Source organism: Pseudochaenichthys georgianus, chromosome 5 (genome assembly GCF_902827115.2).
Source record: "Pseudochaenichthys georgianus chromosome 5, fPseGeo1.2, whole genome shotgun sequence".
Taxonomy (NCBI): Eukaryota; Metazoa; Chordata; class Actinopteri; order Perciformes; family Channichthyidae; genus Pseudochaenichthys; species Pseudochaenichthys georgianus.
Window position 1 is genome coordinate 42,595,377 of NC_047507.1, and position 124,434 is coordinate 42,719,810.

A 124,434-nucleotide genomic window follows, 5' to 3' on the forward strand; every position below is an offset into this window, starting at 1 on the left:
GAAGAGCACCTGATTGGTGACTTGAACATCACTAAGACAGAGTTTAAATACTGACCAGTGCAGTGGATTGGAAATCTTAATACCACACTTTATTGCACATCAGACAGGACACACAGTCACACAATTATTGAACACTGTTGGAACATTTTAAAGTTGTTCAAACCATAGGCATCATTTATTCTAGGGGCACTGGGGGCATGTCCCCTCCACTTTAGGAATGGCCAATGTTGTCCCCACCACTGTGCGTTAGGATCATTTGTTAGAAATGTTCTGAAAATAGTTCTCAAAAAGAATTGTACTCTTTGAGAAAGCTTTATTTGCACAAGAGAACATGTACAATCTGGAGGACTGTCGTCTCTTCCTGGGTGTGTGCTCCTGGGAACCCAAGAGGTGCAGTTTGGACCTGCGACACGTTTAATATCAGTAATAACTGAATAGAGAATAGTAAAGCAATCGCTGCTCCGCTTTGCAGCAGCCTAGTTACTGCACTAGTTGTAAAAGAAAGTATTGTAATCATCAGGGTGTATGTGTACATGTATGTATGTCTGCGGGGGGTTTAATGCAGTAGTGTTTTTGTTTTCCATCTTAAAAAAGTGTCGCCACCACTTTTTCTAACAAAGTGACGCTCATGGCTAAAACAATTTTACACTGTTGGAACATCTTAAAGTTTACAGAAGTCTGGTCCTCTCTCTGTATCGAGTCTTTGTTTACTTTGAGTGAGGGGCCCGGCTCCAGCCGGCCCTCTCCCTAGTGTGCAGCCTGAAGTGTGTGTTGAGGTGCGCCGACTGGTTGAAGCACTTCCCGCAGACATGGCAGCGGAAGGGCTTCTCCCCGGTGTGGATGCGGTGGTGCCTCTTCAGCATGCTGACCGTGGTGAAGCTCTTGCGGCACACTGCGCAGCTGTACGGCTTCTCCTTGGTGTGCCAGCGCATGTGGACCTCCAGCTGGCAGGCGAAGCTGAAGCCCTTCCCACACTCTTTACAGCTGTGCCACCTCTGGAGGCTCTGGCTGGAGAGAGAGGAGCGGGGCGGGGGCGGCTTCAGGGATCTGACATTCTTGATCTGCATTATGTGCATGCTCTGTTTTCCATTGGAGCGGAGCAACCCTCTCACCTGCTGCTCTGCCCTCTCAGCCCGGTGACTCTTTGCTGCAGAAAGGCTCTGAGCCACCCTGCAGTGGACAGTCCTGGGGGGGGGTAAGCTGTTGGCTGGCTGCTGTGTCCTGCTGTCCTCTTTCTCCCTCTCTGCCTTCATTTCCTGGGATGTTAGTGGAGGTGGGGAGACACTTTGTCTGCTACACACACTTTGGGTTGCTGGAGGATGTGTCCTCTGGAGAGGCTCCTCCTGACTACAGTTCCCTGCCTCAGAGTCGCTTGCCTCTTGTGAACAACAATCCGTCTGAAAGTTTCCCAGGTTTGGTTCTTCTTTGATTTGTGGCAGAGGCTCCACACTGCTAATCCACTCAGACTCACAGGGCTGCTCATCGCCTGGGGGCTGCGCCGAGTGAGGTTCTGAAAGATTACAAAAATCACGGTCATGCTAGGGGTATTTGCATAAACATACTGCGGTGCTGTGACTTTTGAAGGGTTGCCCTGCTGACGACGAAGTACAAGGTACTCATACTTTATTCAGAATGCTCTAAGATGTACTGATTAGTAGTCAGAAATCAGAATAAGAAACAGGTGTATTTCCAAGTAGGTTTACACAGATGAAGAATTTGCTTTGCATATATAAACACAGTAAAAGATAAATTGTAAGAAAAACGACAAAAGAAAAAAAACTATTCAAAATGATAATATTATAACGTGAACAAATAGGGAAATATTTACATGAAATAAAGCTATACCAAAAAACTACGTGCAGTATAATATGATCAAATACTCGGAATGTTTTTATTAAATATGTGCAGAATTGTTATGAAAAGTGGAAAGCTGTGCAGATATTAAAAGAGGTCGCTTTGTTTACAAATGTGCATGAAGGGTTGAGCAGGACTGACAGTACTGAACACTATATAATAGACAAGATATTGTTGCATCGTGTGCATCTATGGAACGCATGTACAGATAATTGTAGAAATAATACATATAGATATAATCTCCATATTTGTTCTGATCAATTTGTGTAAGTTCTATCGTGGTATAAACACACACACACTTTTTGCTATTGTTGTTTGTTTTCTGCATCAGTTTTATTTATTTTTCAGTATCAGTGTCAATGAAATACAAAGCATAACATGTAGCTAATGTTTTACAGAGCCTAAGCGCCCCAGGGATAGCTCCAACCACCCGCACCACCTATGAGCGGAGCCCCGCAGAGAACATATCGAAGGAAGCCAAGGAGGTTTGACATGCCGGCTGACAGCGCTTCTCACCGGGCTGCTGGAGGAGCCTCTGCACGGCCACATTCAGGAGCCGCTTCAGCCGCTCGTTCTCCTCCCTGGAGCGCAGCAGCTCGCCCTGGTACTCCGCCACCGTGTTCTTAACGGCACGGAAAATCTCCTCAGCGGCCGCGGTCAGCCTGTCGTTCAGAAACACGTTGAGCAGCTCCAGTTGGGTCATGTTTCTGACTGCTGCTGCTCCACAGGCGGAACGTCCTTCTATTTACATCCGCTCACCCGGAAGTGTAGAGAGGACAAAAAACAAGCAACGCTGTCAGAGGTGAGAGGCTCCCCCTGCTGGAGACTACACACAGCTGCACACTGTCACACAGACATTGTGCGAACCTCATACCTGTTTCCATAAATCCAGACTCATCTCAAGTAAGCTCATTGAACCTGGCTGTTCCTCATATCAGGTCCCTGGCAGGCAAGTCACTTATAATGAATGATTGTATTATCAACCACAGCCTTAACTTTATGTTGTAACTGAAACCTGGCTAGATGACGACAACAGTGGAGCTGTTCTCATTGAAACAGCCCCTCCGAACTTCAGTTTCATGGGTGAGAAGAACCATAGGTGAGAACAGAGCACACAGGAAAGGGGGTGGAGTTGCCACTTTGTTTAATAATAGTTTTATTTTTAAGAACATTTCAATGGAATAATTTCCCTCTTTTGAATATCTGGCTGTTCAGTTACATTTCAGTTCCTAACTATCTACAGACCACCAAAGTATTCAGCAACATTTCATGATGATTTTTCTGAATGATTGTCAATCATCTGCATTTATTTTGACTCCATACTCATCGCCGTAGTCGGTGACTTAAAACCTTCATACGGACAACCCCATGGACAGTGGTGCTATTGAATGAGCACATCTCCTGGAAAGCTATGGACTCATCCAGCAAGTGAAAGGACACTCGTGATCTGGTTATAACCAAAGATCTAAATATTTCAAACATCCTGGTCACAGATGTTGGTCTCTCAGACCACTCCTGCATCTTCTTCCAGATCGACCAGTGTTTTCCTTAAAGGTGGGGTAGGTAAGTTTCAGAAACCGGCTCGAGATACACTTTTTGTTATATTCCATGGAATGCTCTTAACATCCCGATAGCAATGAATATCTGAAGTGCTTTGACAAAAAATCCATAAAAAAATGTCATCTGTAGAAGCCGTAATACTGTAAAAAGTACAACCAATCCGTTTAGCCCCTACCTGCCTGTCAGCCTTCCATCGGGGCACACATTTATCTCGTGCCCTCATTGGTCATGTGCACGTTCGTGTGTGTTGGAGGAGGGGCTCTATAAGGAAGTGGCAGATTTTCTCCGTTGTGTATTTTCTAATTCTAGCGATCTCGAGCCGGTTTCTCAAATTTACCTACCCCACCTTTAAGAGGCAACCACCCATAATCACAAAACCACACATCACAGAGAACACAAGCAAGTTGTTCATCAGGCCTTCTCTTCCACTGCCGAACCTCATTCAAACTTTGTTGATTAATTGGTTGACAATTAGATGTCAAAAACGACACATCTCATTGATGCTCTGCCCCTGCTACAGTCAAAGCTGTCTCTGGTAAAAAAGCACCATGGAGAAACGCCACACTGGTGAAGCTTCAAAAGAGGGAATGCAGATGGCGTAAACCAAATCTCCATGTTCATTTGGAGGTTTTGAAAGACTGTCTCCATACTCATGACTTCATACTACGGAATGCAAGACGCTCCTATTTCTCAGAATGAATTACCAAAAACAGCAATAACACTTGTGCCTTGTTTTCAACTGTTGACAGGCTGACAGGCTGACACCCCCCCCCCCCCCCTGAAGTCCTTTCTACTGAATCATGCAACAACTTTGTATCTTTTTCACCAACAAAATCCAAAATATAAGACTAGCGATCAGTGCCTCCATTTCTGAAAATGTTTTGATGTCACCCATTCTGACTCCGGACACAAACTCTAACTGCAAGCCACACTTTTATCCTATCAACCAAGATGCTCTGGAGAAGGTTGTGTTGGGTTTAAGGCAATTTCCCCCAAATCACTGAAAACAGCAGTAATCAAGCCTCTCCTGAAAAAGAACAATTTGGAGGCTTCAATCAGGCAGAAGGCCAATTTCAAACCTCCCCTTTTTGGGAATAATCATTGAAAAAGCTGTTTTTCATAACTCAACACCTTCCTTGCACTGAATAACTGGTATGATACATTCCAATCTGGATGTTGGTCACATCACAGCACTGAGACTGCTCTTACTAAAGTTCTCAATGACATTTACTTGAACACTGACAATGGCAAAATATCAGTCCTAATATTGCTGGACCTCAGTGCTGCATTCGATACAGTTGACCAACATTGGAAAACCGAGTTGGACAATCTGACAAAGCCCTTCACTGGTTTGAATCGTATCTGCGGGACAGAGAGTTTTTTGTATCCGTTGGTCCTTACAAATCGCAAAAAACGCCCATGACATGTGAAGTTCCCCAAGGTGCAATTCTCGGTCCAGCTCTGTTCAATATTTACATGCTCCCACTTGCTCATATCCTCAAACAATATAAAATATCCTACCATAACTATGCAGATGACACTCAGGTTTATATCACAATAAACCATGACGACAAAGGACCTTTACCATCTCTGAAAAGCTGCATACAGCAAATCAGCACCTGGAGGAATGACAATTTCCTGCAACTTAATAAGGACAAAACGGAAACAATTGTTTTTGGTGCCAAAAGCCAATATCAGAACTCAATTGGAAAAAATACTGTTGAAAACATCAGACAAGGTCAGAAACCTTGGTGTAGTTATGGACTCTGATTTAAATTTCAAAGAACACATCAAAGGAATCACAAAATCAGCTTTTTATCACCTGAAGATGATAGCCAGACTGAAAACACTCATGACCCAATACGACCTGTTTTTAGCAGACTTGATTACTGTAACAGTGTTTTCACAGGTACAAAAATCAATAAGAAAACTACAACTCATCCAGAACGCTGCTGCCAGAGTCCTCACCAATAGGAGAATTGACCACATCATCCCAGTTCTCAAAAATCTGCACTGGCTTCCTATTACACAAAGGATACACTTCCATCTCCTACGTTCAACATACAAAGCACTTAATGGATTGGGACCAAAATACATGTCAGAGATGCTTCACTGTTACGAGCCAGCCAGAGCTCTCAGATCAACAGGAACGGGTTTACTCGTCGTCCCCAGAGTCAGAACTCAATTTGACGAGGCAGCTTTTAGTTTTTATGAACCACAAGCTTGGACCAAACTGCCTAGAGGTCTGCCCCAACACTGGGTTCTTTTAAATCAAGGTTGAAAACATTTCTTTTGAATGCAGCCAGTATTTTATCGCTTTTATGAATCGTCTTTTTTTTGGTTTGTTTTTTATTGTGTGTTTGTGTTTTTAACACTCATTCACTCCGCGGAGCGCAGACCCCACGCAGAAACCAGGAAACGACACCAGTAATCCAGCTCACACTGTCCGCTCCTCGAGCCCTAACGGGCGGAGCAGCGAGCCGCGCAACGTCCCCCCAACACGGCACCCAGACCCCACGCAGCATTCTCATCTGTTTGTCCTTACTGGTGTCATTTTCTGGGTGCTAACAAACGCCATTGTAAAACATAAACACTGATGTTCCGCTGTAACGGTGGTGGACTCATCAGAACAGAGAGGGCGAGCTGACCAATCAGAGCACAGTGGGCTCATAGGGAGGGGGCAGGAGCTCCAACAAGCCGTGTAGGACAGAGAGTGAATACACAGACTATACAGAGATGCTGTGAGAAACCAATGAGAGTTTGGAACATTGAACAATGTGAATCTATTCTCGTAGACCTCAACAATGGAATTATGATCAGTAGAAATGGCCATGACGTGGGACCTTTAATAGTTTAATACTTTAAACAGCAGTATCTCAGTCTGGATGGTCATTGGTTTGAGTCCCAATACGCACCTTAAAACATTGAGTGGACAACTAGCTGGAGAGCTAGCTGGGGTGTCCTTGAGCAAGGCACTGAACTCTTAAGTAGGCCTACTCCTTCATAAAAGTGTACGTGTGTGTGTGTAGGAGCCATTTTATGGGTGTTATTGGCATGTCAGTTTATTTAATTTATATGTAGTGCAATACTATTTTGAACACTTGGTGGCAGGGTTTAGCTGCACCGGGTGTATAAAAGGGGTCACAGGTGACGGGAGGAAGAGAGCATACCGAATTCACCAGCCCGCCCAGCAGACGCTCATACCACAACCTTTGACACAGTATAATTTAACCTTGGTAGGCTATGTAAAGTAAAAATAAACATCATTCTAAACTGCAGCAAAAGACCGGAAAATCTGTTTGTGTCTGCGTCAGGATCACTCTACTCTAAACCCTCCGTGAAGTAATGGCAAAGGATATAGGACATTGGAACATTACAATTGCCATTAGTGTGAATGTCTGTGTGTGGGGCTTTTGGGTATAATGTGTATATTGTGGTGACCACCTATTAATACACTGGTTCATAATTCACACATGGAACTACAGTTGGGGTTTTGTTTCCACACGGACATGTTGTGTGTTGTCTATGTTGTGTGCCCTCCTGGCTTCTCTCTCTTCTTCCCGGACTGCAACCGGACAACATGACCTTAGTTGCTCTCCAATAAAGTACCCTTTTGCACCTTCATTGCACCGCCTCTGACTCCCTATCTCTCGGCACTACAATATCCTGTTTCCAGGGACGTGCACAGGTACGGTCTAATGTCGCCCGGGCAACGGCCCGTTTGGCCTTGTCGGCTGACCTGTCCCTCTGGACTGGAGAGAGCGAGAGTTTGTTTTTCTTTTTTCTGTTGTGGCCAAATCAACATGATAAGTCCACAATTAGTATTGTAGCGTCTCGCTGCGGGAAACACACTTTGTCAGCGCTGTCATCTGCCGGTGCGTTAAGACCACCTCAGTGTCGGATTTTGGAAACTTGATTTTGAGTTGTCTCATGGGCATGGCTCAGTGGCGGCGCTAGGGGGTGGCTGCTTGGGCTCAAGCCCCGGATGTTTTCTGAAAAGCCCCGGATGTTTCACTTAAAAACGTCTCGGGAGTAATGTGCAGTACCGGAGTCCACCAGAGAGGCAGCCACTGTGGGACATTAGCCTGCGTACTGCGTATCCTGCCCTGAAGAAGAAGTGATCCTTCCTAGTGCCTGACGAATTTTAAGCTAATAGCCTATACAGTTATGGATATTAGAAAGTTATTGTCATCGAAGCAGCCGGCGCCACAAGCTGCTGCAGCAGCAGTATCAGCAGCTGACAACAATGTCATCACCAGCAGTGAAGAAATGGATGATGTTTCAGGTTTGTTAATCTAATGGTGATATCTGCACTCTGGCTGACTAAGAAGTGAAAAAGAGTGATGTAACGTTAATGTTATAGCTAGTAAACATGGAGTAACCACACTAAGTATACCCTTATATGTTAGTATGTATACAGAACATGACTAAAAATTATCCTAAGATGTAACGTTAACCCTTCATACCTCAGTCTACTTTTAAGACACTAAAATAACGTATTACAATTTGTATTTTGTTTTCGCGCGTGGAATTATACCGGCTCTCATGTCAGTACACATAACAACAGAACTGACAGGCAAACCTCTGAATCAGACTCCGATTGGCTGTGACTGCATCCACTCAGAGTGTCCGATTCAGAAACGTGACTCTTACGGAGCCTACACACGGCGGCGTGCGTTGCCGCTTGGCGGTGGGCGTGTCTTGAGCTTGGGGAGTCAACGCGAGCAACGCGACCAACAACCAATCACATGAATGTCCCGCCCCGGACATACAAAGCAAAGCTCATGCTACATCCATGCTGGCTAAATATACTGTCTATGCTTGCTAGCTGTCCATTCAAACGAAGTACACTGGATATAAACTCCCCAAACAGGCGAAAACCTACCAGTTTCCCCCACTGTCTCTGCCACCTCCCCCCATGCCTGGCTCCTCCGGTTTGTATCCCTGTATGTAAAGAGGGACTGGTCATAGAGTACCGGGTGATTCTCTACCGCCACGATCATTTTCTCCTCCTTTTGTTGACATATGGGAAATAACTGCGGTCTGGCTCTCCCAACATACACGCGGTTTGATTGGCTAGCGCTTGTACTGTCAGATTTGCATACGCGGGATTTGATTGGCTGACGCCTCCGTTGAGGCGGCAAAAGTAGAACATTGCTCTACTTTTGCAGCGAGCACCGCGAGAGAAGCTACGCTTTGCTCCCACAATGCAGTTCGGCGAATCGTGACGTTACCCCATTCAAAGTGATGGGCAGAAGCGTTGAAGCGGCAACGCACGCCGCCGTGTGTAGGGGCTGTTACACTCTTTACGTCACAAACAAAGAAGGTGGATGAGAATAGATCTATAAAACGATGCGCCAGAATCAAGGTGAGACTATCCGCATCCTTTAAAACTCTACGCACATTCGTTTCACCTTAATAAGTAAACGACTATTTGAGTGAGTTAAGGCATTAGTTTGCTTCATTAAAGGGTGTTAATGAGTGTTCTCCAGTGCCTTTTGTCCGCTTTAAGGTGTTATTAAGGTAGGGTTAATGTTGCTCTCAAAGTACACCAGATTGATGCTTTCAACTTCAATATTTAAAAAAAAATCTTCCCGGGGGAGCATGCCCCCGGACCCCCCCCGAGAGGAGGCGACAACCCCCCTAAAGGATGTTCGGTCCACCCCCCACTTAGAAAAAATAGCACTGTAAACACGGGATACATAAAGTATGTGTTCTTCTATATAAAGTTGAGTTTAATCCAGTTACTAATGTCTAATTGAGGGTCAGAACATCTGCTTTGTGCATTGCACTTTATGGGAACTTGGAAGTAACAGGATGCAAACACAAAACATAGAATGGCTCATAGGTAGGCTGCTATGTGGAGCCACGGACATTCGGTCAAGACATCAGTGTTCTAAAAAACGATAGTTTAACATTACTTTGCTCAGTCAATGATACAGTTCTAAACTCCTGGTCAGCCACAAAGAGTTTGCCTGTGTTAGACACCATTTCTTTACAGGCTGTTTCGTTTCTCCAAACTGTTTAGGGTAACAAACAGGACTATTTGTGGTTTTAGTTTACCTTTGGAATCACCATTAATTGCTTCTTTAAATGACCCTACCTTGATAAACGACTTGACTGTCCAACAAGGCGATCTACACCACAACACTTGCAGCAGGTGCCTCTTCCCTGTGTCACTTTTTAGTGCAAATAAAAAAGTAGTTTGTGGCAATATTTCAGTACCATTCCTTTTGGACACACATATTTCTACATGTTTGGCTTTTCATGGCATGTGTTGATTTATTTTCTACTCGTCGTCCTCAGTGGTGAAGAGGAAGGCATGGAGTTCTTCCTCGGCAGGTATGTTGTCCTCTTCACTGACTGTGATCTTCTGCTCCACAGGGAAGCACCTGGGCCTGAGCTTTCTTCCAGTCTGGAGGAAAAAGGTTTCAAGTTCAAACGGTTCAAAATGTATTTTTTATTAACATTAGAGTACATTTACTTTTTGTTGCTGTAATGCACTCAAGCTGATTTTCCCCTAATCGTACCTGATGCCAAGTCTTATACATGTATTATATTATTTTATTAATTTATTTATTTTATAGGTTTTTTTATATTTTATCGTATTTATTTGTTTTGTCTTCCTTTATTTTACCGAGGGATCATATTGATTAAATCATGATTTATTTGGTATTAATATACCTTTTACCTCGTGTGTCCCTTAAAGCGTTGAACTATTAGATCATGTTGCTATGCGGCACATGTGCTAAAAGGCTCTAACGTCTGGCCTGATGTGAAATTCTTCTTCTCTGCTTTGACTTGTGATGTGTGTCTTGTGTTTAAAGCACATGAAAAGTTCTATAGACATATATCTCATTATTATTATATAGTGGAGGATGATCCTGATTAATTGCATTAAATTAAAATGTGTGGTATAATGTTTTTATAATGTTTATACATTATTCCTGTTGGAGAGAAGACTCACTTTTTTCTTGCTCTCATCCATTGATCTTTGCTTGCATTTCTTCAGCATTTCTAAGTGCTTCTCCCTCTCCAGTTTCACCTGCTCCTCACGCAGCCTGGAACATGATGCAGTACAAGAGAACAAGGCTTAACCGAACAGAGCTCATCACACAACCGCACCTCTCTGTTAATAAACCATTTACTTTAGTGACTGGCCTGCAACATGTGACTCTAAAAAAAGCTCATTTGCACTTTCTTTTATTAGTCTAGTTGCCACATCATAGAGTCCTATTGTGAACCCTATTGAGTACCACAACGTTTTCCGTTAGAGATGTATAGTACGGGTCCCCAGCACATACAAACTGCTGGATGCTAACTTTAGTACAGACACTAGTTAAAAAATGGGCAGATTTGGACAATTTCTGAGTGGTTTTGGGGGTTATTGAGGAGTCCATTTCTGACATTTTCAGGATCCAAAATGGCAGTTTTAACCAGAAAATGCCAATCTTTGTAGCCTACTCTCTGTGGGCTGATTTGATTCATTTTGGGTGGGTTTAGAAGATTCAGGGGACTCTGGATCATTTGGAGAGGACAGATTGCATATTGTGAAGATAAATTGTCTGCAGTAGGGATAATAACCAGCCCGTCACAGAGAGTACACATATTGCCACCTTCTGGTTAAAACTGCTATTTTTGATCCTGACAATGTCAGAAATGTCCAGGTTCCCATTGCTGGCAGCTACACTAATCATATCAACTGCAGTGAATACAAACACACCATTTGAAAAGGGTTAATGTCATATCCTTTCCATTTATAACATGTGAATACTCAGAAAAGGAAACAAAGGATTATGTACATGTTCAAAGCATAAATACTGTGATCCACAATATACTGATCTAAACACCACTGGGATCCACCTTTAACGTAAACACAGACCTGCTACTCCTGTCGCTGTCCTTGATCAGCCTCAGTGTCTCCAGGCTCTCTTTAGGGATGCTCTCCATGAACTGGAACAGTAAAGATATACGATATTCAACACTGGACAGCTTCTCCAAGGTGCTGAGGTAGGTCAGACGGGAGTCCACGCAGCAGCGATGCACTTCACTGATCTTCACACCCAGAGCATCCGACACCGTGTCCTGTCGGTAGGGAACAGACAGAAACACATCAAACATCTGGATGAGACGCTGCAGGCCACGCCCCTCTGCAAAGTCTTTTTTATATGTTTACATTTTGATATGGATGGACGAATCTTTGTTCCTGAAACGTGCTGAGTCTCTTAACGCAGAGGGGACATGTGTGTATGTATAAAGGACATGAACAAGTGGATTTGGAATATTAGGCGACCTTAAAGTCACAGGCTCCTCGAACAATGCAACATAAAACAAAACAAGATAGAATGTAATATTACATTCTGTGCAGTGAAATAAAGAATACTGTTTATTGTAATAATAGATGAATATTTCAGATGCACACAGATTGATGGTATGTGGTGGCAGCAGTGAATGGCCTGTGGGCTGAAGCGGTCCCTGAGCCTGCTGGAATGTGTGCTCCAGTGAGATAGGATACCACTTTAGAGGATTTCTTGCTTTTTTGTTTTCCTTTTTATATTGTAGGTTGAATCAAATGAAAGTGCATCCTTCAGAGTTCTACTCTGCTGCACGTACAGTGCACTGAGCTTCCTTACGTGGTCCTCTGTCTTTAACGAGTCGTGGAGCTGAACCTTCCTTTTGAGCGTGGCGGCTCTCTCCTGGTCGCTGGCTATCCTGTCCTTCATCTCGTCCAGCTGCAGCGTAAGTGTCTCACCATCCTCCTCCCTGCACACACACAGGGGAGAGAGACATCCATCAGCTTATTGTCACGTGCTGCTCCCAGCTTAGTATCGAGCACTTCATGTTTTTCTTTTGAACATTTACTAAAACAAGTTCCTTGACAGCCAGTCTCACACAACGTGGTAAAGTGTTGTGAAACTACTGAATGTCCTCCTCCAACATGAGAGTAGCATGCTAACAAAGCTATCCCAACTGTAGCTGTGAGCATGACAGGATGTGTGATGACCTAGAAGAGCATCAGGACTGTTTGAGGCATGTGATAGCTATGTGATGAACATGATGACTCAGCCTCTATGGAGAGAGACATATGACAAGCATGCTCATTTCTGACGTGGAGCTGATCTGAAGGAAACATTGAATACTGCTTTCTATTCCTCCATCTTGTGACTGTGTCTCTCCCTCTCTGGGATATCAGCATGTGAAGGACACGGTTCAGGAACTAGGTGATGCTCTGTATGTGATGACTCCTTCCCTTCTGGAGAGGATCCCAGATACATGGATCCTGAGGTGAAGCTCAAGCCGGGGACCAGGGAGAGTTTTCAAACATAAAGATACAAACAATACTGTTTAAAAATAAAAAATTACAATATAAAATCATATTTCTCAATACAAAAGTATTAGACATACAAAGAGCTTAAGGATTATTAACCTCTCTGTATGTCTTATTTATTTTACAATTCAAAATGTCCAATGTAATGTCTAAAATATGTTCACTTTGCTATATACCTTATAACAGACGACCACTCCTCTGTCTCAATACATTTCCATCTTGAGTTGTAGCGCCCTTTGAGTGTTTTCCTTCTCAAAAAGACTGTGTGAATGAAATAATTCCTCCACATCCTTCCTTCACATCCTTCCTCCACATCCTTCCTCCACATCCTTCCTCCACATCCTTCATACACATCCTTCACACACATCCTTCCTACACATCCTTCATACACACATCCTTCCTACACATCCTTCCTACACACATCCTTCCTACACATCCTTCCTACACATCTTTCCTACACACATCTTTCCTACACATCCTTCCTACACATCCTTCCTACACATCCTTCCTACACACATCCTTCCTACACATCCTTGCTACACACATCCTTCCTACACATCCTTCCTACACATCCTTCATACACATCCTTCCTACACATCCTTCATACACACATCCTTCCTACACATCCTTCCTACACATCCTTCATTCACACATCCTTCCTACACACATCCTTCATACACACATCCTTCCTACACACATCCTTCCGACACATCCTTCCTACACATCCTTCCTACACATCCTTCCTACACACATCCTTCCTACACATCCTTGCTACACACATCCTTCCTACACATCCTTCCTACACATCCCTCCAACACATCCTTCATACACATCCTTCCTACACATCCTTCATACACACATCCTTCCTACACATCCTTCCTACACATCCTTCATTCACACATCCTTCCTACACACATCCTTCATACACACATCCTTCCTACACACATCCTTCCTACACATCCTTCCTACACATCCTTCCTACACACATCCTTCATACACACATCCTTCACACACATCCTTCATACACATCCTTCCTACACACATCCTTCATAGTAAAGGACAGATACTCGTGTTTGAAAACACTCTTGTAAAAGTTGAAGTACAGAATAAACGTATTTACTGGAGCAAAAGTAAAGCAATATGGGGCCCATATATAGGGACTCAGTTCCCATGGGAACACCCGACATGTGTCTCAGAACATGGCTTCCCTGGAAGTCCATATTTGATCTTTTTCAATTATATTGGTTGGTTTGTGGGTTGTTTATGTTCCCTTAGTCCCGTTTACATGTGTTTGTATTGTACATGCCTCTTTTTTGTCTTAATAATACCTTTAGTTTGTTGTCTTTTGTTAAAGCTCATTGACTTCAGAAGGAAGAGGATGTTTCAACAGCCCCTGTGCATTCTGGGAGAGGATGTTGTTATGGTGAAGGACTACAGGTACTTGGGAGTGCACCTGTCTCTGCTGCAGCTGCTTTGCACAGTTGTAATTAAAATATAATACTATGCCAATAAGTGTCTGTAGTACATTTCTATATATTTCTGTAGCTTAGTGAGATTGTATATTGTAGACTTTAGACTAGAGTATTCAATTTATTCTATATTTTCGTTATATTGTGTATTATTTAAATAGTCTAGTGATATATGTCCTTTCTATTGTGAATTTGTATATACTTGCTGCTAGTGTCACTTTTAAATTTTATTTGTATCTTATTCTATCTTTTTTAAATTTTTAACTCGTCTAATGCATGATAACACTGCTGCTGTGACAACATTATTTCACAATTTGGGATGAATAAAGTATTCATCCACCCACTCGTCCATCCATCCACCCGGGTCTGCCCGCCCTCCCCGTCCATACATCCATACATCCATCCATACATATCCATACATCCATACATCCATCCATCCATATATCCATACAGCCATCCATCCATACATCAGCCATACATGAGCCAGGACAGCCAGACAGCCAGCCAGCAGAGAGCCAGACATGGCTCAGCCAGCCAGACAGCCAGCCAGGACAGAGCCATGACAGCCATAAGCCATCTATATCCCATACATCCATCCATCCATATATCCATCCATCCATCCATCCATATATCCATACATCCATCCATCCATCCATATATCCATACATGCCATCCGAGTTCCATCCATACATCCATCCATCCATACATCCCTAATATCCCATACATCCATCCCTTTCATCCATACATCAGGGTCTGGCCCGCCCCTCCCCCGTCCATACATCCATACATACATCCATCTATAATCCATACATCCATCCATATATCCATAAGCATCCATACATCCATCATTATCCATACATACATCCATATATCCATCCAATCCAGTACATAACAATCCATATATCCATATATCCATACATCCAGCCATCCAGCCAGCCAGATAGCCATGCATCAGCCAGAGAGCCATACATCCAGTCATCCATCCAGCCATATATTCATTCATCCATCCATAGATCCATTCATCCATCCATATATCCATACATCTATATCCATCCATATATCCATATATCCATACATCCATACATCCATCTATCCATCCATCCATACATACATCCATATATCCATACATCTATATCCATCCATATATCCATATATCCATACATCTATATCCATCCATATATCCATATATCCATACATCCATCCATATATCTAATGCTTTAGCCTCTGCATATTATTTAGGGCTGTTCCTTTCTTGAGTAACCTCAGGATAAATATGCTTACATTTTCCTAGAGTTGGTCTCTATGTCCTGCATGAGCTCCTTCAGTGGCTCATCCACCCAGTTTGAGATGCGAGTCAGTGACAAGACCTGATCTGTAAACTCTGTCACCAGGTCCAGTATCTGGTGGGGTTCAGATGAGAAGAGCTCCAGCTTCTCCTGCGGGGGGGGGGGGGGGGGAGAGAGAGTACACTGTGAACATTGCAAATATACACTCAAGACACAATGAGGTAGAGCTGCAGGAAAACTGACCTCAGATTGGGAGCTGTCGCCATCCACGTTACCATCCGTGACCCTGCAATGCCAAAGACAGGGTTTGTGCTGGAGACAGATTAAGGCGCACCGATCCCTGTGCCTTCATAACCTAAGGAATTCATCTGTTTGCATCTGACCATTTATTTATTTTATTATATATCACTACAAGAAACAATACATTTTATTCCACTGTACAATATTTAATTTGAATTTCTTTACTTGTCTATCTTATTCTATTTACATGTCTTGTGCATTTACTTGGTTTTTGTTTTGTGTCCTATGTAGGAAATAAGTATTTGATGCCTTGCAGACTTTGTAAGTTTGCCCACTTACAGAGAAATTAACAATCTATTATTTTAATAGTAGGTTTATTTGAACAGTGAGAGTAAGAATATACAAAAGAAATCGAGAAATGTACATTTACTAAAAGATAAAAATGTATTTGCATTTAATTGTGTGAAATAAGTATTTGATCCCCTTGCAACCAACAAGGATTCTGGCTCCCACAGACCGGTTACATAAGTCCTCTTCCTTTAGGAAAGTACTCCTAATATCAACTTGTTACCTGTATAAAAGACAACTGTCCACAGAATCAGGGGTTGTCAACATGGATGTTAAAATCACCAACAATGACTAGACGGTCAAAGTCAATACACACTATAGACAGCAGTTCAGTAAAGTCATCACAAAGCTTGCACAGTATTTGGGTGGTCTATAGATATTTAGGAACAGAGCTCGAGAGGAGCATTTCAGCTGAAGGGCCACATATTCAAAAGAAGCAAAGTTCCCATAAGAGGTCTTCCTGCATTGAAGGGAATCATTGAACAGAATAGCAACTCCACCCCCTTTCTTATGCATTCTTTCCTGACTCATAAAACTAAAGTTGGGAGGGGTTGATTCGATAAGAACAGCTGCACTGTTATTTTGTTCAATCCAAGTTTCTGTTAAAAACATAAAATCGAGATTGTGCTCAGTGATAAAATCATTGATTAAAAATGTTTTTCCTGCCAAAGACCTGACATTTAATAAAGCTAGTCTAAGTTTGTTAAACACAAAAGTCAGGTTTTTTGTAACAAGCTGTGGCTGACATGGAATCACTGCTAAATTAGATAAACTCACACAAACGTTTGAGCGCTTCCTGTATCTAAGATGATTCACCGCTCTTAATCTATTACCTATCAACACAGATATCGGCAAAGCTACAGGCAGGCAGGGCCCGGCATGTCCTGGAAAGAGTTGAGAGTTCCATACGCCCTTGAGCCTGGACCCAGCACATATCAGTTTGCAGCGTTTTGTACACACACATCCCTATCAGGCTTTGAAGGGGAGGGAGGACCCACCACCCTGCTCCTCTCATCATAGGAGGGCAGGGTGAGGGCTACACTGTAGAAAGGGGGGTTTGGAAATCTGCTTCCATCTTCCTTGTATTGTTTTGGTTTGGATGATTGCAGTGTTGTAGTCAAGTCACCAATTCACGAGTCCAAGTCACCCTCGAGTCACCACTCTTCGAGTCCGAGTCCAAGTCCGAGTCACCAAGGGAGAGTCGTAGTCGAGTCTGAGTCCAAGTCCGAGTCACCCAAGGAGTGTCCAAGTCGAGTCCGAGTCCGAGTCATCATTACCTGTGTTCGAGTCCGAGTCCAATTCCGAGTCACTTAAGAAGAGTCCAAGTCAAGTCCGAGTCACAAGTCTTCATGTATTAATCTTCATGGATATATGTTTTGAAATGTAGCTGTATAGGTGCTATACAAATATAAAGCTTATTTCTAATATTAATATTATTATTATTATTAATTAAACTATATTTAAAATGAGTTACCTTTTAGAGAAGTGATTATATTTGTATGCCAATATTTTCCTATGGTAACGTTTTCGTTTTGCACTTTTATTTTGATAGTAATAAAATGGGGACTCTTATTTTGAAGGAACTTTTACGGGTTAAATCAGTTTACCGATAAAGATTTATCCCCAGAAAGCACATGGCTACTTAGCATGCAAAATGACGTCATTCTGCATGTTAAGTCGCCATGTGCTTTCGTGTTATCGGCTGAATCTTTATTTATTGATTAGATCACGTTACTCTGATGATAGTGTTCAAGACAGCCTATATGTCTGAACTCGATCCTTAGAGTGTTACGGAGCCTTCTCTTCTATATTGTTTCCACATAACGAGCATTTTGCGCTGCTCTTTCCAATGTGGAAGCAGAATGTGTGAAAGCATACAGCACGATGCGGGGTTGTGTCTGTAGACATCTCTAGACTGGAATAGCGGGGCCCAGTACGTGAACTCGCCATACAGGATATAGGACATCAGACTCCAGAGAAAATGTGCTCGAGTCCAAGTCGGAGCGTCAATGTACGAGTCGAGTCCGAGTCATCGTGGGGGGGGGGGAATTCACGAGTCCGAGTCCGAGTCCAAGTCATCCTGTGCGAGAATTCACGAGTCCAAGTCAGAGTCGCGTCAATCAGTGCGCGAGTCCGAGTCAAGTCACGAGTCCCGAAAATTGGCACTCAAGTCCGACTCGAGTCCGAGTCCAGGACTCGAGTACTCCATCTCTGGATGATTGTGGTAGGCATGGTGATGAAGCCGGGGGAGATGGTGCGCGTCTCTGCTTTGGTGATTTTGGAGGGCGTCGTTGAGGGGCGGGGGTAAAGGACATGCTGCCAACCCTGCGCGCCGCCTTCATGCGGTCATCAAACTCCAGGGGGGAGGGCGAGGGTGAAAGGGTGAGCGGAGAGTAGAGAGAGCTGGGGATGAATGAAGAGTATCCTCAAAGGCGTTGACAGGGGGGGGTGACGGGCAGTGGAGACTCCTCCATTTGTGTCATAGGTCTCCCATAATCAGAACATTCCTCAGGCGGGTGCAGTGATACTTCTTCAGGGTTTTCTGCGCGATGTGTTGTGTCTTTCTCCTGTTTTGATTCCTCTTGCCGCTTGTCCTTGGCAGTGGGAACAGATTGATGACGCAGGCAGTTGAATATGTTAGAGATAAACAATTTCACTCCTGACTTGTTCAGGCAAACTCCATTTGCCTTATGAAGATGTCTGCGGTCCCAGAAAAAGTTAAAGTTGTCAATAAAATGGACAGAATGGTCAGTACAGGCAGTTGAAAGCCAGGTGTTCAGTGCAAACAGTCCGCTGAATCTCTCCACTCCTCTTCTGACTGGCGGTAGAGGGCCACTGATGAACACCTCTGCATTTAGAGAGCTGACAGTTTCCAGCAAACATTTAAAGTCTTCTTTCAGCATTTCTGACTCTTGTTTCACAACATCATTTGTTCCAATGTGCAGAACCACATTCTTCACAGTCGGATGTTCAGCCCCAATATGCAGGATCTTCTCAGCCAAGTCAGAGACCACATCCTTGGAAAAACAGAGTACTTTGGTGTTGTTCTTATTACACAGACCTTTTACATCTCTTACAGCAGAGTCACCCACAATCAGAGTTTCAGGCCCAGTCGTTAGCTTTCCCTCTAGCCTTTTACTTTTGGAGTAGCTATTGGTCCTTACCCTGCTGTGTGAAGAGGACAGGTTATCCAGGTCTTCAGAAAGAGATCTCCGGTTCTCTGTCAGCGGAGCGTATCTGTTCTGGATTGGCACACTTGGTGTTTGTAATTCTCCCTTTAGCAGCTGTCCACGGCTGTTTCCTAGTATGAATAGGGGTTGAAGAGGCACTCTTTGTAGGTTGGCAAACTTACAAAATCTGCAAGGGATCAAATACTTATTTCCTCCACTGTATATATTCTGTTGCATTGTTGGAGGAGCTTGGCACTTAAGATTGTCCTTGCCATATCTACACTGTAGCTTCTGTGTATAGAACAATAAAGTCTTTGAGAATGAAACACTGAACCACAGTATGTGAGTTAGACCAACACCTGCAGCTGTGATTGTGGTGAATGTGAGCGTTGATGTGTCCTTACAGCGTGTCAGTGTGTGGGGGGGGGGAGGACTCCACCTGCACTGGAGTCCAGACCTCTCTCCGAGCCTGTGATCAGGGATGATTTCAAACCAAAGTCAGGGGATTTAAAAAATGTATACCATAAATAATAGCTTATACATTCATATTGTAACTGATGTTGATTCACTTAGTTGTAACACTTTACCCTGCACCCTTGCTGGCTCTCTGAGGTCTGTAGTTCTCAGAGCCTCCTGCCACTCTGAAGGCGGCCGCTTCAACAGGATGTTCAGGTATCTGTTATATTCAGGCCGGATCTCATCAAACATGGGAGGCTCCCTATGAAGAAGAAAGCGTACGTTTGGATCCATGTTCATTGCAGATGTTTATTTTAAAACCTTTTCCAAGCACGTAATGGTTCATATCTGTTTGCATATACACCATGGGCAGAGGTGGAAAGTCACTAAGTCACTTTACTCAAGTAATGAACTAAAGAATCATTTTGCGACACTTGTACTTTACTTGAGTATTTCAATGTGTTCTACTTTGTACTTCTAACCCACTACAATTCAAAGGGAAATATTGTACTTTTATTCCACTACATTTATTGAAAAGCTTTAGCTGCTTTTAACAAAATGCATCTCTAAAAAGGTATCTAGTGACTCTTTAAGTCAAAAGAGTCAAATTATTTAAATATTTAACAAAAACTAAATCAGAGCTTTGTTTGTCTAAACAGTCAAATTATTATATATTATTATATACACACATTAAGGCAATTCTTCTGCACTATAATTACTTTTACAATCCAAGTACATTTACTACTGGACCCTATCCCCTCAAACCTCCTTCAGACTATCGCTCCTGATATTCTACCGTTTCTCACCCATTTCATCAACACTTCTCTAACTTCTGGTCACTTTCCAAACAGTCTCAAGGAGGCAAGAGTAAACCCTCTCCTAAAGAAACCCACTCTCAACCCGTCTGATGTTATAAACTACAGGCCTGTCTCTCTCCTCCCGTTCCAGTCTAAAACACTTGAACGCGCTGTCTTTAAACAACTTTCCTGTTATCTCCATCAGAACAACCTTCTGGATCCGCACCAGTCTGGTTTCAAGGCAGGTCACTCCACAGAAACTGCCCTCCTTGCTGTCATTGAGGAACTGCACACTGCTAAAGCAGCCTCCCTCTCCTCTGTCATCATCCTTTTGGACCTGTCTGCTGCATTCGACACGGTGAATCATCAGATCCTCCTTCGCACTCTCCAAGAACTTGGAGTTTCAGGCTCTGCACTTTCCCTCCTCACCTCATACCTCAAAGACCGCACCTACAGGGTAACTTGGAGAGGGTCCGAGTCCGACCCTTGTCAATTAACTACAGGGGTCCCTCAGGGCTCTGTTCTTGGTCCCCTCCTCTTCTCCTTGTACACAAACTTGCTCGGATCAGTCATTAGCCCGCATGGTTTTTCATACCACTGCTACGCTGACGACACCCAATTAATTCTGTCATTTCCCCGCTCAGAGACCCAGGTCGTGGCACGCATCTCTGCTTGTCTAGCTGACATCTCTCAGTGGATGTCTGCTCATCACCTCAAGCTCAACCTTGACAAAACTGAACTGCTTTTCCTTCCGGGAAAAGATTGTCCCACTCTTGACCTGACTATCAACATCGGCACCTCTGTTGTTTCCCCGACTCAGACTGCAAGGAATCTGGGTGTGATCCTAGATAACAACCTGTCGTTTACTGCAAACATAGCTGCTACAACCCGCTGCTGCAGATACACGCTCTACAACATCAGGAAGATGCGTCCCCAGCTGACCCAGAAAGCCACGCAGGTTCTGGTCCAGGCTCTCGTCATCTCACGCCTAGACTACTGCAACTCCCTCCTGGCTGGTCTACCTGCATGTGCCATCCGACCTCTGCAGCTCATCCAGAATGCAGCGGCTCGTCTGGTCTTCAACCTTCCTAAATTCTCCCACACCACGCCGCTCCTCCGCTCCCTCCACTGGCTTCCGGTAACTGCTAGAATCCACTTCAAGACAATGGTACTTGCTTACCATGCTGCGAATGGATCTGGCCCTTCCTACATCCAGGACATGGTTTAACTGTACACCACAGTGCGTGCACTACGCTCTGCATCAGCCAAACGACTCGCTGCACCCTCGCTGCGAGGGGGACCCAAGTTCCCATCAGCAAAAACACGTGGGTTTCCTATCCTGGCTCCAAGATGGTGGAATGAGCTCCCCATTGACATCAGGACGGCAGAAAGCCCGCACATCTTCCGGCGCAGACTGAAAACTCATCTCTTTCGACTCCACTTCGAGCGATAGAATTACTAACAAAGAACTGCTAACAGAGCACTTATACTAATAAAGGACTGGCCTTATCTAAAGCCAGTTGAGTAGCACTTGAATGTTTGGCTCTATGAAACCTGATGTACTTATATGATTCTGTTTTCTTCAAGGTTGTGTCTTCCTGGTCGAATGTACTTATTGTAAGTCGCTTTGGATAAAAGCGTCAGCTAAATGCAATGTAATGTAATGTAATGTAGCTGAGAATACTTTTGTACATTTACTTAAGCAAGACTTTGAATGCAGGACTTTTTACTAGTAAAGAAGTATTTTGACAAAAATGTATTGGTACTTTTACTCAAGTAAAGCATCTGAACACTTCTTCCTCCACTGGGCATATGTTCACATACAGCCTTAGCATGGGCAGATGTACACATACTGTATTTATGTTCAATTCACAATTTGTTGTATAAGCCTACCTTTTATTAGTCCTTATTTTATCGGTTAACTCCTCATTTGTAGAATACTTCTCCTGTTTGACCTTGCCTTGTCTTTCAGAACTGATAACGGAGACAAGATTACAACATTAGATAAATATATTGTATCCAGTCTGAAGTTACAATGACAGACAATCCACTGCTGCTCACAATATTCTGGCATTCACGGATGTCTCCTCAAACTTCTTCTGGCACTGTTCAGAGATGTAATTCACTTCTCTAAAGTTATATTCAACCAGTTTCACTTGTGCCCTCTTTTTAAGAAGGGCTTTCGTCAGCTTCTTAGCCTTTGACCTGCTGGTCTTTAGAGACTCCTGAGGATGGAAGGATGAGGGGCAAAAGAGAGTTGCAGCTCATTAATGAGAGGGAAGGGTCATCAGGGAAGAATTAACACGTTGTGTTAAATTGATCATTTTCATTCAATTGAGATTATGTTGAACACATTTTTGGATTTCAGCATATATTCTTGATAGCGCGCCTTACAAAGGCAAACAGGCCCGACCTCAGCGACTTCGAAGTCGCTACATTTTGTCAACAGAAAATATAGCGAACCTCTCACCCTCTCTTCCACACACGATCTTTGTCATTATCAGTGACAGGAAGGCAACCTGCAGTTATTACACTTCGCGTTTTGAAATATGTGTAACTCTGTTAATATAAAACCCACACTGCTCAAACTTCGTTACTTTCCTAAAATTGTTTTTTTGCTCTGATCTACCCCCTCCCCCAATCTACCCCCTCCCCCAATCTTCTCACACAGAGCATTGCTGCGAGAAGTAGAACAGCAGGTGTAGCAGGTATAATAATACCACCACCCTGTAGCATACAGTGTTTTAACAATAGCAGCAATACAAATGGAAAAAACAAAGGAAGACAAATAAACATGGATGTTGAGTAAAATCAAGTAGTGGCATCATTGAAGGCTTTCGTGAAGAGATGAGTTGTAAGAAGTGATTTCAAAGATGTCACTGATTCTGCCAGCCTCAGATCTCGGGCAGGGAGTTCCAGAGCTCTGACGGAGAACGCTGGATCACTCTTTGTTTTTAGCCTGGTGTTGGTAACAGCCAGCAGAGCCCTACCAGAGGATCTGAGACTGCGGACAGGCTCATATGGCCACAACAAGTCAGGGAGGTCATCAGGAGCCAACCCGTTAAGAGCTTTAAAAGTAATCAGTGAAATCTTAAAACAAATTCTAAAACAGACGGGTCGCCAGTGAAGAGAGACTAAAACAGGGGGTGACGGGGTCTAGCCTTCTGGTATTTGTCCAAAGTCTTGCTGCGTCTGTCATTTACCTCACTATCTTTTCTCCTGAGTTCATTGTACTGTTCGTCATCACTATCAGTCTCTGAGGATAGAGGAAAGATAAATGCAATATGAATCAGCAATCATTTCCAGTCATAAGTAATGCCTCTGCAACATGCTCTCTGATCTTATTTTCAACCACCTTGTTCATTTAGGAATGTCTTCTGGTCAGGACTGTCTTGTCTTTGTTTACAAGAAGCTGAGTTATTCTGCATTTGTTGAGGATTATCTATCTTCTGCCACATTTGATCCATGACTGAAAGAAGCATTAGATTATTATAATTATAGTTATGTTTTACAGTAGATACTTAGCTGTAGTGAGACAAACCTGAGATTGCTGAGCCTCTGGGGCTGTGCTGCCTCTGTATTACAGTAGCTGCAGAACGGGAACAATTCAAAGCTATTGAAGCAATTCTAGGCAGACAGAAGGGAAGGCAGTGTAGGAATACTCTGTTACAAGTACAAGTCCTGCAATCACAATGTTACTCATACGAAAGAAGAAAAGTACAAGCATCAAAATATAGTTTAAAGTAGGCTACCAAAGTAGTCATAGTTGCAGATTGGTCCATTTCAGAATAATATATATGATATGTTTTATAATGATTGATCATGAAAGTGTTCTCAAAGCTGGTAAGGTGCAGCTAGTTTTAATGACTTTGTATACTGCAGGGTAGCTGGTGGATTTACTCCAGGTGGAACTAAAGTCTGATTTAACACTTGATTATATTTCACATCATTCATCCCACATGGCTTAGTTGAATACTCGATTCTGATTGGTCAATTCAGAACACGTGACACGTTGTTAATCCAGAACAGACAGACCGCTGTCAAGGATGTATTGACCGTTGTTAAGGACGCTCACATCTGCACAAACAAGTCCGTTCGATTTAACTGTATACAGTTTGGCAGTTCTAACTGACAAGACAAGAGCGACAAGAAAACAGCGGAGAAGTAACGGGCAGAAACCCTCCTTTTTACGCAGCGGTCGCATCAAACGGCGACACATATTCAGTTGCCAGTTACTTTTGAATTAGGGCAGGGATATCTAGATACTTTCCAAGGTTTGACATAATGAATTGTGCAACTTTTAAAGGCAAACAGCGATGTTTTCAAATCTGTAATCAAAAAGCTCCTCAAAACGCTATCGAAGCAGCTCCTGCCGTTGCTACGTTAGTTCAAACAGTAACAACGGACTATTTTTTCTTAGCGGATGCATGTCAATTTAAATCAATACATACAACTATTTTTAAATCAATAAAATCATTTTCTAAATCATATCGTTACTTTGTTGAGAATGTGGCCATATATTGTGCAGCTTTTCTTTTCCCCATAATGACCGCGACGATGCACGTTATCCCTTACGTATACATGTAGTGGAGTAAAAGTACACGATTTAACTGAAATGTAGTGGAGTAGAAGTATTAAGTAGCAAACAAATTAAAATACTCAAGTAAAGTACAAGTACCTTTAAGTAGGTACAGTTGCAACACGGCTCGGTTGGTTGTAACCCCCTTCAATATCTCCAATCACAAACAACACAGCTAGGTTGCGTCGGATAGTTTAAAATCAGCTACTAAATTGTAAATTCTAACGGTTCTAACCCTATCTCCTATTCCTTGACCTGAGTGAAACGTCATGGGGTTAAGGGATAGTGGATAGGAGAATTCAAAAGGATTTAGGAGAAGAGACTGCGGTACTTTAGAGAGTCCGAATGCACTTTCACTATCCGACGTGTTTATGATGCGCCAGAAATCCGTGTATCTACCGTCCAATTGTTTTTCTTTATTAAACACGTAAACGGAAGAGCGTCTGAGAGGCCTTTTTGCTTTTCACTTTACTAAATGGTCAAATGGTCCTTGGACCGAGGGGCGGGGCGAAACTCACGGAAGTGATTTCAAAACAAAAGCACTCGTTTGCTAAAATCACACTTGTAATCACTCCAGTATCCTGCTGAAGGACCGGTGATTATTATAAACAAGGGGAATTTAGCGATCACAACGAAAACGACCAAGACACATATTGAGCCCAGAAAATGGATCTTATTAAGGCTGTAAATATAATAAGCCTATTTCTAAAATGGACAACATTGTTAGGAGATTTAAACTATACAGCGGTTCCGCCTCTCGAGTTTGTTTTTTCAAATCAGCTGCTCTTCATTCCTGCTATATTTGACGAGTGATACAAATATGTGTTACCACAAGTTCTTAAGAAAACTGACACTGTTGGACTCGGTTTCTAGTTTGACTTCAACCAGAAATAAAATGAAGTACTTTTACTGTGTACTTTGTGAGTAATCCTCTGGCAGAGTCCCCTCCTTAGTACATAATGCATGTTTTTCTGCTATCTAATGATAACAATATAATTTGACCATTAGTTCATAATGTAATTGATACTGTTTGACTTTGTATTAGTTAGCCTTCTACTTACATACATTGAAGTACTTTTACTGTGTATTTTTTGAGAAATACTCAAAGTCCCCTGCTGAGAACACAATCAAGCCACTTCTGCTAAGTTTGATGAGGGAATTCTTTTTTGTTGCCATTAGTTCTTCGTGGATTAATCCTGTTGGAATCAGTACTAGTGAAACTACCCCCACAAGTACTATGAAGTACTTACTGTGTACTTTTCCCAACAATCCTCTGTCAATGTTCCCTCCTGAGTACAAGAATGCATGTTTCTCTGCTATTTTGAATAAGCGTTAAAAACCTTTTCTTCATGAGGACTTATATGTTGGACAGAGTACTTTAAGGGGATGGTAGACTGCACACTGACACACTCTGTCACTCTTGTTGGCCTCTTGATGATGCTGCTGTCTTTTTTAATATATGATTATTTCTCAGCGCTTAATTCGTCACAGATTCTTCAGTCTCATCAGCCTCATCTTCCATCATCCCCTGCAGTCAACGCCTCAATGTAAAGTCCTTTTCCTGCACCATTTTAAGGCTTCAAAACAGGCATTTTTACTTTATGTGTTTGGAGAAATGACACAATCAATGGCCCAGAATTGTACTTTATAAACTCTGGATCTTGTGGTGCTTGAAGAAATACAGACGGTTAAGCCGGCCAGGTTATATATATATTATATATATATGCCTTTTTTGGAGCCCTTTTTTGCAATATTTATTAAAATGTCACTAGTTATTTAAACAAACCACTATCTGAGGATAATACAAGCAACCATAACACACACCCCTTTACTAGAGCCATGAAGCCCATGAAGAATTTATCCTTTCACAAATCTTTTCAAGTTAAAATTTAAAATATTCTACATTTTGCAGTATTTTTTTTTAAAAAGGTTCTGAATATATATATATATATATATATATATATATATAGTAATATCAATATTGTATTAACTAACCAAAGTCAATTTAAATAGCGGGCCAAAAATGGGTTAATTGCCATGCATGTGGTTGTTTGATATAGTTTACGTTCAATTTCAACTATTTAGGCAGAAAAACGTATATTGACCAAACCTTTTTTAATAGTTTTACTATCATTTAGAACGGTTTTTGTGAGAAATCATTTCAACTTATTTTTCATTTTATATTTAAATTTGAAATGTTTGCACACAACATTATTAATTTATACATTTGTATCAATTTAAAAAAATGATGGAATCCATTTTTTTTAATGTATTTCCTTGAGGCTCAGAGGTTGGGGAATGCAAATGCAAATGTTCTAATGCAAGTAAGTATAAGTATATGGAAAAGGAAATAAATACGTTTCATAGGAGGATGTGATTTATTTTCTCTCCACACATCAAATAATAATTAGCTCTGGCCTTCACTCACAAAAAACATTTAGTTGAATTGGACACATTTTTCAAAGCTCTATTGACTGACATGCAATGACTGGGACTGAAGGGAGAATCTGAGAGGAATGAACTGGAGCAGAGAAATAATCCTATTTGTAAAAGACAGCAGCTTCATAAGAGGCCAACAAGAGTGACAGCAGGGTGTGTCACTTTGCTGAAGGATAGACCGGCTATCCAGACTTTCCAAGGGGTACAAATGCTGCTGCCCGAGTACTGACTGGAAGTATTGCTGATATCAAGTCTTACCATCCTCTTAAAATACTCTGTCCAACAATATCAGTCTCATGAAGAAGTTTTTTTTAACGCTTATTCAAAATAGCAGAGAAACATGCATGCTTGTTCTCAGGAAGGGACATTGACAGAGGAGTAGCCTACTGGCAAAGTACACAGTAAGTACTCTATAGTACTTGTGGGGGTAGTTTCAGTAGTACTGAGTCCAACAGGATCAATCTCACGAAGAAACTAATGGCAACAAAAAGAATTCCCTCATCAAACTTAGCAGAAGTGGCTTGATGTTGTTCTCAGCAGGGGACTTTGACAGAGGATTTCTCAATAAATACACAGTAAAAGTACTTCAATGTATTGTAAGTAGTAGGCTAACTAATACAAAGTCAAACAGTATCAATTTCATTAAGAACTAATGGTAAATTATATTTGTATCATTCATCAAAGATAGCACAAAAACATGCATTATGTAGCCTACTAAGGAGGGGACTCTGACAGAGGATTACTCACAAAGTACGCAGCAAAAGTAGGCCTACTTCATTTTATTTCTGGTAGAAGTCAAACTAGAACCGAGTCCAACAGTGGTCAGTGTTTTTTTTTAAGAAATTGTGGTAAAAACATATTTGTATCACTCGTCAAATATAGCAGGAATGAAGGTGCCGCTGATTTGATATAAAACAAACTCGAGAGGCGGCTGAGTGACCGCAGTGCAGAATCGCTGTAGTTTAAATCTCCTAACAATGTTGTCAATTTTAGGACAGAGGCTTATTATATTTACAGCCCTTAATAACATCCATTTTCTGGGCTCAATATGTGTCTTGCCGTTTTCGTGTGGATCGCTTAAATTCACCTTGTTTCCCTTTGTTTATAATATTATCACCGCTTTTGTTTTGAAATCACTTCCGTCAGTTTCGCCCCGCCCCCCGTTGATTTTGATTTGATTTGTTGACTGAAAGTAAACGATCCTGTAATCAAAGCCATATCGAAGAGTCCTGAGATTGTATTACTGGTGTTTTATCATCTATAAATAGCCTGTGTGTATTCTCAAATGTCGTTTTCAGGACAAACAAAATACGTTTTAAATATCTTATCAGCTGGTTGTAAGTGCAGAATATTGAATATAACCTTGACTATTACTGTGTACTTCATTTATCTGACAGCATTATTTAATGATACTATTTTATATATTTATTTATTAATGATACTATTTTATATATACATTTATTCATATACACACACACTTATATGTACTCACACATGTATTTATTCATAAATATACACAGATGTATTCATTCATTTATACACACACGCATTATTTAATGATACTGTTTTATATATATAGGCTATATATATATATATATATACACACACATTTATAAACATATAAACACACACTTATATGTACTCACGCATGTATTTATTCATGTATACACACACAGATGTACAGATTCAGATTTCGCGGGTGTGCCGCAGATTCAGATTTCGCGGGTGTGCCGCAGATTCAGATTTCGCAGGTGTGCCGCGTGAGGCAGTGATGTAACCATAGGGATGTAACCATATATAAGAGGCTTCTCAATACTCAAATTTCCCCTCCTCGACTCCTCGACTCCTCGGTCCTCCGGTAGTGACCCGGAAATGAATTTCAGCGCGCCATTTGAAGGACGTCTCATTTCTCTAAATGCACACCGAGGACCGAGGATCGAGCATCGAGGAGGCTCTCTGGAGGAGCTATAACCGAGGATACACTGATGGTTCCTCCACGGCTCCTCCGCGGATGCATTTCCGGGAACGGTGGAGGCGTGACGCACGGCCGGACTTATCTCAGCCAATGACAGCTCTGCATGCATTCCCCTGGATATTATTTGAGAACCTGCTCTCATCGCAACGCGATGTTTACAGTGAGAACAGCTGTGAGGTCCTGCAGAAAGCAGAGCAGTGTGTAAAATATATATCACTCAGTATAACAGGCCTACTCTCTTTATTGCTTTAGTTAGTAGATATCTACAAAGAGTCCATATTTTTCTAAAACCATTTAGTGCTTCACATAATAAAATACACAACGGCTGTAGCCTGATTATGCTTTAGCAGCTGTAGGTGTGTGTGGTACAGTATGTAGGTGTGTGTTGTACAGTGTGTAGGTGTGTGTTGTACAGTGTGTAGGTGTGTGTTGTACAGTGTGTAGGTGCGTGTGTTGTACAGTGTGTTGTACAGTGTGTAGGTGCGTGTGTTGTACAGTGTGTAGGTGCGTGTGTTGTACAGTGTGTAGGTGCGTGTGTTGTACAGTGTGTAGGTGTGTGTGTTGTACAGTGTGTAGGTGTGTGTTGTACAGTGCGCAGATGCCGCGGACAGACGGGTCTCAGTTGGTTTGATGTCCTTACTTTTAATACTTGCAAATACAACTTTTGGCCCGTAATTTCAATTCCCCATTTCAGCGACCAGAGAGAGAGGGGGGGGGGGGTATATCCAGTCTCTGATTGTGTTACGTTATTATGAGAGTGCTCTCATACTTAAATTGTATATATTTATATAAATATATTTGTGTGTGTGTGTCCGCATCTGTAGCCTGTTATTGTCTCATTATACCGCACTCTCAATGAATTCAAATAAAATATGTGGGGGAACAATGTTCAGCTGATCTAACAGAGATTATAAAATATGACAAAACACTCGACAGCTGATGCAGCTGTTGCCACGTCATAATGAACGGACGTCGCTTTAATATGACCGCTCAGAGGAGAGGAGTTCTCATTTCTTTAAACGTCTGCTGCTTCCCCTCCTCTCTCCTCGGTTCCCCTCCTCGGTCCTCCGCTCGCATCTCCTGTGGGCGGGTCTAAGTCTCGAGGAGGGGAGTCGAGGAAGGGGAGTCGAGGAGGGGAAATTTGAGTATTGAGAAGCCTCTATAGTATGGATGTAACGCCAGGTTGATGCTGTGACGTAACCCCGCGTCTTTGCTTGCGTAATGCGGAAGTGGGATCTAAACTGGGTTGGAATAACGATAGACGCAGCCCGCGTGTGCTATATAAATAAAACTTGATTTGATTTGATTACACATCATCATCATCATCATCATCATCATCATCATCATCATCATCATCATCATCATCATCATCATCTAACTATACCACTCAATAACAGACTTATTGTCCAGATAAAAGACAAGGCATTACAAAGAATAACATGCAAGCACATGAAGTACATTTAAAGAGAATATAATTTTTTTAGCATAACTATACCAATGTTTTAGGATTTTGAGGGTTGGATTTTTATTTTTTCAGGACTTTTTAAGCCTGTCAGTATAATGTCTATTCTACTCTAGTTCTAAGTAAAGTCAGTACATTTTAAACCTCATGGTCCTCTTTGTTCTTCAGATCATGGCATAACTCTTACTGGTATTCTGAGCTGACACAGTATTATGTGTGAGGATTTTAATTAATAGTTGTCTGTTTCCTTGTAGGGTTGGCTACCCGGTGAGTTCAGATACCACGTGTGCCAGTATGAAGAGGTGGTTTCACTGGGGGACCACACTGGTTTTGAGGCCACTTTGAGGCTGGATGTGTCCACACTGTGGAACAGGTCAAGGAGTGGGTACAAAAGCTGAAGGGGTCATCAGGGGTGACATGGAGGGTGGATGTTACCCGACCCAGGTTTGGGGAAGCAGGTGCTTTTCAAAGTAAGTGTGTCTTGTTGATATTTCTTGAAGTTACCTTTTAATTATCCTTTTTACTTTGACCTGTACTATAATAAATCTGCTTTATTTTGTTCAGGCAAGTTTATAAGTGTCAGCATAGGGTGAACCCGAGATCAGCCAAAAGCAGCAAGAACACCTGGGCCCTTTCTCATTTCATCAAATCCCCCTCCTCGATCTCCTCGACTCCTCTGTCCTCCGGAAGTGACCCGGAAATGAATTTTAGCGCGCCATGTTGAAGGACATCCCATTTCTCTAAATGCACGTCGAGGACCGAGCATCGAGCATCGAGGAGGCTCTCTGGAGGAGCTCTAACCGAGGATACACTGATGGGTCCCTCCATGGTCCTCCACGGTCCTCCACGGCTCCTTCGCGGATGCATTTCCGGGAACAGAGATGTTTCAAAGAGTCGTGACGCACGGCCGGACTTATCTCAGCCAATGACAGCTCTGCATGCATCCCCTGGATATTATTTTAGAAACTGCTTTCATCGCGACGCGATGTTTACAGAGAGAACAGCTGTGAGGTCCTTGCAGAAAGCAGAGCAGTGTGTATAATATATATCGCTCAGTATAACAGGCCTACTCTCTTTATTTGCTTTAGTTTAGTAGTAGATATCTACAAACAAAGAGTCGATATTTTTCTAAAACCATTCAGTGCTTCACAATAAAATACACAACGGCTGTAGACTGTTTTAGGAGCTTTATGTGCGTGCGTGCGTGCGTGCGTGTGTGTGTGTGCGTGTGGTACAGTGTGTAGGTGTGTGTGGTACAGTGTGTGCGTAGATGCAGCGGACAGACAGGTCTGTTGGTTTGGTGTCCTCTGCTTACTTTTAATACTTGTAAATACAACTTTTGGCCCGTAATTATTTTCCTCATTGTAGCGACCAGAGGGGGGGGGGGGGGATATATCCAGTCTCTGATAGTGTTACGAGTTATGAGAGTGCTCTGTTTGATTCTGAAATTGTATTTATTTATATAAATATATACACATATATATGTGTGTGTGTGTGTCCGCATCTGTAGCCTGTTATTGTCTCATTATACCCGCACTGTGAATGAATCAAAGTAAATATATAAGTCATCATGAAACACATCTGTCCATCAGACAGAGGCTGCTGTGCCTTCTGTCATCATTAATGGACGTCTCTTTAAAATGACCGCTCAGAGGAGAGGAGTTCTCATTTCTCTAACCGCCTGCTGCTTCCCCTCCTCTCTCTCGGTTCCCCTCCTCGGCTCCTCCGCTCGCATCTCCTGTGGGCGGGACTAAGTATCGAGGATAGGAGTCGAGGAGGGGAGTTCGAGAATGAGAAAGGGCCCCGATGTCAAGCAAAAATGCACACGACACTCAAGAGCATATTAATATATAAACACTAGATGGCTCATGGGAGATTTTCAGCGTAGCTGACCGGCCGCCATCTTGCTACAGTCAACAGTTACTCTGATTCGCGTTATGGTAGCTGTTGTAAGGTGAGTGATCTGCACAAAAATACTCTTAACTCACTGAAATCTTGACTGATTTACAAACGGTTTGGTTTATTATAAACATGATTAGCATGGCTATGACACAGGATGCTTGTAAATGTTGAAATTGCAGCTTTTCTTTGTGTATGTGGTTGTATTTATTAGCTGGCTAATAACAAGAGGCTGTCAGTGAGACCTAGTATTACAAAGTTCACCCAGCAACTTTACATCAGTGGGAGAGGCAGAACTGCTCTTTCTTTTCAACACAACTTAAGTTACACATGATTTCTTCCAAGTGGTTTGGCTTGTTAAAAACATCTTGCATTATGATACAGGAATTTGCTGGCTTTGTGTTTACAGAAGTACCTGACTATGCCGGACTTTGTGCAGCCTACGGATGCTCTAATCACCGCAGTCTGGAAACAAGAAACCCGTGGGATCACCTTTCACGTGTAAGATATGACAATATTATGACTAAAATTAGGATAATCGTTAATTACTTAGTGGATGTATGTACATTACAAGTCTTGCTACACAGGATCAGTGGGGCTATGTGAGATAATAGTATTGCAAGATTGTTGTTGACCCAGCCTCTTTAGAATATGTTGCTACCATTTCTTTACACAATTATTTAATGTTTCTATTGGACACCTTTTTTATTACTCTTAGTGTGGTTGTCTTATTCTTAAAGTAGGCTATACATACATGCATAAATACCAAAAATATGATAATTTCGGTGTGTATTTTTGTCCTACCCTTAATGTTAAAGGAAAGAAGGGAGGAACATATTGACAATAATTTATATATCTAGCTACCTTTCTCATGTTTTTAAGGTTTCCCAAAACCAAAGAGAGGAGGAGGCAGTGGGAACTCTCCCTAAGAAGGGACGGTTTTGTTTCCTGTGACAGGACACTGCTCTGCAGTGAGCACTTCAGGAGTGAGGAATTTGACCGGACAGGAGACGCAGCACTATGTTCCCCACATATGTTTATGTTTGCTCAGTCTAATAAACCCATAACATGGTTGTGAAAGAATACCAAAGCTGAGGCTGGACGATGATTGATTGTTGGTGTGCCATGTGTCACCGTGTGTCTTTTTGGTTTTGTGTTATACTGTATTTTATTGTGTGCAGCTGGTACTTATCTCCAAGACACATTTAAAAACAAATAACCTTGAAGTCCCATCTCTCCCCACCTGCTCCTGCTTCCTACATCCCCTCCACACCACACCAAGTTGTTCTTCTTAATAATAATAATACATTTATTTTGGGGGGCCGCCTTTCATAACACATAGGATAGTTTATGTTTAAATTGTTCCCTATATTGCATAGGGGCAATATAGGGAACAATTTAAACAGTGGATTTGTGATATATCAGCCGGGGTGAGACAAGACAAACCACAAATGGACTACAGAAGGACACATGGTACAGTTTATATTATTCTTGGTCCTTTTTTCAATAACATATTTCAAAGGTTCTGGATTTGTTTACAAATCTAGAAACTAAATACAAAACTAGGATGATATGAAGATCTCATGTCAAAAATAATTGTGATAAATTAGACAGAACTGGCCTGTCTGTGAGCACATTTTATGTTGGTTTGGTTCTTCTGATAAAGGTGTGAATATCTAAATAATATACCAACATATGCTATTGTCATTAGTTGTGTCCCTGTTCTTAAAGCTAAGGCATTGCTAAATTAACAACTCTTGGCTTACAGAGTGGTAACATGAGAACGATTTTTATATATAAAATATAAATGTATTTTAATTTTATAATTTATTTTAAATATTAACAATATAATAAATAAATGGAAATATATACACCGGCAAATATTTAATATAAATACCGTGTGTGTGTGTGTGTGTGTGTGTGTGTGTGTGTGTGTGTGTGTGTGTGTGTGTGTGTGTGTGTGTGTGTGTGTGTGTGTGTGTGTGTGTGTGTGTGTGTGTGTGTGTGTGTGTGTGTGTGTGTGTGTGTGTGTGTGTGTGTGTAGCTATTGCTTTATCTGATTAATGTTATTTTCATATGAAAGTCCATGATTATAAGTATGCAGTATCATAACTACATATTTGATGTTTATAAAAAACCAAACCGTTTGAAAATTGGTTGAAAATTGAACAAGCTATGGTTATTTAAATAGTAAACCATAATGTTATGAATGAGAGCACTGCCTGTAGCAAGGTGGCGGCCAAGTGGCAAACGTCGGTCTCCATGGCCAGCAGCGCGGGTGAGTCATCTAGTGTTTATATATAATCTATGCTCAAGAGTACTCGTGGGGAAATGAAGTGAGTTTACTGATCCACATACTTATTATTTCACGAATTTTATACACCGAAATGTTGACGTCAAATGTTTTTCACTTGAAGTTTTGGGATCTGAATTTGAACATTCGAATTTTTTTAACTTGAATTTTTACATTTTTATTTCACATAGGTAAATTCGGAGCAAAACAATTCAGATAGCCTACATGATTTTCAAAGTAATTATTTTCAATGCTATACATTCGGTGTCTAATAAAATTAAAATACTTCTGTCTCTTGTTTGCTTCCATACAACAGCCATTGCAGCGTCAAGTAGTCTACCGAATCCAAAATAAGAAGGAAGAAGTTTGGACCACCCTTCCCATGCTGTGTTCCTATGCCCTCCCCTCTATGGTCTACGGACCTCCCTCTTGTTCCCTGCTGCCGCCATTTTACTGTGGTCTAAAGTGCGGCGTCGTTAGGCATCGAACCGGGACGGGTCTTCCTACATTACACAAACTTTTTAAAATATATATTTTTAAACCTGAAACTGGTAATTGACACCACATACTTTCTTTCGATATTCATTAAACTTCAGTGTTGTACTATTAAAGTTAATACCACGGCACAAAAAAGCCGACAACGACTAGCTAGCGAAGGCTAACACACCACTAACGATACGGTCGCGAGATAGTGGTGGTTTTGGTAGGCCTCTGCTATGTAGCATAAGCTTAAAAAAATATAATTGAAATACAAAACAAATATAAGAGGTGTTAAGGCGGGTGTTAAACAGCAGACATAAATCCATTGTCATATGCACTCCACTATTTTATCTAACATTAGTCTTTGTTGCCCTTCATACAGTAACGTTATTGCTTTCCTGCTCTGCTGGGAATCGTTCGTAGTTCGCTCCAGCTAACAGCTACTTTTTAAATTATAACAGTAAGTATCTGATTGTTGTCTTGACTGTTTTGTTTTTTTAAAGCTTTCAATTTAAATACTTTAAACTCTCTCTGTTCTTGGTCACGTTAGTGGTCTCAGATATCTTTACATGTAACGTTAAACTCACGACCTTATACTTTAATTTGGGGCTACAGGAGAAATCCCGTTATTTGGTTTAATAATATTTTGAGTCAGTAACTTTGTAAATCATTTTTTGTTTATCGCGTATAAGTACTATTTAGCTTCGCTGCAGTTTTTTTCTTCCTTAAGATGGAAACCAGAGTTGTTGTTCAGGTTTATCAGTGTCGAACTGAGGCCTACATGTCTGGTGAAAATAAACAATCCAGGCCTGGACTCTCGAAAAGGGCATATTCAGTTGTTCTTTATTCTGAATTCGATACTTGAAATATATAAACATGGGTTAATAATCTAGTCAAATAGAGTCTGTCGACTGACCTGGACTCTTGTTAAAACTAAACTCATCTGCAGGCATTATTGATTGTATTGTGTCTCACTCCTTGCAGAAATGTCCAACTGTCACCTTTGTATTTGTGAAGAACTATCTGTCTCTTAATAACACTTTGTTTCAGTTCCCTGGGGGAGTGTTTTTGATTCATTTTTTAGGTTTAAATCCATCCTGTTGGCTCTTTGCGGGAATCCCTGGATATGGATAGCATTCCCCCCATGAGAATTCATTGGCAGAAGATCTTTTTTTTTCCTTCAGCTTTGGTTGAAAATCTCTAACGGCTTGAATATCCTGTCAATTTTTCTTCTATTACCATCACCCAAATGTCACCAACCCCAAGAAGAAGCTGAGGATTGTTTTTCCACCTGCCATCCATACTTTTTTTGCTAAGCATTTTTGGAGATCAAGTTTTTTATTTTCTGGCAGTTTATGCCCCCCTATTTCTTTATTTTATTAGCTGCACCAATTAATAAAAAATAATAAAAAAAGTACCCAAAGGACTCTATTGCATCCACCTTCAGTTATGCTTAGCAGTCTTGCGGGATAAAGATTTCTCAGAGTCTCAGAAAAGGGATGTCGTAGGAAGACAAGTGTCTCTGGACGAGCCACCCCTCTTTTCCTATTATCTCACGGATCAAGTGTTCCTTCAGGACTCCATACCACCAAGGAGACACCCCACCAGCAGTGAGGGATACAACTTCTCAGCCACCTCAGGTAATTATAGCAACATCACAATTGGCTTGTAAGTACAGATGGAATAGGAATATGAGAAACATGTGTTACTGGTGAGCTTAATTCAAATGTCTCACTCCAACTAAAGTCATCTGATAAATGTATTTTGATTTAAATAATTTTACCATAATGTTTGCTTCACCACATATGCAGTCTAGTAGTTGTCAGAGAAGAAAGCATATTTGTTAATAGTTTACCAATTGTATGCTATGTGTTAATAAATCATTATTTGTAATATAATTAAATGAAAGTACACTGCTCCTTTAAAAAGACATTGCTTACCTTCTGCTCTCCTGAGCCTCCATTTTTCACATCATGTAATAACGCAGGACTTTGCATTGAAAACACTACAATAAGTCACACTTGTCTTTCAGATAGCCACAAGAAAGCCCATTTGGTTGTGTTAGACCTGAAATGTTTGTGCGGTTAGGATATTTGACTAAGGTCCAATCAGGAACTTGTAGTTGGTATGCTTACTTGATTTATTTTATTTTGTAATATGAAGAAATCTGCCATGTATAGACTCGATATCAAACGTTTAGTAAATGGATGTAATGTAGTAGGATAGGATCTCTGTTTTTGATTGGTTTCTGTGCTTCTTCTTATTGGTCCTGAAGAGAATCAGCTGCTGGCTTTATCACCTCCACCACCCGAGGCGTCCCCGGCATTACTATGACCAACCATGGAGATGACTGCTACTTCTTTTACTATTCCACCTGCACTAAAGTGAGCAACGTTTGTGCACAAAGCTCACATTTTCACACATAGCCTGGTAACCAGAAAAAAAGAGTAGGGTCTTACTGTGTTTCATGTATCATCCAGGGAGACAGCTGCCCCTTCAGACACTGTGAGGCAGCTATGGGCAGTGAGATCGTCTGCAACCTCTGGCAGGAGGGACGCTGTTTCCGTACCGTCTGCAAGTTTCGCCACATGGAGATCACAGTAAGAAACATCTAAAAATATTGTTTTATAATTCAGAAAGCTCAGTAATGTCTCCTTCAAGGTTTGCCCTCTCTAGGCTCATTGGCCTTTGACTGGCCTTCAAAAAAGGGTAGAATTATGGCGCTTTTCCACTGCAGGGCCTCGCTCGAATTAGTACAGTATGGCTAGGCCTCGTTAGGCCTTGTTAGGCCAGGCTCACTTTATGCTGCGTTTCCATTACAGTTTAGGAACTGGGGTAGTAACTATAGTAACGCAGTGTAGGCGGAGCCGTGACGTCATCTTCAATGCGAAACACAAAACCAACATCAGCTGTTAGCCCTCAGAGCCCACAGTTCCTCATATCTGTTCAGAAAGTAGACTAAAGTTAAACAAGTACAAACCACAGACTGCCTGTGTCATGGAGGATACAGTCGCTGCTTTATTTATGTCTGTAGGCCGTTGTTGTGAGTGTGGACGGTCGGAGCATATACTGCGTTAGCTTAGCCGATCTCCATTCAGAAAACACGTCTGCAGACTTGTCAAAGCATTAATTCATGGTTTTTACTAACCGGTATCAGTATGTTGTTACTTCGGCATCATTTAGAAACGTGTATTACAATTAAATCACTGTCAAATATGTTCTTTTTGTTGTAGTAAGCCAGCGATTCTCTCACTAGTTTAGCATACTCAGCCCGGTTGTTGGCCCGGAAAGAACCTCGATTTTGGAGAGCCAGAAAAACTGTGAAAAAGTACCCGCTAGCCGGATCTACGCCTAGTGGAAACGCAACCAAAAACGGGCCCGGGCACGGCACGCTTAAACCGCGCTGTAGTGGAAATAGTCCAATAGTCTCCCTGTAAACCTGAGTTTACCTGAACACTAATTGAACTGTGAAGTCATCACACAACACGCTCGTCAGTGTGCAGTATTACAATAAACAAGGTCCATTAAATATCTGCATTACTATTAACCTGCATCGATCATTATTTTAATGAAAAATAAATAAATGTTAGCATTTTGTTGGGAAGCTTCATGTGATTTTCATGTGAGTGCAGTAAAACCACATTTCTAAAACCTGCATTACATCTGAAGGTGTGCCTTGAAGATGAGGCTTATGTAATATGGCTCTTCCTCCTACACATCAGAGTCATAACCACACCTTTGCAGGCCAAAGTCAAAGGCCACACACTTTTAATCTTCTCTTTTTAATCACTATTTTGCTATCAGAAACAAAATAGCTAGCTATCGTTTACTATTGCTAAATTGGTGGCTCTAGATCGAAGCTTAAAAATAATTACTTTGGATAAGCTGGCTAGCTGTAGTACTGCCGCTCTACAAAGGAAGTGCAAAGACACAATTATATAATGCAAATATAATAATGGCAACATTATGGACATGCGTCGGATTGAGATGTGATTTAATCAACATGTTGCTAACCTTTTTAATTGAAACAGAAAAACCGGAAGGAGATACCTTGTTATTGGGAGAGCCAGTCAGCCGGCTGCCAGAAGCCACACTGCGCCTTCTTCCATGACAGGCCGCGCTACATCGAGGGCATGTTTGTCCCACCGGACAAAAGTGAGTTTACTTGTCTTTAACAAACACACCAAAGGTGCGTTCACACCGGATGCGATGAGGCGGTGAGAATATCAGCCAGACATCACTGACGCTGTTGAATCACAAAACCAAAACAGCAGCCGGTGGCTCTGGGAGACGGCCCACAAACATCACAGTTCATCATCTCTGTTCAGAAACAGGAGAAAGGTTCTAAATGTACCACTGAATGTCTATTGCATGGCGAATACCGTCGCTGCTTTAGTGACGTCTGTCTGACGCTGTGAGTGTGGGCGGAGCAGCTTTATGTTGGCTCAGCCTGATCCATCCGATCTCTATTCAGAACGCAACATTTTACAACATGCCTTTTGTGAGCACACTCGCCAAAGCATTCATTTGTGTCTTTTACTAACGGCATCAGTTATCTCGTTTTCATTTTAGGTAGAGTTGGAGGATGGAACCCTCTTTAATGGTCACGAATACGTGCACACAGTGAAATTGGACCTCTGCATTTAACCCATCCTAGTACTAGGAGCAGTGGGCAGCTGTTGCACATCTTGTCCGCTGTGAACGCACCATTTGAATACAAATGTTGAGTGGTTTAAGACAATTTTACATTCAACTGAAAAAATGAATAATAACTGATTCTCTCTCAGGTCTAAACAAAGCCGAAGAACAGCCACATGAGGAACCAGCTCCCCCGCCACTTGCCCCCCCTCCCCACTGCAGCCAATCCCCAGCTCAGAGGCGTGATCAAGACAGAAACTCAGGAGCCAGTACCAAGCCCCACACACCCACCCGTGGTCATTAATCCAGCAGATGATGACGAGGATGAAGATGGTGAGCTTGATTTTATCTCAAAATAGCTTTTTGGTCCCTTTTCTTTTCCTCCTTCTGGGACAGGATATATCCTGCAGTCGTTATCAATCACATGTCTTTACTTTTCCAGACCAGTACTCAGAGGAGGGAGAAGATGGAAGGGTTGGCCTCTCTCCTAGAAAACTATCCAAGTCAGGTGAGACTGACACACCACAGTTAGAATCATTATTGGTTAACAAAGCTGTGCTACATCATAATCTGTGTGGAGTGTAAAGGTCCATGTCATGCTTCTCCGGTTCTGACCCGTCCCCTTGTGTTCTGTAGCTTCTGCATGTGAACGCTCTGCAGCGTCTCAAACCCTCAAAGTGCAGCCTGTAGCGAGTAAAGCTCTAACACAGAGAAGACCTGTCTGCTCCCAGAACGCCTCGTAGGACACTTCTCTTTTTACATTGTTTACTTCCTGAGTAAAGTGACGTGACCATACCCAGCTCCAAATGAACCAATCCGTGGAGCTCCTCACACACACACACACACACACAAACACACACACACACACACACACACACACACACACACACACACTCAGCCTTATCTTTTCTCAGCCTCGGCTCTGTGGATTTCCGCTCAGTTCGCCACAGACTCATGTGTGTGCTCAGGCTGAGTTCCTCGGAGTCTTGCTGTCTCGCAGACCCCACGCAGCAACCAGGAAACGACCCCAGTAATCCAGCTCACACTGTCCGCTCCTCAAGCCTTAACGGGCGGAGCAGCGAGCCCCGCAACGTCCCGCCCACACGGCACCCAGACCCCACGCAGCATTCTCCTCCGTTTGTCATTACTGGTGTCATTTCCTGGTTGCTAACAAACGCCACTGTAACACATAATCACACATCAGGCTCACAGGGGGGGGGGGGGGGCAGGAGCTCCAACAAGCCGTGGAGGACAGAGAGTGAGTACACAGGCTATACAGAGATGCTGTGAGAAACCAATGAGAGTTTGGAACATTGAACAATGTGAAAATGTGAATCTATTCTAGTCGACCTCACAATGGAACTATGATCAGTGGAGATGGCCGTGACACGGGACCTTTAAGGAATGATTGTGATTTGATGGTGTAATGTTGTCTTCACACTAGACTCACTGAACTTTGGAGTGAGCACCTTGGAGGAGATTCGGCTCAGGAAGGCCCTGAAGGCCAGCATGAAGAGAACTGGTTACCCCATCCAGCGCGCTGACACTTCGTCCAACGGAGAGAAAGAAAACATCCAGTCGTTCTTCCGACCAGCCCTCTTTGAGACTGGAGAAGGTAAACATTGTCAGCATTTCAGGTGTTGGGGTATCCAACTCTGCATCATTCCTGCTTCCAGATTCACGCATTTTATATTTGCTCTGAAGATATGGTCAAATGTGAATTTTGTGAAATGAATATGAATTAGATCACAAAAACACTAATGACATAAACCTTTTTATGTATGATCAGTTCTTAAGAAAAATCAGTGCTAAAAACAACACAATCCAGACACCTTCGAGGCTCGTTTGAATGTTTAGTATTATTGTATTTGTTGGACAAAACAAATGTAATATTGATATTGAGTGATACATTAGACATAATAGGCCCAGGATTGTTTTTGACCTTATCCCCTCCAAATATATTGCTCATGGTTGCTGTAAGCAAAATCGTACTTGGCTCTGTAACATTGGTTTACTATTAATAATGTTTGAAATGAACTCACAGAATAATAACGGTTACTCTGGAGTTCTAACTGGAAGTAAAGTCAATATCACTCTGTTCTAAACAGCACATGGTCCCTCTCTTTTAGGCCCACTTCTCTTTCAAGAAAGTGGGAGAGCCAGAGGTAGTGTGGCTGAAAGGCTTGGGAAGAAGATGCCCAACAGCGGTAGGTGCCCTCTTGTTGCACACCTCAACAGATGAAGTGCCGATGATGCTCATGACTTGTTCTCGCTGTAGATATGAACAATGGAGATGGTGTTCCACTGAGAAGAGGGCTGGCTGGGCGTCTGGGAAGAATTGTGGATGAGGAAGAGCCCCCTCAGAAAGGTTAGTGTTCAGGTCACATCAAAAAGTAGATATAACCTAAAACACCACCTGTAGCATTTGACTCCAAAGCATGCTGACGATCTATCTTTGGGCAAAGCACTAATGTGACTCGTATGTTTGTACAAACAGAATGAAAAATGTATGTTTCAACATTTACTTTCTTCTGCTTGTACAGCTTTGAAGCCAATTAAAGACAGACTTGGATTGCCCGGGTCTGTTTCCCCCACCAAACCAGGTAAGAAGAATATATAAAGCTACAACTGTTTATCATTTAGTTTGGAAAGGAATGAATTATGAATATTGATAAATACATAGTTTTCATTGTCCTCTAACCGTCCCTCCAGCTGAGACCAACGTGGAGCCAAGGAAAGCTTCTGAGCAGATCCGCATCAAAACTCTGGAGGAAATCAGACAGGAGAAGGCGGGAAAATCTCCCTCCCAGAGCCGCAAAGCCCATCCTGAAACCGACATACCCAAACCGACCAAGAGTGCTAAGCGAGCTATCACCGTCAAAAAGGATCCCATTAGCCACATCAAAACCTTCTCTGAGATCCTGCATGCAAAGAAGAAAAGGCAGGAGGACCAGGATCAGAGCCCCACCCTCAAGAAGGCCAGGCTCAGTGGAGAGAAAGCTGCAGGCAGGAGCCAGGGGCCGTCTGACACTGTGGCTGCTAGTCCGGAGGCAGCAAACCTGGGGGAGCTGGGAGTGAAGACTCTGGAGGAGATCCGCATGGAGAAGGCCGGCAGGAGTCCAGCTCCGCAGTGCCTGGAGGCTGAGAACAAGAAGAGCTCTGATTCTGAAGAGACTGATGCTAAAAAGCCTCGCCTGGCCTCGAGGGGCATCAAGAAACCGGCTCGGCAAAGTGAGAAGGCACACACATTTATCCTTTAGCAGAAGACAACTGTTGATCATACCTACTGCTGAAACTGATTAACGCATTTGCTATCGCTCGTTTTACACAGTTCTGTATTTCTAAAATGTACATTGTGTTGAACTCAGCAGGCAACGGGACCGCAGAGCAGAGCGACCAAGTGACCCAGAAGACGGCTGCTCCTGAGGTACAGACTCTGCAGTGCTGGCTATGGCTGCTTGTTATTCTGTGACAACTCCACCTGACGGTTATTTCCTGTTTGTCTCTAGGCCAGTGATGCCACCAGTAACAATCTCAAGGTCAAGACCTTTGAGGAGATCATGCGGGAGAAGCGCCTTCGCAAGCAGGAAATGGAGGAGCAAGCCAAAGGCTTGGCTGAAGCAGAGCCTTCTCAGAAACAAACCGCTGAAGGAGCCTCGAAAAGGACGGTTCCTGCTAAGGTCACTGTCACATACCAAGGCTCTTCACCCCCTGACTCTACCCCTTCGACCCAAAAGCTCCCTGTTAGTAAACCGATCCCTCTCAATTCCAAGGCTGCTTCCCCTCTGAGCAGCTCGCCTCCTCGTATAAGACCTGCTGCCGTTACAACTGCATCCTCAAGCCCTGCGAAGAAGAGCTCTTCTCCACTGCAAGCTGAGACCAAGTGTGACTCGCAGAGCCCCGGCAGCTCCAGGGAGGTCCCAGACAAAAACACCAGGAGTCCCACTTCACTTCCGCTAGCCAGGCAGGCCAGAGCGGCTCCGCAGGGTGCTACTTCTGATATAACACTGAACAATTATCAGAAATCCCCAGAACACACTGCAAACACGAAAGGTATTTTATCTTGAACTGTAATACTTCCTTTTGCAGCCATGTTTCTGCTTGAGCTTCAGAGCTTGTTGAGCCTCAGTGATCTTTCCTTAAATATTAGAATAACACTTCACACAGAGAAGGTCTCGGGCAGCTTGGATTCAGTCATATCAAAGTAATATCTGATTTATTTAAGCTTATTCAGTTTGATCCCATCGTTACTATTTGTAACCATTGCTTCAGACAGATCTTCATCTTGGCTTAACTCACACAGACAACCAGTCCCCTCACGTAAGTGTGAAAGATTCTGAGGCCTTTGAAGATACCAAACGACAATAAAATAATACATTTATACTTTACTTCATATGAAGATCAACTTTGCCACAACAGGAACCCACCTAACCCCTGTATTCTACCGGGTATTGTATTCTGCGCCGCGTTACGTCTGCGCCGCGGCGCTCACCTCGACCGTGGCCACTCGATGCGTGTGTTTCCACCAGAAGCGTCTCGGCGCTGGGCTCCGCTAGAAACAGGCGGCTGGTCTATTTTTGACGCGAGGCGTTGCATAGCGAGGTCGGAGGTCGTAACGCGCCGCAGACGGACCCGGTGGAATCCCGGGGTCAGACATGACAGCTTAATTGTGGAATGGGATTTGAAGGAACCTGGTGGTTTGGTCATGGAATAGCTGGACCTCAAACAGGGTTCGTAGACAAGAGCATCCTCTGCACAGGTGGAAAGGGCTACAAAGCACTGTGACTGGAAGTATGTATATTAATCATTTCAACTTTGTTCTCCCTTTCAGTGAGGCCAAAGCTGAATGTGAAGCCGTCTGTCATGAAGCCTGCAGTGCAGCTGAAACCAGGCCAGAAGAGAAGGGGGGCGCAGCGCTCTGCTGTTGCTGCTGTTAAACCCCTGAACAGCGGCCCCGCAGTGCAGGAGGGGCCCCGGCAGGAGACAGCATGCCGAGACAGACAGGTAGGTGTACACGCTGTGCCAGTAACTAGTTTCTATAGCCATAATGTATCTTAAAGAATTTGATTTGGCATGTTCCATTTTTGCTTTTGTATTCCTATATATTTCCTCATGTATTTTTATTCGCATTCATCTTTTTTATTCACGTATTTATATAAGTTATTTGTAATACTTGCATTTTATTTATGCATTTCTTCTTATCAAGTGATTTGCTATACCCATATACAGTGTTGGTCTTAATAATGGTCTCTGGTATATCTGGTCCTTTTTCTTTTATTCGGCTTTGTTATTGACGTTTAAGGGGAAAAGAATTACAGTTACTAGTAGGGGTGTAACGGTTCACAGCATTGACGGTTCGGTTCGTGCCTCGGTCTGGGGGTCACGCTTCGGTACGGGTTCGGTACAACAAGAAAAAGCAAAGAAAGTCCCAAATGCATAATTCCAGATTTGTTTTTTATTTATTTTGAACAGTAGTGCAAGTTTAAGTTTAAAAATAAGGAACTCTAACATTTTGAATAATTAACTGTATTACACTGTTAAAAACAAACCATACACACTCAGATGGCCAGATTATCTATAATGGCTGATGTCAAACAAAAAGGTTCAATAAGCTGTAAAACTAAAAAGAATGTCTTGAAAATATTACAAATAAATAATAAGATAGTGTTTCAATCACTTTCAATCACAATCAATAAAAGCCGGGGTCCTCCACTATTGCATAAGGGCGCAGCATAGCCGTTGAACATCATATGCCAAAGGCTTCCGTCTCTCATGTCTCTTGGCTTCTTAAAAACAGCGGGGATCAGCTGTTGAACAGCTGTTGTCTTTTGCCGGGCTCCGGTGATTGGCAAATCTGGGTGATGCCTTCTGATATGATTTAGCATGTTTGGCGTGTGTTATCATTAGCATACTGCACCGCTGTCGTGCCACGCCGACACACCGTCCACCAGCCGAAATGTTCCCACACAGCTGATTTCAAAGAAGCAGGTGGTTCTTCTAGATCCTGTGTGTTATCTGAACTCACCATACTAACTTTTTTCTTCTTGTATTTTGTTCGTTTTGTTGTGTTTTCTTCTTCTTCTTCATTTGTTGTTTAAGGGCGGCTGGCAAACAGCTTTTAGGCGCAATACCGCCCCCTGGATTATAAATAGTGTAGTGGATACTGCCCTGAATGACAGACCTTTTTCTCACTCGTACAAAAAAGGCGTATTCGTCGTGTGATTGCATGTGCCGTCCGAACCGTGACGGATACCGTTACACCCCTAGTTACTGTGTGATGTCAGTATGTTGGGAAATCTAAACAACCTTGTGCATGTACTAGGGCTGTGGCGATACACTAATCTCACGATACGATACACGATATTCAGCCAACGATACGATATATATCACGATATTCAGCCAACGATACGATTCGATATAATTCGATACACTTATATCATTTTCTGAAAGATTTTAAAGGGACAGTGTGATTTTGGTGACATCTTGTGAGTGTTCCATTGACTTGGATTGAATTAATTCAACTGAAAACTGAAAGCATCAATTATACAATATATGGCTCTGACAGAGAGTCTCCAGCTTGCAAATGCTGGACAAAATGAATCAAAAGATGTGGTGAGAAAATTAGTTTCATTTATTGAAACAGTGCAAACTGTAGCTTACAAGCCTTTGAAACGTCAGTACATAAAGTGCAGTATCACAATGGACAATGGAGAATGAAAAGGTGCAGCAGGTGGCGGAACACGGGGGATTTGAATGGGACTTGTTAGAAATTAAAATCAATGTTTTGATGGCATAAAGTACCATAAACATACCGTCAGTTTAAATGCTGTTTTATACTGAAAAACCAGAAGTTGTTGTGCACAATCAGTTGTTGAGCTTTTATTCTGAAAATCCTTCATCTCCGGTTAGCATTTAGCATGTGGCTAATATACCATTCCCTATAGAGGTGAATTTAGTAGCGATATGACACGGAGTGTTGCACACCGAAACCTACTGATTTCAACACTACAACTATAGACGTCGAGATATTATTATTGCTGAATATTAAATGAAGGTACAGTTTATTTGAATACGTTTGTTTACAGACGTGGGTAGCATGAGACAACATTCGGAACTACCGGAAATGATACCAGCCGTGAGGTATTTTTGGAGTATTGATTACAGCGTTTAAAATGTATTAAATGAAAAGTCATGAAAGAGATAAGGAGGAGAAAAGGCGTGTTTAGTTATATATTTAATGTGCAATGTCTGAATCCTCTGTAATGCGCAACAACGAACATTGGAGACGTGGAGGGCCGGCCCCCAGCAGCGCCAACCGGCCCACAGGGAGGATTCAGCAGAGGGTATTTAACAGCTGGAAAGGTGGAGCTCGCTCTCTTCCCTTCGCTCACGAGAGCCAGAACACAGCTGTTTTTCTGACTGACCCATCTTCTGCTTGTAACATTACCGCGCTTTTTATTAATTAAAGTATACATTTGAACATTCTCAGAGACTCAATTAGTCTCCTTTTTAAAGCTTCTCTCCTGGACGCGAGTATAACGAACACAGTTATCAGACTTAATGTATCGATACCCGCGGCTGAAATATCGATACTTTCTCGGAAAACTAAATATCGATATATATCGCAAGATCGATTTAAATTGCACAGCCCTAGCATGTACTGACCTATGGTTACTTTTGATCCATTTTCAGGAGTCCCCTCAGTCCAATGCAGAGGCTCAGCTGAGCGCTGCTGTCCCCCGCAGTCCCAGCACCCTACTAGACTTGGGGTCGGGCTGCAGCCCCCTGACAGAGGAGCTCCAGACTGTCCCAGTGTTCACACAGAGCCAAGAGACCCCACAGGCTGTCAGAGACGCCTGTACCGTCCCCCAAAGGTAAAACTCAGACTGGTAGTGTAAGACTTCACCAAGCAAATGTCTGTGGGCAAGCGTCAGAAGCGATATTATAGTATTAACATTATAGGAACCATTTTTAACTGTGATAACAACTTTATTTACAACTTGTATTCACGTACATTTGAGTATTTTATCTCTCCTAAAGTGAGGGGTGTGACATTCTGATTAAGAGCAACCAGTCCAGTCTGCTACATTACAGAGCATTTTATTTAACAAATACATCAGTGGTTAATGCTCTCATAAGGCAACAAAATGTCAAACGTTTTTGACAACTTTTCCAAATAACACAATAAGTAATTAGTCAATTTCTATTAAGTAATGTATTTCAGTCATAAATATTGTATCCTTGCCCATTTTTAACTGACAATCCCATTGAAAATTGTAGATGATTATTTCCCCCCCCGCATATGACATGAATGCAGCATTGTTGGTTATGACATGAATAACAGGCCTCTCTGTACCTTCAGCCCCGTCCTGAAGTCCCCCACACAGCCAAAGTCACGGAGACTGAGTGCAGCCCGCACCACCTCCACCTCCAGCACTGCCGTCTCCACCTCCGCCGTGGATGACTTTGAGGAGCTGATAAACGAGTTTACCGACGACCATCTGGAGGGAGACATGGACCCTGGCATCGAAGAGGACGACCTGCTGCAGGAACTCTCAGAGATGATTGACAGTTGAGGGTCAGTCAAGCACAATCAACCCCCTGCCCCGACTTCTTGCTCACAACCATGTCTTGTTTTCAAGAAGTGAAGACATCACCATATCTACCATTTTTAAAAAAGGAAGACGTTTTCCCTGAAAGGTTGAACTTGTTTTAAGCTTTAGGTTCATATTGATTTTTACCTTTGAAATCTCCTTTGTCATTTCCAGCCAATATGATCATCTGCTTACACCAGGGTTATTGTGCAGAGCTTTGACTCTTTCTTCATCATGTCAGTTCATGATCATTGTTAAACTTTTCAGCTCTTGGAAAGAGAAATTGAAAAAGGTTGGCTCTGGGAGATGTTGTGAATAACATCAGTTTGTCAGCGATCCTGGATGATGTTACATTGTAGGAATGACGAATGTGTTCTTTTAGAGGGGATCACATCTGTGTACTGTGTATGCCAAGGGAAGAGCAATGTGAATAATGAATACTGCTGCCCTCAAAGTAGCCTTCCCCCAATGTTTCTTTTTTTCTTTTCCCAGATTATGACATTTAAATGTATTAATTTTAATTTAACAATGAACCCTGTGTCATCAAAGCCTGTGAGGAAGATACTCAGTTAATCTGCAACAGGTGTGTGTTCATAGATGTTCCACGCAGATCCTTTGGAGTGCACCTTCTGCCAGTGGATGCTCTTTAGCGTTTTTATAATGTTTGACTGAAATGTATTTTTATTCAGTGGAAATACCTTTAAAACATTTATTCTGGGATAAAAGTGTGAATTAAAGTGCTCTCTGGGCTTTGTTAAAGAACACCTCAGGGACTGATTCTGATGTTTGTATGTTCCCAATATGACAGTGTATTTGAGTTCAACAATGCGGTCTTTAGTTTTATTTTCTCTTTTCTGTTTGCATTGGCTTATTAATGTGATGTGAGAAAAGTTCAACGTGTTTTTTAGTCTTAATACGCGTGTGTTCTGTCATGACCCTTTCCCACGAGCTTACTGTTAAATCACTTCTGCATATTACTGTGTAAATAAAAAGTGCTTTTAATGACGAGCTGGACCGATTATTTTCAAAGAGGCCTTCAATACTTAAAGCCAGGTTTTGGGAATCAACATCAAGTGTAATGGCATGTTTAACTAATTAGTTTTTTAATTCAATCTGTGTTTTAACACCACATTTATTGTCGGTCTATTTAATTCCGAACAAAAGGTATACATTTGAGATTACAAACCACAATATAAGTAATGGTGTTAAAAATATTGTACTGATGACTGCTAATCCGATGCTTTAATGGATGTGTTTCTCTTTTCTGTCCACCTACACTCCACACCAGAGTCTCATGTTTGTCCCCTTGTGTGTTATGAAGGTTTTTATGCATGTAAACGGTGTGCAGAGTCAAAACCCTCAAAGTACACCAGGTTGCGAGTAAAACTCTTAACACAGAAAATACCTCCCCAAAACGCCTCGCTGGAGATACGTCACTGTCCATTTGATTCTTCCGGGGACATCATGTCATGTCGTCCCCGGAACGAAATGGACCAATCCGTGGAGCCGTTACGTTAAGCCCCCGCTGATTGGTCCAAATTGACCAATCCACGGACTTCCTCACATACTCCAGTGCAGGCAGCTCTGCTGATCTCTCCTCCCTGGCTGCAGGCTGATAACAGACAGTTGGGATCGCGGCAAAATTCTCTCTGCAGACCCATTCTCACAGCGTTTATCAACCTTTTTCTTACTCAATATCAAGCCACACTTATTGTTTTTACTTCCGCTGTGACTTTGTGTGTGCTCGGGGTGAGTTTGGCTGTGTTTCGCTGTGTATCGCTAAACAAGGAAATCACACCTCCACGGAGCTCAGCGCGATTCACAACGTCCCGACCAATCTGTGCGTGTGGGGAGTGTTGCAGTAGAACATTTAACTGTAGCGCTGGTGCATTAATGGGAAACCCTTAATGTTTGAGCACCCTCTATGAAACGTCAAGCTACCCCACAGCACCCCCTAGAGAAAATCTCTGGCGCCGCCACTGGGGGGGGGAAGAGCTGCAACAAGCCGTTTAGTAGAGAGAGTGAATACTGCTGAATACACACATTTTACAGAGATCCTGTATGAGAAACCAATGTGAGTTTGGAAAATTGCACAGTATAAATCTATTCTAGTATACCACAACAATGGAATTATGATCAGTGGAAATGGCCATGACATGTGACCTTTAACAAAAACCTTATAGGGGACCGATCATGCAAAATGCACTTTTGTACGTCTTTTATACATGAATATGTGTCCCCGGTGTTCCAGGGAACTCACCAAGTGTCAGAAAACACAACCCTCTCTCTTTTCCTCCATACCCAAATCTCTAAAAAAGGGTCTGCAACTGTCCTGACGTCAGGACGGTGGTGCTACGGCTATTGGTCAACTCTCCACCTATCAGGGGAATGAGAGGTTGGGCCACGGCTGGCCATTGCTGCTCGAAAGCGCTGGAGACGCTGTAGTACATATGCCAGGCCTGTAAGTGGTGCTGTAGTCTGCCACAAAAGCAGCGAAGAAGACTTCCCTTCTGTTTATTCTCCGCTTTGGCTATTTTTCTCCCTCCCCGAGGCAAGCGTTTGCTCCTCCTGCTTTAAAACAAATGAATAATGACTATATAATCATATGTACAGTAAGGGATAATGTGCAGCGACGCGGTCATTATTAATTTAAATGCTTTTATGGATTTAGAAAATGCTTTTATTGATTTAAAAAATAGTTGTATGTATTGATTTAAATTGACATGCATCCGCTAAGAAAAATATTCCGTGAAGCTGACAATTGAGCGGCCCGACCAAGCAAGGAGGCAGAGGCAGAACGTCCAAAATACAACCCGGTGTGGGCATTTATTACAGCATGAACACAATACACACACAGCCTTAATCCTGCTGTTGTTTCCTTGAGCACAGCACAGCCTGCAGCCACAAGGATCTCACACACACTACCTGCCTCTCTAACAGCAAAACCCCAGAGCCTAAATGCCCAACCCAACAGGACACAGGTGAGGGGGGAGGAGACAACACAGGGCACCAGGTGCACACAATCAACGACAGACATGGGGAAAGGGGAACACTTTAACAACAAAAAACTAAACAACCCGTAACGGAGGCCGAGATCTATGAGCCCAGAGATCACCTCCGTGACATTTCCTTACCCCTCTCCCCTGGAAGCACAGTGTCTTGGAAATCTTGGCTTCCCTACAAGGTTTCTGCTTCCCCTTGTGCAGCATGGTTTCCTCAGGGGGGGGCGTGTAGTCAGAAAGAAGCTTCCCTTTCTTTCTCTTCGGGATATGATTCTTCCTCTCCATGCGCTCCTGCTGGTTCTGCTCTCTGACGCGCTCTCTCTCCTGACGGACCTTCTCGGCTATTTTTGCCATCCGCATCTTATTCCCCATCTTTATTCAAGAGCGTGGTATTTAAATTTGAGAGCATACTTTATGTATTTATTTCTCTCAAACCCTGTCCTCGCACTCAAATAGTGCCCTCGCACTCAAATAGTGCCTGCTTGCACTTAGATTTGCTCTGCTTGTGCTCAAACTGTACGCTTGCACTCAGATATATTGCTGTTTACAGATTTGTTCTGCTCTCAGATTTATTCTGTGCGCGCTCGAAACTTTTGTGCAACAATCCTGTCAAAATCCCTCAACCAATAGGAGGCCAGGTGTCCTTGCGGGTGCGTTCGCTTTACTTATTACAGCGTCCCGTAAGGGCGGTTACTCTTTGGTTTATAAAGGTGTCGGTCTGGGGCTCATTATCTGCGATGGCTGCAGAACCGGAATCCCGCGCCCTGGCAGGCCGGGAGCCGGTGAAGGCAAGACACGCGGGAACGGGACCCCACGCTTTACCGAGCTGGGGCTACCAGTTAGACCTCACCATGGTCTCACCCGCGGAGGATGTCCTCGAGCTGGACTACGATGAGGACGCCTTGGCGTTCCTCCTGTCCGAGTCAGATGAACATGAAGAGGACATCTTCATGTCATCGGCTCAGGCTGCAAAGCCTGGAGCGAGGGCTGCTCTCCGGGGCGATAGCACACCAGCTTCGCCCTGTCTGAGCATGGACCTGCAGGCCGTGTGTAAACGCGCCGCGGCCAGACTCGACATCCCGTGGCCTGAAATGGCCAAGGAGACCTCCAGGTCCCGCTACGAAGGGAAACATTTTCCCCAAGCAGCGCGGACGAAGAGGCAACTCCTTCCGGTCTTCCCGGAGATGTTGGATGAGGTGTCGGTCTCGTGGAGAGATCGGCCCTTCAGCAACAAGGTCCCAATCCAGGGTGCCTCCTCCCTAGACTGTGACGGAATGGAGAAGCTCGGCCTTCTCCGCATACCGCCCATGGAACCGCTGGTAGCGGCCCACCTCCTACCGAGGATGGGCCCGTCACCAAGCAGGAACCCCACGCTGCCAGCAAAGTCGGACCGATTTCAGTCGACAATGACTGAACGGTCCTACAAAGCCACAGCGTTGTCCGCCAGGGCCCTGAATGTGTCCTCGCTGCTAACCGCTTACCAAGCGGAGCTCTGCGAGGACCTGTCGGGTAGCCCGGGAGCAGCCACTCTGAACGAGATGGCAGCGGTCACGGATATTTGTCTCCGTGTCCAACGCTGCGCCGTCCAGGCCACGGGCAAGGCAATGGGGATCATGGTGGTGCAGGAAAGAGCGAGATGGCTCAACCTCACCAACCTCCCAGACCGGGAAAGGGAGGATGTGCTGGATATGCCCATCGTTCCCGAGGGAATTTTCGGCTCCGCTCTCGCCTCCATGCAAAGGAGGTGTGAATCGAAAAAGAAGGAGGACGAGGCACTCCACCTCTGCCTCCCTCGAAGGGTCCAGCCGCTGCCTTCGCAGCAGCAGTCCTTCGCCCAAGCTGCCTCGAACCCTGCTCGGTTTAAAACACCGAAGACGCAGCGGTCGCAGCCCGCCCCGAGTCCCCAGCCCGGGCTGGAGACGAGGGCGAGCTGGCCTAGAAAATCTCCGGTTCCGGCTGCAGCTCAGGCTCAGCCAGCCAACCCAGAATTTCGGCCAGCAATCGAGGAAGAAGAAGAAGCGAGCGGCGTGACAGCCCCTCCTTCTCCCCTCTGTGACAGAGCTGGAAGTTCACGGTTCCCCAGTTCTGAATGTGTTCCCGCCGCCTCGAGAGATGCCTCAACACCATCCTCAAGTCCGCACAAACACATGTCACACATTGGTTGATTTTTCTGTCATAAAACATTTGCCGCTGACGCATCCAGGCTTCAGGCCGATGGCGCAGCTCAAAAAAATGAAAAGAAAAACAATAAAACCAATAAACAGCCAGTCAACTGTTCCCCTTCTGAGAGCAGCTACGGCATCTCTCAAAAGGCGGATTACAGGCGGGTCTGTGAAGGCACCACCGCCATGAGCAGTGCCGGTGTCAGTACCAGATGTGTTCGGCCTACCAGATATGTTCGGGTGTATTTCCGTCGCACCCGTCATCAGTCATATCCGTCTACTCACCTCCCTCTGCTCCCAGCGCTCTGCTGCCACACACCGGCCGTCTGCGGAACTGCAGCCGGAGGAACTCGGTACAGCTTGTTATGTGTGTGTACTTGTGCACATAAATAATGTTTCTAATTATTTACAATTAAAAAAATATATATTCTGCGTTACTTTAGCCAACACTTTTATAAGGCCACGAGATTAGATAATTACGAAATGTGTAGATAGAATACATATCTTTCAGGTTGTTATTTTGTCATTATGTTTCATGTTTTATTTACCTTTTAGTATTTTTATATAGTATCTGAACTTTGGAGAGGAGTTGGGAGACACATGACACATCAAATCACATCTACAGATCAAGACGAAGCGAATGGAAGTACTCCTAGCGTGAACATGTTTGTGAAAACGTGTGCAAAGTCTCCGAACATCCTAATAATAAGCTCATATTTGAATTCCCCATAAAAAAACACATCATTCAGTAAAAACAAGGCCCCACTGATCATCTGCTCTCTGATCTCTCTGCGAATTGAAAGTACTTATTGCCGGAGATCGCATGCTGTGGTTTTATTAAATGTGCCAAGTGCTAGGACTGTCTTATGGAAGAAAGCTTTTAGATGTGCAGCTCCACTAACATGGAACAGTCTGCAAAAAGAATGGAAAATTACCAAGCTAGTTCCACTACATGTTTTTAAAGCTTGGTTGGATGCTACACAATCAGATGCTGTTGGCACCTGTACATGTGGATAGATATGTTGTTCTGTGTTGCCTACACCCATAGATATATATAAACACCAAAGCTGAGGCTGGACGATGATTGATTGTTAGTGTGCCATGTGTCACTGTGTGTCTTATTGGTTTTGTGGTATACTGTATTTTATTTTATTGTGTGCAAGACACATTTAAAACAAATAACCTTGAACCTTGAAGCCCCATCTCTCCCCACCTGCTCCTGCTTCCTACATCCCCTCCACACCACACCAAGTTGTTCTTCTTAATAATAATAATACATTTATGTTGGGGGGCCGCCTTTCATAACACCCAAGGACACCTTATAGGGGCAATATAGGGAACAATTTAAACAGTGGATTTTGTGATATATCAGCCGGGGTGAGTCAAGACAAACCACAAATGGACTACAGAAGGACATATGGTACAGTTTATATTATTCTTGGTCTTTTTTCAATAACATATTTCAAAGGTTCTGGATTTGTTTACAAATCTAGAAACTAAATACAAAACTAGGATGATATGAAGATCTCATGTCAAAAATAATTGTGATAAATTAGACAGAACTGGCCTGTCTGTGAGCACATTTTATGTTGGTTTGGTTCTTCTGATAAAGGTGTGAATATCTAAATAATATACCAACATATGCTATTGTCATTAGTTGTGTCCCTGTTCTTCAAGCTAAGGCATTGCTCAATTAACAACTCTTGGTTTACAGAGTGGTAACATGAGACCGATTTTTATATATAAAATATAAATGTATTTTAATTTTATAATTTATTTATAATTTATTTTAAATATTGACAATATAATAAAATAAATGGAAATATATACACCGGCAAATATTTAATATAAATACCTTGTGTGTGTGTATAGCTATTGCTTTATCTGATTAATGTTATTTTCATATGAAAGTCCATGATTATAAGTATGCAGTATCATAACTACATCTTTGATGTTTATAAAAAACCAAACCGTTTGAAAATCGGTTGAAAATTGAGCAAGCTATGGTTATTTAAATAGTAAACCATAATGTTATGAATGAGAGCACTGCCTGTAGCAAGATGGCGGCCAAGTGGCAACGTCGGTCTCCATTGGCCAGCGCTGTGTGAGCCATCTAGTGTTTATATATATCTATGCCTACACCGGCTGGGGCTTTAAGGGCACCACCGTCACGCGCATGCGCAGTGCCGGCTGGGGTTGTGAAGGCATCACCGTCATGCGCAGTGTCGGTGGGGATTGTCGAAAAGGGGCACCACTGTGTTCAGACACTAGAGGGCCCCATAACACAACAAATATAGACTCAGAGGGGAAGAGAGCCACTGGCTCTAAGGAGCATGCAGTGGAAGATGCTCACATCATCTGCTTGGGTTTTCAAGACAGTAACACTGGGCTACAGACTCCAATTCGCTGTCACCCCCCCTCGCTTCTCGGGCATTCGCAGGAATGCTCACTCACACATCTCTGCTGCGGCTCGTGCGACAAAACGACTGGTTTACATCAGATGACCTGAAAGATGCGTATTTCCACATCCCAGTATATTATCCACACAGGAAATATCTGAGATTCGCATTTCAAGGGATCTGTTATGAATACAGAGTACTTCCCTTCGGTCTGTCTCTCAGTCCAAGGGTGTTTGTACGATGTACGGAAGCCGCGATAGCCCCGTTGAGACAACAGGGCATTCGCCTGGCGACCTACCTGGTAGAGATGGCAAATCCGGATCATTTTATGGACTCGGAGTCTTCTGAGTCAATCATTGAAGAGATCCGGATCATACGAGTCATTTGAGTCATTTGAGTCATATGAGTCAGCATGACCAAGACCGTAGAAATCCTACCGGTGAAACCGAAAAGTTGTTGCATTTAACCAGCATATTAAACTAACGTTACATTAACCTCCGCTACACAGTGTCTTTTGCTTTAATAAAACATGTGTGTGTGTGTGTGCCTTTTAAAAAATAAGTGTTTTGCATTATATGTATATAGTTATTTTAATATGTTCCTGTACTTAAGCTAATTTTGCACAATTGTGTTTTCATTTAATAATAATAATTGTATAATTACATTTTATATATTCTAACTGTTTTGAAATGTTCTATAATTTGTTTCTTTTTGTGTGCCATGTTCAAAATAAACGAGTTTCCAAGTAAGATCCGATTCTTTATTGGAAATGCAGCTATTATTACAGGAGAGTCTCCTGTAATAATAGCTGCATTTCCTGAGGAGACTGTTGCACAACATGACCATTTTGTTAGAAGTCTACACTGAAACTTAATTTAGAGCCGGAAAAATCGCGGGATCCGTGAATCCAGGTCAATGATCGAGAGAGACCATGGCCTACGAGGACTCAGAGCCGTAACATATAGCAGGCAGCAGATCCAGAGATCCAGCAGACTCGTCCCCATGCACGAATCTACAGCAGACTCAGCCCCTCCTCCGGCTCGCACGGCTCCCGCGAGTCCCACGGCTCCCTCGACGAGTCGCAGCAGACTCAGAGATTTGCGGACTCACGGCTCACTCACGGCTCACGGCTCACTCACGGCTCACGGCTCACTCACGGCTCCCGCGAGTCCAACGACTCACGGCTCACTCACGGCTCACGGGACTCTCGCGGGAGCCGGAGGAGGGGCTGAATTTGCTGTTGATTCGTGCATGGCGACGAGTCTGCTGGATCTCTGGATACAACAACGTTGTAATGTGATTGTACACGTTATAAAGAGAGTAAAGAGTGACGCAATTTATAGTTTTAATTGTTACGTCACATCAGGTGTAGGACTCAAAGGACTCGGGTTAATCGAGAGGGAGACTCGTCACGACCGGCTCATTACTAGGATCCGGGTTAATGATCCGGATGAATCATGACTCGCCCATCTCTACTACCTGGACGACTGGCTGCTTCTCGCACAGTCGGAGCAGGAGGCTGTTACGCAGACAAATGTCCTCGTTAAGCACCTGCTCAACCTGGGTTTCATAATAAACACAGAGAAGAGCATGTTGTGCCCCGCGCAGACTTACTCTTCCTGGGTTTACGCCTGAACTCGGTGCCCTTTTCAGCTCGCCTGTCAGCGGAAAGAGTGAAAGCTTTCAGAGCTTGTCTCGCTCTTTTACAGCTGCGCAAACATGTTCTCTTCAGATCATGCCTGCGATTGCTGGGGCTCATGGCGTCAGCCATCCTGGTTGTACGACTGGGACGCTTACACATGAGGGAGTTTCAGCGCTGGGTGGCCGCCCTAAAAATAAGAGTGATGGTTACTGTGAAATGCGTAATGGCACTGCGCCACTGGCTGCACCCGACTTTTCTCGTACGAGGCGTGCCTATGGGTGCTGTCCTTTCACGGAAGGTGGTCACCACGGACGCATGTCTGACAGGTTGGGGAGGTATTTATGAAGGTCGCCCGCTGGAGGTCTGCGGGCGCACATAAATTACCTAGAGCTTTTAGCGGTGTTTGTCACCCTAAAACGCTTTCTGCCTTTCCTCAGGGGACATCACGTCCTCGTGAGGACAGACAATACGACCACAATATCGTATATTAACCGCCAAGGGGGCTTGCGTTCTCTCCAGTTACACACACTGGCGCACAAACTGACCGTGGTAAATTTGGTTTTATATTGGACGTTGGATATTCGACACATTCGAAAAATCTATTTAACACTGGCTTCGATGGATGATTTTTTGTCAAACCAACTTCGATGTGTTAATACAAGGCCCGCCTACATAACACAAAGCTTTTTTTTTTTAAAAACCCACCTTTTGATTTTATACTATTTTTTTTGTGTTAAAAAATGCTATAAATCTATTATGCGGCTTGGCCTTTTCACCTACCCATGTCAAAACACCTCAGGTAGCACATCTCGATCATGGGTTTGGGGTGCTCAGTGCGTGCGTCCAATATAAAACCAAATTTACCACGGTCACAAACCGATCCTATGGAGCGGTAGACGTTTCCTCTCTCTGAGGGCGACGCACGTACCGGGAGTGATGAACCTCGGGGCAGATCTACTGTCCAGAGGTACACCACTTTATGCAGACTGGACTTTACATCCAAGGATTGTGAGCCAGCTGTGGGTGCGTTACGGCAGAGCCGCGGTGGATCTGTTCGCATCAAAAGACAATGCTCAGTGTCAGCTGTTCTTTTCAATGCGCCGTTAGGCGTGGATGCACTCGCGCACGATTGGCCCCCGGGCCTTCTGTACGCGTTCCCACCCCAGGCTCTGATACCCCCAACTCTGGCCAGAGTGAGAGAGCAACGCCACACACTTATCCTGATAGCTCCGCACTGGCCAGCTATGTACTGGCTAGCGGAGATATATCAGCTGCTGTGCGGGCAGCCATGGCAGCTCCCACTACGCAGGGACATACTGTCCCAAGCGGGGGGGGGGGCGATCTTTCACCCACACCCAGAGTGCTTGGCTCTATGGGCCTGGCCCGTGAGTGGTACAATCTGAATACAGTGTGACATGAAGCTGACCCTGGCAGCTGCCAAGCGAGCCAGTGGCACTCATGTACAGTCTTCATGCACTCAGTTTGCCCCAGGGCAAACTGAGTGTGGTTGAAGCCCAACCCTGCCTTTATCTTAAGGCGGTTGGTTCAGGTACCACATTTGACATTGAGGCATCCTCCCCGCCACTGTATTCCTCCGGGGAGCAGCGGCCGGATTTGCCGTGTCCAGCCCGTGCTTTACGTACAGGGACAGATCAGGGGTGCTTGTCATAATGACCAACCCCTTGTGTCCTGGGCTAACCCTTATAAGGGCAAGCCTGTTACTAAGCAACGGCTCTCCCACTGGTCTGTGGAAGCAATTGCTTTGGGGCCCATACGAGTCAGAGTTCGCAGGCACCCTCGGATCCGCGAGCTCTTTCGACTCAGGGTCTGGCTGCATCCTGGGCTCTGTCCAGGATGTCTCCCATCCTAGACATTGGTGCAGCGGCGAGCTGGTCCTCGCCGCTCACTTTTGTCCGCCTCTTAACAGGCTGGACGTTCTGCTCCCAGTGTGACTCGAGCAGTGCTGGGCACCTGGTTGAGTCAGAGCTCTACCTGTTAAGTTCTGGTTGGTTTGGTGATTTTCGAGATAAGCTCGTCTGGCAATATGGGAGCTACAATATCCCATAGTGAGACATCGAACAGAGTGTTATGAATGAGAACTATAGGTTACTTACGTAACCCTAGTCTCAGAGTAACATGAAGTGAGATGTCTCTCCAGACGGCCCTCCTTGCTATGGTGAAGCGAGAAGAGGTGCTTATTTTGAATGACGCATGCGTCGTGGCGCAAGCTACTTATAGGGGGTGGATTCCCTGACGTCAAGATTACCAGCCAATCAGGATTGGCGTAATGAGATTGATGCTTCTGTTTGCTCCGCGATGAGGCGCATCCCATAGTGAGACATCTCACTTCATGTTACTCTGAGAACTGGGGTTACGTAAGTAGCCTATAGTTCTCATGAACCTTTGTGGGAAAAGTACTGCGGTGTGAATGCGCCTTTTGGATGGAACCGGTACTGGGTGACATGGCATATATCCAGGGACTTTCAAACTTCCCTGATTGCCCTTCTCAACTTCATTTGAGGCACTCCCCTGTCTGTCTTCCTCTTTCTGACATTTGGCATACTGGCATACTGTAAACACACACACACACACTTTAGGCCTATACAGTATTTGATTCTGTTTATTTCTACAGGGACAATGCACACCAATCAACGATACAACTGTTTGCTTGAATGAACAATTGACCATTCAAGCAAATGAGCCATCATTGTCAATGTGCCATGTTACAACCGTCCCGTTACAACCGTCCCAGGACCACCAGTCTTGCTTTCACCCCCTGTGAACCTGCCTGATTGCTAGCTTGACCCATATTTAGCTAGTTATATTTGTAGCTTACAAAACAGTGATTCTAATAATACTAGTTTGGATTCCTAGACATTTGAACTCAAGACAGTATCCAAAAAATACATCAAATAATTGTAGTTCATATTTTACCTCAGAAACACACTTTTACTGATATCTTCCGCGAGAAATTCAAACGTGGCTCCTTTTTTTCTCAGCGATCTTACCATCTAACTGCGCATGTGCAGAGTGAGTGTCATCACTCTAGGGCTGAAGTCGAAGGTTGCGTTCCAATAGTCCATTTAGCTTAGGAACCTTCCTAACGGAGTGAAATGACCCGGAAGTCCCTCAGTGGTAGCCATGATAAGTGCCGTTCCAATTCTCTAAATGAAAGGAAAGGAGGTTTCAAACTTCCTCTATAACCTCCTTTAGCTTAGGAACCACTGGACCTCCCTTACCGAAAGGAGAGGAGAAAATGCTGCCCCACAATGCATTGCAGCCGCAGCATTTGCCGTCACTAAACAGTCGGCCGTTCACGGAAACAACCGATTATGACCGAGAAATTATAGCATGAAAGTTACGGTGCTTATTAAGCATTTTAAAACATAGGTGGTAAGTTGCCAAAGCGCTTTGTTTTGAACATTCATCAGTATTATAATCAAAAAGAGAAATATGAACGTTAGTTTTTACAGAAATGATCAAATAAATTCAGCATCTCAGTCTTCACTGAGCTGTGTGGAGTTTGTTCAACTTTTAAAAGATGTTTGAATGGTGATGTACACAGTGATAGATGTTAAGGACTAACGTTTATAATAAATACATCTGTATTGATTTTAAGATCTTTAGTTCATACAATCATACGTATTGGGATCATTTGTATTAATGTGGACCGGAGGGAGAGGGTGACGAGCAGAAGTTTCACTTTCCTTTTTTATTTCAATTCCAGCTTTGGTCGTGAAGAAAATGTTTCTCTGTTGTCCACGTTCATAAAGCAAAGCAGCAGCATCAGAGCACGGTGCAGAGTCTCTGGATGAGTTCACAGTAGTCCCTCGTTCTTCTCACGGATCAGGAAACTCCCTGCGTATCCTGAGGACAACGCAGGCCAGAATCACCACTCTGATCCTGCGTCCAAGGAAGCCCCAGCACCAGCTCACAAAGCTTCTGTAAAAATATTTAGTGTCATTTATACAAAATACAAGTAGGCTACATTTAGTTTTTTTTTATGGGTTTTTTTAACCGTTGATTTTGACAATAAAGTTCCGAGTTGATATCAAAATGTGTCGTGATTATTCATGTTTGGATGATTTCAAAAGCATAAGGTTGTGTGTGTGGACCTTTTTGTCGTACACATGGGTGTGTTATGCCATTGCTGTGTAGTATATAATATAATAGTACATGTACAATGACAGAATGAAAGATTGCATAAAGCCATATACACCAGTATTTATTTCCATGAACAATATTAGCATTCGTTTTACAATTTCAGTCAAAACAAACAAACCACTCACTGCTCTATTTGCCTCAACTGTAGTCCACCATGTTCAGCTCTGTAAATATTCAACGCATTCTGCAGGGAGAACACATTCAGGCACACAGGCTCCAATCCAGGATGGTTCCACCATACAGGTTACTGCATCCGTCTTGACACATTGTGATAAACATATATTGAATGACATGTGAAAAATGTATTTAAACAGACAACTTAGTAAAGCTGTCAAAAATGTTACCTGTGGTATCTCCATGCAGCACACATTCTCCGTTCAGAAGGCATCGTGGTGCAATTTGCACAAAGAAGTCAATAACTGAGCTTTTAAAAACACATGAAACTACACACATTGCTGACAACTGAGGTGTTGTTGGAGTTATACTTTTTATCATCCTAAGTTATTCAACTTTCCAACGGTTGTTGCAGGATGTTGGAAGAAAAGAACTGTAAACTATTAAACGCAATGAGGCCATTGTATATATGCTGAAAATATGAATGTCTCCCTTTATAAATATATATATATATATATCGCTGTTTTTGCGTTACAAACTGTACACATTGCATTCTTGCTAATTAGCCAAAATATGAACGGAATAAGGAGCAAGCATCGTAACAGAGTAAAATAAATAGGGACAACAGCTTGTCAGCTAACCATTCAGAAACGTCCTGCTGCAACCGAGATTTTTGCACCTCCACCAAAACCTCCGCTGCTTCAGGGTCAGTTTCTGGATCAAATTGATAATATGCTTGAACACATGCATTGCTCTGAGATGACATGTTTATTCGACACTCGTAATCACAGCAAGCATGGTAACGTGACTCTCGCCGGCTCATGCCTGCTCTTCTGCAGGGGGGCGTGGTCAGCTGCTGCTCAGAATTTTCAAAGACAGGTTTGGAATAGAGCGAAAATGAGCGAAACGAGGCATGTCTAAAAAATGATCCGTTTGGTATTTTGAAAAATAAAATGTATAAATATACCTTATAGGTATGGTCATACACTATATCATTTAAATATAGCATGATAGGTCTCCTTTAAGCTGAAGCTAACAGTAATAACTATAAGATATATCTGAAATAAATAAGTGTACTGAAACAAATACCAATAACTGTATTGCATTGTTTTCTTATACGCAATTACTTCATACTGTCTAGTTCTCTTTTTTCGTCTTGCATTTATTGTGCCATTTATTTGTTACATTTGTGAGGTTGATTTAATATACACTAAGCCTCTCTTCAACAATACGTTGACGTTAGCTAGTCTATGTTATGCTATAGTAGAGCATAGCGAATTGAAATTAACCTTAACAATGCATACAGTAACCTAACTAGGAAACTAACAAGGATGACCTTATTTTACTAACCTCGCACAGAAGCCTTTTGTATAGCATCCCACTTAATGTTTTATACTTCTCTATTATGTTTAACTTGGATGCTACGCATAGCATCGTTAGCACAGATGGAGCTACCGATTGCTCAAATGCTAACCCAACTCTAAACATTCATTAACGTTAGCTTAATAAAAACACCAGTAACATAACATAAAGTATGCAGGGTTGACTTACCGAAGAAACTGCATTCATGGACGGTCTGTTTTAACCGCAGATAAATCCTATATTTGCATGACGAATAGTCCATCGGGAACCAACACAACAAACACGGCCGAGTTCAAGTAGTGTTCTCCTCATGAGCTGAGCCCCTGTAGCATCACGGAGCCAATGGAGCTAACGGAGCTAGCAGTGAGACAGAGGAGCTAGGAGCAGCAGTCCCGTTGTCATGAAGGGGGAATCTAACTATATACAGAATATGTTTTTGTGGATCCAGGCTAGAAACATGTTCATTTTCTGATGTTAAGTTGGACATTTTAACATAGGGTCTACGGGAATTGCTCCCATCTGCATCCATCGCCTACAATTTGCAGCATTGGGCTTCACCACACTCCTGGAGTTCGCTGCTTGGGTTCTGATAGGCCAGAAGTCGGTTGATTGCATTCAGGCTCGATTGCTTATCCTGTCTGAGTAGCTTGGATGATGTTGCATCGCAATTTTGGACATCGAATTTTAAACACCGACATTTTTGACGTCGAATTTTTTTAACACCGAAATTGTACATTCGCATTTTTTTCACTTACATTTTTGGGATCTGAATTTGACTATTCAAATGTTTTTAACTTGAATTATTACATTTTTATTTCACATAGGTAAGTTCGGAGCAAAAAAAATTCAGATACATGATTTTAGTAATTATTTTCAATGCTATAAATTCGGTGTCTGATCAAATTCAAATACTTCTGTCTCTTGTTTGCTTCCATATTTCTGTCTCTTGTTTGCTTCCATATACTTAGTATGTAAGAATTATACAACAATGAAAGGCCACCGAACACACAAACTATTTAGCATTCTACAAACCCAAAAGCCTTACAGACTTGGTAGGGCCACACATATCTGCTCAATACTTTTTTATTGTCTTAATTGACCTTTTAATTATAAGGTAGCGTGATAAAAACTCCATTAATTGGTGGGGTAATGATAACTATATTATCTAAAAAGCCCAACCGAGTTTGCGCTAACTGTTGGTTTATGATATTGATAATTAATGTGCTTTTATTTTGTATTAGACATGTGCTTTACTCATAACTGACTGTATCACACACCTTTCATTTTTACGGATGTGCAGGGTCTTTCTCTGCTTTAAGCTGTAAGCGTTAACATGGGTCAGTAAGTCTTACATGAAGGAAGGGCCTACCGTTCTATTATTTATTCCAGAATTATAATTTTATGTGTTCATACCATAGGTTCATACAACATGTTTTGATCAAGAAGATTGAAAAAACCATTAGTTTGTTTCTTTATTTTGAAAAGTAATAACCGGAAGTAGCGCATATTTTGTTTAGTTTGACTGCGGGTCAGTTGAACAGAGTTTGTCTGTTGAGTTTACACTCCACACTAGCCTTATCAGTTGCTGCCTGTTCTTCTGCCTCCTGCTGACAGTCAGTAGCCGTTGTATCGCTTGCTACTCTTCGAATGCAAACGAAGTAACTTGAGGTTAGCTTTGCAACGAACTGACAACTTAAGGAGTAACATACAAGCATCCCACTTGTTGATCGTCTTCATGGACTCTGTTCAGGTAGGTCAGTAAGCTGGGTGACGTTACACATGCTGACACAAGTTAGCGTTAGCATGTCGCTAGCAGGGTTTGGCTAACAAGGGCTGGGCCAATTAGCCACAAGGTGACAAACAGGTAACGATGACTAGTTGTTTGGAGTCTAATGTCAACGGTAGTTTGTTTACACCTTGCTAACTATATTTCAATCAGTAGTCACTCTGCGTATTTTTACACACCTTGTTTTTCATCCTCAGAAATTGGCTTCAGGGTTTACTCTGGACCTGGGACCATTGAAAGAACCTCTTGGGTTTATCCGTGTCCTAGAATGGGTAAGTAAAGTAAAAAAAGTACGTAGGCCTACAGTTACTTTAAATTAGAAACCTAACCAAATTTACCTCAGTTATAAGTTATCTCTATGTGCCTTCCGCCTCGCTATCTAATCAACGTTTCTCTCATTTGAGCCTCGTGATGTTGATATATTCCCTATTAGTTCTTTCCACTAATTATACGTTAACACACCCTTTATTGTTTTCGCAATATATTCAAGAACGTACTCGAAACTTTAAAGGCTGAAAAATAACGCCCAATAACTGCTGCAGGTTCCTCTGCCTCTCCTTTTTTCGTGTGTAACGTTGGAGTATTGGCCTTTGACCTGTTTACTGAGTGAAGTCATGCCGTAGCTTGAGGATTTACATTGCAGATAGCTACTGATTTCCCAATGTTAAACTTATGAGTAATATACAGCGTTCCCTTCACTCTTTCCATGGCCAGTGTTGTGCCGAATTATGCACCCCCGCCGTGAAATGCACCCCTTGTCACGGGAACGCGCATTTGAAAATGAAAGGTTTTACACCTTAAAAGCGATAAGTTAACGTCTTAATGGTAATTTGCAGACTGAGTCGATTAGTGGTAGCTCATATAGTCTTGATTCTTGTGGTAAAACCTTTCGCTCCGTATTTTGATGCTTGGGGTGTCGAATCTTGGATTTTGCATTCATTTGTCACTTCTTTTTCAGTTTTTTTACATGTTTTTATTTAATTGTGACGTCCTGTCTGTATACACGTGCTTTAAAATGTATTGTTTAATTTTACATATTTGTCATATAATAATTCAAATACAAATGTTACAACAGTTGTGCCGAATTATGCACCCCCGCCGTAAAATGCCCCCCCCCCAACAAAAGATGCTTCTATTAATCCCACCCTCAAGCACTTTTGATGGTATACAAATAAACTAGTACAAATAAATGGATCAAGTTTCATGTATGTGTCAGAGATAGCAAATGGCAACCAGGCCTGCTGTATAAAGCACCCCCCCCCCCAAAAAAGATGTTTCTATTAATCCCACCCTCAAGCACTTGATGTAAAAATCCATTAGCTCATTTAGACCCGAATAATTAACACAAAAAAGTAAAAGAGTCATCTTTAAAATGCAAAAATATGCTGACAAAGACTATGTAACATTTGTAAACATATATTTTGATTATTATATGTAAAATTAAACGATACATTTTAAAGTATGTGTATACAGACAGGACGTCACAATTAAATAAAAAAATAACTGAAAAAGAAGTGACGAATGAATACAAAATCCAGGATTCGACAGCCCATGTTTCAATATGTATTGTATGCTTTACTGATAATAACGATACACACTCTTACTCTCACATACTTTACTTGTAATGTTCCACAAAATACAATGCAACATCCTAGCTTCAGAACTGACGCTCATGCCTGGTCCCTCGGCTCATGCCGTCCCCTCGGGCCACCTGTGCGTCAACAAACAATGTCCCCCTGACCAACGTATATTGCAAAACCCCAACCATCAAAATACGGAGCGAAAAGTTTAAACGCAAGAATCAAGACTATATGAGCCACCACTAAATGACTCACAGTCTGAAAATTACCATTAAAAAAACAAAAACCCTGGACGTTTACTTTTCGTTTTAAGCATCGTTTTAAGGTGTAAACATTTCCTTTTCAAATGCGCGTTCCTGTGACGAGGGGTGCATTTCACGGCGGGGGTGCATCATTCGGCACAACACCGGCCCTGACCAATTAGCTGGCGCCCCAAAGTGCATCTGAAGAGAGAAGAGAAGTATATGTGACCCAGAGGTCGCGTTAACCGAACTTTGACAGATTAGAACAAACTCGGAACAGCGCCAAAGTTTCCCCGCAGCGAGGCTCCGGTGTTATGCCGTGTTATGCGTGCCCTCCAAAAAGGAAATTATACCGTTTCCAAACCTAACTGTGCCGTACAAATCATTGAAATGTCTGAGTTTTGGCTTTACGCTGTGCACGCTCCCGCGAGGTGCAGCAGCCATGCATAACACGGCGCATGTGAACTGTCCCGTCCCCCCCCCCGTTGACAGTTCACGAGCATGCTTTCCCCCGTCCCCCGTCCCCGTCAGAGTTGTCTAAAGGCCGACGGGTAATTCTGGATTTTGACAGAAGTCTTACGATCCTGTCCATCAAAATGACGGGCAGCGAAAAAGTCTAGCGCAACCTCTGATGTGACCATCAAGAGATGCATTATTTTTGCTAGACCTAATGCTACGTTCACACCGGACGCGATGCGAATATTCGCTTCGCTCTAAACCAGGGGTCTCAAACTCAAGGCCCGGGGGCCAAATCCGGCCCGCGGCTTCATTTTATGTGGCCCCGCAAGAGCTTGCAAAGAATATAATACGTTTAAGAGCTTGCAAAGAATATAATACGTTTATTATACGGTTACATGCCACTTTACAGAAGCAGGTTGCCCATAAACTATATGTCCCACAATGCATCTTGTTTTGTGACATGCGCACTGAAGAGACTTGCAATTATTTGCCCTGGACTTCTGCTTTCAGACGTAGCTAATTACTAAGTTATTATCCTATCCGATAATAATCCAATTCAGAGGCAATAATGTCATATTATACATTATTTATATATATATTATATATAGTTACAACCAGTGTTGTGCTCGTTACTGAAAACCAGTAACTAGTTACCATTACTAGTTACTTCATTTCAAAAGTAACTCAGTTACTTTACTGATTACTTATACCAAAAAGTAACGTTTTAGTTACTTAAAAAAAGGGCTCCCATGAATGCCCTTATAGCCTTCATTTCAGTACTGTTATTGCATTGGAGAATAATAAAATCTGTTGATCAACTTGACATGCATGATATGCAATCTGGATTGCATAGATATTAGCTGGCTTTCCATTTTTGTATATTCTTGTTCCATATGCCGTGTGCCGCCCGGACATGCTATCATGCTAACTAGCTCCCTGAAAGCGGGTGACTCCACTGTGGCAATAGCCTGCATGTGTTCTACAACATACCGTGCAATGGCTTTATCGACTTTCCCCTGGCTAGCAGTCCCTTGGTTAAAATCCAGCCGCTGTTGCTTAGGTGCAGGTGGAGGTGGAGGGGCGTCGGCTGAGTCTCTGTGGTCTTAGCTACTAGCTTCGTCCCAGCATGTTGTTTCTGCAGATGTTTTAAGAGATTTGAATGACTGGTTTGGGCAGTAGATAGGCTCTTTGACCCGCCAGGACACAACTTACATTTAACAGAAACTTTCTTTTCTTTGTGCTCGACAAAAGTGAAATAGTGAGAATATCTCCAGGTGGAGAAACTCGACTTGAGCTCCGCCGCCGCCATGACAGTCTTGTTAGTAAACAACACAAACACGCCCACAGCGCGTCTCCGCATGTGACACAGGAAGTATTTAAGTACATTTACTCAAGTACTGTACTTAAGTACAGTTCTCATCTCTGTTCGCCTGGCTGTTGACTATATAAAAAAACTAACGCAGTAACGGAGTAACGGGAACTGAGTTACTGAATTTAAAAAGTAATGCGTTAGAGTACTAGTTACTGCCAAAAATAACGGCGTTACAGTAACGCGTTAGTCCCAACACTGGTTACAACCGGCCCTTTGAGTGCATCCTTTATGCGAATGTGGCCTGCAATAAAATTGAGTTTGACACTCCTGCTCTAAACGCTCCTATCGCATCGCTCTAGTCGCTCTAGTCGCTCGAGTTTCACCGCGGCTGCCAGCTGTGTTTACTCGCATCATTCAAACAAGACGCGCTCGGGAGCTACAACTACAACAAGATGAACATATTTGACCGTGATTAAATTGTAATACACGTTTCTAAATGATGCCGACATAACAACATACTGATACCGGTTAGTAAAACTCATGAATTAATGCTTTGACAAGTCTGCAGACAGACGGCAGAGAAACACCTTTTTAAAATGCTTGTTTTCTGAATGGAGATTGGGTCGACCAGGCTAAGCTAACGTTGTATCTGCTCACTCCACACTCATAACAACGGGCTACAGACATAAATAAACCAGCGACCGTATTCTCCATGACACAGACAGTCTGTGGTTTGTACTTTAACTTTTGTACAGTTTCTGAACAGATATGAGGAGCTGTGATCTCTGTGTGCTAACTGCTAACAGCTAATGGCTGATGTTTTCTGGTTGAAGGTCAGTGACGGCAGGCTGAGATCCTCACCGCTGATTGGCTTCCGCGAGAACGCGCCACGTGAATTTGACACCCGAGTTGAAAAAATTGAACTCTCGCGTTTGACGCGGCACCCTTCCATCGCCTCAATCATGCGCGCCGTCGGAGCGAATTCGCGTCTGATCGTGTCTCTGCATTGACTTTACATGTAATCGCGTCGCCTCGCGTCCGGTGTGAACGTAGCATAAGACATATTATAGAAATCAGATTACAGGTGCAGCTCACAATATCATATATTGCCTCCATACCATGTATGCATGTATCTGTGCAAAAGGAGCCCCCACCAAGTATTGAGTACATAAATGAACAAACTTTTCAGAAGGTCGAAATATCTGTATTATAAATCCTGTTTTGATTGGTTTGATCTATTATACTATTTTGAGATACAGGATTAGTGATTTGCATGATCTGTAAGCTGTAATCATAACAATTAAAACAAAAAAGGCTTGAAATATTTCACTTTATGAATAATGAATCTAGAATATATGAATGTTTCTTTTTTTTAACTTAAATTACAGAAGAAAAGTAATGTTTTTCGATGCACCTGTAGATTCAGCTTTAGCATCTAACCAGATGGCAAAGAAGCAGTTAAGTGCAGTGTAATATAGCATATTAAAGATAAAGGCTAAGGTATGGAATTTATCGTGGGAGTAACGGTAAATGACGTTAACTCTAAATAGAACTATTGATTAGCAAAGAAACGACCTTGCAATCGTCTCAAATTAAGCTACCAAGTTAATACTGTTCCATCAACGGTAACTACAATTCAATTGAATTTTGATTAATCATCACATTAACGTTACTGTACCTTTGTGTTTCTTCCGTTATTCATCCTCCTCTTTTATTTTCTTTCTTCCCTGGGCACCAGATATCTTTGTTAGTTTCGACATGGTGATGGCTAATTATCGTCAGGTAGTTAGCGTCTTTATTTTTTGTCACGGCAGGTCAAGTGTCAGTTCAGACCGCCCCCCCGAGGCGGTTCAACTTACCTGACTTATAGTCAGTGTTGAAATAGTCCGGCTGCATAATGACAGACAGCTAAGCAGCTCCAGCCAGTGTTGTTGTGCATGCCATGTCGTGTTGTTGTTTACAAATCTAGTGTAAAGAATCTGTTCGGTTGGCCAAATGGAAATCAGAGTCTGAGTCGGTGCTCTTGTGAACCAGCTCTGTGTTTATTGTGAGCAATGCCATAGGTGGAGAATCACATGCGAGGATGTACACTCAACAACAAATCTAACCATTGACTTAAATAAATGTATTTATTATTCAAACAGATAACACATAACGGTATTATGTTAGTTGACAGCAATAATATGAAGTTTAAATAAAACACAATAGGTTCAACTTGGTACTATTGCTTTCAACTAACCTAGTACAATTATGTGGAACCTGTTGACATAGAACATTTAATTAAAGTCACCGGTACATTTGTTCAGTAAATCTATTCTGCTGCTCGGTGGAGCGTGCCCTAAATATCTCTACCCTGTGAGTCTATGTGATGCACTTCATAACGAGTCGTTTGAATGCACCTTATACTGAAAAAAGAAACATTTGGGGAACGTCCCCTCTAATGTGACAGTTAATACTCAGTGCAGAGCTGAGTGTATTTGAGGCGTGTACTTGTGGCTCAGCCATGTTCTGTTGGTATTAACATGCAGTGTACTAATCTGCTTCTCTGCTGTGATGGTCACTCCTGGCTGGCTTTGATTCTACTGAAGTTTACTGCACATTGCACAATCAGTCACTGTTTCAAACCTCAATACACATAAATATCACCAGAGCAAAGTGTATTGTTTTCTTACTTCTGCAGGTTGTTTAAGAGAAGTCATTTTTTGTCCAAAAATGTGAGAAGATTCTCCTTTTCATCCTCTCAAATATAATAACACTCCTGAGCGTCTTTGGAAGACATTTAAAACGGTACCTTAGACTTTGAGAAACTGGCGTGGGCATTTGTCACTGTTGTCTCACATTTGACCAAATAAAGACGGAATCATAATAATTAAAGTAACCATTAGTTGCAGCCTTATTGAGCCTTACCTAACCTCCTCTATGGGGGTCCGGGGGGCATGCTCCCCCAGGAAGATTTTTTTTTAAATGTTGAAGTTAAAAGCATCAATCTGGTGCACTTTGAGAGCAACATTAGGAGATCTATGGAAACATCTCAGCACCCATATGAAACAGAACTGTAAGCATATTTACTATTTCTTTATGGATATTTTACAAATCACTCTCCTTTCAAACTGTATTCTTGTTTATTAATAACAACTTTTTTTTTACTATCATATAGTATTTTATACCCGTTTACTTTATTCTCTTATTTTTTTATAACTATAATGATCATATAAAGATGTGCCTTTACCTCACTGGTTGGAGAAAAAGCTTCTTATATTCGTTAGCATAGCTAGCTAACCAGATGCTAATAACGACAAAGCTATTGACTGTAATGATCACTATGACAGATCGCCACTGGGCTTTCAACTAAAGACACAGCCACTCAAAAACTGCGGCATTTGTACTACAGCTTCAAAAAAACAAAAAAAAACGGAGCCACATTCTGGTGCTCTCCGTCAGAACTGCACCCCTGTCAGAGGAGACATGTACCACGTGATGACACGTTAGGCTCGTGTTGTGTTCAAGGACCCTGACCTTGGCCAGGAAAAACAGGCACTCACTTTGTTTAATTTGTTTGCGGTCAAGATTTCTTTAACTTTTTTCTTTTTTGCGTGTGTTTATAAATTACCTCAAGGGCCGTACCAAATCCCGGGGGCCGGAGGTTCCCCACCCCTGGTCTAAATCATAGCCAGGGGATTTTTTAAATGTTTTGGTTTCTTGTAGTGTCGTTACAATATATTGATTTTAGAACCAATGGAAAAAAAAATACCTTTAAAAAAAAAATAAAAATGTTTCATACAACCCACTTATTTCCTTACACACAATAAGCCTAATACACTTTTCAAAAGATAAATGCCATCTGACTCCATCAGCCATGCAAAAACTAGGCCTTAGTAAGATAACCCTAACATACGATGTGTTGTCTAAACTGGGTAACCGGGGCGCTGCGCCCTCTTACTCTCGGCGTGCGCCCTCATACCAAAATCCAGATCTTCCAAGTAAAATTATAAAGTGATACCAGAAAACAATACTTCCGTTTGTTAACAAAAACTTGTCAAATAGACTATCCGACGGCATAGACAGCTTTGTTTTTACGGAGCTCCAAATAAATAGGGGTGTGTGTGTGTGTGTCTACAGAAGGTCCAGTTGTGATAGACACGGTTCGCCACTGCCATTTATATTATGTCAAAAGCAAATAAGAATGTGTTTATTTTCTTCTCATGTTCATTTCTAGTTCATCATTTCCCTCTGTTCCAACAATTGTGTGTGACCTAATAAGGCTGTTGCTTTCAATGTTTAAAAAAATGTGGCCATCAATTCGTTGGCTCTAATTTTTCATTTGAGAAATGTTGCTCTTTTAACATTTTCAGCATCGTACACACATTGTTGTTCTTAGTTTTTCTACTTTACTTTTTCCAATTCCTCCAGGCAGTTCATCAAGTTCCATTAGTTGTTTTCCGTCTGCCATAGTCTCAAGGCTGAACAAAACAGAATTCTGTCAGGGAGAGGCATCCTTAGTATTTCAGCGCTGCCTAACTTTCTCTACTGTAATGCTGTGGAAGTATGCTTAGAATGGACATTACTGAATGTCAGACTGGTTTGTATTCATGGACATCGGCCAGTAGGGTTCAGAGTCAGGTGGAAGGTCGGTGCTGTCTCTGGTTGTTTTTGTAATCACAACCTGGCTCTAGTTTAGTCACTATTAGTTCCTGTTCATATGATGTGTTAGTAACGGTTGTTTTTTCTGAAATGTTAAATAGCCGATGTCAGAACCTTTTGATTTGCTGCTCCGTCTCTGATCAGTCCTGCCACTCCCTGATCAGGAGAACTTGTGAGGAATGCTTCAGCCAGTCTGTGGGAGGCTGAGTCATTGGACTCTGGACAGGGAACCCTTCCTGACCCCATATGAGGAGTTTATTTGGGGTTCCGTCAGATTGGGTGGTTCAAACAGGGCTGAGATGTAAGCTGAGAAATGTTGTGGCGATCCATAGACACCTGAAACATGAAACCCATTCCTGGAAATCCTGAGTGGCTTGAAGGTTGCTAAATACTGCACAACAGTTCTGTGTGTGTTTCTGTTTATACGGCTGTCTTTGCTCTGCTGCACCAGGCAGGCGGTTCAGCTCTGTGCCTGGCCCTGTGCGTCTCTATACAGAAGTTATAGCGCTGAAAAGGACCCTGGTGATCTGGGAATGTGCTTCAGCGGATGTGGATTACATCACATGACACTTGTTCGACGCTTTTATCCAAAGCGACTTACATACTCAACACTGTGGGCGATCCCCACAGGAGCACTTTGGGGTGAAGTGTCTCAGGGACACAACGACGTGCTGACTGCAGTGGGGTTTGAACCTGTGACCCCCTGATCCCAACACCAACGCACTAGTCCACTGCCTCCCCTGGATGTGTTTCAACAAAGGACATTATTCTTAAGAGAAAGTATGGAACCAAGAAACGCATGCTCCAATCAGGAGCTGTTTCATTGGAGGAAGGGTGTTCTGGGAATGGGTAGAGGAGAGCTGTGGGGGCGGGGCTACAAGCTACCGTAGGCCTTGACAAAACAACTGCAACAACACCATTTGATTTGTATTGAAGGACACTTTCCTTCAGACCATATTACATCAAGGTCATGTTCCATATACACCCAGGTCTTCTTCTACTGGACTTACTGATACCGACTGTGAACACAAACCCCACCTGAGGATGTTCATACTTTTAAAGGTCAATTCAAAACCTAACTTTTTAGTTTGGCTCTTAATTCATTTAGTTGTGGTTTATTCAGTAATTAGTTTATCGTATTCAGTTGATATTGAGTGTTGTGTTAATCACAACGTAATCGCTTTGGAGGGGAAATTGGTATCATTCTTTTTTTATTTAATTACATTTTCTGTGAAGCACTTTTTGGAACCTTTTGTGTGTGAACAGTCCTCGATAGATACATTCTGTTTCATTAATAACAAAGAATGCAACCAAGGTTTATGAGACCATCTTGCAAGTGCGACACGGTTATAGTGATATGTGTAACCTGTGTTACGGCCACTGTCGGCCAACAGACGGTCCTAAACTGAGGAACATGTAATACTACTTTCTAAAGATGTTGAGAAAGCTACAAGCTGTAAGACCACTACGATTCCCCCCAAAGGAAACATAGGTATTCCAGCCATATAAAAAACATCAAATATTTCCTCGCTACTTATTAGTAATACACATTAGTTTTATCTGTGGCATGAGGTGAGTGTTGACTGTCTGACAGAGCGGCTCCCTCTGCTCTGTTGCAACACATGTCTCTATTTGAACACATAGTGTCCTGCCTTTAAAAATAGGATGACACGGCACCAGTCAGTACCTGTTTACAGATATAGTAGCATAACACGTTTTCCCTGGCTCAGTGCTGCCCAAGGGTGTGATAGGTCTTTGGGAGGGATATCGTGTCATTAGGATTGTATTTGGCAGTAAGGCTAAAACATGTTTATGTTCAACGTGGTGCTCAGTGAAATACTGTACAGGCCTGAACCCTGTCCAGGTCCCACAGCCAACAACATTGTTCAGCCTGTCCCAAGTTTCACCGTGGGTTACTCTCGTGCTTCAATGAAGATAAGCTGTTCAAATTGTCTACATCTTGCGACACAATTCATCCCCGTCTCTGGACCGTTGGCTGAAGCAGATGCATAGTCGCCTACTGGCCGTCTTTAACACCAGCCTGCAGTCTGTGCAGCACTGCAGCTGGCTCTCTGCTGACCCTGGAGTGGCATCCCAGCTTTTCTGCTCAGTCAGTCCATGTTGAGGCTCAGAGGAAATGGTGTGGGTTCCTCTCTGCTTTCCATTCTTCCTGCCGGGGTCTGCTCTGTGTCAGCATAGTTGAAGATCAAAACAACTTGTTTCTCTCCTTGTAGGAAAATGCCAGTGTTTTTCTCAAGCTGCGCTGCCGTCCAAAGCAAATGGCTGCACACTCTTATATCTCGTTGGACAGCCTTTAGCTCCGAGTACGACACTCGGTTGCCGTGGCATCATTTTGCTGCTGAAATGTCGCCCGTGCCATAAGAAAGAAAAACTCCGTTGATGGAAAGACCTGGTCATTCAGTATATTCAGGTAGTCAGCCGAGTCGGTCATCTTTGGGAACATACTGTTGCTGAAGATAGAGCTGACAAACTGCAGCACCCCAGATCCTGACACTGCTCCCACAGGCTCGTACGGTAAGCACTAGGCGTGATGGGTACATCGCTGCATCGCCTCTCTTCTTACAATGATGCGTCTGGAACAGGGTACATCTGGATTCATTGATTTGGTTTTCATAATGCGTTGGACAGTTCTTTACCCGATGTAAATAGTTCTCCTTAGTTGTTTCCTTTGCTTGATGCAGGCCAATCATTTGACCCTTCTGAATCTGATTAGCATCCTCTCACAACCACGGGATGTGTCCTCCGACATGGTTGTTTAAGAACTGAGAAGCTACTCGTCACCGCATAGGGTTAATAACTTGTTCCAGCTGAAACATGGAAGGCTCTTATAGATTGGCTTAGTTCAATCCAGTGTGTGACACGAACTGCTGCAGACTTCTTAATCACCTGACATCTCGTCACCTGTGAGATGTGAGAGTTTCACATCTGATAAAGTTTTTGCTCTGAATGCTGCTGCTGTTTATGGTGTTTTTGGTCGATCTCTTTTTGAGCTAAATGTATAAAGGTGTTTCTAATACTTGCCGTTTTCCAGTACTAATTCTTTTTCATTTAATTTCAACATTTAAAAGTGAAAAAACATGAAACTTAATGTCATGTAGCTAAATGGGCAGTTACTCCAAAGTGTTGTCACTTTAAGGATAAGGCTGGTGTCCTCGGTCTCCTGGACGGGTCAGTCTGTTGGACTACAGTACAGGAACCTCTCTTCAGTCAAAGAGAATGTAGATGTATGCTTTTTGTAAGAGCTGCACTAGTTGAAGCTCAGTTTGGTGTGTCAGCTTTATATTAAAGGGTTAGCCATTTTTGTTTTCAGAGCAGGGAGGGAGTTTCCTGTGTGGAAAAGGATGTAAGAATGGGGGGGGGTGGAGAGATGTTGAAGTGGGGTGTTTGTTGAAAATCACATCTGTTACTTATGGAAAGGGAAAGAGCATCATTGTATCAATATATTGATATATATATATTGACTTAAATGTGGGAGGCTGGTCAGCAGTTGGCTTTAATTCGTTTATCATAAAACATGTTTTTAATCTATTACAACTACAGCTGCAGTATCAGGTAAGATGTCCATAAAAGCAAAAGCCTCACAACTTTAAAATACCCCTTATTGAAAACCTCTTCTCCTTCTGTTTCTCCGCCTCTACAGGTCTTCACCATCTTTGCCTTTTCCACCACTGGAGGTTACTCTGGGTCATCCCACTTTACAGTCAATTGCATTGGAGCTGAACCGAAGGATGTGAACCCTGCGTTCGCCTACCCATTCAGGTACTGTACATCGCTGCATGCTACCAGCCATAGAGCTCTTATTGAAGGTGTCCACATTACTGCCAATACTACAGGAGAGTTCAAAGAGAGAGAGACTGAATATGTGTTATATCATTCTGAATGAAGTATTGTGGAGCTGCAGATATCACGTCCTGCAAATATCATTCTACAGACTGTACCAAACACATGTTTTGGTACAGTCCTAAACGAATCCCACTACAGTTATTTTTATATATTTTTCAATGATAATGGGAATAATGATGCAAATATGATGGACCGCTCCTATATCGTGATCGCAATACCAGTCCAAAATAATCGCAATTAGATATATTTTACAAATCTTGCAGCTACATTTTGATCTTACTTTCCAGTAAATCACTGTTCACAACCGTAGCGTAAGACAACATATTTATCCTTTCTGTCCCCCTTGGTTTTTAGCCGGCTTGAGCATATCATTTTCTGATATAGGTTGCTCAGAGCAGTCAATCAATCAATGTTTATTTCTATAGGCCAATGTCACAAATGTTACATTTGTCTCAGTGGTCTTCACAGTGTGTACAGAATATCAGTATGACAATACGACACCCTATGTCCTTAGACCCTCTGTCCTCAGACCCTCTGTCCTTAGGCCCTCTGTCCTTTGACCCTCTGTCCTCAGACCCTCTGTCCTAAGACCCTCACATCGTACAAGGAAAGACTTCCGAAGAAAACCCCCAGTTTAAAGGGAACATGGGAGAAACCTCAGGGAGAGCAGCAGAGGAGCGATCCCTCTCCCAGGACGGACAGACGTGCAATAGATGCCGTGTGTAAATTGAAAAGATAATACATTTGCAACATAGGTAGTCCAGATGTTTGGAAATGCATGTGTGTATAATAAGAAGCAGTCACAGTGCAATTTGATTAATGTGATACTTATTACGTAAGCTCTTATTATCCTCCCTTAGGCTGTGGCTCAGTGGGATAGTGCGTTGATCAGAGGAGCAACTGCAGTCAGCATGTCGTTGGTTCCCTGGGAAGGACACTTCACCCCAGAGTGCTCCTGTGGGGATTGCCCACAGTACTGAATGCATGTTGGTCGCTTTGGATAAAAGCGTCTAACAAGTGACATGTGATGCAATGTGTGTGAATAACCCGTCCGTGTTGCGTCCCCGTCAACCAATATACCAACATTATAGTAGATTATTCCTACTTCCTTTTGGTCATTGTGGTCTTCTGTTGAGGGTCTTCTCTTTTGTGTGTAGTTAGTGATTTTAAGAAATGTTCTGAAAAGAACTCAGACCTCTGTGAGTTTTCTTTCTGATGAAGCTGATCTATGGCCATGCAGATGAGTTGAAGGTTCTGTTTGAATTAATACAGTCTTGTAAATAAAAAGTCTCGCCTAACCCTTTTATATTCTCTCTACTTGCATTCCTCGGATAGAAGAGTAACCCAGGTGAGGGCTTGTTTTCTCTGAAGTCACGGAGTAAAAACCAGACTCATCTGAGTGGCAGTTAGAAGGTGTTCTCCTTTCTCCGTACCCCTGCAGGTTGCCCAAAAGCCCATACCAGATACCACTATGTAACGGCAGCATACCAGATGACACCTACCTGCAGGGCGACTTCTCCTCCTCTGCAGAGTTCTTTGTGTGTGTTGGTGTGTTTGGGTTCCTGTATTGCACCGCCACACTGGTCCTTTACCTGGGCTTCCAACACGTCTACCGCCTGACCTCCCGGGGTCCCACCATAGTGAGTACTAATCTGAAGCCATATTCAAATAAGTACCAAAATGATCAGCTAGGGGGAAAAAAGAGAATTTGTCAAAGATTCCCAGTGAATCAGAAACACTAATAAAATACCTGAGTTGACATCACACAGTAAGCAGTAAGGCTGCCACGTTCTGCTTTTTGGAGTTTCCCTTTCCTAAAGTGTGTTCTATAGGTGTATGTGCATGTTAATGGTCTTCACAGGCTCAAATCCCTGTGTTCCCTCCAGAGCAGTGTTTCTCAAACTTTTTCATACCAAGGACCACTTAACCAATAAAAAAACTCCACAAATATCCAAAATCACATCGTTTTTCTAGAACAGATTACAAATCGCCTGAAAATGGTACAAACAAGTGGCAACATGTGTGATGAAGGTGTTGCTCTGGGCTATATCATACCATCGAAAGTGAAACTTAAGCTCGCTCCATTGCGGAGATATTCCCGCGAGAGTGCGTAAAACTTTAATTTATTAATTTATTTAAAATGTGAAATTGTACCAATATACTCACGGACCACCAGTGGTCCGTGGACCACACTTTGAGAAGCACTGCCCCAGAGGGACTTTTCTCTTATAATGTGTATTCTTGAAGAACGTTAAACGTGTGAATGAGGATGTTACCTCAAAGATAACATGCAGAATTATTATTTTAAATGCCAACCGTTGGACAATTTGATTGGGGCTGTTTTAATGACATTCAAGTTATTAAATATCCCTACTATTTTGTCACCAGAACTAGAGTATAGCCTTAATCTTATTGTCAAACAGAAAGACAGCAACAGATTTATTTTTCATAACACTGTTCAGTTTTTTTCTTGAGGAGCTTGTAAACTTCCACATCAATAGGCAAAGTAGCCATTAACGGAACATTATATAGAGATTGTGTAAATATGAATTACCTTATAAACAAGGATGAAAACGGTTCCGGTTGACTCATTGTCAAGTAGACAAAGTGTTCTCGGGAACAGTCTGAATACTAGTATGTTCACACACTGTGTACTCTCATCAGGACCTTGTGGTGACCGCGGCCTTCGCCTTCCTCTGGCTCGTGTCCTCCTCAGCCTGGGGCAAAGGCCTGACGGATGTGAAATGGGCCACTAACCCAGGTCACCTAGTGATGAATGATCAATGCAATAGCACCTGCAAAGCAGGGGAGTTTCCTTCCATGGGCCGCCTCAATGCCTCTGTGGTAAGTCATGGTCCAGTCGTGCACATCGGTCCTATAGGGAGAATGTCTTGTGGTGTAGTGTACAGCACCTTTCATGTACAAAGCAGCCCAAAGTCCTTTACAGAAAAACACAACAACCATATTAAAATAATGTAAAAATAGATACAGAACAAGATAAAACATCTACAGTGATCCTAATGAAAATCCCTTGAATTAAAGCTGACAAGAAATACAACAATTTTAAAAAGAATTTTTTTTAAATGTAAAATAAAAGCAAAACAGGACAAATACAGTAAAACGTGGACAATGATACTAGTGATAATTGAAAGTTAACCCAAAGTAAAAGCCATATTCATTTGCTATAAGACACATCCAGGCCACTTGTTTTGAATATGACATACAAGACAACCTTTTAGTATTTTGAATCTATACAATTGAAAGAATAATAAAGGATATCATTAATTTGACTGTTTTACACTAAAACATAGTGGCGTTATTTCTAAGATGGTCCTTTCTGATGGTGCTGGTAGGATGCTTCATAAAACCCCTGCAACGCCCATACCTGAGAGTATACAGTACATCTGTCTGAACATTGTTTGTGTCCAAAAGCCGGCCTAGCTGGTGATGGAGTGTTGGCATTTTGCCATATTGGCATAGTGTTTTAACTACAGCGGTAAACTCTGTGGGAACGTGGTCCACACGGAGTGCGGTCACCAGCTGTGGACTGTCTGGAAGATCACAATTTGCATTTTGTTAAAGATGAGCGCCTAATATCAACCCTAGCGCCACTACGAAGTCTATCGATTTAAAAATAAAAAAGTATTCCACATACTTCTGAGGGTGGCTAACAAGGTATTATGTTGTCTCAGTGATCGAGGTGTGCCACCTGGTGTTTAAAATAAAAACTGACTTTCCCTTTCAGTGCTGCAGCAGCGTAGAATGAACAGTTTACTGTTTCATGCAATATTTAAGTTGATCTGTGAATGCAATACTTATTTACATTGGTTACATATAATGTAAGTGTTGATGTTTAAGTGAAACATATTTGAATCCTTACTTTAAAGTTACCAGTATGTATTTCTCCAAATCAATGATGCGTTTTATTAGAGAGGCTGAGCTTGAGGAGTGGTCCCTCATCTGTTTCCTGTGTTCCTGCAGATATTTGGCTTTTTGAACTTGATGCTGTGGGCAGGCAACTGCTGGTTCATCTACAAGGAGACTCCTTTCCACAAGGATCCCAACCCACCAGCAACCATGGAGGAGGAAGGGGCCCCCGGGCCTTAGCCACGTCACTGAGGGTCCTTGATCCCAACACTGGCCTCTGATGGAAACATGCACACATGGATACAAAAGGAAGGCGATTGTCCCAAATGCCCCCCTCCACATCCCAACACGAGTCAATGTACTAATTTCTTTTATTAATCGGTCCTCACTGTATGCATGTTGGTGTTCACATCAGCAGAGAAGCTAGTGCACACCTGTCGCTGTTCTGAGCAAGAGTCCAGAGTAGATAAGAGTTTCACTGTCATCTGGAGTACAGTACAGATTCCAAGTACTGTACTTCTAAACACGTCAATTAAGTGAATGCTCTTGTTTTCCTCCAGTTCAAGACACGACTGAGACCAGAGCATGTCCTCGTCTCTCTCTTCTGAACTCTGCTTACAGCTCAATTAAACGCCACTAATGTTCTGATCTACTGACACACACACGTTCAAGTTTCAACACACTCTGATTCTCTTGTGCCTTAAAAGAATACACTAAGTAAAAGACATAACACCACAATCTACTGCACTTTTATTATGAAAGTGTCCGTTTGAGTTCCATGTTGGTTGTGACAGCATTTGAGACGGCTATGTTTTATCTTTTCAGAACAAGTCAGGTTCTCTGCATGTTTACTGCTGCAGCTGTCCATGCCTTCCCAGTGGAGGGACCCGTTACATTTACACTACTCCATAACACCAATGCTCTTTTTCAACCATCTTTTGCAAAACCGACTTGCAGAGACATTATTTATAGGCTTCATGTGTATTTTAAACTACATGTGTTGGTTCCGTGGCATCTTTTAGAACCAATGTTGGGTTTCTGTTCGTATTCCCCAATGAAGAAGTGTCTGTAAAGCTTCTCCTTGATTTATTCTGCAATGTCACATTTGTTGTTAAACATATTCTACCACTGAGTCGATTAATCGTGTGATGATAAATAGTTCAAATAGCCATTGTGTAATTCTAACGACCAGTGCCCATAGTGCTGCTCTCCATGTAGCTTTACCACCAATGCCTCCCACTACAGGCTGCTGCAGTGGGAGACCTGCTGCAGTGGGTGACCTGCTGCAGTGGGTGACCTGCTGCAGTGGGTGACCTGGCATTGCACTAAGAGAATGTAGTGCTCTCTATGAAGTCACTGTTACTGGGCAACCTGTGCAGCAAGTCGTATATCTTCCACATCATATTGAAATTTGACACATTAGTGAAATGTTTGATCATTTTAGTTTAATTGGAGCACAGTAATATGTTGAATGCTGACGTAATGGATTACTACATTTGGACTTCATGTATTTTATACCTTGTTGTGCAAAAGGAAGCAATGGTGCATCTGTATTTACAAGTGTAAAACATGAGAGCTGTAACTTCTGGACTCTGTCTCCTTTTCTTAATGACTTTGCAAAAATGTTTTGATGAATGTGTACACCCACCCTCGTGCTTTACAGACATTATAGCATATTTACAGTTAGTCTGCTATACGGTTTTGTAGAATCTACCATCCTGCTTAAACCGATGTGATGCAAAGTGAGCGGATTCATTCAGATTATGTTGGTAAAAAAGTGTCAAATAATGCTCGGGCGCCACATTCAAAAATGTAATCAGTGATTTCTGTTTCCTGGATTTTGAATCCGATGTCGGCACTACTCTGGGTCCAGGGTTGGGTTGTAACGGAATACATGTAACGGCGTTACGTAATCAGAATACAAAAATCAAGTAACTGTATTCAGCTCGCGTTACATTTGAAAAACGAGTAATCTGTATCTACAGTTACTTTCGTAAACCTGAAGTGAATACATTTTGGATTACTTATTGGAATTATTGGTGGAAAGATTTCCTCACAACATTTAATATTCATTACTAAAGGTACAGCGGAATCATCACAGCGCACAAAACCTATTACCACCGCAGATGGGCCAAAAAAGCGTTTGAAAAAAAATCGCGGGTCTGCTCGCTCTGAAACAATAACAACGAAACATGGAGGAACAAAAGTCTGCGTTTAAATCGCGTGTGTGTATATAGAGGTGTGTGTGGTTAAAATACATCAGCCTGCGGTCGCTCTTTAGCCTTACTAATGATTATTTCTGAAGGTAAACACAGTGAAGGCGGTGCGAGCTCGTCTTCTCAGAGGCTGAGTTAACCCTCCCGCTGCCTCCTGGCGCTGCAGAGATGTCATGAAGTGAAGCAGGTTTTCCTTCTATAAAACAGCTGCGGGCAGCAGATACCGTGAGAGTCACAGACAGGAATTCATAGATCGAGGCAGACTGGTGCACACACTCTCCTCTCCTGTTTTGCCGATCAGGTGCTTAAACAAATATAGCTCTACACGACTACACCCCTGGCCGAAATGTCCTTAAAATGAAGTCAGAGTTCGACATTTTAATTCATGTCCTGCCAACACTGGCAGGACAGAAGGCGACACGCCCTTTCTAAGCCGTGTCCCTCACTCACTCCTCACATCCCAAGCTGCATCCCCAACAAGTGTATTATGTTGTTAAATCGTTTCAGATGTGATGTTTCAGTTGTGCTCTTGATAAGCCATTAAAACAGTAAAAACACGTTCAGTTTCCTTTTGCTTTTTGTGTCTCCTGTTCACCAAAACATACCCATTTTAGATGGAAAAAGAAAGTAATCCAAAAGTAATCTAAAAGTAATCTGATTACGTTACTTTTTAAAGACACGTAACTGTAACTGTATTCGGATTACTTTCAGAGCCATGTAATCAGTAATCAGTAACTGATTACATTTACAAAGTAACCCTCCCAACCCTGTCTGGGTCAGTGGTTGGCATATAGAAAGAGGCGGGGGCTGACTCATCCCAGAGCTCTGCCTCAGCAGCACTCCTCTCTCCCACCAGCAGGGAGCACTGTTTACAACTGGATGGTACTATACTAAACAGTCCACAGAGGAGTGGTCCCCAAACGTGTAGCTTGTGTCCCATTAAAAGAAGCAAAGCTTTATTGTTCTGTTGAAGCCTTGAAGGGGTTTTCCTTCTAACTTTATGTCACTCAATAACTTAAGAGTCCTGAAGAGTTTAAAGTACGTAGTGTGTGTTTGAGGTGACCAGCATTTTTTTTGACAAAAGGCCATAAGGAGGGGAGAACATCGTTCCAGATGTATTGTCTCTCCTCCTCCATGCATATCACCTTTAACCCTCCTGTTGTCTTCGGGTCAATTCTGACCGATTTACTACTTTCATCAATCATAACTTTTTTAGTTTTACGTTCGATTGCATTAAGGCTTTATGATATCCTTCACAGTAGACATTTGAATATATACACTGGCTGATCACCACTTTCATTGAGTCAACTTTGTAACACCCATGGTGTTCCCGGTCAAAAATGACCGCCATAAAGAAAAGGAAATAGTAACCATCCAGATCAGATAAAAAAAGCAGGGGTTCCCAACAGGGGCGTCGCCTGGACCTGGAAACATTCGGGGCTTAGCCCACAGTGGCGGCGCTACAGTCAAATGTTCTACTGCAAGACACGCACGTACACAATTGCGCCATCTGGTGTCACAAACGTGTGCCTGCATTAGCTTTGTTACGGCAATGGATTGATAAGATAAGATGGACCTTTATTAATCCTCGTGTTAGGAGCAGTGTGCTGCCATTTTGAACGGCGCCCGGGGAGCAGTGTGGGGAACGGTGCCTTGCTCAGGGACACCTCTGTAGCACTTGGTGGTGCCGGGACTTGAACTGGTGACCTTCCAGTTCCCAAGCCAAGTCCCTATCGACTTCGCCCCCACGATTGTGGGAGATTCTCATAGCAGGTGAGGATCTCTTGAGGGTAAGGTGCCTGTATAATCTCGGTGGACAAAATGTATGTTTTTATTTTATAAGGACAATAACGTACTGTTGTGTTTGTTTAGTTTAATGTTAATTGTTTAATGCTCACAGTCACAGCAACATGTTTTCTGTGTGATTGGCTATTTGTTTTATATGATTTATCAACGTGATCATCAATAGCTAATCTGAGCACCAGAACCCAGCTCACGTGTCCTTTTATGCTGTCCATTGAAATGCAGGTATGTGAGTTTTGTACACCAGTTTATTTATGTTTAATGTTTCACATTGCTCCACATGATGCCTCGACTACAAAGTCTTCCATGTTTCTACGCTTCTTCCTCTGTGTCACAGTTTGGGGAATATCAAGATCATTGCACAGGGCCTTGGTCTTGTCATAGACATCATGTGCTTTCTCGTTACTTCGGTAACTTTTCAGTGTGTTCTCAACTGCTGTTTTGTAATCTACTGCCTGCACCAAGTCAAGTGTTTCTTTCTGCAGGTATTTGTGCAGCCCTGAGTGGTTGAGAGCAGTGTCTGGAACATGACAGCATGTAGATGATACTGCATTTTCAACGCTTGCTTTCCAGTCCCTTTGCTAGAGGGGCTGAAAGGCTCCCCAAAGTCTTGATCAAAGCAGGGAGGTCTTTGACATGCCCAGCGAACAAGTTGTTTGTCCCCTACCTCTAGCTGTTTCTGAAATGTTTCTAATCTCTGATGGTGGACAAGAGATGTGGAGAAGAACGAGTAGAGACACTCCTGGAGATCAACGCAGGTATGTGAGTTTTGTACACCAGTTTGTATAAGTTTAATGTTTCACACTGCTTGTGAAAAATATACTACCACTATACGATCACTGATGTTTTGTTGTTGACTGGACACTTATTTTGTAAAAGAGATAGCATGAGAGGATCTCTTAAGCAATGCAGCTCACGTGTCCTTTGTATATGCTGTCCATTGAAATGCAGGAAAGTAATCACCAGGTCTGAGTGATCTGTTGCTGAGGGGACACTACACCGGAGTTACATAAGCAGAGATAAAGTGCTATTTTGGGGGGAACTCACCTCCTCTGTGCTCCCCAGGAAGATTTGTTTTAAATGTTGAAGTTAAAAGCATCAATCTTGTGCACTTTGAGAGCAACATCAAGAGATATGATACATCTCTCAACACCCAGATGTCAAAAAGAAATCAAAGAATCAGAATCAGAAACGGGTTTATTATTTAAAAACACTTCATTTTCCAATTAAATCATAAACGATGTCAAATTATTAGAAGTTGTTAGTAATCAGATTAAACCGAAAAAAGGGATGGAAGGAGGAAATAATAATCCCTCATCTCTTGCTGTTTGCGGTTGAAATTATCTCTTTTGCTGGCCAAACATGCTGGATGGAAAGCAGTGGTGTCTCACTTGCCTTGGCCCTGTATCTGCAGTCCCTAAATCCGTCATGTTACCCATTGACTCTTGTCTGTTCTGGTGTTCCTGTTCATTGTTGTCTCCATTGTTGTTCTTGCCTGTTGTATCTCCTTCCTGTGTGTCCCTTTCTCCTGTTCCCCTTTCTTCATCCTCTCCTCTGTTTGGCTCATCTGTGATGACTGTGGGTAAACACAAACAAGTATGTAAGTCAATCAGTTTCCAGCTCTGTCAAATAAATGAATTTCAAGATACACACATTTGTCTTCATTAAAATGAGTGTCACCACACTGTCACAAAATGTAATACTAACCAATTAAAAACAGTTACATTTACATTGGAAACCTCTTGTCGATATCACTGTTAGAGCAGTTATCTGCCAATAGGACAGAATCATTCCTATACAAATGCAGTTTGAGTAATTCACTTAATATATTTACTTAAAACTTTAATAGTCATTTTTACTTAATTCTCTAATAAAGTCATCTTTCTGCATTCAACACTAAGGAAAGCTGTACAATTTGACATGATAATGAGGAAAAAAGGCCTCCGACAATGCAGATCATTTTTTGATCATATCAATTTTAAGATGCGGGTCAAGGCTTAATATGTGGGAGCATAGTGTCCCTTGCCCCTTTCAGGAGCCCCACTGGATTGGCTTTGATCCGAAATATTTGTATAAAAAGCTTGTTAGCTGGCTGTCCATCTCATAATGGTCACATAGAAACTAGCTGTCAATAGGAAATATCAATCAGAAGAATTATATTTTCATGCAAAATCTGTCACAAAAAGAGGTTGCACATTTAAATGCAGGTGTTGTTATGGCAACGTCAGTGGCCAGACAGCCACATTTACTGCTGCAAATACGTTCAAACATGCTGTCGACACGTAAAGCAGTGGCAACTATGCCACCATTTCAGCTGACTTTTTCTCAGAAATACTATCACATAACATCCATATATTTCAGTGCTAGGTTGATGCTTAGCTAAGCTAACTATGAAACACTTTAACTGACAGGACTCAGGAATCAGGATCAACTGTAAGGTAGCTTCTAGCTTCATGTCGAACACAGACAGTAAGTCAATATTTCCCAGAGAGCTTTCTTTGAAATCACGAAGTAACGCTAAAAAACACAACATTTAGATTGTATGACAAAGTGTTTATTTAATATATATGCTAACGGTTTAGCGTACCCACGCGATTCAAAGTAACGTCAACGTAGCTATAATTTATGCTTTGCTTACATGTTGACATAACTTGTAAGTTTACTGACAGGTACATACCTTGTTCACCTGGCTCAGGTGGTGGCTCTGGGGTTGTTGTGTGAGCCACCACTTGAGAATTGCCGTCTTTTTTATTAAAGAAATGTCTAATGTCCATCTTCAGAATCTCCGCGTCCGGGGCTGACCGTTTAAAGTTTAAACATTGTCACAGAGGAGAGGTACCACGTACCTGTCAGCCAATAAAACACGTGTATTTCCATGCAACTCTCTGATTGGTCTGGTGGCGTCGTCTTGCCTCTGTGTTGCATTCACTGACCATGGGAAATTACATACCTACCGTCCGTCCTATAGGTAAAGTAGGTTAATGTATTATATTATTGAGGGAGAATTTGTCCGGGGCTAGGCATCTAGCTAAAGCCCCGGATGCCTACCCCAGACGACGCCCCTGGTTCCCAACCTTATTGTGCCAAGGACCGGGAGATACATTAAAAAAGAATCGCGGACCGGTTGTCAATTTTAACTGATTTTAATATTTAATCACCACCAGCAGGCAGCAACAGAGGCTAGTTGTATGTAACAGCCTGAACAAATACTAGAACAATATGCATCCAAAACTATTAACAACGTTTAAAAAAGAACCGGTGTCGTTTTTTGGTTTTTCGTAAAAACGGAAAACCAAAAAACCGACGTTATTCAGTTTTTAAACCAAAACGGGAAAACAGATAAATCAACGTTTTGGTTTTGTTTGATTTACGGATAATCCAGCTGGCATTTGTTTTCACATCCGACAGCATTTAGCTTTACATCGAGATTAAGTTTAAACTAATTTATTTTGGGAACACCCGCATATAGGCTACCTATGGAGTTAGCCAGATGTGTGTAAATTACTGTTCATGGTCATTTGAAAACAAATGCCGGTGTCGGACAGACACAAACACACCGAACACACAGAGCTGAGCAGAGCACATACACACACACATCATGCGCCTTGGTGACTGGACATCTCCTTCATACAACTAATACAAAGGGGAGTAATCGGGCAGTTCGATGTGTGTAGAGGTGTGTGTGTTTAACACGTAGCAGCCTGCATCCATCCATCCATCCATCTTCTCCCGCTTATCCGTGGTCGGGTCGCGGGGGTAGCAGTTCCAGCAGAGAGCCCCAAACTTTCTTTTCCCTGGCGACATCAACCAGCTCTGACTGGGGGATTCCAAGGCGCTCCCAGGCCAGCGAAGAGATATAATCCCTCCACCTGGTCCTAGGTCTACCCCTTGGTCTCTTCCCAGCTGGACGTGCCTGGAACACCTCCCCAGGTGGCATCCTAACTAGGTGCCCGAACCACCTCAACTGGCTTCTTTCGACGCGAAGGAGGAGCGGCTCAACTCCGAGTCCCTCCCTGATGACCGAACTTCTCACCTTATCTCTAAGGGAGACACCAGCCACCCGGCGGAGGAAACCCATCTCGGCCGCTTGTATCCGCGATCTCGTTCTTTCGGTCATGACCCATCCTTCATGACCATATATGTGAGGGTAGGAACGAAAATGGCCCGGTAGACAGAGAGCTTTGCCTTCTGGCTCAGCTCCCTTTTCGTCACAACGGTGCGGTAAAGCGACTGCAATACCGCTCCCGCTGCTCCGATTCTCCGGCCCATCTCACGCTCCATTGTTCCCTCACTCGAGAACAAGACCCCGAGATACTTGAACTCCTTCACTTGGGGTAAGGACTCATTCCCTACTTGGAGTGGACAGTCCATCGGTTTCCTGCTGAGAACCATGGCCTCAGATTTGGAGGTGCTGATCCTCATCCCAGCCGCTTCACACTCGGTTGCGAACCGATCCAGTGAGTGCTGAAGGTCGCAGACCGATGAAGCCATCAGAACCACATCATCTGCAAAAAGCAGTGGTGCAATCCTTAGTCCACCGAACTGCAGACCCCCCCCCCCCACGACTACGCCTCGAAATCCGATCCATGTATATTACAAACAGGATTGGTGACAAAGCGCAGCCCTGGCGGAGGCCAACCCTCACCGGAAATGGGTCCGACTTACTGCCGAGGACCCGGACACAGCTCTCGCTTTGGGAGTACAGAGATTGGATGGCCCTGAGTAGAGACCCCCTCACCCCATACTCCCGCAGCACCTCCCACAGTAACTCCCTGGGAACCCGGTCATACGCCTTCTCCAAGTCTACAAAACACATGTAGACCGGATAAGCGTACTCCCAGGCCCCCTCCAGGATCCTTGCGAGAGTAAAAAGCTGATCCGTCGTTCCACGACCAGGACGGAATCCGCATTGTTCCTCCTCAATCTGAGGTTCGACAATCGGCCTGACCCTCCTTTCGAGTACCTTGGAGTAAACTTTCCCGGGGAGGCTGAGTAGTGTGATGCCTCTGTAATTGGCACACACCCTCTGATCCCCCTTTTTGAAAAGGGGGACCACCACCCCGGTCTGCCACTCCTTCGGTACCGTTTCCGACTTCCACGCAACGTTGATGAGACGTGTCAACCATGACAGTCCCTCAACACCCAGAGCCTTCAGCATTTCCGGGCGGATCTCATCCACCCCCGGGGCTTTGCCACTGCAGCCTGCAGTCACTCTTAAACTGTTCTGATGAAGGTAAACACAGCGAAGGCGGTGCGTAAAAAGGCACAGCTCTCGGCTGATGCTGAGACCTTAGGCTGAGCCGCCGAATCCCTCGGAACATCATAAAAGCCATTTTCAACGGTTTTCTGGGGAAAGATTAAGCTATTGGATGAAATAATATGACTGGTATAGGTGCAAAAATTAAACACTTTTTGAAATAAATATTATGATAAAATATTTTTATATATCTATAATTCTGCAAATATTACGATAAACTCACAGCTATTTCGCGGCCCGGCAGTAACACCTCCGCGGCCCGGTACCGGTCCGCGGACCGGGGGTTGGGAACCCCTGCCTTAAAGAATCAAACTTGATATTGGCGTACTAAGGTAAAGAAGAAGAACCTCCGTTGAGTGCAGTTTTTGAGTACATCTGCAGTAACCTTCCACCACTGATACTTTGACCAGTGTATTGGTTACCCTAACCCAGTGGTTCTCAAACTTTTTCTGTCATTCCCCACTTTGAACAGGTGGGCCTTTTCAAGCCCCACCTGTTCCTCATCGCTCCAATAAAATGGTAGGCCAAGCTTAAAATTGTCAAATGTATCGTTCTATAACAGGGGTCTCCAACTATTTTTAGGATGAGGGTTACTTTCAAAAAATAAAACAAGTCGTGAGCTACTTTTACGCCTCTTTTTTGTTTTTTTGCAGTGTATATATTTAGCACATTTTAACATTATTATATGCTACCTTTAACCTTTGAGTGCTGTTTGGGTCTGTGGGACCCGTTTTCAGTGTTTACTAAAATAAAATGTATGCAATTTAATTATTTTAACCTGCTTTATTTGGTGGTGGACGTCACATCCTCTAGGGGGGTCCGGGGGCATGCACCCCCAGGAAGATTTTTTTTAAATGTTGAAGTTGAATGCATCAATCTGGTGCACTTTGAGCTAGGGCTGCTCAATTAAATCGTATTTTAATCGCAATTACGATTTTGGCTTGCAACGATTATGAAAACAACATAATCGAAATAAAACGATTTTATTTATTTTTTAAATAGGTTTTTCAGTTGAATTATACTTAAAGTTCAGGGTAATCAACTGTTAAAAACATACTTTTCAAATTATTTTCTTCAATAAATTGATGTTTTTCAAAGTAAATGGTTAATCGTTTTTAATAATCGTGATATCAATTATTGACCCAAATAATCGAGATTATGATTTTTGCCATAATCGAGCAGCCCTACTTTGAGCCTAACATGAATTTATGGATACAGCTCTCAACACTCAGATGAAAGGGAGCTGTATACTTTTCAATAATCCAAACATCTTTAGAATATGATCACAACAAATCATTTAAACTTGTTTATTCTATCTTATGTTACCTAGTTAGCATTCTTTCTTTTTATTTATGCATATTTGACTAATCACTCCCCTTTTAAACTTTTTACTGTCCTATAATACACATTGGAATGATTTCTTACTTTATTTTGTACAACTTTATTAAATAGATAAAGGTGTGCTCTCTCTCTTGCTCTCTCGCTCTCTCGCTCCACATTGCTTTTCTTCCCGACTGCAACGCTGTTGTGTGTGTCTGTGAGAGCGTTTCACACGTGTGTATGAGAGATTTTTACCAGTGGCGAGCCTGTCTCTGAGGGCCTAAGATATTCTACAAAATAATATTTAAAAACATTAAAACAAATTATATTTTTCTTTATATATTTTTTTTAAATATGTTTTTAGTAATATTTGTCAATAGTTTTACCAAAAATAACTTGATTAAATTGTATTTAAAATAACATTTCCAAAGAAATAAATCCTTTGAATCTGCCTATTCAGTTTCTGTTTGAATGTGAAGGGTTAAATGAAAGAAGCTCCTCTCTGCGAGTCTGTGAAGACAGGAGCTGATTGGACGTCCAGCTATGAATTTACAGAGGGCCAGCTATAGTAACTGAACGAGAGTAATGTCAAATGACAGTACAATTGACCAATCATATCTTCCCTCTAAATGGGTGGGCTTTATTATCGCGGACTTTATGACAAGTTCCGCCCGCTGTGAAACGTTTCTTGTTTCCATAGCAACAACAACTGTCAACAGCGTAAACTTGCCTTCAAAATAAAAGCATGCCAAATTACACTTAAGACATACAACTGCAACGAAAGTAACAAACACAATGCAATATCCTTTTCAATTTCAAAGAACACAAATTGGGTTATCTATAGGTGTTGTTTTGTGTGGTAGAGGGTCGCTTTTCATTGATACGTTTTGCACCCCGGGCGGGCCGTTGTTTTGATATTCCACCAGTGTATAAATAATAAATAAATGTGAAAAAAAAATGTAAAAAAAAAACATTAAATACATTTTTTTTTTAAATAATAATTTTTTTTTCGCGACCCACCTATCACATCTCTGCCCCACACTTTGAGAAACGCTGCCCTAACCCTAACCCAGTGGTTCTCAAACTTTTTCTGTCATTCCCCACTTTGAACAGGTGGGCCTTTTCAAGCCCCACCTGTTCCTCATCGCTCCAATAAAATGGTAGGCCAAGCTTAAAATTGTCAAATGTATCGTTCTATAACAGGGGTCTCCAACTTTTTTTAAGATGAGAGCTACTTTCAAAAAATAAAACAAGTCGTGAGCTACTTTTACTCCTGTTTTTTTGCAGTGTATATATTTAGCACATTTTAACATTATTATATGCTACCTTTAACCTTTGAGTGCTGTTTGGGTCTGTGGGACCCGTTTTCAGTGTTTACTAAAATAAAATGTATGCAATTTAATTATTTTAATCTGCTTTATTTGGTGGTGGACGTCACATCCTCTAGGGGGGTCCGGGGGCATGCACCCCCAGGAAGATTTTTTTTTAAATGTTGAAGTTGAATGCATCAATCTGGTGCACTTTGAGCTAGGGCTGCTCAATTAAATCGTATTTTAATCGCAATTACGATTTTGGCTTGCAACGATTATGAAAACAACATAATCGAAATAAAACGATTTTATTTATTTTTTAAATAGGTTTTTCATTTGAATCATACTTAACGTTCAGGGTAATCAACTGTTAAAAACATACTTTTCTAATTATTTTCTTCAATAAATTGATGTTTTTCAAAGTAAATGGTTAATCGTTTTTAATAATCGTGATATCAATTATTGACCCAAATAATCGAGATTATGATTTTTGCCATAATCGAGCAGCCCTACTTTGAGCCCAACATGAATTTATGGATACAGCTCTCAACACTCAGATGAAAGGGAGCTGTATACTTTTCAATAATCCAAACATCTTTAGAATATGATCACAACAAATCATTTAAACTTGTTTATTCTTATCTTATCTCCTAGTTAGCATTCTTTCTTTTTATTTATGCATATTTGACTAATCACTCCCCTTTTAAACTTTTTACTGTCCTATAGTACACATTGGAATGATTTCTTACTTTATTTTGTACAACTTTATTAAAGTTGTAAGGTGTGCTCTCTCGCTCTCTCGCTCCACATTGCTTTTCTTCCCGACTGCAACGCTGTTGTGTGTGTCTGTGAGAGCGTTTCACATGTGTGTATGAGAGATTTTTACCAGTGGCGAGCCTGTCTCTGAGGGCCTAAGATATTCTACAAAATAATATTTAAAAACATTAAAGCAAATATAATTATTTGTTTTGATATTCCACCAGTGTATAAATAATAAATAAATCTGAGAAAAAAAATGTAAAAACATTTTTTTAATTTTTTTTTTTTTTAAATACTTTTTTTTTTCGCGACCCACCTATCACATCTCTGCGCCCCACCAGTGGGGCGCGCCCCACACTTTGAGAAACGCTGCCCTAACCAAACTCAATCGACCTGAGAGGAGGGGACAGAGTTTGTACAGCATGTTATCTATCGACTGCAGTTCAACTATAAAACACTTGAAAAAAATAAATGGTGGGTTAAGAACTAAAGACCGTAATTTAGGATGCTCCAAAGGTTTCCAGTTACAGTTTAATGTATTAAATTGCATTGTCTGTATGCAATCCCATCTGTATTGTTTTCAACTGGGTCATTTTATTTCCTATTTCTGTTAACATTATATGGATGTCCCTCCACCACGATATGCAGTCATCGATAGAAATGTCTTTCCAGCCTCTTTGATATCTGATCTTGATAAAACGGTTCCTTGCATCAGTGATGAGACAGGGAGAACATTAAAACAAGGAGCTCCAACAAGCCGTTTAGGACAGAGAGTGAACACACACTATACAGAGATGCAGCTCGACAAACCAATGTGAGTTTGGAAAATTGCGCGATATATATCTATTAGTAGACCTCAACAATGGAATTATGATCAGTAGAAATGACTGGGACCTTTAAAAAGATGCTCTCCGTTTAGTTTTCTCCAACAGTTAACGTATAGTGTTTGTCCTGTGCAGAAAATATACGCAGACATTTAAGTGGGCCAATCAGGCCAATGATGATTAATGATCAATGATGATTCATAACAGTACACATTCTGTCTGAAGCAGGAGAAGTTTACACAGTGTTTGAGCATAAAGTTCACTTGCACTGCTGTTAAATAGAGCCAGGTCATCAGAGGAGGATGCAGCTCCTGTACATCTATGACGGGGCATTGGCAGTCAGAAGAAATCTCTATTCACGTCACATACATTTATGTCAGTGTCAGATCTTTATGCTAATAGGGCTGCAGTTGGTGGTAGTGATGTAATCTGCCATTCTGATTGTAGAGGGGTCTTTTTTATTTTTTAGACTGTTATAGACATACAAGGAAGAATTGTTAGAAACATTTACATACAGTCGCACAGAACATCACTGGAAGAAAACCTTAGCATGAAGAATGTGAGCAAAGGGAATCTTCTGCAACCTCCAAGTTCAGAGGACAGAGTATCTGTGAAATGACTTAATTATATGTGTAACTAATGTTGATGCTATCGCCTATATAAGGACCCTGTATACTTTTAAGACCATAATAACCTTTGTTTGTGCTCAGATTCTGCATCCTCCTTTAATGTGTCTATTACCGTGGCCACATTTCCCCAGATATGTGTGTATCTTATAAAAGCTGTTTTGTGTCTATATTCACTTTGCATTTTAAAGTACATCTGTTTGATTTCAATATTTGAATAATGAATTTGGCTTATCCAAACTTCCTGTTATGTTTGATTTTTTAGAGAGAAACCTCAGTGCCACCGCGAAGAATCGGTTCTATTATAGATTCCAGATTTGAATGTAAAATTGACCTTTTATTTCACAAAATGCCCTGTGTGCTTTCCAGTGCTGCAGTAGGTCAAGGTTCTGCAGGAGACAGCAGAACCAGGTCCTCTGAAGGGCCGGAGTTGGATCTGGTGTCGAGTGAGGCAGGTGATGTGGATGTCTCTGGGATGGTGGCCAATTCATTAATACAGATATTGATTAGTCGGACAAACAGCATCCATATCTCACTCCATGCTACTGAGAGAAACATGTTATCCTTTTGCTGCGCTCTTGATGTTTGTGTACATTTAATTACGTCATTATGTAACTTTGTCAAATAAAACAAACTCTGTCTCTCTCTGTGAACGTGCACGCAGGAAGTTCCTATCATGTCGAGAGCGCGAGATATGACGTAAATTGCTTGCCGCGCAGTGATGATGGCGGTGCGTGAACGCGCAGTAAAAGTAATGGCTGCTCTAGATCGGCGGGTGCCTAGCCTCGATGATTTCGTGGGTCAAAGCTGGACTGCCTGGGCCGAGTGGGCCGGTGTGACAGCGGCAGAGGGTAAGGAAGAACATCGACGCAAACACTGGCAGCTAGTGAGCCATGTAACCAAAGCACCGGGCTTTATTTTTCGTTGAAACGGAGCACAGAGCTAACCATGTTACCCAAACAAAGACCCTGCCGGGTCCTAGCGCTGGGTGGGTAACATGTTGCTCTCCAGGTCCCACTGCATTCGTTGTCTTCAAGAAAACACAAGTGATGCTTATTAAGATAGAGCCATTATAGTGTGTGCTTGAAAGCGGTGCCCATGACACAAGCTGCCAGCCTTTATTGGGGTTTTCATGTTAGTGAAAGCAGCCGGGCAGCAGTGGCATCACAGCGGAAGGAGGCTAGAGTAGATGGTTGGGCGAACAACTTCTTCCCGTGGAGAGCTAGCTAGCGTGCCAGACTAGCGACAAGGCAGTTAGCTTTAGCCTGCTAACGCTAGCAGCAGCAGGGTTGAGAGTAGACACCGGTGACGGAGGAGGGGTCTGATGTAAACGCTGGCCCTGCATTTGATATGCGCTAACGTTACTGTGTTCTTTCGCTTCAGAACAGTGTTCTCCTGTGAATGCCAGCCCCCAGCCTCAATTTAACTGTTGTTAATTGTGTGTGTGCGACAGGAACTATGTTTGACTTCTGCTCCAAAGGGGCTCCTGCTCTACCCATCTTGGAGTGTGTACGCTCATTCATTGTCTGGCATCCCTCAAAGTGTTACTTTGTTCAGAACTCAAATAAAGTCTCCCTCCATCCCAAAACATTTGAAGCTACTGATTGCTGTTTGAAAACGAAATCAAGAGAAGGGTCAGCAGGGAAGCAGTTCACCTGCACATTGTTCCTTTATGTAACCTAGTGTGTTAAGTGCAGAGTGTGCGCTGTTAGGTTTGTCTTGCTGTTGACCCTGTTATACAACTTTTGGAAAACATCTGCCTCTTTGTTATGTGTGATGTTTCAGCCACTGATGTAGGTGACTGCAGCAAGAATGGCAAAAAAGCTGCAGAGGCCATGTCACTCAGTAAGGAGGGTAAGTCTACACACTTGAATCTACCACACATTACACTGTTGTTGTTTGGGACATCTGAAAACAATAACATTAACTCCTGGTCTAGTTGTGCATGTGTATTGACCTGGGATGCCACAATGAACTGTGCCTCAGCCTCTCTTTGGTCTCCATTAAGTGGTCTCCACCCCTGCCTAGAGGCAGAAGAGGTTCTGGTTTGCAGGACCAGGGCGAGCTAAAAAGCTTGCCGGGCTGTGTGTTACACAGCTGTCCTACAGAACCTCCGACAGACACTTTGTGTGTGTTCATCTCGGAGCATGACAAAAAGAAGTTACTTGATAGTAAGTTTAAGCCTGTGCACCTTTTCACAAACTTTGCATTCACATCACACGGAAATACAAGCCAAAACAAGGTGATGATGTTTCAGCCGGGATCCAAACATTCGCTTAAATTATACATTTATAATTTAATGCTTTTTTCTTTTAGTTTTTTCTTTTTCTTTTTTAAATGTACTTATTTTTAGTGATTTGTTTAGTTCATGTTTCTTCGGGAAATGCATACTATGCAATATCATCTCAATACATTTTATAATAGCTTTAACCTGCTTCTTCCGATAGAGTATAGTTCTGTGTTTTATAAAGTGGGATTGTATTGTAGAGGTACTTATCCAGAGTCTGTGGAAAAGACGGTCGGAACGCTCCTTTTTTTGAAAGGCAGAAAGGACTCGGAGTTCTGACATCCTCATGTCCATCCTCATCCTCATCATGGAGGCTAAGCAATTAACTGCTACAGCAGCAAAACGTATTTTAGTCACCTAAAGAAAAGCCCACATAAAAAAATCAACATCAGTTTGAAGTGTTTTCTTTGTTTAGAATCTGACCACCCAATTTAAAAGATAATCTAAAATGTTCTTTTAAAACATGGACAAGAGGTAGGTTGCATCCTAGTTAGGTCGCTGGTCTATCACATGCCGACCAATATGTACATATACAGGCAAACATTCACAGTTGAAGGCAAATTAGTCACCTATTGACAAGGCCTGAAGGTGCTTGGATTAAGTGAAGTAAATTTAGGATGTTGAGAAAACCCTCTCCGCAAGAACAAAAACACAATCCAGTGTAGATCTGTTTCCAGCCAATACATTTACCTAGTAAATGGCATGTTATACAAAATGTGTCTGTTCTATTTATTTATTAAAAGGTACAAATATAAATTATTGTAGATGTCTCGAAGTAAGTCCAAGTTGATGTCAGAATCCAAGAAGTTGGAGACACTGTATTGTTACCAAATGGCGTTTACCATCAGAATACTGATTTTCAATGCTATATTCAACCAGTGTAGTTCAACTCTGACAGTGCTTTTAAGTGAGAAGATCTAACACCTTTTCATAATGCAGGATGATACTGGGCTGCTTAGTGACATTGCTATTTGGCAGTGAGATAAGTATGTCTCTCTCCTCTCTATAAGACATGTCCATCTTCGGCCTATACCCTGGCCATGATGACTTCTACCTGGTGGTGTGCAGCCATTGTGGCCAAGTAGTGAAGCCGCAGGCGTTCGAGAAGCACTGTGAGCGACGACACGGCCCCCTGGCCAAGCTGTATGCCCGGCTGCGCTCCCCCACCCCTGCACCCCCACCCCAGCAGAGGCCCCACCACAGCCATTCTCCTTCTCATGGGACCAACGCTGCTTCCGCTTCATCCTGGGAGAGTCGTGGCCAGGGGTCCGGGCAGCCAAAGCCAGCCCCCCCCTCACCTTCCACTCCACCACAATACAGACACTCCAAGAACCCCAAGGATGGAGTACGGTAAGAACAGAGTGGGGCAAGTTGGGGGGTCGGGGATAACTTAACTTCAGGGTTCACAGAATAGACCTTCACACATTTTTTTACCCTAAAACCAAGGTGTCATTTTTGGGGGAGTATGTGTCAGAAACAGGAACCTCCATCAGGAAGACCTGCACACAACCGCAGTGAAACCACAATCAGTTTTTTACTCTTCGGTTTGTTATCCCAGCCAATTTGGGATCATTACAGCCAAATGTGGCTGCGTGTCATTTAAGTTTGTTCAAATGTAATGGTCTGCAACTGAGGCTATCAATACACCACCAACATTTTGATTCTATAGCGTGATCAGTTTGCAATCCAAACTGATTTGCATTGGAATTACAGTCTAGCCAGTTGTATCGCACAAAGTAAAGAATGTATTGATTGCAAATTAATCTCAAACACTAACATAACAGGGAAAGTCATTTTTTTGAAAAACAAGATAAACTAGAGAATGCAATTCCTGAATGAATTGCTAGTGGGAATGCTTTATGCTGAAAAGCTGACGCTAAACTGCTATGCTGAAATGTAATGTGTAAGAAGAAAGTGAAGAATTTAGATTGAAATGATACATGAACACTGGGGGCTTGAATGTGTGATGAGAGAAGAAAATAAAGTAAAAAGGCTTGGGAAAGCTGCAGAATATTTGAACTGCAAACTTTTGAACTAACTTGATGGCAAATGATCTGTCGCCATGCCAACGGCATTTGATGACATCCCATAATACGCTTAGATGCGTTGATGGCTGCATCGTTACCAAACCTGTGAAGTTTTGGGCCATTTGGAGCATTTTCACTGAAGTTATGAGAAAACCGTGTTTCATGGTGAGCATTGTGTTGCCATGGCAACAGGAATTGAAGAAATCTCAAAACTGTCCCGTATATGTCTTCACGGCTGGACTGTTAGCACAAGTTTGAGCACTTTTTGAACATTTTCATAGGAGTTATAGCGACATCGTCTTTTATGGCGAGGGATGCGTTTCCATGGAAACGGCATATGATAACACCCCATAATTGACGTAGAGCTGTTGAGGGCTGGACCGTTAACCATTATCTGAAGTCTGGTGCTGTTTTGACCCTTTTCATAGGCGTTACGACAACATCGTGTTTTATGGCGAGGGATGCGTTTCCATGGCAACATCATATGGTGAGATCTCAGATTTGACGTAAAGCTGTTGAGGCATGGACCGGTGATATACAAGCGAAGTTTGGGGGACGATCGGACCGTGTCCATTGGAGTTACAGCGACATCTTGTTTTATGGCGAGGGATGCATTTCCATGGAAACGGCATATGAAGACACCCCATAATTGACGTAGAGCTGGACCATTAACCATTATCTGAAGTCTGCTGCTGTTTTATGGCGAGGGATGCGTTGCCATAGTAACACCGCATTACGCAACATCAGATTTGATGTAGAGCTGTGTTAACCATTATCTGAAGAATGCATGTCAGTTGGAGTTGTGACATCATCGTGTTCCATGACACAGGTGTTTATTGAGCTAATGACGTGTCCAGAGATCAAAGGTTTCCATGGTGATCAGTGAGAGGAGAGCATTTTCATTGTTCTGAATGAGATAAACCTCTTACATGTGAACGTTTTGTTGAAGAACCGTAACAGATATCGGTGAAATTTCAAAGCGTGAAGCATGTCAAGGAACTTGAGTATCTGAAGTGTAATCTTTGTGTACTTTCGGGTTAATAATGTGGCCTTTTTGGCAGTTTAACTAAAGGTGTGCGGATGCTACCGTGAGGAAATATCAGCCTGAAATTACAATGGGCTTTAATGGAGGCATGTTGAACGTTGTTGTCACTTCATGCCCATAAGAGGCATTTTGTTTAATTATTTTGCTTATTTATTTATTTTATTTTTCAAGCTAAGAGATGTTTTTTGAAGCATCCAGTACAATTGCCAGAACTAAAAAGCTCAAAACACACAACACTGCGGTCACATGGTTGTGCATCAACACCGACAATATTACGGTGGCTAATGTTCAGCGTGATAACGTTTTTTTTATTAAAATGTTGTTTAAAACTTACCGTTTTTATGACGCATGGAAGCTTCAGACATGTATTCACTGTCTTTAGACAGGCAGGTGCTTTTTCAGCTTTAGATTCAAATGTTGAAGTATTTATTCTCCCACACCACCTTACAGAAAATAATTGGGATAACATTTACTCTTAAAAGTAGATTTTAGTAAAAATGTTTACCAGTGATGGTAAAAGTTCAGCTTAAAAAACTAACTTTGGACTTCCCCCTCCCTGACGCAGACAATCCCCGCTGGAGAAGCCCTCCCCCAGCAGCCACACAGAGTCCCCAGTGTTCAAGCAGCCTCCGCCTCTGGAACCTCCTATAAGCTCCCCCCCGCCATCACTCAGAGATCCGCCCTGGCCACATGGAGGCACCCCCCCGCCTGGTAGGCCTCCACCCAGTGATAGGTCCCCCCCCCAGAACCAGAAGAAGGACTCCCCCCAGAACTCGGGAATTCCAAACCACCGGGTCCCCAGACCCTACAACAAAGTGGCCTCCAGTGAGTACAGGTGGAGCCGTTTGGGTGATGTGGGCGGAGTAACAGTTGAAGGATGTATGCTTCTCCTTCAGTTTGAACTACTGATGATTTTTACATGCTAAACAATCAAAGTTCTATTTCTTAGAAACACACAGAAAATCTTTAAGGGGAAGGAAGTTGGTATAATAACTTTAAATCAGTTCACAATGAAATGATGCTGTCCATGTTTAAAGGTAATATACCAGGAATGGGTGCTTGCCTGTACCATGCAGAGTGTATGTTTTCCCAACTTGTCATCGTCTGTCAGAACACACATTATACTAGTATACCCATGATGTGTATGGGAAATTATGATGGAGCTTCAACTAACAACTATTTTCATTATCAATTTTTCTATAGGTTCCTTTTTTAAATCCCAGTTTCTCAAAGTTCATGGTGATGTCTTTAAGGGTTTGTGGCAGTCCAAAACCCAAAGATATTCAGATAATTTTGATTAAGAAAAAAACTGAGAAAAGCAGGAAATCTCCTAATTTTTCATGAAAAAATATGTAATGTCTAATCTATTATCAAAATAGTTTATTTGTTGATAGACTAATCATTGCAGCTCAAAGCATCACTTAATTACAGCAGCTTCAGTTTTCTGGGGTTTTCTCAGGGACAGTGTGCACTCGTGTTTGGCCCTCGGAGCCTATTCATACCGTCGAAATGCACATGATACAGAAGAAAACAGAACTGCCTCTAAAAAGACATCTCAGGTTTTGCTCATGTGTGCAAAGCATGCCTGAAATGCACACCATGACGCGGCTTGCGTTATATCAATGTATTCAATTAAACTAAAACTGCATCTTTGCTGACGGTCCACTAAAAAGCACGGAAATGCTTCCAGAATATACAGTCTGTCAATTGGTTGAGAACACTGGAATTCAGCTTGTAGAACACATTCTGGTGAACATGTATACAATCTGTGGACATGTGTTTTTTGGGTGTCGTATGTCATCACTTTACCCCCACATGTCCCCATGTAAGCTGCAGAGATGTGGACGTGTGTGTTGCTCACCGTGTGGTGCTGTGTCTGAGATGCTGTGTGTTTCCTCAGAGAGGGAGTGCGACCTGGACAAACACTGCGGCGTCCTCGACCCTGACAGGAAGAAGGTCTGCACCCGCCTCCTGACCTGCAATGTGAGCTCCAAACACACTGCCTCACCACACCAATGCACTACTTCACGTGCCTCACATTCATTTTTCTGTCTCATTCCTCTCTTTTTCTTGTTTTAAATTGTTTATCTGTTTTTCTCTATTTTCTCTGTGTAGTTCAGTAGAAGGTTGAGAGGATTAATGTCAGGATCCAGTCCTATCACCTTTGATTTTGAGCCAGTCCGTACACATGACAGTGGAAAAGTAGGTTGTGAGTTTGTGGTCTCTTCAGTGCTCAGACAACAGCCAACAAGTTGGATAATGTTTTGGAACTGTACCTTTATCAATTCTATGGTAGACGTGATAGATGGAGGCGCATACGATGCGAAATGCAATGCAGATCCTTTATGGCTGACGAGCAGTTGCCTTCAATAGCAGGACGTCAGACAGGCGGCAGGACGCAGCATTGATGGCAGTTCCATGGTATTTGGACCCCTTCTGGGTGTGAACTTTCTAGGTAGGGAGTCACTTTATGGACATGTCTTTGTGCTTGTTAGTCATGCTTGTTAAGTCCCAGTCAAAGGATGCACTGATATATTTGTTTCATATTGTCTCATATCAGCCAATAGGACTTTATTGTATAATAGCATGTTTTTCTTTATAGAAGACCAACATTTTAGTTTACGCATTTTCTTTGACGAACAGGGTGATAAACGAATGTGTGAATAACGACTATAGAAAGAAACATGACTTGTTAGGGTGGAGGTGTTGCAGAGCAGCGGCCGTGCGTCTGGCAGAGCTGCTTCTACTGTGCTGAGCTCGACTCGATGAGTATGGGATGATCAGTGTGTTCTGGGTGCGTTCCAGTGTCTGGTGTTGGGATGAGGGTGGTGCCGTTTCACACCTGGCTGCCAATTCTCCTATAGCATCATTACATCAAGTGTTCATCCAGCGACGTGCACTCGTTCAAGTTTCCCACGAAGTCCTCCCTGTGTTTGCAGTCTGGAACCTTCTTGGTGAAGTGGAAACTACTGTAAAGGGTTGATGTATGTGCACGGTTACCAGGCTTGCCGGGTTAATTAAAGCTTTAACATTACTATTGAATCAAAACATGGTGCATTTCACATGGTATCTGGTCGCTTTGCACCGAAGTTGTCTTTATCGTGCTCTCTTGTGTTCACCTGATGGTGAATGGAGGGGCGTTGTTCTCCATGGGGCTGGATCTATCCACTTGTAGTTTGTCGAGGTCTTGCCAAAGTCATTTAATTATTACATTTCTGAGGCATTCAAACGGTATTTAAAGTAATTTAATCTGCAAATGTATAACATGCAGATCGTATACAAGCAATGTTGGTATTTGATCAGAAATAACCCTAATTAACCCCATTGTAAGAAATGTGACCCACGATGTGTGTTTCCATGGTGATGCAGTGATAAATCCACGGAGTGATTTACTGTAAGGTGGACGTCTGTTGTCCTATCGATAACCACGTCTAGTATTCAACTATAGCTGCTTTGGCAAGTGGAACAGTGTATTGGTACCACTGTTTTAAAAGTTGCATTGACCATGTTGATATCCCCTCGGAGTTGATAAGCTGTCAGAGAATCACAGAACCTGTGAATCCAGTTGCACACCAAGCGGTGGGAGCTCATTGGAAGCTAAATGATCACGTTCTGCATTTAAGAAATGTTCCATTTACAGTGGATTCCTTCAAATGAAGGACACTGCAGTCACCTCTCTGCTACTAGTGAGCACTGACTGCTACTGAATGGCTCCCAGCTCAGGAAGAGTCCTTATATGGTGAGGGAGGGAGGAAGTGAGTGTGAGAGGCCACATCCAGACAGGACGACCCGATAAACAGGAAGTGACGGGAAAGATACGCAGGAGAACAACCTGCATCTCTGCCTGCTCTGAAGGTGGACTCTTCCACCTGCTAGGAGGAACACATGACATCATGTAATCCTTAACACTATTCATCTAAAAGTATGAAATGAAACTGACGCGTTTAAAGATAACAGCAAAGTGACTAATGGACAGTGCTGCATGATAAACCGACATGAGTGTACTGCAAAGTACCTGAGCCTCTTTCCAAAGCAACCAAAGGACCAGTGTCAGACACATGACATCTTTAACAAATAGATTTCAAGCTTTAGGTGAGCAGCTAACATCAGCTGTGATTCTCGTAATGTGTGACGGAGAAACAGAATACACCTTCAATCAGTGTTTTGAAATGAATAGATAGTCTAACTGTTTAAAGACGTATTCATATCTACTCTCTCTCTACATCACACAGCCGTGTCACCACCTTTATTGAAGCTTGTGATATGGGTAGTATTTATTCAGATCGATGTCCAACGTAACATCTCAACGAAATCCAGAACCACTTCAACTCTTTCAACTCTCACCAACTGTCTCACTGAAATATAATCCTGGAGGCAAAACATCTCCTTCACCATTGACATTCCACTCCGACCCCTCCCATCCACAACCTCAGTCATTTTCGACAGTACATCACCAAAACTGCCTTCTTCCATCTCAAAAGTACATCCCGTCGCCGCCCATCACTCTCCTTCTCTGCTCATCCATGTCTTCGTCTCATCCAGACTAGACTACTGCAACAGCATCCTCTGTGGTACACATCCTGACTCCTCAATAAGCTCCAGTACATTCAGAACTCTGCCGCCCGCTCCGTGACCACATCCCCCCGTCCTGCAGACCTCCACTGGCTCCCCGTCCCACAACGCATCCATTTTAAGATCCTTCTGCTCCATCACCAGTTCCCCTCCTCCCTCACTGACCTGCTCCATCACCAGGCCCCCTCCTCCCTCACTGACCTGCTCCATCACCAGGCCCCCTCCTCCCTCACTGACCTGCTCCATCACCAGGCCCCCTCCTCCCTCACTGACCTGCTCCATCACCAGGCCCCCTCCTCCCTCACTGACCTGCTCCATCACCAGGCCCCCTCCTCCCTTACTGACCTGCTCCATCACCAGGCCCCCTCCTCCCTCACTGACCTGCTCCATCACCAGGCCCCCTCCTCCCTCACTGACCTGCTCCATCACCAGGCCCCCTCCTCCCTCACTGACCTGCTCCATCACCAGGCCCCCTCCTCCCTCACTGACCTGCTCCATCACCAGGCACCCTCCTCCCTCACTGACCTGCTCCATCACCAGGCCCCCTCCTCCCTCACTGACCTGCTCCATCACCAGGCCCCCCCCTCCCTCACTGACCTGCTCCATCACCAGGCCCCCTCCTCCCTCACTGACCTGCTCCATCACCAGGCCCCCTCCTCCCTCACTGACCTGCTCCATCACCAGGCCCCCCTCCCTCACTGACCTGCTCCATCACCAGGCCCCCCTCCCTCACTGACCTGCTCCATCACCACTAGGGTTGCAAAATTCCGGGAATTTTCAAAGATGGAAACTTTCCATGGGAATAAACTGGGAATTTTCTAAATTGAAGGTTGGCTCTTCGTAGGGAACTTAAATATAGTTGGGGAAAGTATATTTTAGCATAATCTTGACTAAAACAAACGGATGCCATTCCTCAAGCACACTGCTTACTGCATGGCTATTGAGACCACACCCTCTACAGCAGGGATGGGCAACTTGGATGGTGGTGGGGGCCACATAATTTAAGTACTGGCCACCAGGGGGCTGCAGATTGACTTGGAACACACACACACACACACACACACACACACACACACACACACACACACACACACACACACACACACACACACACACACACACACACACACACACACACACACACACACACACACACACACACACACACACACACACACTAGTAGTAGTGGCGGCTCAAGTTGCTTACTTTCATTACAGCAACGGTCTGCAAACATACTCAACATTGTGGTTTTCCCCTGAATTCAGTGAAAAGATATTCTTTCTCCCACTTTTCTTGGAAAACACGATTTCCCTCCGATACCCTTCTCTTGCTCATGCTGACGTCCACAGAGGGCTGTGCTCATGTGTTACCCGCTCTATCGAAATCAGTCGGAAGTCGCAACGGCTCATTTCAAAAAATAAAATGATACAATTCGATTATATTACCCTCAATTCCCAGTTAGTTCCCATAAATTCCCATAAATCCCATTATTCCCATGGAAAGTTTCCAATATGGAATATTTCCAAAATTCCCCAGCTTAACTTCCCATGGAAATGTACTGGAAGTGTTCCGCCCCTTTGCAACCCTAACCACCACACTCCTACCCACAGCCTGCGCCCCTCAGACCCCAACCTCCTGTCTTTCCCTCATAGGACCAAGCCCCGAACCTGGGGGGACATACCCTTCTCCGTCGCTGCCCCCTCCCTCTGGAACTCACTCCCCAAACACACCTGTGACTGCCCCGACCTCACCTTGTTCAAATCACAAATCAAAACTCCCTTCTTCAGAACTAGTTTTAATCTGTAATTAATGTTGTGTTTTATATATTTTCAGTGTTTTAATTATGTTTTTATGAATTTTTAATCTATTAAGTGTCTTTGAGTTTCAAGAAAAGCGCTCTATAAATAAAATGCATTATTATTAGAAGGATATACAACACCAAAACAAGTTGTGTCCGTTTGTTTGAAATGCAGCAGCGACTGACCTGCTGTTCCTCTGTCCTCAGATTCACTCCATCCACCAGCGGAGGAAAGTGATGGGGCGCAGCAAGAACTTTGACCAGCTAGTGGCAGAACTGAAGACCAAGGTCCGTGAAAAAGGGGCCCAATCCCTGGATGGAAACTCCTCTGCTGGACGCTCTCCCAGCCCAGAGGCCCCCATGGAACAGACGGGGGCCCCACACTGCAGGAGACCCCTGGCCAGCCTCCCTGCGTTCAGGTTAGTGAACTTTACTGACGCCAGCTCGGATAGAGATGTGTGTATGGAGTAGGGATGTTAAGATTCACCGATTTGCATCGGTGTTAGGGCTGCAACAAACGACTAATTTGATAATCGATTAATCTATCGATTAATGAAACGATTAGTCGACTATTCGGACTATTACTGTATGCCTTGCACAATTTCTCAAACGCTCTTATTTAGCCATCAATTTATAGATGTAGCTTGAGGTTGTTTTAGGCATGTGGAAACTAACAATGAAGACAATAAAGATGAATACTTGATTCCAAAATAAATATATTATTGAAATAACTTAAATTGTGAACAAAACTAACATTGCTTTTTATTCAAATTAAATAAATAATATTTCACATCAAAAGAAACAACAGTTTTTTAACAAATCGTATTAAATAATCTGATGACACAACTGTAAATATAAGAATAGCTGAAACTTTAACAAACTAAATAATAATAATATATAATATTTTTATAGCGCCTTTCAGGAAACCCAAGGTCGCTTTACAAGTCGGGTAGGGGGGGGGAGTAGGGGAAAAAAGGCAGACAGGTTAAGGGGGTGGGGGGGGAAGTAGCGGACAAATAAACCTATTAAACTAACTATACAGTGGGGAAAGCCTTGGTAAAAAGGTGCGTTTTGAGGGCTTTTTTGAAAATGTCCAGGGTTGGGGCGCTGCGGATTTCGGGGGGGAGAGAGTTCCAGAGGGTGGGGGGTGCCACACTGAAGGCTCTGTCACCAAAAGTCCGCAAATAACTCTGTTACCTCTAATCATTATGTTTGTATAATGTAGTTAGCTCCGTGTGTTGCTGCTAGTATACATAACACCTGACGTGAAAACGTTACTCGTGGACGGGGCTACAGAGCTGCTAGAAAGACAGTGGAACCCGGTGCATTCCTCCGTCTGGATGTGGAGCACTTTTGATAAATGTTTAGACAAATAGCTCGTGTTACCGCCCTTACATGCTAAACTCTTATTCCACTTTTGGCAACGAGCATTCTCCACATCGAGACGGGTAAAGTTTAACCACCTCGGAGCGCGTTCTCTCCGCCATCTCCCACGTGTGTGTGTGTGTGTGTTGCTGCATGTTGCAGCAGCCCGTGTGTAAACTGCCCCGCCCCCACGCAAGCAGGCGGGGGAGAGAAAGATCGAAAATACATCGTAGACGCATTTGTTTGTCTTTTTGCATATTAGAAACGAGTTGGCGACACTAAGACTGCGATATAATGTCTTTGTAGCAATAATACATGACATATATTTTTTAAATGTCTCCAGTACCGATACAAAGACCAATAAAGTTAGAGCTTAACGGGGTGTAAAACACACGTGATGACGTCACCAACGAATCGACGACTGAATTAGTTGGCAACTAATTTGGTAATCGATTAAGTCGATTAGTTGTTGCACCCCTAATCGGTGTACCGGCAAAAAGTTTGAAATGCGAGTGTAGAAAGAGTGCACATCGGCTACAGTGTGGGTTGAACTCGCGATGCATCGATTGTAGCGTCTTTGCATCGGTAAAAAAACGATTCATTCATATAATATCCCCTCATCCTGTCGGCACTCCGCAGAGACGACCTTTGACCTCTGCTTCGCACTACGGAGGCCGAGAGTCTCAGTGATCAACACACATGAAGTCGAGGAGAAAGAGAAACACAGCGCGCAGAAAAATACCTACAAATCAAACGTTTGGCAACACTTCGGATTGTTCAACAAAGACGGACAACTTGAAAAATCGCTCGCAAATTGTAAATGATGCCGAGCCGCTTTAAAGTACACACGTAGTACGAGGAACTTAGCGACGCACATAAAGAGGCGACATGGGGTCTGCGGCTGAAAAGAGAAACCTAGAAGTTAGACGTGAGTGAAATCAGGCGTTCTGTCAGAGAGAGGTGTTTAGTTTACAGCAGCCTGTGACGGCCAATAGCAGTTTACATGTCTTCCTCACTGTAAGCAGTTAAGAAAGAGCTGTTTGTGAAAGGTTCTTTGTATTCTTTATTGTTCCTATAGAGCCCACTGCTTCCTGCTCTCTGGTGAGTCAGCCTATGAGTGTTCAGCACATCAATCCAATCCACTTTATTTATATAGCACATATTAAAAACAGAGGGTTTCACCGAAGTGCTTCACAGCAGACATAACATTATAATAAAATATAATATTACAATAATAGATAAAAGGCACACATAAGAATAGATAAAAAGGCATAACAATCGATAAAACATAGTTTAAACTGACTGACATCAGGCAGCAGCTGTATGGGCGTTGCTCTGTGGTAGCTGTTATTTGCACATTGTTAATCCTGGGCAATGCGTCCTTTCATTGTTTAACTGTGAGGTGTTATAACATGGTACTGCACTCTGGAGAGCTTTTAAAGGTACACAAATAAACGGCATGATGGGATGTGCAGTACCAAATATGTAAAGCACCTTTTTGTTAATGTATGATTTTCTGCATATGAGGAATAAAACAAAAATCCTCTGTCGTACCAAATTGAAGTATCATTATTTTTGCATCGTGTTGAATCGCACCGAATCGCATAATGTTGAATCAAATCGTAAAGAACTGTATCGCAACAGGGGTGAATCGTATCGTATCGCCTGGTGTTTCAAATGTATCGTTAATGTATCGTATCGTTGGCAGCGTATCGAGATGCGCATCGCATCGCCTGAGTGATGGAGATGCACATCCCTAGTATGGAGGCACATCACAATTCATATTATGAATTTGATCAAAACTAACATATTTAACTCGGCGGTTACAATTGCAACACTTTTCTGCACACGCACTTATACACATATTGTGCAGCTACATGCCATTTTTCTCACCAGCCAATAAGATCACACCGAGTCCTTTGGGAAGGGGGCTTCGAGGTGGTGCTAAGTGAGAGCACTTAGTCAGTTAGAAAAATGATGTTGTTGATTATAGTCAAATATAATTTTGTGGAACCAAAAAAAAGGATGAAGCAAAAAGTCGAATGTGTGTTTTACAGTCGGCCTTCGTCTGTGTCGGAGAGCAACACGGAGGATGAGCAGCAGGACGAGGGGGGGGTCCGAGCCCCCTCACCTCTGGTCCATGGAAAAATCTCCAGTGATGAAAGTGAGGCAGAGGGACCCGAGGAGCCCGTTGAGTTCCCATCTTCTGCTGCACATCCCAGACCTCTAGCGGTGAGCCCTTTGTACTTGGGTTTAACTATATTACAGACAAGCACATACCACATGTATTTATTTATTAGCTGCAACGCTATTTCATCTTCAAGGTGTTCTCTTGGAGGTTAACTCACCTGCCTGGAACAGATTTACAACCAGCCTTCTCTCTGCAGGTATGTTCATTTGGCAGCCATGCTTTGGGTCACGGCATCTACACGTTTGACCGCAGACTCCACCACCTGAGGTCGGCTCTCAGCAGCATGCTGGAGCAGCACATCAGCGCACACCTCTGGAAGTAAGACACTCACATTCTTAGTGGCCCTTTTGACTTCGCTCTGCTTTTATTCTGCTCACTGTCAACATTTCTTGGAAAGATAACTTTGGTATCTTTTTGTCACTGGCATTTATACTGTATGCTAAAAGTACAAACATATGTTCTCCTTATCTAAATGCTTTTCATTAAAGGTGGGGTAGGTCAGTTTGAGAAACCGGCTCGAGATACACTTTTTGTTATATTCCATGGAATGCTCTTAACATCCCGATAGCAATGAATATCTGAAGTGCTTTGACAAAAAATCCATAAAAAATGTCATCTGTAGAAGCTGTAGTGCTGTAAAAAGCACGACCAATCATCTGAGCCGGCTAAAGTAACTGGACGGCCTACCTGCCTGTCAGCCTTCCATCTGGGCACAAGCTGATCTCGTGCCCTCATTGGTCATGTTCGTGTGTGTTGGAGGAGGGGCTCTGTGAGGAAGTGGAATATTTTTTCCGGTTGTGTATTTTCAAATTCTAGCGCACTCGAGCCGGTTTCTCAAACTTACCTACCCCACCTTTAAGTGAATGTCAAATGTAAAAATGTTTTGACAAGAATGATATAAGAAAAATATATTTTCATACACAACATATTTTACAGAATGAACCAAAAAATCAGCAAGTAATGCCCCAGAGTTCCAAAGGTTCTCAATGGGCTAGAATTTGCTCAGCATCCAACCAAGTCTCTGATAGTAGATAGCCTATACTACATTCATCAAAAGCACTGCTATTTTAATGACGTACATTTTGAGACTAACCTGATCACTAGTATAACATGTGCAAATCAGCCTCAGCCTCCATCCCATTTCTGTTTCTTTGAGACTCCCACCCACTGTACATGGATGAGTGCTTGTTACATCAGAATGCTTTTTGGTAACACTTGCAGATGAACTTGAGTGTAAACCCACTGCTTAGTCACTAATAGATGAAGCAGATGGTGTTCTCTGCTGCCAGAATCAGTGCTGAACACTGAGTGAAGTCTGCACTAAGATGGACTCGTTTACATGCCCATCAAATGGGTCATATAAGGACTAAACACTTTTCAGCAACAGCAGGGATATCTTTTACATAATTCCCATTTTCATTTGGATCTTTATCGAGCTACAATTCTTCCATTTAGAATGCGATTTGATTTATATTTTGCCTTTTTATAAATATTGCTCTTCCTGTAATTTGGCAGTAGGCTATTTTTTGATCTCACTCAAATGTAGGTTGGTTGTTGAGCAATAACCCAGATTGTCAGAGCCCTGCAGTCACCAGAGTAACTAGCAAAACCATGCCTTAGTAGCTGGTCCTTTATCTTATTGCATTTTTCTACCCAAATACTAAATTCTTCCAGTATGATTGGCATACCGCATCATAATTGTATTAAAGTTATCACATCTGCTTTGCTCGGGTATGTTGTCCAGTCTTTTGTTAATTGTTCCATTATTTATACGACCCGGCAATCTAGGGGTTTCAAACCCTTGACCTCTTCCAAATATCTCCAAGCAGTGGCTTGGGTGAGCGTACATGGCTGTTCACAAACTGTCCCGTGTATTTTAACTACAGATAGCGTGTCGGTGAAAACCGTGGAACATTCTGCTGGTTTTAGATGCAGAACACTTTTGTGAAGTTTGATCACACATTTAGTAAAAGATAATAACATGTGGATCAAAACAGATATAATAAAGCGCAAAAAACTACAGAGTGAGAAACCAATTAATCACATCTAATTGTGCAATTTAACATCTTGTGAAATACAAATATCCATATTTCAATTCAAAACCTTTATTTATCTGGTGAAATCCCATTGAGATCACTGATCTCTTTTTCAGGGAGACCTGCAGCAGTAGGTTCCACGAGAAGACATACAAACATAAACAACAGAAGGACATCATACAGCAACATGTACAGGGATTACAATGTACATATTTAACCACATGTACAGCAGGGTTTCCGCTAGGATTTGTTCTCGCCGGTCAAATGTCCGGGCAGAATTTATTTTACCGGACTAATTTGAAACTTACCGGTCATATTTCAATAATAATAATAAGAGTTGTGTAGCAGAGTTTCCGTTAGCAGGTAATTACCGGACTATGAGCGGATATGCTTCAGTTTAAAACTCAGTTCACGGGGCTCATTTTTATATTGCTTCAGTTTATAATGGTAACAGATCGAAACATTCAGATTCATTTTTCAATAAATGATTCCACAAACAACAAACAACATAATTATTACATTCAAACAAACTACTTGTAGTAGATAACGTACATTATTCAGAAGTTTACATCAACTTTGAATAATAACACGGGAGAAACGGAGCCTCTCTTTTCCCCTCTCCCTCCCTCTCTCTCCTGACAGCAGTCAGTTTCTCATGCAGCTCCTGCAGCTCGCTAAACAGAGGGCGGGGCTTCAGGTGATTCTGCAGAGCTGCGTGTCTCGGTCAGACTCAGCAGCTGATCTGATCTCTCTCTCGCTCCGGTTACACTTCACTCGCGTTCATGTCCATATCGATCACATCCAGCTCTCCTGATCGGCCTTTATAGAGAGCACCGATCAAACTATTAAGAGTGAATATCGGCCGATAATGACCGGCGGCCGATCGATCGGAGCCTCCCTAATTATTACCAGACATGTTGACCGGCAGGTTTTGAATTTACCGGTTTTTTATTAATTTTACCAGCTAAAACCAGTAATTACCGGCTAACGGAAACCCTGATGTACAGGTACCAACAGCATCTGAGTGAGTAGCACCCAACCGAGCTTTAAAAACATGTAGTGGTACCAGCTTGGTAATGTTCCATTCTTTTTGCAGACTGCTCCATGTTAGTGGAGCTGCACGTCTAAAAGCTTTCTTCCCTAAGACAGTCCTAGCACTTGGCACATTTAATAAAACCACAGCATGCGATCTCTGGCAATAAGTACTTTCAATTCGCCGAGAGATCAGGGAGCTGATATAAGATGGTAGTTTATCCAACATGGCTTTGTAAATGAAAAAGTACCAGTGACTGAGCCTCCGTACAGTAAGTGATGGCAAAACCGCCTTGGTATACAGGGTACAGTGATGAGTAATGCTTTACAATTTGTCACAAATCTCAGTGCGCTGTGATACGCAGCATCTAACTTGCTCAGGTAATTGGCAGGTGCATTCATATAGACCAGATCCCCAGAGTCCAGCACAGGTCAAAGGTCACAGAGCCTTTTCCTGGCCTCAAGCGAGAAACAGGACTTGTTCCTGTAGAAGAACCCTAGCCTAACCCTCAGCTTTTTAAGCAGGTTATTTACATCAAATTTAAAAGTGAGACAGTCATCAAGCCAGATACCAAGGTATTTGTAACAGGTAACCACTTCAAGTTGTATTCCTTGCATAGTTACAATATCTAAAACAGGCTCTGGTGTCTTTTTAGCTTTAGCTTTAGAAAAGAGCATTACCTTGGTTTTATCTACATTTAAAAGAAGCTTAAGTTCAGAGAGCTGAGCCTGAATAGTGTTAAAAACAGCCTGTAATTTAACACCAGCCTCGTTAATCGAGGGACCTGCACAATAATTACAGTATCATCCGCATAAAAATGTAAGGTTGCTCCTTCGACATTTTCACCTAAACTATTAATATAGATAGAGAATAATAGCGGACCTAAAACTGAACCTTGTGGTACACCATTAGAAATGTTTAACCACTCAGAAGACAGCCCATCAAACTGAACACATTGGGACCTTTCAGAGAGGTAGTTCACAAACCACCCACTGCATGGCTGGATATGCCAATACTGACCAGCCTCTGCTTTAAGATGCGATGATCGACGGTGTCAAAAGCTTTGGATCGGTCAATAAATAGAGCTGCACAACTCTGCTTATTATCTAAAATACTCGCCACATCATTCACCACTTTCATTGTGGCAGTGATGGTGCTGTGTTGCTTTCTGAAGCCTGACTGATGTTTAGACAGGATGTCATTGTTACATAAAAACTCCTTTACCTGTTCACTCACTAGGCGTTCGAGCACCTTAGCCAGAACTGACAACTTAGAGATTGACCTATAGTTATTTAATAAGGTGGCCTCCCCTCCTTTTAGCAATGGCAGGACATACGCTGACTTCCATACTTTTGGGATTGTGTTAGTGCTGAGGGAGAGGTTAGAAAGAGTAGTGAGAGGTGGAGCAATACAATCTGCAGCTATCTTTAAAAATAAAGGTTCTACGTTGTCCGGGCCAGCCGGTTTCTTAGGATCTAACTTGGTTAAAGCTTCACGAACAACATCAACAGTAAAAGGAGTAAAACTGAAAGGTTTTCCAGACCACATTGTTCTGAGTCACCGACTGTGGTGTTCACAGAAGCAGAATTAGAAACGGAATGAAACATAGAGCCACAGGACACAAAATGTTCATTAAAGCAATATAGTATGGTGGCCCTGTCCGATATAGAGCCAGGTGCTGTGGTGAGGCACGGAGGTAGCTCATTATGGATCTCACCGGTGGATAACGATTTAATGGCTTTCCAGAATGTTCCAGGATTATTCAGGTTCTTTGTGGTTACTGACAGATAATACTTAGATTTAGCACTTTTGACATGTGAAGTGAAGCTATTCCTTAGCTGCCTAAAACGCAGCCACTCTACCTCTGAGCCTGATTGCCTAGCCTTTGCCCAGGCCTTGTTTCTCTCATGCAGGAGACTAGACAGCTCAGCAGAAAACCAAGGATTGTCTCGTCCCTTTACTCTAAATGTACGCAGGGGTGCATGTCTATCAATGATCTCCATGAAACCAAGATAACAATAAGACCATGTGGTTTCTACATCAGCACACAGATCGATTTGACCCCAATCAAACCCAAACAGATCATGCACAAAACCCTGCTCCACAAAATGTTTTATGTCTCTCTTGATGCGAGGTTTAACCTTTTGGACCTTAGTGTCCCTGATTGTGGCTACAACACAGCGATCACTCAGATCATTCGCAAATACTCCCACAGATGAATATTTATGGGGAGCATTAGTTAGAATGAGATCAATTAGGGAGGATTTATGAGGGGACTTAATGTTAGGGCGAGTCGGACTGTCCACAATCTGAGTAACATTTAAGAGATACAAAGGTTTTTAAAATCCTCTGACTCTGCAGTTAACCAGTCCCAGTTAAAATGTCCAAGTAGCACTATGTCCTTGTAGTCTAGCTGTGATAAAAGATTTGCTAGTGAAGACAAGGAGTCCTTGCCAGCTGAGGGGGGTCTGTAACAGCCCACCACCATGACCTGTTGCCCCTTTGCCACTTCTATATTTAAGGCTAAAAATTCAAATTGCTTACTGATCGATTTGGAAACTACTGCAGTTACACTGAACTTATTCTTCACATAAATGGCAACGCCACCACTTTATTAGGCCGGTCGGTACGATACACATTATAACCATATAAGGCAATGTCAGAGGCCAAAATAGATTTGTTTAGCCATGTTTCTGATAAAACAAGCGTCAGTCGAGCTTGTCCAAATGGGGACAAAATCTAGTTTAACAGACTGCGCACATATTTAATTCTAGAAATACAGTATCTGATCAAATCATAACCTAACAAGTCCGCACACTGCTTTCTGCGGCCACAGAGTCTGTAGTCAAAAAGCTTCCCATGCTCCATTCTTATGCGTCAGAATGTCCTATAGAACACATTTTGTCAAACTCGAGGCCACAGGATAATTTCTAATTATTATTAGATCGGTCCCGCCGGTATATTGCACGCACACCTTCACTCAAGCTCAGAGCCTGAGCCCAAACATTGATGACCTTGCACCCGAGATGAGATGCCAAGTATCTGAACTAGCATCACAGAGCAGCACACTGAGTTTAATGGATGCTTCCTTCTGCACTTTCTCTCTCACGGCAACAGGGCATGTTTGGTTTCTCTTTGAGGGGAATAGTTTTGTTGAAGCTGCTGTTGGCCTGTGGGGAAATGTACTCATAAGAAATGACTCTGAGAAGCTGCAGATAGAGCCATAAGAAATGAATGCACCTGATTATTTAATGTTTAATGTTGTTTTTATAGGCAATAATTTAAGTTTTGTTAGTTCCAGGTTTAATATATGCAGTAGGTTCATTTCAATAATTTTTGGCAATAAACATTGAACCAGTAGTACCCATTTTGAAATGTTGGCCCACTGTGTATTTCAGTTTGACCCCCCTGCTATAGAACATGTTAGCAAGTCTAATTCTCGCCTAATTCATTTTCTTTGAAAACAGGAAAATACCTCAAGCCACAGATCTTCATTCTTCACCTCCCTCGGCCCGGACCATCTCCTCGTCCTCCTCCTCGTCGTCCTCCTCGTCCTCCTCCTCGTCCTCTTCTTCCTCCTCTTCCTCCTCCTCTTCCTCCTCTTCCTCTTCGTTACATTCTAAGGTCCGCACAGGAAGTCATATCAACTCCTCAATCAAAACGGCCTCCTCTACCTCCTCCTCCAGTCGAGGTCCAGGAAGACCCCCGACAGCCATACAGACGGAGAACTCGGGGGTCAGCGGGGGCAGCCTCGCCGGGGGTCACCTGCTCTCTCCAGCTAAGCCTGTGACGGTGCGTTCGGGGGGCTCTGGGCGTCTTAAGAACCCTGTTGGGCGCCCCAGCAAGCAGACGATGAAGCTGCGAGAGGAGGCTGCCACCGCTGCTGCCCAGCGCAAACGCAAAGCCCCCTCCCAGGAGGGGGAGCACTCAGGCCCCGACAGGAACTGTATACTGCTCCAGGACCGGGGCCGCCCACCTTCTGCGGCCTCATCCTCTTCATCCTCTTCTTCTAAAACCCCCATTTCCTCACCGCTCACACATGGACAGACCAATGGCACACTTTCCCCCAGCAGCAAGCCCCGCCCCCAGCCCTCCCCCTCAGAACCCCATTCACCAGCCGCCAAGGCGGTCTGGACCTACAGACGGACACACACTCCTCTGGGCCATTCCTCCCCCCCAGACCCGTCGTCCACCAACCACAACTCTCACAGCCGGGCCGGTGGGGGGGACTCAGGACTTCACTTGCAGGGCGGCGGAAGGGGCTGTGAGCACCAGGGGCTTGTGAAGAAACGAAAGGGGGGCGGAATGGGGGAGCATTCGCCCTCCAAACCCTCGGTGCACCGCCCCCCTTCCTCCTCCAGCTCCGCCCCTTCCTCCTCCTCTCCGCGCTCCACCTTTTATCCCTGGAAGGAAAGCAAAGGGGGGGGGCTGGCAGGGGGTGTGGAGAAGAAACTGGGCACACAGAAGGTGAGTTTGAAGGACACGAAAAGGCTGATCAATACACAGGGTGACAGGGAGGGGTTATGTTGCAGTTAGTTGCTCTGACATCCTGGCTGATGGCAAGCTTGTATAATATTCCTGAGAGGTAAAATCCCCCCCCCCACATTCAGCAGGATGGTCTGTAGACAGCCAATGAGCTGAATAAAGAAAACTAAATCACTGCCAATCTGACGAGCACACACTGATCATTATTGTTGTTCTTTCTTCCCATCACTTCCTTCACCGTGTTAAAGAAGCTGCTGTCCATTCCCATACGACACATCTCAAATGTCAGCAGTCGTGGTGTCTGATGTTTCTACTGACTGTTAGGAACGTCTTTGATGTGACACTGGGTCACTGCTTGAATTCTCTGTAGGTCGGATACAGCTCCTCACTATTCATCACTACCTTTCAGAACGCGTCTTAGACACTAAGAACTGTTTGAGTGGAAACAAAAGCTGCTGTGACTAATTAACACAATGCAAAGAGAACCTGGATCACTACAACATGTGAAATTCAGCCACTACTGAACATATGTCGTCATGTGTTCTCTGGGCTGGTTTTCACAACAAACTTTTAAGAGCTGTGTTTCCATGGCGACAATCAGCACCACATAATAGAAACTGCAATAACGTACGTTTAACGTCAGATATGTAATATCACTAACCCAGCTTCATTTGCAGCACCATTATAACATGACCGAATGACAACACTAAATCAACGTGATGCTGCAAAGCCTCATGTGCTTTGGGAGGATGGTCCATGTCACCGTGGTAGACAGTGCAGGAGAGGCAGGTGTGGCGCGGTGTGGGACAGATGCAGCATTCTTTTTGATTCTAAGTCAGTGTGGCTCTGCAGCTGTTATTCTTTAGGAAAGGAGTGGCACAGTAGTGCTGTAAAAGGCTGAGTAAGTGTTCCACTCGTCTGTTGGAGTTAAGGGTAGCTGTGAGGTGAGCAGCTCAATGCTAAACCAATCAGGTATGTTTTCAAATGGCATGCTACCCAGAATACAGAGAGACTTGGTCCTATTTAAACAAGCTGGTTTGAGTGCAGTGCCTCCCCACTGCCTTACCGCAGCTCTCCCCAAACCTCAGAGAGTTTAAGACATCAATTGAACATAAAGGTCAAAAGGTCTGAATCAGTTCTGAAGTGAATATACAGACTCTTGTCAAAATGTAACAATCTCAATCTCTCTTCTGTCCCACAGCCAAAACTGCACCATTAAGTGTGCCTGCCTTACAAGAGGGAGCCAGCTCTGCTCAGTCCCAGACTGGGGCAACGGGACTTGTGTGTGTGTGTGTGTGTGTGTGTGTGTGTGTGTGTGTGTGTGTGTGTGTGTGTGTGTGTGTGTGTGTGTGTGTGGGAGGGTGGGATAAAATTCAGAGTATGGATTTAAAAATACCTCAAGACCATCCGGTTATGCTGCTAAATTAAATATGTTTGTTTATCAAAATGGATTAAAAATGTCCTTTACACTTGTTTTCTATGACCTGTTTTGTAATGTTCCGTCACAAATCTGAAGACCCTCAGGGCGCAGCCGTCATATGTTCAGCTTTTCTGCCCATGCTTCCGTCCATTCTCGTGGACGTGGTATCTCAGAACGCCTGGAGGAAAACCGTTTCAAATGTGGCACAAAGGTCCGCTTAGACCAGTGTTTCTCAAACTTGTTCATACCAAGGACCACTTAACCAATAAAAAAACACTCGCGGACCACCGAACTCCATAAATATCCCAAAACACATCGTTTTTCTAGAACAGATTATAAATCACCTGAAAATGGTACAAAGAACTGGCAACATGTGACGAAGGTGTTGCCCTGGGTTTTATCATGCAATAGAAAGTGAAACTTAAGCTCGTTCCATTGCGGAGATATTCCCGCAAGAGTGCGGAAAACTGAAATGTATTTATTTATATCAAATGTGAAATTTTACCAATATACTCACGGACCACTAGGGGGCGCTCACGGACCACCAGTGGTCCGCGGACCACACTTTGAGAAGCACTGGCTTAGACTGAAGGATGAACTGATCACAATCTGGAGGTTAAAGGTCAAAGTCAATGTGACCTCACAAAACACGTTTTTGGCTGTAACTAAAGGATTAAAACACGCATGAGAAGATGATACACAAATATCTTAAAGGTCACTATCATACTGTTTTTCATCAATATATCAGGTCTCAGATAAATACAGAACATGTCTCTGAAGTGTGTGGCTCCAAACACCAAACAGATCATTGCAGCATTACCCATAATCCCCTCTGTTTCAGCCCTGTCTCCAAAGTGCTGATTCTCTGTCTGTTACTTCAGATGAAGACAAGGAGCCCCTCCCCACGCCCCTCTGAGAGACATCTGGTTACAAAGAACTCAATGGAGCTCTAGAGGAGATTCAGGTGATAAGGGAGGGGGGGGGTTACCTTGGTTGCTGATTGGCTAATGGTTACCAAGACAACACATCGTGATGACATCATAAAGTGGCCAAAATCTGATCAGCTCATTTTCAGACAGGTTTTTATAGAAATGGATCAAAAAGAGAGAAAATCTTTGTTCCTGAAACTTTCAGAGTCTCTTTCCACAGAGGGGACACATGTTGATGTAGAAGAGACATGAAGAAGAGGGGACACATGTTGATGTAGAAGAGACATGAAGAAGAGGGGACACATGCTGATGTAGAAGAGACATGAAGAAGAGGGGACACATGTTGATGTAGAAGACACATGAAGAAGAGGGGACACATGTTGATGTAGAAGAGACATGGAGAAGAGGGGACACATGTTGATGTAGAAGAGACACGGAGAAGAGGGGACACATGTTGATGTAGAAGAGACATGGAGAAGAGGGGACACATGTTGATGTAGAAGAGACATGAAGAAGAGGGGACACATGTTGATGTAGAAGAGACATGAAGAAGAGGGGACACATGTTGATGTAGAAGAGACATGAAGAAGAGGGGACACATGTTGATGTAGAAGAGACATGAAGAAGAGGGGACACATGTTGATGTAGAAGAGACATGAAGAAGAGGGGACACATGTTGATGTAGAAGAGACATGGAGAAGAGGGGACACATGTTGATGTAGAAGAGACATGGAGAAGAGGGGACACATGTTGATGTAGAAGAGACATGGAGAAGAGGGGACACATGTTGATGTAGAAGAGACATGAAGAAGAGGGGACACATGTTGATGTAGAAGAGACATGGAGAAGAGGGGACACATGTTGATGTAGAAGAGACACGGAGAAGAGGGGACACATGTTGATGTAGAAGAGACATGGAGAAGAGGGGACACATGTTGATGTAGAAGAGACATGAAGAAGAGGGGACACATGTTGATGTAGAAGAGACATGAAGAAGAGGGGACACATGTTGATGTAGAAGAGACATGAAGAAGAGGGGACACATGTTGATGTAGAAGAGACATGAAGAAGAGGGGACACATGTTGATGTAGAAGAGACATGAAGAAGAGGGGACACATGTTGATGTAGAAGAGACATGGAGAAGAGGGGACACATGTTGATGTAGAAGAGACATGGAGAAGAGGGGACACATGTTGATGTAGAAGAGACATGGAGAAGAGGGGACACATGTTGATGTAGAAGAGACATGAAGAAGAGGGGACACATGTTGATGTAGAAGAGACATGAAGAAGAGGGGACACATGTTGATGTAGAAGAGACATGAAGAAGAGGGGACACATGTTGATGTAGAAGAGACATGAAGAAGAGGGGACACATGTTGATGTAGAAGAGACATGGAGAAGAGGGGACACATGTTGATGTAGAAGAGACATGGAGAAGAGGGGACACATGTTGATGTAGAAGAGACATGAAGAAGAGGGGACACATGTTGATGTAGAAGAGACATGGAGAAGAGGGGACACATGTTGATGTAGAAGAGACATGGAGAAGAGGGGACACATGTTGATGTAGAAGAGACATGGAGAAGAGGGGACACATGTTGATGTAGAAGAGACATGAAGAAGAGGGGACACATGTTGATGTAGAAGAGACATGGAGAAGAGGGGACACATGTTGATGTAGAAGAGACATGGAGAAGAGGGGACACATGTTGATGTAGAAGAGACATGGAGAAGAGGGGACACATGTTGATGTAGAAGAGACATGGAGAAGAGGGGACACATGTTGATGTAGAAGAGACATGGAGAAGAGGGGACACATGTTGATGTAGAAGAGACATGAAGAAGAGGGGACACATGTTGATGTAGAAGAGACATGAAGAAGAGGGGACACATGTTGATGTAGAAGAGACATGGAGAAGAGGGGACACATGTTGATGTAGAAGAGACATGGAGAAGAGGGGACACATGTTGATGTAGAAGAGACATGAAGAAGAGGGGACACATGTTGATGTAGAAGAGACATGGAGAATAGGGGACACATGTTGATGTAGAAGAGACATGAAGAAGAGGGGACACATGTTGATGTAGAAGAGACATGGAGAAGAGGGGACACATGTTGATGAAGAAGAGACATGAAGAAGAGGGGACACATGGTGCTGAAGAAGAGGGGACACGTGGTGCTGTAGAAGAGACATGAAGAAGAGGGGACACATGTTGATGTAGAAGAGACATGGAGAAGAGGGGACACATGTTGATGTAGAAGAGACATGGAGAAGAGGGGACACATGTTGATGTAGAAGAGACATGAAGAAGAGGGGACACATGTTGATGTAGAAGAGACATGGAGAAGAGGGGACACATGTTGATGTAGAAGAGACATGGAGAAGAGGGGACACATGTTGATGTAGAAGAGACATGAAGAAGAGGGGACACGTGTTGATGTAGAAGAGACATGGAGAATAGGGGACACGTGTTGATGTAGAAGAGACATGAAGAAGAGGGGACACGTGTTGATGTAGAAGAGACATGGAGAAGAGGGGACACATGTTGATGAAGAAGAGACATGAAGAAGAGGGGACACGTGGTGCTGTAGAAGAGACATGAAGAAGAGGGGACACGTGTTGATGTAGAAGAGACATGAAGAAGAGGGGACACATGTTGATGTAGAAGAGACATGGAGAAGAGGGGACACGTGTTGATGTAGAAGAGACATGGAGAAGAGGGGACACAGTGTTGATGTAGAAGAGACATGAAGAAGAGGGGACACGTGTTGATGTAGAAGAGACATGAAGAAGAGGGGACACATGTTGATGTGGAAGAGACATGGAGAAGAGGGGACACGTGTTGATGTAGAAGAGACATGGAGAAGAGGGGACACATGTTGATGTAGAAGAGACATGAAGAAGAGGGGACACATGTTGATGAAGAAGATACATGAAGAAGAGGGGACACATGTTGATGTAGAAGAGACATGAAGAAGAGGGGACACATGTTGATGTAGAAGAGACATGAAGAAGAGGGGACACATGGTGCTGTAGAAGAGACATGAAGAAGAGGGGACACGTGTTGATGAAGAAGAGGGGACACATGTTGATGTAGAAGAGACATGAAGAAGAGGGGACACATGTTGATGTAGAAGAGACATGAAGAAGAGGGACACATGTTGATGTAGAAGAGACATGAAGAAGAGGGGACACATGTTGATGTAGAAGAGACATGAAGAAGAGGGGACACATGTTGATGTAGAAGAGACATGAAGAAGAGAGGGACACATGTTGATGTAGAAGAGACATGAAGAAGAGGAGACACATGTTGACGTAGAAGAGACATGAAGAAGAGGGGACACATGTTGATGTAGAAGAGACATGAAGAAGAGGGGACACATGTTGATGTAGAAGAGACATGGAGAAGAGGGGACACATGTTGACGTAGAAGAGACATGGAGAAGAGGGGACACATGTTGATGGAGAAGAGACGTGAAGAAGAGGGGACACATGGTTGATGTAGACGAGACATGGAGTAAGAGGGGAAAACTGTTGATGTAGGAAGAGACATGAAGAAGAGGGGACACATGTTGATGTAGAAGAGACTCTGAAGAAGAGGGGACACATGTTGATGTAGAAGAGACATGAAGAAGAGGGGACACATGTTGATGTTAGAAGAG

General features: G+C 42.9%; 4 protein-coding genes, 1 long non-coding RNA gene and 1 pseudogene across 8 annotated transcripts in view; 3 read left to right on the plus strand and 3 right to left on the minus strand.

Annotated features, from left to right (window-relative positions):
* The window catches only part of LOC117446807 (zinc finger and SCAN domain-containing protein 22-like), a 3,206-nt gene extending 605 nt beyond the window's left edge, over positions 1–2,601 (minus strand). Inside the window, exons 1-2 of the mRNA XM_034083242.1 lie at positions 2,371–2,601; positions 1–1,510 (exon numbers count right to left, since the gene is read on the minus strand). The exon at positions 1–1,510 is cut by the window's left edge and continues 605 nt beyond it. Of these exons, the coding sequence (XP_033939133.1) occupies positions 708–1,510; positions 2,371–2,557 (990 nt within the window). The 5' untranslated portion in view covers positions 2,558–2,601 and the 3' untranslated portion in view covers positions 1–707. The remainder of the gene's footprint in view (positions 1,511–2,370) is intronic.
* Positions 2,602–9,670: 7,069 nt separating this feature from the next.
* LOC117447242 (cilia- and flagella-associated protein 100-like) lies at positions 9,671–25,277 on the minus strand (annotated as a pseudogene).
* Positions 25,278–35,568: 10,291 nt separating this feature from the next.
* On the plus strand, positions 35,569–49,873 carry zc3h11a (zinc finger CCCH-type containing 11A). Its single transcript, XM_034082389.2, is given in 18 exon segments — positions 35,569–35,706; positions 37,212–37,275; positions 37,911–38,019; positions 38,116–38,235; positions 39,667–39,790; positions 40,423–40,478; positions 40,480–40,606; positions 40,716–40,781; positions 41,718–41,888; positions 42,403–42,480; positions 42,552–42,641; positions 42,817–42,876; positions 42,986–43,504; positions 43,642–43,700; positions 43,783–44,326; positions 45,105–45,277; positions 47,966–48,147; positions 48,636–49,873. Coding segments are annotated over 16 exon segments (2,637 nt in total). The 5' UTR covers positions 35,569–35,706; positions 37,212–37,275; positions 37,911–37,965; the 3' UTR covers positions 48,850–49,873.
* A 15,355-nt stretch (positions 49,874–65,228) lies between these two features.
* sypl2a (synaptophysin-like 2a) lies at positions 65,229–83,053 on the plus strand. Its single transcript, XM_034082732.2, has 6 exons — positions 65,229–65,462; positions 65,696–65,770; positions 77,394–77,512; positions 79,038–79,236; positions 80,261–80,440; positions 81,578–83,053. The coding sequence occupies exons 1-6, from the start codon at positions 65,448–65,450 to the stop codon at positions 81,701–81,703; spliced, it is 714 nt and encodes a 237-aa protein (XP_033938623.1). The 5' UTR covers positions 65,229–65,447; the 3' UTR covers positions 81,704–83,053.
* A 3,608-nt stretch (positions 83,054–86,661) lies between these two features.
* LOC139433915 (uncharacterized) lies at positions 86,662–88,283 on the minus strand. The gene is made up of 2 exons (XR_011643313.1): positions 88,160–88,283; positions 86,662–87,058 (listed from the first exon to the last, which is right to left on the minus strand). It is a non-coding gene; the product is annotated as an uncharacterized lncRNA (long non-coding RNA).
* A 7,961-nt stretch (positions 88,284–96,244) lies between these two features.
* Positions 96,245–119,827, plus strand: atxn7l2a (ataxin 7-like 2a). Of its 4 annotated transcripts, XM_034082165.2 has the most exons (11): positions 96,245–96,429; positions 97,364–97,432; positions 98,876–99,215; positions 101,503–101,762; positions 102,838–102,920; positions 103,053–103,139; positions 107,516–107,727; positions 110,731–110,905; positions 111,061–111,182; positions 117,401–118,400; positions 119,620–119,827. In XM_034082165.2, exons 1-11 carry the CDS (start codon positions 96,300–96,302, stop codon positions 119,635–119,637), a joined length of 2,496 nt encoding a protein of 831 aa, XP_033938056.1. In that variant the 5' UTR covers positions 96,245–96,299; the 3' UTR covers positions 119,638–119,827. The 4 variants fall into 4 exon arrangements, with proteins under 4 accessions (XP_033938056.1, XP_033938055.1, XP_033938058.1 ...); XM_034082164.2 differs by having other exon boundaries at positions 117,401–119,827; XM_034082167.2 differs by lacking the exon at positions 103,053–103,139.
* The last annotated feature ends 4,607 nt before the right edge of the window (positions 119,828–124,434 follow it).

What these genes read in the sequence shown, in the direction of transcription:
- atxn7l2a (XM_034082164.2), top strand. Translation starts at nt 96,300, where the DNA reads ATGATGGCGGTGCGTGAACGCGCAGTAAAAGTAATGGCTGCTCTAGAT. An exon ending in CGGTGTGACAGCGGCAGAGG is followed by an intron (nt 96,430 to 97,363) that starts GTAAGGAAGAAC and finishes GTGATGTTTCAG; the next exon opens with CCACTGATGTAGGTGACTGC. An exon ending in GCCAGCCTCCCTGCGTTCAG is followed by an intron (nt 107,728 to 110,730) that starts GTTAGTGAACTT and finishes TGTGTTTTACAG; the next exon opens with TCGGCCTTCGTCTGTGTCGG.
- sypl2a (XM_034082732.2), top strand. An exon ending in TTATCCGTGTCCTAGAATGG is followed by an intron (nt 65,771 to 77,393) that starts GTAAGTAAAGTA and finishes CCGCCTCTACAG; the next exon opens with GTCTTCACCATCTTTGCCTT. An exon ending in GCCGCCTCAATGCCTCTGTG is followed by an intron (nt 80,441 to 81,577) that starts GTAAGTCATGGT and finishes GTGTTCCTGCAG; the next exon opens with ATATTTGGCTTTTTGAACTT.